The following is a 144,179-nucleotide window of genomic DNA, read 5'->3' on the forward strand; positions in this document are numbered from 1 at the left end:
GGAGAGTTGTTTAGGGTGGAGAAAGTTAAATCTGGTACAGTCGTTAATACTGACTTTCTGGGTGTCATGTCTGACATGAACCATCCTTAGAGCTAGGCCTGGATGCTGTTCTGGAGAGAGTTAGTTTAGATTGTCCACAACAGAGCTATGAAATAAATGAGCATTGAAAAGATATAAGTGATTTAGCTTCCAGTGCTTGGGTTCATTTTACATCCCTCTTTTTTTGAGCAATATAGATGTGAAGTATTTAGATTCTACAGTTACTGTTTTCAGGTAAAAGTTTCTAAATTTCAAGAGGAAAAAGATATTAGATCTGAATTTTACATAACACTGAAGGATTGAGGATACAGCAGCAGTCACCACATTAATTATAATCAATTTTCGTAATTAAATATGAGTTATTAAGACATCAGTCTGCTTGGATAAAAAAACTCCAGATACTGAAGCTGGATTTTTACCAGATAGGATGTCTGTAGGCACAGCTGTTATCACACAAACGTTTGCAGTCCTCAGACATGACTTTGCTATAATTTTTTTGCTACTTCTAGTGCCTTTTTGTCTCCTGTATTGACCCTGAAGTTCTACGTAAGAGAGTAAGCTTGATTCTTACTTTCATTTACCAGCACCTTGTACATAAAATATTTGTGAAGTGGTGCAAGGGATTATGGACCAGTTCATCCCTATACAACACACTGCCATTGCACTCCAGAGTCTCTGCAGAATGTTTTGTGTACAAATGTAGATGATACCTGCTGCAGAGCATGTTAGGAGGGATGGTGGGAGGGAGAGACCATTGATGCTGCCTCCTTGGGCAGGCCTAGGAGATGCAACTTTCTGAATGTGGCAGCTCTGGGAGGTGTGCTGCTGGTGACAGTGTCCCATACAGTACACCAAGGAGCATTACAACCACCAGGCAGCCTTTGGCTTTCCATGTGGCATTTTGTTTTACTCCTTCCCCAGCATGTGTGCAGTGTGCTGTAAGGCCTATGTGGTCTGGGCAGTGAGGAAACCTGGCCACATGATCATCCCTTCTGTGCAGCTTGATCAGCTGAGGACAAAAAGTGACAAAGTCTGCATGTGTGGAGCTGGATTTCCCTAGCTCTGCTGCATTAAGCTGGAGTAGCATTACTACTTCTTTTTTGCTTGGGCTAGAAGTTGCCAAACAAAGGTTGCTGATTATCCAGCCCTGCAGATCCCATAGATACAGTAGCACTGGTCAGATATGATTACTGAAGGGAACTGCGTTTTTGATAAGTGGATCATGTATTAGTCCTCTATTCAGGTGGAATTAGGAAAGTAAAAATAAAGAAGTTTTCTGATCGAGCAGAACTCAAAGGCAGAAATTGAGCTGTGCAGGACCTTAGGATTTACCTGAGGGTTAGTTTTTAGTTTCCATCTTTCTTTGTATACCCATGCAAAATAGAAACCAGTAAACCCCTAAGAGTTATTCCCTCTGTCATAGGAAAATTTGATATGCTGGGGTAAAAAAATTGTCAGAAATATAGCATTCAGCCAGACCTTGCCATGCTTTTGCTGAAGCAGTCTGTTCCAAGACTGCACAAATGTTGTCGTCAGGTTTATTAGTACAGATCCGCTTTGCTCTCCCCTCCGTGACTCCTGTTTGCCTAGGTGCTGTGATTGAGATGATCAAACTTTAGCTTCAGCTGGACGATGACTCAGAAATCAGTACATGTATTTGCACTCCTGACAGCCGAAAGTCCAGACAGAGGAGGGGCTTACAAGGAATTGAAACTAACTTGCAGTAACTCAAAAGTTTTGAGTCTTTCCCTAGCCTAAGCAGCAATACTTGTGTCTGACAATTGAAAGTACTCCCAAAGCAATGTCTGGGGTTAGAGGATGGAGGGAAGGCAGTAGGTACAGGACAGCTGCTGGCTCTAGTACTCCATTTTCCTCTCAGGGTTACCCCTTGGATGGCAACAACAAAACAGAGAAGGGTAAAAACACCCAGAAGCTGACAACGTCTGGAGAGGAACAAAGCAGCCAAGCGCCAGTCTACCAACAACAGCAAAAGCAGCAGTAAGTAACGAGGAGCCTGTCCAAGATGATGTTATGTGTATTGGGTGCCTGTTCCCGAGCTTGCTTGAGCTGTATATCTTTAAAGGGGGAAATACTTTGTAGAGAGCCTGTGAACGGGGCTGAGTGCACAAGCAGCATATTGTCCTTTTCTTGGTGCTTCCAACATGGGACCCGAGTTGTTCTGGCAGGCTTTGGCATGGCTTATACTCTGTGCAATAGCAGTGGCCAGTTCTATATGTTGCATATTGGCATATGTAGGGTCCGTTTCCTGGCATCTTTTTTCAAAGTGAAATTTCAAATCTGGTTCTAGCTCCTTGTTTTCTGTTTCTCCTAATATTTCATTCTGAGAAGTCTAAAAATACTTCTACTGGCTTAAGAGATGGATATAGGCTGCATTCCAGCACTGATCTGAATGCAGTCAAGGACACAGAACAGTTCCAGCAACTTCATGCTGACTAAAATAAAACGAAACTTTAGCCCTCAATTTTATTTTGTGCTTTATTGGAATCTATGCTCAGTGCATCTCTGGTTTTCCAGTAGCAATTCTGAGATAGCTTGTATAACCTATGTCTTGCAGATATAGTACAGAATAGAAACTGAAAGTAGTGTGTGTATTTTTTATGCACGTGTTTAATATAAATAGGCTTAGCTGAACAGAGCTAATTTTTTAGTCTTTTTCTCCAAAAGTGCTTTATATGAGCTGTTAATAACAGTGCATGCAATGCTATATTATTGTTATGTGCAGATCTCATGGCTTTCAAAGTGCAGCTGACAGGAACTGCAATCTGTTTTGGTTTCCTTTCCCTTTTTTTGGATGAAGAAGGTGGAGCCACGCTGTGAAGGAGGTGGCAGGCGGATGATGGCAATCAGCGGATCAGCAGCTTTCGATTACCCATGAATACTTGAATCCGTCAGCACTTCAATGACTGACTTTCAGCAGAGCAAACAAAAAATCCTTAATTACAGTCTGTTTATTTTCTGCTACTTCCAAATGTGAAACACCCTCTGTCTTGCCTGCCCTCATAGTGCCATATATCCACAGTAGAATGAGAACATCCCTGGTTTGCTTGCATATTTGTGTTGTATTCATTTTTTGATGTTTCGTTGGGGTTTTTGTTTGTTAATTTGGTGGGTTTTGGTCTTTGTTTTGTTTTTTTTGGGGGGCAGGGGGAGGAGTAAGGGAGGCCAGGGGGATAGTGGGGGTTTTTCCGTTGCCATAACTATCCCAGATTTTGTCTGTGATTCAAACCTCCTGGTATAGGTTAGGTGAATAACTTATCAATTGGTTATCCAGAGCTCCCTGCAGAATTTAAGGCCAGAGCAAATATAGTCACACAAAGTCTGACTAGATTATGGGAAACCCCCTAAAACTAAGTAAGCTTTTGGGGAACATGAATAATTTTATGACCCATTCCCTTTCTCATCTTATATGATGCTTGCAGAGCTAAAGGTGTGCACCTACTGCAAGGACTGTGTAATATTTTTTTGCTGTGTCTTCAAAAAGTTCTAATAAAGACTTAATTCCTAAATTTCAAATGTACAAATTAAAGTCTGCCTTAGTATGTAGTTAATGAGGAAGAGGGATGAGGGAAAGGCAGGTTCCAACAGAAACCATGTAATATGAGTGGTACAAATACTCAAAAAAAGAAGTGAACAAAGCTGGAGCTTGCATCCTTCCCTTGAGGAGAGGGGTACCAGCTGTCAATTTGAACAGGTTGAAGATGTTTAAACTGCAATTTCCTTAACTAACACAGATTAAATTGGTAGATAGTATCTGAAATACCGAAGCAGACAAGGAGAGATCTTCATTCGCAAAACAAAAATTATTTCATTCATTATTACTTTGTTCTGTTATCTCAAGTTACATTTCAAGAAAGATCTCAGATTCAAATTCCATTTTAGCAGTGATAAAGTTGACTCAGCCTTTTAGTCACCAATCCTTTTAAATACGATCTTTAAAACTAAAATACTGGGGCACCCTCAGAATGGTCCAGGTTTTCAGGCTCTGGGATAACCACAGCAGTAGGGTAGCTGAAGTCACAGTAGAAGAAAAAATATGTAGACTAGTATTAATTAAAGGCTTTCTGGAATACATATAACAGAGAGAACATGAGGGGCCCAAGTAAGATACCTCTGTGTCAAGGAGTGTTTCTATTCCAATTTCTGTGCTGCTCGCTAATTTTTTGGAAACAATCAGGATATAGTTTTGCTACCAGCAAAGCAGGAGCTGGAGTCTCCTTTGAAAGCTCTTGCGTGAGTAGATTCCATGCAAACTCTCAGTCTCAGTCAGTCAGAGCAATTTGGAATGGGAAAACACCTTAGAAGCATCTTAAGGTGGGGTCAGGGAACCTTTCATGTAGACTGGACACATGAAATATGTGTGGGACATGGCACGTTGCAGTCTCATCCACTAGTTGATATTCAAACTTGACTATTAGAAAGTACAAGGTAGGCAGCTGGTATTAGAGGATAATTTTGCTTTGGAAAAGCCCTTATATAATATGTTGAGGCTGAGAAGTTACAATAAAGTGGTCCTAATTAAGCTAAGAAAAATACATGTTCAAATGCAAAATTGAAATCACGCTTTGCACATCTCCCTCCAGTTATATATAGAATGTGGTTTCAGGCATGGAGAAAAAAGTCACAAGGATGACAAGTGCTTGAAACTGCTTATAATAATAAGCTTGCATTTAAGTTACTTCACTTTGTCTGCTAAGTGCCATGAAATTAACTAGCAGCAAGTGAATTCTCAAATTGCCCCTGTTCATATCTTTTCAGAAACAAAAGTCTGTAGAGAAGAAAAGGTGAAGGAAAGTGGAGAAATTAGAGGGTGAAGTATAGCTAGCACCTGAAAAAGAAACTGCTGCCCTCATTCAGCAGTCTGTCCTTGGCTCCTTTAAAGCTGGCAAGAATAATATTGGTTCTGGTAAAATCCATTAAAAATGAAATTCAAGATAATAAAACCTGAGGATACATTGCCGCACAGCAGGTAACAGTCCCTCATCATTTTGTGTGAAAGGAGAGCAGAGTTGCTAGAATGCTTGACTTGAGAAATTATATTCTTTGACTGCTGAAACCAAATCCATACGAACTATCTTTCCTTCATTTTCCAATCTTCATCCTGAATTTTAAAAAGCAACATAGAAAATATCTATAGTGTTGTAAGACCCCTCAATCTTTTGCTGATAGACTATACTTAGCAGTTCTGAATTTTTTTTCTTTCATGATCTGAAGTTTCTTTTTTTAAAAAAAAATTACTCTACAAAAGTGTAGGTGGATGCTTAGCAAAATGCTTGTTTTGCCCACTGCCCAGCCACCAGTGGGAGTGCTAGAAGGGTAATTTGAATTATGGACAATCTGTTCAGAGCTGAACTCTGTATTTGTTACAAAGGAGAAATCTCCCAACTCCGTCTTTCAGGCTTATGTACTAATCTTTACAGCCCAGTGAGGCAATTCAGAGATGCCCAGCTTTGTTATGGTCAGCAGCCAGCCTTTTCTCCAGCCAGGTGTCTGGTTGCAGGTCTGTATAAGACAATAATTATAGTGTTAGGCTGGGCTGTGGGGGTTGCTGTGTTCCTTATAATGCTTGGAGGAGGGGAGGAAGTCCTTCCAGCTCCTGTATTGGAAGTTTTTTTTGGAAGAGCTTGATTTGCACAAGCCCTGACGTTCCCTTGATGGATAGCTTGATGAGGAGCTGTGATGAGGTTATGAATAGGGAATTTGTAGGAGGATGCCATGTTTGGGCAGGGGCAGTAAAAGGACAAATTCTCTGATTCAGAGGCAACGGAGGAGGAAATACATTGATAAAAAGAAAAGAGAGGGGAAGCAGAGATGAACATGCCACCAGCTTAAGTCCTAATCTTCATGTGATACAGCATCTGACCTGCTGAGCTCTCCAGGCCTGCTGGCAAGACTGACTTGCAACACATGGATGCCCCTGCAGGGGATAGCTTGGCTCAGGGCTTGGCATTGCCAAGACCAGCGTCTGGCCTGCCCATGTGTGGATGCTCCATGCTTCTCACAGCTAGTGATTACCAGGTTCTCCAGCTGGCTCTGGCATGCTGGCTACGTCCCTGACATTGTGCTGCACTGAGATAACTTAGCTGCTCTAGGACCTGGGGACAGCATAAGCATGGCCATGTCTGACTTCATAGACTTTCCTGGGTCTGATGCTAATCTATAACACACCACAGTGAGTTCTGCCCCTTTGGTGTAATCTGACCACAACCATAGGTTGACTAATGGCATATTAGCATTTTACAGAGGAGAGAGAAAGCTCTGCTCTGGGCCAAGTTTGGGCTGAGAGCTATCTCTTGACTCCCTGATTTGATCCATCACTGTGGCAATTTTCTTGGAGCTTTAGAACCTGGTCGAAATCATCCAAAACAGTGTGCTGGCTGAAGCACATCTTTCTGATATGCTATGACCAGAACAAGCTGCTGAGTCTGAGCTCCATCTAAACTCTTAGAAATTCAATTCCAGTTTTCATTTTTAGTCTTTAGGCCAAATTTTAACTTAAGGAATTTTCTACAAGCATGTGGGTAAAACAGAACCTCAGGTCTGTTTCTTTCCTGCAGATTTCTGACTCATACTTTCTCATGGGCCTCTCTCTGCTGCTGTTTCACTTCTTGCTGTGGTAATTAAGTGCATTCCTGGCCTGTGGCAAACACAGGACAAAATCCACGGACACAGACTTTTGAGGATAAACATTTCCTTCTAATGCAGTTAATTTTCTGCCTCTTATGCTAAGACCACACATGCAGTGAGGGTGAATCCGACAGTGTGTAATGCTAAGCCTGAATAATTCACTTTTGTCTTTGAGCTGCAAACTGGTAAGATGCTGCTGCTGATAAAGATGGAAAGCCAGACCCTCAAGCCTGCATGCAAGGTTTATACACCCTCACAGAGATGTGCTTAAGGCACTGCTGGGACACAGAGCATATTGCTTGGCTGAAGTCTAGAACTGTGGCTGTCAGTTATCATTAGCATCTGGCCGTGTGTGTATTGTGAAATAGGGATACCTACAGGATAGTTGTCTGCTTGTTGGGATTTGGCATCTTGTAGTCGTCTGATTTGGCAGCTTCCATGGTGCTCAGCAGCATATGGCTGTTCCATCAGGCATGGGAGCCTTGGTGAAAACAATACTTTGTGGTGCCATGGACTTGACAGCTCTTAAAACAATTCCTGATAAATGAATGTAAAAATAAGCTTAGCGTACCTTTGAAGGAAATTTAACAGTTGTCTTTGGCAGTTTGGTCTCTTTTTCATTTTAAATTCAGTCTCAACGTAATATTTAATGCAGTATTTCACCCATATCTTCCCCTGAGTCCCTCCTCTATACTCCATCTGCCCTGGTCTTCTTCCCAAGCTTTAGTCATTTGTGTTGCTCTCCAACTACATTCTCGGTTTCTACATTTTCTTACACAGAGTACTTTGCCTAGCAGAGCAAGATCTTTAGCTTTAAGCTCTGTGGCATTTATGTATCAATGCAGCTGCAGTATAAAACACAGTGGAACTGGAAATAGTTTATAACAGCCATTACTTTTGTAACTCTTTAAACTATTTCACACTTCATTTGGAAAGCTCTCCAGTGGTAGATGGCTGGAGTAGACTTGAGAAAAAAAAATGAAGAGCATGGCTCTGAAAAAATATTACTGGTGAACCGCAGTTCTCATGTGGTTTTTCAATTTTAGAAATAAACTATTTTATACAAACCTTTGAAGAAAGCAGAACAAAAGTTTTGATGGTCAATGCCCTGAAAGCATTGAGGTGTCCTTGAGTGGTGCTTGTTAGATAAGTAAACTTATACACAGGATTCAGAATTTAAGGTTGCAGACATGGTGTTTTTTGTGTTGCTGATCACTCATATTGTAAACTATCATTGCAGATTTTCTACGACTGTATTGCATGTTTCTCCTGACATATAACCCTCTATTTATATGTATGTGCTGCGTTTGGTTGGAGTAGAGTTTATTTCCTCACAGTGGCTGCTGTGGGGCCATGGTTTGAATTTGTGACCAAAACAGTGTTGATAATGCAGAGATGTTTTCATTACTGGTGAGCAGTGCTGACACAGAGTCAGGGCCTTTTCTGCCTCTCACCTCACTCCACCAGTGAGTGGACTCGGGGTGTATAAGAGGTTGGCAGGGGACACAGTTAGGACAGTGGACCCCAACTGACCAAAGTGATATCCCATAACATATGGCATCATGCTCAGTATATAAAGCTGGAGGAGGAAGAAGGAAGGGAGCGTTGTTCATAGTGATGGCATTTGTCTTCCCAAGTTACACATTATGTGTAATGGAGCCCTGCTTTCCTGGGGATGGCTGAATACCTGCCTGTCACCTGCCTGTCCTGGGAAGCAGTGAATAAATTCTTTGTTCTGCTTTGCTTGTGTACACAGCTTTTGTTTTACCTATTAAACTGTTTTGTCTCAACCCACAACTGTTCTCACTTTAACCCTTCTAATTCTCTTTCCCATTCCACCAGGTGGGAGTGAGTGAGCAGCTCTGTGGTGCTTAGTTGCTGGCTGGGGTTAGACCACAACAATATGTTGTTATATCGGTATTTATAACCCCACTACTGTGGTATTTTATGTCTGTCTGTTTGAAAAATCATAGAAGGTTCCTTCTTGTTTTTATTTCAGTATAGATACATTCTCTTATTGGGTTATAATTTTCTTACTCTCATTAATATCTGTTCAGTCTCTGCAATGAGTCAATACATTCCCATTTTTTGTGGAAAAAATATAACAAAAAATTCCCTTCAAGGTTAATATGTTCTATAAAGGTAGAAGAAGATTTGTTTTTTTCTTTTGAAGTGCTATAACCAGGTTAAGATGTTCTTCCCGCCTCTTCCAGTGACTTCTGTATTTGTATTTATAAAACAATCCTATCTCAAAGATAGGCTTAAGTCTTATAACAATTAGAATCATTATTAGGGAAACAGTAAAGTTAAATTCTTTATAATCTTTTCTGGCTGAGGATTTTGGAGCACTTCCTATACTGATATAAAGCACAAAAAGTCTGCATACAACTGATAGCTTTAAATCTTCACATTTCCTTAATTGCTACCCAGGTAAGTAGGATAATTTGCTCCAGATTTGTGGCTACTGTGGCAACCCAGAAACTGACTGGAATATTAAATTGACAGGCTGTAGCGGGTTTTATAGGCTTTACTGGATCAGAGGTTTTGCCTGAACAAAGAAATGACATGCAATATCCTGCAAACTGGATAAAAACATGAAGTGAAAGCTGGTGTGGGGGGGGGTTGCATTAACTTTCTTTCCTTCAAAAAAAACCTCAAGAAAATAAGGGATGCTAGGCGTGGGTTTTAGAACTGGTAGGGCACATGGAGTCTCTCAGGTAACAGCTCCTCTGGCTCTTCTCCTGCTGTAGGATTGAAAATCCAGGACCGGTTCATACCTTGATTTTCACCCATCACACAAGAAGTTTACTGTGTACTTGCTCTCCCTTTCTCCTCATCACAGAATCATAGAATGGTTTGTGTTGGAAGGGACCATAAATATCATTTAGATCCAACCCCCCTGCCATGGACAGGGATCCTTGCACTAGACCAGGCTATTCAGAGCCCTGTATAGCCTGGTCTTAAACATCTCCAGGAATGGTGAATCCACGATGTCTCAGGGCAACCTGTTCCGATGCCTCACCACCCTTACAGTAAAGAATTTCTTCCTAATATCTAATCTAAACCTACCCTCCTTTAGCTTAAGGCTGTTTGTGATCCCAGTACCCAAAGCTACACTCTGATATATCTTTCCAGAGACCACAGTGAACACTATAAAATAAGATAAACTCAATAATTCTTTTTTCCCCCTATTTTTTTTTCTTATAACTTGGACTGAAACAAAGCATGTAATATAAAAACAAAGCATATAGTATAAGCATTAGGTAAAAGAGAAACAAAAGTTGGTACCCTGTTCTCCTTTTCCCTCCCCCACTGGAGACTTGGCATCCTCATTTTATTTTACTTCGCCTTTATTCAATAACATGGAAACCAATTTGGCCTTAAATTAAGCACTCTTTTAACCACAATGGCTCTTAATCTGCTCTTCAGAAAACAAATGGTAAATGTAGTGTCACCTCTACCCCTTTTGCAAACTGATTGATCTTTGATGTATTTCATGTCCTTCTGAACTTCTGAAGGTGAGGTCATGGTCAAATTTCAGAAGAGTGCCCCCACCCGGCCTCCTGGACTCTGAGCTTTCCAGCCAAAAAGCAGAAGCGGATAAAGGAAATGATTCACGGCACAAGGGCTAGATTTGATACAGTGATTTCTCATATATGTTCAGACAAGCAGAGGTCCCTGCTTTCTTTTAAACTTGATTCTAATTCAAAGCAAATCAACTAAAAAAATACTGTCTAAAGTCATCATGCACGTGGTATAAAAATTCTGCCCTCTAGTGCTGTGAAACTGTGTGATGTCTGAGATGCACTGATTGATTTATGGGAGGGGAAAATATGTAGCCTTGCAACCCACAATTTCAGCCATTTTTATCACTTCCAAAGGGAAGGGAGAGGAGTGTAAAATGTACTTAATTTTTTTGTATTAACTAGAGAGAAATATGATTTTAATATCTGAAACAACAGCAAAAGTTGCTAAAAAAAATCTTGAACCAGATAAATTGTGCAGCAGTTTGTTAAAGGCACTTTGGGATAAATTGTAAATGCTACTACTCAGTCAAATAAAGAAAAATCTGAAACAATATCACTGATGGGGAATGTTATGCCATAAGTGAGGTGTGTTGTCAAAGCTTCTTTTAAGTAATGGTTGCAGTTGTGTGATGAATGCCAGTTGAGGCACTGCTGTTCTCTTAGCTCCTGCCTTTGAGAGTCTGGAATTCATTGGAGAGGTGAAGAACAGTCTCAGTCTCAGGGGCACCAGAGTATGCTGGCAGGAAGGGAAAGGATCATATTAAATAGCACCGTTAAAGCTCACAGCTCTATCTTTACTAGTTTAATCTCATAAATTAATCCACATTCTCCTAAAATAAGTCTTCAAAGAGAAGGAGGTAATTGGATATAAATACTCTCCTTCCCAAACCCTGAGTTACACTGATATGGCAGCAGACAGCTTTTGGCACTTTGATCTCTCTGCATGATTTTCATTTCCCTTTTAAGCCTTAGTCTTGGGCCTCATTGTTTCATTTCTTTTCCACAGCCAGCTGTACTTTCTCTGCTTCCTAGCTTGTCCTCCAGCCACCCCCTGTGGCCCTTCCTTAAGAACATCAGACATCACCCCTCATTATTCTTTGTTGGCTGCTCTTCTCCTTCTGCTTTTACTGCAATGAGACCAGATGAAATGTCTGTGCCCATGTGGGCATATAAAACCCTGCCAAGAGAGATGTGAGTTACTCTGATACATGAGGCCAACTGCTGCTTAGTGCATTTCTGGTAAATCTGCACCTCCATGGCACAGCTTCTGCTGAGCAGGAGCCATGTAAACTACTCACACAATACACCATGTAGATAAAACCCTTTGTCTTCTCCAAGTGGAACTGACATGTTTTCATCACTCTTTTGATCACCTCTAGTCTCTTAATACACTCTGAACCCTGTCTTGCCTCTTTGCTGTCACGCAAGATTGATAGCTCCTTGAGACAGCAACTGCATTTTGAATTAAGTCTAGCAAAACAGGGTCCTTGTCCTGATTCAGTGAGTCACACCTTAGGCATGACAGCAAGATGAATATGTCCAAGGAATTCCTGGTCCCTGAAAATGTAAGGCTGACAAGGAAACCGAGGCTCAGTCTGAGAGTAAGTCACCTGGGTCCATCACAAACAGTGTGACTTTGCATACTCCTTCGACAGCTTTTGGGCAGACTGCTTAAATCCACAAGGTGCTTGGTGCCCTCAAGGTGTGGGGTGGGACTGTCAGCACCAGTGCTTTTCCCAGTAGACACCCAATGGTGTTCCACATGGAACATTTTGGTTTAAGGAAGGGATTTGATTCAAAATGCATGAGATTTGAGGTCAGCAGTCTAGAGTGAGACTTGAATAAGAACAGTGAAGACTATGCTATAAGTTTCTGAAAATATTATCCTTGGTAACTGCTGTCATCTCCAAATACAATAAGTATTTCTAGAGTATTTACCAAAAATTCCTGAAGAGCTGAATCAGAATAAATACAAGGTTTTTTATGAAGTTATTTGCTAAGACAGCAAAAAACTGACTTTTTTGATAAAGGCACTCCCTTCTAGTCCTGGTTTTGCGTAAACAGAAAAAATAAGAGTGTTTTCTTTCATTTTAGTGTCAGCCCATATGTCTTGGTAACTCCAAATGAAATCAGAAGAAAACAGTTGCAACAAAGTAAGTTGAATTGTCTAATATGGTAATACATTATTTCTACTTGAATAACTTTAGGGGTTTGTGCATTTTATTGCTCTTGCAACTTTTATCCTCATTTTTACAATGGTTTTGTATGTGCAAGATGTGACAGTAAAGTCAGTACTATGAGCATTCTCCATCACCATGTAGCTTTTCCGAAGATTGACTTCTCATCTGGCTGCACTTCATGCAGAATAAATCTTGTTCAGGAGAAGGGTTGTGGTAATTTCAGTGCTGGAGCTGTTCAAGATGGCTTCTACAAAACTGCTGGAATTAGCTCTATCCAGCTTTTACAGGACCGAATTCATATTGGAGAACCCAACTTTGAACAGTCTCTGGGTCAGTAGGAAGAAGAAAAAATGTAGATAAGAAATATTTTTGAAAATACTCCCATGAGGAAACAAAAGCAACTACAGCCACTGTTGGTTCTTGAATCTGCATTTAAGGTTGTAGGTGGCCTTTTCAGTGAAGTTGGTAAAGGTCATTATAGATGGAAAGTGTCTATATACACCGACTTTTTCTTGGCTTTGAGTCTTGCAGGTGAAAGTAGCCAAGCAGGAACACCCTGAACCTCTACCAGAAAGATCTTTCGTTGGCAAAGTTACAGCCAGAGTCAGTTGTGAAATAAATTCTGTATGCAGAGGTGACTGAGCACTGCAGTCCTGCACTCCTGACCATTGATTTATGCAAGATATAAAAGCTGAAGGAGTGAGAGTCAGCACTTCTCACATCTTGAGCCCTCAAGGAAACAATTAAATTAAATCCTTCTCAAACTTTGTGAGTTTGGCTGAAATGCTTCACCATCAGGCTAGTATGGGTTATGGGTTGGATTTCCTTTGGCTCCAAGAAATAAAATTGACTTATCTTGAACCAAACCATAATCTTCTGGAAGGATGAATAGCAGCAGATCATCTTAGACTCGCCTGTGACATTAACAGCAAAGGTGCTGCTACTCTAATAAAGAGCTAGTTTCACTTTGTGCCAGCAGCACGTAAGATCTGAAGCATGCCAAGTATTTAGATTTTGGATACTGGCAGAAATAAGACCTAGTTGAATGCAGTCTCTACCTAAATGCTTGTTTTAAAGTTGAAATAAAAAGCTGATATCTCTTTGGGGTCTCTTTAGAAACTTGCTCACGTACTGGCTTTATCCTCTAAGAGGACACCTGGTGTTAGTGTCTGATAGCCATAGCCAGTCATTAGGAAATATGATTAGTAAGAGTGAAATGAGCTCCTAAAGCAACTGAAGTGATAATGCAAAACACAGGTTTTGTTGGCCTTGCTATTGGAAGGAATTGTTGGTTTCTTCCTCTGGCAATTGATAAAGAGCGAAGTTAAATCAACCAGCCATCCTAGGGCATATGGCTGTGTTGTCTTCCACTGACTAGACTGGGAAATTGCTGCCCATCTCACATGTGGACACGTATGTTGAAGTGTCTTAATCTGAACCTGATTCATGCATTCCTCTTGCTTTTATTTAAAGAGCATGTGGTTGGGAGGGAAAATTACTTCTCATTTGCCTGCTGGGGAGCATTATACCACAAACATTTCCCTCCATTCAGCAGTAACATCTTAATTGTAACAACTTCTGCTTTACCTGCAGGACTAAATAATTTGGCTTTTACCTACAGGTTCCCAGAGGTTAAAAAGCAGTCTATTAGCAGTCCCTTAGTTGTTTTTTGTTTTGCTTTTGGGGTTTAGTCCTGGGGTTTGCTCACCATTAGAGTCTCGAGGTAGGGAAAACATTTGCCTTATTAGCTGATCATTGCAGTGACTGAGTAACGTCTTGGGGGGTGTCTGCACCCCTTGAGAACAAGTTTGTTCCTGGATGGTCTTCAGGATTACATGTAATTAGCAATACTGCATGCTTTTTAGTATTCTCTCTAACTTCCATATATTTGTTTCTTTTTATGCCTGCTCAGTTGCTAAGAAAGAGCTAGATGACCTGGAGCGGTGGAAGGAAGAGCACAGGCCAGGGCCAATTACATTGGTTCCACAGAGATTGGGTAAGATGTGAATCAGCATTTGCACATTGCAAAATTTTGTTTTCCAGAACATGAGGCATTTTTCACTTTTTCTCACATGTTAATTACTAAAGAGATTCAGTATCAATAAGGGCTAACAGGAGCCTACTGTAGGTGCTCTGTGCTTCTTGATGGTCATGGCAATGAAGATGTTTCTCAAACAAAACACCATAGATTGTCACTCAAGAAATATGCTGAGATCAGAGTAGAAAATCTGTGCTAACATTTGGGTAAAACAGGTGGATTATCCCTCCTGCTGTTGACACTGTCTTTGGTTGATGTCTGAGGGGGCACACATTTGCCATTAGTATGAAGATGGACAGCACGTGTTGGGAGACTCTCCAGTTGCCCATAAGAATACTCCTCTGTCTTAGGGGCTAGTAGGTGTGCTTTCATGACTGCTGTCTCTTGAAGAGGCAAGAGTGATCCCTGCAGCTTCAGCATTTGTAGGCTGAATGTGCATGAAACTCTGTATTACCAATTTTATAAAAATAACAACAAAGATAAGTAAATGAAAAACAGGATAAAAAGCTACAAGAACCGAAATCCCTGTGAACTGATGTGTTTGTGAAGATAATCAACATCAGACAGGTTGTGGCGTTTATTAATATAATAAATAATAAACCCACAAGACCCCATTGGTTGAAGGTTCAAACAACCCAATCTGTTTATCGGAAGCAAACAACACCCTTTATATGCACTTTAAAACAACACGTGATTCTCTTAACCAATCACCATGTGGTACCACAATGCCCATGTGTGTAGGAGTACATTTGGGACTTCATCTCCCAGGATGCCCCTTCCACCATCCCTAAAACACGCCCCCTACAACATGCGAGAGAAACTGTAGGAGATCTCTTCAATTGCAACCACTATAAAATATTTAATTTAGTCATATTTCAGAGTTACTTTAAAAAATAATTAGAAGACAAAACCAAACCAACTCAACCCAAAACAAATCTTGTTCAGAGAATAGAACTGCAGATTGAGCTGAAGCGAGAGGAATGTTATTAGAAGTGTTTTTCAAGTACCAGTCTTCAGATCTATCTTGTTTCAGTATCTTTCTTTAATGTCTTTGGCACTAAATCTAGGAGAGAGCTGATGAAACTTGCTGACAAGACAACTTTAAAGCATCATCTGTTTAGAATATGATGGGATGACCTTGAGAAACTGACTAATAAAAATCAGGCAAAATTAATTCTAGCAAATTGAATTACTGTAACGATGCCTTTATTAGTTTTATAAACCTAGAGCTGCCCTTCCTTCCCTTGGCTATCATAGGAGAATTTGAGGTGCATGGTGCAGGCTATTGGCTACCTTGACCTGCAAATTAAGTTCTTTCTTTGCCATACTACACATGATAAGTTTGCAGTGGGATAATGTGTATAAAAATAGATAGCAGGTGGGAGATAGAGGAATTTGAACTGACTCCAACCCAGACTTGGTTTTTAGATCAAGGTGATAAGGGTCCCACATATTCTGCCCTGCAGCTTGAGTCAGTTTGCTTTGGTGGTAATGCCCTGTATTCCCACCATCACGTGCAGTCCTATGGCCAGACATGGTCTTTGTGAATTCATGCATATCTGCTTCTTGCTTGTGAGTCATTCCTAGAAGACATGCTTCTGTCACAAGAGGATCACAAAGCTTTTTGCTGAAGAAAGTGAAATCTGAAAACAGAAATTTGGTGTATGGTGTCTATGTAGAATGTGTGTGGGCTGGCTGCATGACTGAGGATGTGATGTCAAAGCTGCAGGGACAGGTTGTGGGGAGTCTTACCTTCTTCTGGGCCCATAGCATTTAAAAACTTGCTTGAGGAAGAAGCAAATTAAGAGGAGGAAAAAAAAAGTAAGAAAATATGATCCCTTCAGTCGTTGTCTAGCTGCAACTTAGACTCCTGGAGACTGAAACACTAAGTTCAGTGCCTCTGAAAAGAGGTAATGTGCAAAGATTATTAGATCGCATCGTTCTCACGGGAACAAATTTGGAGCTGAAGAGAGCTCAAGGAAGGAGAAAAAAATATAAGTGGCATCTCTAATTTCACCACTGTAGGTACTCATTAAGGTAGAAAAGTATAATGTGTTGTTTTCTCAGAGTGATTTTAAGAGATTACACATCTAGTCCAAATCACCAGAGAATCCTTGAAGTTTCTTAACACTCATACTTTCCACAGGGAAATAAGTATTCTGGATTTCAGCTCTGTAATATTTGACTGGCAAACTTGCAGGCACCGTGGAGAGATGAGAGCAATGAAGGATGCAAGTTCTGCCCTCCTTCATAAGCAATGAATGAAGCAACAATTCATGCCTGATAAAATGGTCTCTTTTTTGATCATATCATATACAGCCAGTCACTACATACTCTGACTTCAGCAAAACATTTGACACATTACAGCCAAACCTTGAATGAATTAAACCTGGCTGAAAGGCTATAGGCTATAGCTAATAATGATCAGAAAAATATTTGTTTAGAGATGATGCTCATCACTACATGCAAAGAAAGTACAGTGCACACAGGAAATATTGCCAATAAAAGGCTAGAAAAAAAACAGAGATCAAGCATCCAAAAGGTTTAAAAACTTGTTTAGTAGCCATTTTATTTTTTAGACCTGTGAAGGAGTCACTCCACTCAGTGCTAGCTGTATGCTTATTGCTACTTTAAGCTTGTTGCCTGTATACTGTATGGCCAGTCTTTTTTGAGTACTTATCCTACATATTTATTTCTGTGAGTAGAAATGTTGCCACACTTAGGGAATTGATCTCCCCTTCACTGAACCTCACAAAAGCACCTAAAGATTAGTTACCTTCCATTAGTAAGTGGAGGAAGCTGCCTTTAGAGAAGGCAGATTTTCCCTTCTGAAAGATCTAGTATATTTGTCTTACATTTCATAGAATGGCTTGGGTCTGAAGGAACCTTAAATATCATATAGTTCCAACTCCCCTGCCATGGGCAGTGATGCCACCCACTAGACCAGGTTGCTCAAAGCCCCATCCAACCTGGTTTTGAACTCTACCAGTGGTGGAACATGCACAACTTCACTGGGCAACCTGTGCCAGTGCTTCACCACCTTCACGATGAAAAATGTCTTCATTATATTTAATCTAAATCTCTCTTCTTTTGGTTTAAAGCCATTCCTCCTTGTCCTATCACTACATGCCCTTGCAAAAAAATCCCTCTCTAGCTTTCTTCTAGGTCCTCTTAAGGTACTAAAAGGCTTCTAGGGGGTCCCCTTGGAGCGTTCTCCTCTCCAGGCTGAACAACTCCAGCTCTCTCAGCCTGTCTTCATAGGAGAGGTGCTCCAGCGCTCTGATCATCTTCAAGACCCTCCTATGGACTCACTCCAGCAGGTCTATGTCCTTTCTTTCTTATGTTGGGGACTCCAGGGCTGGATGCAACACTCCAGATGGGGTCTCACAAGAGTGGAGTAAAGGGGCAGAATCAACCTTGCTTGACCTGCTGGCCATGCTGTTTTTGATGCAACCCAGGATATCAGGCACGTCAGGCTGCACAGATTGGTGCAGCTGCTTCTATAGTTAGGAGACACACAGAGGAGAATTTCTCATTAAAACCCTAAGGGAAAATACACTCCCTACCCTCTGAATGGAGTAAGAATTGCTGTTGATTTTCAGGACAACTGAGGGAATGAATTATTTCCTCTCCTAAAGCAAGAAAATACTTTGGAAAATAGTAGAGCAGAATAATAAAATCGAAGTCCTCCATCCCTTAAGCCCTAGTATCAAGTTATTTATGTGGTTAGGTTTTTGTTTGTTTTGTTTGTGAGTTGTTTGTTTTTATTGAATGCTGAACATTATGGCCAGAGCTTTAGATGTTCTCAAAAGAGAGTCCATGCCGTTGAATGAGGACACCTTCTGCTACCTGGATATGAATGTGAGGTTTGTGGGAAAAGGCTTTGACTTCCATTTCAGAAAGGGGATTCTTCCTCGAGCACCAAAACATTAGTTAGAAAATATTAAAGTGATAGCATCCCATTAGAGCTGGCAGAGTCCAAGATCCTAAGTTTGATAAAAGATAAACTTTTTGGTAATAGAATTTCTGACTCTGTATGTGTGTGACAAACTGAGCGAAGGTGGGAATAGTTGGATTGAAAAATGAAAACTCACCTGCAAAGCATGACTGATTTTCTGAAAATGGAATAGTTCCTCAGTAAACTGATCATATACTGTAGAGACATATTTGTTGGTAGAGTGGGTGATACAGTGGATGCTCTGTAAGTAATAAGCAAGTGCTTTTGATGGATGAATAAAATGATCAAAAAGGTCTCCTATCTGTTCTCTTTAATATCAGACAGCTACTGTAATTATGAAAAATTTCCTGTATATGCATACATCCAATCTGTTATATTGCTATGTTCCAAAGTGACTGGTATTGGCAGTTAAAATGTTCATAAAAAATGCAATTTATATGTTTGGGTTTTTTTAAGGTGGAAAGGAATCAGAGGCTCAAGCAAGGCAAAACCAGCAAATGATGCTCATGCAATCTAAATACCAGCAAAAGGTTGGTAAGAATAAATTTGTTTGTTTATTTTTAGAATTCAAAAGAAAGCTTTTCTTGTAGTATTTCTTATGACTATAAAATGAACTCAGAGACGCTTGGCAGAAGAAAGTCATGAAACCTGAAGGAAGCAGCAGGAAATCAGAAACAAATGTTCTGCACCAAAGAAAATAAGAAATCTGTCCATAAATATGTAGCAATCTGTATCACAGATGATATAGAAAATAATAACCAGTATGGTTGTAAAGCCACTTATATGCCTCGTTGTATCTTTCGGCATGCTGCCTACACTTCAACTAATTGATCAATGTACCACCCTAACCTGTACTTATGTGGAAATGTTGTTTCTGTTATAAGAGGTATAAATGCTTATAAGTTATCAATCAGCTGTGTGATTCCTTGCATGGATGCCCATTTATCAGTCCTAGATTTCTCAGCCTTCTTAAAGACGATATTGGAGTAGCTGTTGCACAGCCTGCATTATTTAGTGTCTCATTTTAAGGAAAAAAATTCTGGAAACTTTCCCCAAACACACTTTAGATTTGAAAAATATACAGTACAGGAGCCAAGTTACCTTATGCATTCCTTGTATAAATACATATGTAAAATAATTTTGTATGTTTATGTCATACAGCGCAAGAGAGAAGAATATGTAAAAGCAAAAAAGGCAGCTGAAGAAGCTGAAATCCTGAAAAAGAAAGCAATTCAGAGAGAAAAGGTAAACCTGGTTATTGCAGAATTAGAGCCATATAACACAGTTCATGTCTTGATGCTTGATTTTGCTGAACTACAGGGAAGAGGCTAATTAAATTAAGTGGTAACCCCAGATGGCATCAAGGAGTTAGGAAATCCAGTCCTCCGCCTCTTTGTAGCTGACTAAAGGATGTTTGACCTGGTGTTCTTTAGAGCTTGAGAGTTCCTTGGGCTCTTCAGAAACTCCAGCCTTTCAGTTGCATCCATCCTGAGGAGTTAGCAGAAAGGTAGAACACTAAGGTCAGGAGTAACATTGTGTATGCAGGTTACATGGTTCACTTTGGCATGAGCTTTCTCTATAAGATCAGATTGTGGAAGATGGCACAAAGACCTTATAAAATCTATAATTGCTTGTGCACATGGGAAGAATACTAGAAAATCTGGCCTGTTATGGTGGAAAAGCCATCCAAATCATGAAAAGGTCAGTGTAGTCTATCTGCATTGGGCTGAGAGCACCATGAAGTTCAAATGGCCCTCCAGCCCCTCTGGGCTTGCACACACAGGTGTATTGCTAATGTCAGAGCACTTTTCCTTCTAATATTCTCCATACACTGACATCAATGATAGCTCAGTTTCAAAATTCCTTTTATGATTTTGCATTTGTTTTCTTTTTCTAGTTATTCTCACAAAGCATCTTCTCATCCTTTGTGCTGCAAAACTTTTGTAAAAGTTCATTTGTGTCTCCTTGGTGGCAATCAAATAGTGCTCAAGAGTGCAGTGTTGAATTTAAATGAAAAAAGAAAAGAGGGGAAACACGATACAGATGTCCACAATAACAGGGAGAGAAAGGGAGATTTCAGGTTTGCAAGTTTTATCTCTACAACAGTAAAAATGATTTTCTGTGCAGAAACTGAAACTTGAAAATTAATTAAAAAATAATCAATACTGATTGGCATACAAGGGCATGCATAAACAAAAATAACTGTAATTGCCTCCAGGTAAGGGTTAGTCTGTTCTCAGTCTTTCAGTGGTTAGCATTACTCTTTGGGGATAAGCCCATACATAATAGCTCACTGGGGCTATAAATGCTATCATGGGAAAATGTCATTAATGGTTACCAGCTCATGTATAGTTCCAGAAGCTAGAGAATGAGGATAGCAATGGTAGACAGGGGTTTAATTATTTAATATATGGTGTTTGCCCATGGGCATTGGACAAGAAAAATGTTAGAGGGCTGCTATATATAATTTCTAGTTACACCTAAAAATATATTGATGTATCAGTTTTGTTTTCATACTCTTAAATTTCCTTACCTTCACTCCCACAGATTATAAAATCTTTATAGATGTTGTAGATAGTAAAATTTCTAAAGGAGGGTGAAACATAATGGCAAACATCTTTGCCAGACAGACTGTCTAATTTGACTAAATAAACATATACCCAAAAGCAATCAAATAAAACAGAGAAGCATGAAAGGGAACTCTTAATTTGAAGTTGTTTATTCAGATTGTCTTCCACAATAGTGATTGAGCTGATAAGATTTCTTCTTGGAAGATGATTATATATTAAAAACTCAACCTTGTTTTTAAGAAGAGCATGCTGGAAAGCCACTTAAAGGTATCAATTTGTCTATCTCACCCTGCCTGAAAATGAAAGGCTCCCAAGAGCTGAGGATGAGAGGAGTCTTAGAGAACTGGTACTGTATGACCAATGTTGGGCTTTGGTTACCACAAGACATAAGCTTTTTATTTGAAGTGATAGATCTGTATTCAACTGCACCTGCAGTGCATCGGCTGAGAGCTGTTTTTCTTGCTGGCCAGTGCTTCTTTTGCTCAAGGTTATTATTCATTCAATAAAAACCAAATTGTCTGACAGTCTGAAGGGAGAAAATGGCTAGACAGCTTTATCAGCAGGAGCCCTGGAACTTTCACAGCTGGAAAGCTACTTTGCCAAAAAACGTGAATGGTGAAGCCCTACAGACTAATGTGCTATGACTGGAACGGGTGCTGATACTCAACTCAGTTCTTCCTTGATTGTAAGAACAATATAGGCCAGTGCTGCCTGTGAACCTAGGATCTGTTTATGTTTCTGCTTTAATGCTGATTTTGCAGAAAAAAAGCAGCATTCACTTTCAAATTGTCTTTGTGGAGGGAGAAAACTGTGTCTGCCAAAGCAGCATCCAAATGTGGAAGGTCTGCCTTAGCATATGTAGGAGTCCACCTGCCAGTCTTTGTCATTCTTTAATTAATCTTGAGGTTATTAGGTGCTGAAATACCAATGCACTTGGCATCTACCTTGTCTCTTTCCATCTCTCAGAGAGAAGGAAGATTCTTTATTCTGTGTTCCACAGGACTGGTTTGTGTGAACAGATACCCAAGTCTCCCACATGCTCCATGGGAGGCAGCTTGTCCTGGGACTGCTGTGGTTTGTTCATGGGGTAACCGTGGGCTGCATGAGTTTGAATATTCTAAGGTAGTGATCTCTCAGTGCTCACTGAAATAATTTGAAAAAGAGTTTGTAATGTTAGCAGGAAGTTCCCTATTTCTGTTTTTGTCCCCAGTGCTGAGATGTGTGCCTGATCTGCAGAAAGTGTGGAAGTACATGGGAAGTAGTTTTTTTATTAATTTCTCATTTGTAGTAGGTATTTGCAGTTTGGTATCTTTTGTGTAGCCCTTCACATCACAGATTTTGACCAGACTAAACCATAATTTCCTTTGTGTATTTTGGGTGAAAGGACTGTCAAAGTTCTCCCAAAAATAAGAAAGTGGCTGAGATTTGGCTTCTTGTTTTTTAAACTTTTGGAATTTGTGCTGCACATAAAATAGGATAACTTCAGTGCACTGGGTATTTCTATTTGCTGTCATTCAATTTCTGTTGCTGTTACCCTGCCTTTGGCCTTTCCTTGTATGCTCTAAGTCTTGATTGAATTCCTGCTCATACAGCTTTTTGCTCTTACCTTACACAACTTTTTACTCTTACCTCACACAGTAAACAGTCCTGTCATCTTTAGAAACTGTCTTATTTAGGATAAGCTGTAATTTCATTTTATTTTTTATCAAATCATGTGCTTTTTATTTGACTGTGTTAATCAGCATGAATGGCCTTTTTTTTCAGGAATTTGTTAGAACCAGGCACTTTACAGACCTTCTGCTAATATTTTTCAACATGTTTACCTTCAGTATCACAGCTGTTCCGCTCTTGGCTTTGTTTTTGAAGATGCTGCCAAATGTACAGTGCTTTGGCAATGTCTACTGGTAGGTTGTCGTTAGTTAGAGAATGTTCCAGTCCTGTTGCCTGCCACTTGTATGCATCCTAAGCAGGGGTCCCAGGGTAAACTTCCAGAGTAAAAAATAGTCATGTCAGCCACAAATGAATAATTTCAAGATGCTGGGGTTTTCTTCAGGTACCATTCTGGTGGTAGAATAGCTGTAGGATATCCTGTTGTTGTTGTTTTTTTTCTAGTGGGAAACAGAGATGATAGTGAAGGTTTGTATTTATCAAAATTAGTATCGCTGTGTTTTTCTAGCTAGGAGCTAGACCACAACAACTCCCATGAGCTTTGGATTTGAACTTTCAGGAACCTTGCAATATGGTAGCAGATCTCACATCCAATGTTTTTTTCGGAGGTGAAGGTGTCAGCTTGCAGTGTTGGGCAGTGTTGGGAAAAAGTCTGGAAGCTACGGCTGATGTCTTGAGAGTATCAGCATCACCTTTGACTATAACAGAAGCCAGATTAGATTTCTCTTCTACCTCTTTCCTTTCTTTTCCTGTAAATTGTTGTTACATAAATAGGTGGGAGTCTTTTTGCCTAAAAAATTATCCCTCTCTGGGTGGAGTGGTTAGGAACAAACAAGATATCCCTTAAACATTCTCAAAGTTTACCTATACTGTGCAGTCATGCTCCTCACTGCAAGTGGGTTAAATTTTTTAATTGCATCAGTACATCATACATTCTACCACTGATTCTGGATGTCAAATGACTGACCAACAGGACATCTTATTCAGAGATTCATCTTCCTCCTTTTGTTTAATTTTCCACTGCCTTTTTCCAAATAAAAACTTCTGAGTCATTTACCTTCCAGCAGTTTATATCATCGCACAACATAGTGGCTCTTTTCCTGTTTGCAAATATCTGAAAGGATTTTTTTTCTTAATCCAATACATGTGAAGGAGGAATTTGCACTTGTTTTGCAAATCTCTTCCAGACAGTCATTCTTTACCCAATTAAAAAATACCCACTCTTAAATCACTGAAGGCAAAGTAGTTGAGTAACTGCCAGTAGAATTGTAATTTTTCTGAAACTTTTTTTGGTTGCAGGAAAGGAAGAAGGTGATAGAGTTAGGGGTTTCATCCCTATTCTTAACAGCACCTCTGCCCAGGTAGAGTGTCCTCTCCCTGATTTGGGGCTCTGGCCATTTTCACCTACACCACCCTTCTCATCTCTGCAAAGTATTGTCTGAAATTTCCACAGCACTTTGTTCAGAGGAATGGCTGAAAATAAAAAATTATTCTTTTTCCTTTTGAGGGGAGGTGACAAGCAGAGTGATAGTCCGAGTCGGTATTTTGCTCCATATGCAAGTTGCCGTGATCCTTGGCTAGGAACTCTTGCAGCAACCCCCCCCCCCCCAGCTACAGTGTGGGAGCTTGTGCTCAAAATACAGCAGGCTGAAATCTCAGGTTGACACTTCCAATTTGTGCTTTTAATACACTGATCTGCCTTTTGACTGCTCTTCACATGTGACCTAACTGCAGCCTGTGAGCCAAAGCAAAGATTTGGCTGGCCTTCTTTTGACTGGAATTTAGGTTGAAATACACATTGCTGTTGCAGCAAGTTCTCTAGTTTTTGCTTTTATTTTAATGTTTTATTCTGCTTGAATTTGGGGCTTGGGCATCTTATATGATCCTTTCACTGGAAATTATGTGCAATTTTGTATTAATGGACTTAATCACTTGTGGTATCCAGATTTTAAAAGGAGTTGTATATGTCAAGGATTTCGTTGACTCTTATACTGGATATGGTATCTGAGGCAGAATAATGCTGGTTAAGTACCAATGTCTCCCACTTTCGTCCATCTTAGCATGTATTCAACTGGCCGGTACCTAATGCCCCTGAAGGTCAGGTCCATGGCTACAGGTACTCATATCACTGCACTGTCAGTGCTACAGGATTATCATCTACTTTGGTGGGGTGGTTTGGGTCCTTCTTACTAGGACCAGTGTTCCAAGAGAGGTCCCCCAACAGGGTTGTGATATGAGAACTGTCAAGGCTTACAAGGCCCTTTAGGTACATAGATCTACTAGAAGCACCATATCATTTTCTATTTTAAACAGGTCTCTTGACTAGGAGATGTTTGGTCATATCTGATTACTTTTAAATTTGAAATTAGGTCACTTTTGTACCCAACTGCTGCCATAGATCTTTTAAAGACCAGAATATTAAAGTACTGGAATTGAAATAATCAATATTTGTTTCTCATTTATTGGAAACATCAAATATGTTTTCCTGTTTTTAATGCTGTAGGCAGAGAGACTTGAAGTTAAAAAAAGACAACAAGAAATGCAAAGAAGAGAGATGTTCCTTGAAGATCAAAATTAGTAAGTAAAATTTGAAAATTATTACCTAAAATTCCTCATCCATTTGTCCTTCTTGCTTGTTTGTTTGTTGGGTTTTTAATTATTATTTAATATTATTTATTTGTTTGTCTTTTTTTTCCTGGTTCAGGGCTCAGGAAGGGCTTCTGTTGCTATTTTTTTCAATTTTTGACTTGAAACTTTTGATTTCAGGACAAGGGGCAGAAACTGACATGCAGGAGGTTCCTACTGAACATCAGGAGACACTTTTTTACTCTGAGAGTGACTGAATATAAGCACGTGTTATCCAGGGAGGTTGTGAATTCTCCATCCTTGGAGATATTCAAAAGTTCTGGGCAGCTGTCTCAAGGTGGCCCTGTTTGAGCAGGGGTTTGGACAAGATGACATCCAGAGATCCTTTCCAACCTCAAAGATTTTATGATTCTATGAAATATTCCAAGCCTCCTCCATACCTTATTCTGTGAGAAATTTGATTCTGTAGACTTCTCTTAGCTTCCTAAAACACACACTTAGAAATGAAAGCTGTGAATTATAGAATGACTTTGTTCTCTCTTTCTCTAACTAATCAATAGGTGATCATTCAGTCCAAGACTAATTATTGAAACAGGATTTAAATTACATCTCCACCCATTTATTTTATTGACTAGTAAAGAAATCTAACCCACATGGAAATAATGAGGACTTCCTATATTTAGCATACTTAAATGTAGAGATTTGTTATGAAGACCTGTTTCCCAGGAATACCTCCTTAATATCAGATTTAGATACAGCTTAAGTCCTGGCATAATTAATTCCATTGGTAGTGAAGTTCCTGCCTTGCCCATTCACTCTACCCTATTTATTTATTTTTAACTGGTCCAAACTGATTCTATCACATAATTAACACACAATACTGTTTAGTCACCTTTACCTTTTTTATCTTAGGCTTCTGAAATTACTCACCTGTATGTTTAGTCTGATTGATTGCTTTTTCCTCCTCTGTGACCTTTAAGGGAGTCACTTTTTTCCCATGCTGGTAGCTCCAGTTTCTTCACCATTTGCCCAGACTTTGTTCTCTAATGCATAGACATTTTAGTGCTTTGTCACTCATCTCAACCTTTCTTGTATTTTATTTTTGTTTCTTCGCATTTGACTTCAGGCACAGCTCTTTCCTTTAATACGTTATCAGCATTTGTCTCTAGATATTGGTGTTTTGCTTGCTGTTTATCCTCGGTTTGTCCTGGTGTGGATTTTCCCACACACACCTTGATTCCTCAGGATTTCTGAAGACCCTTCATAACTTTAGATCTTTGTCTGTTTCTGACAGACTAGACACTTTCATTCTCTTTGGGCCTAAATCAACAACAGACACATCAGGTCTTTGCAGTGCAAGGTCCTCAGTTACAGGCCTTGCTTCTTCCTAAGGGAATTGTCAAGGATTTTATCTTCTAATTTAATATAATTTTTTGTCTTAAGGTATATTCAGTTATGAACAGAGACAAATCTCTTCCTTTCCCTCACCTTCTCTGTCTGTACCTTTTTTTTGCTTAGGGTGAAATGAATTCTGATGTTCAGAGATTTTTCCATTAAAAGTAAGTTTGGTTTTGCCAAAAGCAGATCCAAACCCTCTGAAACACAGGACAAATGGAAATGGCCACAAGTGAAAAATTTCTTCACCAAAAGGGTGGTCAAGCACTGGAACAGGCTGCCTCAGAGAAGTGACTGAGTCACCATCCCTGGAGGTATTTAAAAGACGTAGAAATCATGCTTAGAGACATGATTTAGTGCTGGACTTGGCAGTGCTGGGTTAACAGTTGGACATGATGATCGTAGAGGTCTTTTCCAACCTAAATGACTCTATGTGGGCAGTCAGGTAGTCCCCAGGTGATGCAGGAGCTCTGGCTGCCGGGGCACTGAGAAGTGGACTGGCTGGCAGCCGTTCTGTCCACTGATTAAGGAAAGGCTTGGGAGCATTCATCTTTGGAAACTAATTGATTGATGCAACTGAAGGTAAAGATGGACTGTCGAGCTCCATTGCTTGAGATTATAGAACTATCAGAACATTATTTGTATGTACTATGTATTGAACATACACCAGAAGGGCCCTGCAGCTACTACTCCTGGAGGAAGTGAACTGAAAAACTACCTACACTGAATGCAATTTTGGTTAAGCAAAAACCTTCCATGCTGTACAGTGTTAAGGAAACTTCCCTGTCCAACCATCCAGGAGTTACTCTGGTAGTCACTCTTGCACTGCCTGAGCTGGGACCGAAGCCCCTTCAAAGCTACATGCCCCAACTCACAGAGTCAGACCAGGTTTCCTTACCAGCTCGACCCCAGGCTTCCCATAGCACTGTCTCAGACATCCAGATCCTTAAAATAATTTAATCATGATGCAATAACTAAACAACAAAATACCAGCTTGACCTGGTGCCTCTGAGGAGGGATCCTGAACAAAGGAACTGCTGGGCTTTTATACCATCACAGTCTAGGGGCAGGGAAGTCTGGGGGTCCTTGGCTCCTGTGGTGTCTCTAAGTGTCAGGTCCCCTGGTGGAATCACAGGTCACTGTGCCCTTTTTCATGCAAAGTGTCAGCAGTTCATGGCTTCTTGCCTCAGGCTTGGGCTCCTGCCCCCCAGAGCTCAACCTGCAGCTCTCACTGCAGCTGCACACCAAGCTACCTGCACTGAATGTATTCCTCAAGATATAGAGTGACACTAGTGTCTTCCCTGGTCTGAAGGAATCCTCTGGTGAGCAGAGGAAGGAGAGTCTGTGCCACTGGATGTTGCTGAGGATGCATTGCTGAGATACACTGCCATTATGAAGCACAGCATCCAGGAGTAATGGAAAGATTCTGTGTGACATTTCAGATTTTGTGAAGTAACTCTACTGCATGTTCACATAGAAATGCTTGGTATTTAAAGTCACACTATGCAAAAAAAAAAAACCTACTATGCAAAAATGAGTAACTCATTACTTGCATCATCTAATACCCTTTGTCTAGAGGCAAAGAGAACAAATGCAAGGTTGTGCCCCTTTCTTTGCTGTCTCTGTTGGAGTATTTTGATCTCCTTCTCTGCTTGCTGGGAGATGGGGGAAGGAAGGTCATGTGCTGCATATAAAGCAGTGACCTCTGCAAAGTCATGGCCTGTAGAGCCATTTCAAAAGATAAGCTCCCTTGTTAGTCTGTCCTCTATAAGACCTGTAGCTGCAACATCACAATTTTCCTGAGGAGATCAATGCCTACCAGCACTCTCATTAGCTGGAAAACCTTTTAAAATTGATCACCACCTCTAGCCATATCATCCTCCAAGGGCTACAGCCCGATCAGTACCTCTCCTGCATGAAGTACCGCTTCTATTTGATAAGGAAAGGCACTTAAGATTCTCATGTCATTAACATACTATGATGCTGTTTAGAATTTTGTATTTCTGATTAAATTCTTGTCACTATTAAAACCAAGAACTTCTCAATGAAATCTCTTTTCAGAGGGTCTAACATGAAGTGCTAAAAAGAAAAACGCTCTGCAACTTTTTTTGCTGTCTACAGAATACAGTTATTTTCTATGTTTGAAAACCTTGTAAGCTTCTTTGGACTTTGGATTGAAGAAGTTGCTGCATATGTAGGAAGTGATTGCTACAGTTTGTGCTAATAGAGAAGAAGCACATGAGGGATTTGTTGGTCATAATGTTGCTGTGGTTCTGTCCTAGCAAATGTCAGATTTAGAAAATGGGGAGTGTGTGTTGACTTTCTACCAGAAACTACTTACCCATGAAATGGAGTCCTTCATTCTGAGTCATGACATCTTGGATACATTTTGCACTATGGGCCTGATTGTGTTTCTGTCAGGGTGCATGAAAAGGTAGTGAAGGCTTGTATAGTACATACTTTGGAATTGCTGATCCATGTGAGGGAAGAACTGACTATCCATCTTTCCAAATGGAAACAAAGAAGAGGAGTTTTCAGGACATCCATCTTTAGTTAGTACACTGTCATTTAAACAGTAATGAGGATGGGTATCTCATGACTTGCTTTTCTCGGCTGTGTAGCTGCGTGAATCTGTGTTTGAACTCTAGGGTATCTCACCATACAGCTTAATCTAGTAAGATGCTTTTATTTAACTTGTATTCTACTTTCCAAAAACTATTGTGTTGGATGTGGTTCACTGTTTTTCTAATAGCCATCTACCTATTTATGTAATGGGTAAAGCAAGTTAGAACATAGGTTACTTTCTAATAGCACATGATGACTGTTGTATCACTTCATGCTTCACTTTGTTACGTATTCATGCCTCTGTTTTTGTGAAGGTTGTGCTCCTGTAAAAATTCTTGGCACTGCTGCACTCGGGTACATGTGTGCACTCCATATATTCTGCTCAGAATTTGGAACTGGAAACAGAATTTACCAGAGTGCCTGTAAGTGCATATTCCAAACACAATGCAGGAGGTTCACCAAACCAAGTTGATATACGCTTGCCTGCCAAAGCAGTTTTCTCAAAAGTCATAAAATGCAAGAGAATAAAACCTGAATCAAAACAGAATTTTTATTTATTTATCTATTTTTACAGGATGAATACCAGTGTCCTTGCCAGTTTTCAGTCCCCTATGATGTGTGGTTCAAACAGCAGGCTGGCAAGAGATTTTCCCCACAGAAGTACAAATGTAAACCTGACCAGACTTTTGATATAGGTTGCTAGAGAGAATGAAAGAGAGCTCACACAAAAAGGGTTTGCAGCCTTGAGAATCCTTTGTTTGCTTCTTTTCACCACAATTGTCTTTGCTTTGTTCATTTGCTCCTGATTATTTTAAGCGTTGTCAATTATTTAGCTAACAGGCAGAAAACTAGGCTTTTATAGACATCCAAAGGGACTCTCTTGAGTGTAATAATGAAGGCAGTTTATTGAACGCCTGTGAGGTTGCTTTCTAATTGTACACATTAATCTGCCCATGCAAGCTGGCTGAAAATATAGAAGCAGATTGCACATGCAGATGGAGCACACAGAATCTGTGCAAAAGACTGATACGAAACTGCATTTTCCTTAAAACTGGATTTATGCTTATTACTTCAGATAATAAATGAAACTTACATCTAAAATAACATCCAGGAATATTGGATGAGTTTGTGAATGGAAAGAATAGCCTAGCTCTGTTATTTTATCCAGTCAGGGAAACAAAGAAAGCAGGTGAGTTGACAGGATAGATTAGTTTTGAGTGTGGGTAGGAAGTGATGAAAATAATTCTGCTGAGAAAGTTGCCTTTTTTCTTTAATCTATTCATATACTTTCTTGAAGCCTTGTACCTAAAATGAACTAGTGCTACATTTTTTGTTCTTATCCCCCAAATCAGGAACACCTGCTCAAGAGCTTGCAGACAAGAAATCCTACTAGCCAAAGATAGCACAGTTTTGATCACTATCATTAGATTTGTCCAAGTCCTCTGTATTATGATTTTGCATTACTGCCAGTGAAGTCTGTGAATACTACAGTAAACTTGCTATATGGCTACTGGAAAGATTTGTGTAGGAAAGCAGGCGAACTAAATATTCAGAGGATGACCTTTCCTCATGGTAAAGGGCATTGCAAAAGAGCCATCAACATCATATATGTATTTAATGTGTTAATTATTTCACATTGTAATTTTTTACCATATAGCTTCCAGCAAAAGACAAATCTTGCACCAATACACGCTCCAAAATCAGTTCATGTTGGCAATTTTGCATGTAGCTGGTGTTTGTTTTTTCCTTACCCAAAAGTGGACTCAGTCCTACAGGTGTGGGTTAGAGTTGAGGTACAGGAGAACCAAAATCCATATAGAGTTGAAGGCATGTGTGTTGATGACAGACAGAGATGTTTTTACTACCTTGCCCCTTGTTATGGTCCATCTGTGGGAAACAGATGCTTGTAAACTTCTGAACTTATTTAAACCATGTAAACTTCTTGCTATGCTAATCTCTGCAAGGGAGGGGGGAGTGACAGAAGGCATGTGTAACTGTGTACTAGCAAAAGCCATGTACCTTTGGTGAGATTATTTTCACATTTGGCATTATCGCCCCCCCATCCCCAACCCCCTAAACTTCATTCCCCTTTTAGAAAGTGATTTTTATTGGTGAAAGTCCCAACTACACCTCCATTTGGAGTGTCTTTCTCCATCTTCCAACATAGAATCTGTTGGAAACCTGCATAAATGAACAGCAATCTCATCGACCTTTGCATTGACTTCTGGAATGTCTTCAATTTTAACATTCGGTTTTGTGAGGCCACATGTCAGAGGAACAGCAATGGCCCTAGTACCAGCCAGGCTTGTTTATAATAGGAAATGCCTGACCAAGATGCATTTGGCAATGTGTAAGATAGAGCCCTGTCGTGGGTTGACCTTGGCCAGATTCCAGGCACCCACTGAAGTCGCTCGGAGCTGGGAGAGGTCACACAGGCAAAAAAGACTCAACGTGGGGTTAATACTAAAATTTATTACTAACAGGATAAGATCTAAAGAGTGAGAAATAAAACATTCTTAAACACACTTTCCACCCACCCCTCCTTCCTTCCATGTTCTCCCTCCTCCCACCGCAGCAGTGCAGGGAGAAAAATCCAGCCCTTGGGCAACAGGTCTTCTAAATCTGCTGTCCCGTAGGTCACTCTTTCATGGGCTGCAGGGGGACAGGGTACTTCACCATGGTCCTCACTACGGGTTACAGCAGGGGCCACAGCTCTGAGTCCTTCCCCTGCTCTGTGGGGTCTCTCCCATGGGTAACAGTCCTTGATGGACCTCTCCAGCGTGAGTCCACCCCTTAGGCAGTAGTTCTTCCATATCTACTGTCCCGAGGGTCACTTCTCCATGGGGTGCAGGGGGGGTCCCTGCACCCCAGTGGTCCTTCCTAGGATGCAATCCTTCATAGGGTGAGCTGTACCAATGTGGATCCCCCACAGGGCCATGAGTCCTACCCAGGAATAATAACCTGCTCCAGAGTGGATTTTCCTCTCCACGGGCCACAAGTCTCCTGAAGGACTCCACTCCATCCTAGGCCTTCCACAGGGGGGGTAATGACCTTCTTCCATGAATCCATCTGCTCCAGGATGGGCTTGGCTGCACCATGGCAGGCCGCCCCAGCCCAGCCCCAGCTTGACTTGGACAGGGGGGAAGGGAGGGCAGTGCCCGCCGGCAGGGGCCACTCTGCTGTCCTGGCCTAGCAACCCCCCCGACTCCTCACAGTTCACTTTGGGGGCTTTGGTGCTGTTGGTGCTGTTCTACTCCTCGGGCAGAATAGGCTCCAGCACGAGCTACTCGCAGGGTGGGCCCAGGGGGCTGCGGGGCCACTCTCCCCAGCCCCGGCTGCCCCTTCGCAGGGGCTGCCACTTGGCTCAGCCAGCAGTGCCAAGAGTAGCATGCGCGGCTCGGCCAGAGTGCTGCTGCCTGCTCTGGGCTAGGTGCTGAGAGGCCCGGGCCAGGCTGCCACCCACGGCAGGGGAGGCGGTGGGGCTGCCCAGAAGCTTCAGTTGCTCTCCCCTGGCTGGAATTCTTCTGCACAACAAACTTGTTCTTAAATATGTTATCACAGAGGCATAATTATTGGCTCTCCCTTGGTCAGCAGCAGGAAGTCCCTCCTGTAGCTAGCTATCATTGGCTTCATTGGGGGGGAAACTTCTAGCAGCTTCTAACCGAAGCCACCCTATGTAGCCCTGCCCCACTACCAAAAAACCCAGCCACCTCAACCCACGACAGCCCTCACTGAGGAAAGATCAAGAGCATCAGTGAGGACACACACACCGTGGACGATACTGAAATGAAGGGCAGCATTTCTTGTGGGTAGACTTTGATGGTGTTATGCAATTGATCTTCATTTCTGCAAGAGTTGAGGAAATTGGTATGCTTAGCCAATTAAATATGTTGAACTGGGAAGAAGTGTAGATATGCTTGCTGGTGCTGCAAAAAGATGTGTCTTGAGTGAAACTCAGTTTTGGTTTTTGGTTTGTTTTTTTGTTATTGTTGGGGTTTTTTGAGTGGGGGAGTCCAGCTCTTTTTAAAAACCATCATGAAACTTCTGGGTAGATATGTGAAACTAACATTATGTATGTATTATGCATGCTTATTAGTTTTTCAACTGAACTGGAAGAAAATGGTGAAATATAACTTTAGCATTGCTTACAGGCAATGGAAGCTGATATATCCACGTTATTCAGCACTAGATGCTACTTCTGTGGTCTTAGTGACTACTCAAGTCACTCCTCTTTGAAATGGCTATAATGATTTACCTGGCCTAGGGTTCTTTATTTTTATTTTTAAATACTATTTTCTGAACAACTCTTAACATACTTGTGGGCATTCATTAGAGCAGAATTGTAATAGTGGAGATCCTCAGCTTGAGATAACAAGAAGTTCAGGAGCTGTATTGTTTTCAGTACTAATAAGAGTTGGCCACTATATTTTATAAATTCTCAAGAGAAATAAATATATTTATGATATATGCAAAAGTATTGTGTTCCCTTTTTTTTCCCCAAATGTTCCGGCATAAAAACCAGTATATTTTTTGTATATTGGAGTTTCAATATCCATCAATTAAAGCAAAAGAATTAACTGCCACTAGTTTCATTGAGAAGGACTAATGAAGATTACAAGAAGCCTTTTTAATTAATGCATTTTTAATGTATGTCTGTAAAACAGACTTAAAGGCAAGAACTTTATGTGTAGGCAGAAAAAATATTTTCTCTATGTCCTTGCTTTGAGGGGAATACAGTTTCAAATGAAAAGCTTAGTTAGTGGTGCTGTGCAACTCCTGGATGGAGGAAGATGCTGGGGCCTGAGTCTATATCCTTATTCACGTCCCTGAGGATGAATCCTTTTCTGGACTTGTTCTTTTGTTTGCCTTGTAGATGTGACAGGAGTTAAGACCAAATGACACACAAGGTTAAGGATGTTATTCTGCACTAGATTTTAGACTTCAGGTCCATCAATGAGATCAGTTGTGGGTCTTCAGATCTTTCACACTTGCATGCTAGACTAAACTGTAGAACTTTCTGCTTCTTGTCTGTCAAGGCTGGTAACTCTGTTAGAGCATGGGAATTTCTACCCAGGCCAGAGGAACCTATGCTCACTCTGGCTTTTATAACCATCCCCTTGTCTCATCCTAGTGGGAATGAGGGCAGAATTTAGTCCCAAACAATAAGAAATATGTGTAGGTTCCCTGATCTACAAGTATCTTGTGAATGTAGGGTGCCAACTCTAAATCCCTGAATTATACCATTCTCAGTGGAACACCTAACAAATTCATGTTTCTGCACTTTACATATACTTGTTGAGCTTCAGGTAGGTTGTTTTACATAAGAGCTTTTAAGAAAAGACTCTGCCTGAAGAGTAGTTGTAAAATATAAAGTCAAATATTCAAGGACTAACACAAAGCACCTGAAACATGGACTGATTTCCACTGTTATGCACTGTCCCCTCTTAGCACATTACTCAATGATCCTGGCAGCAGTTAGTATTTTGCCACGACAGCTTTTAAGAGTTTTTCAACCCCCAAATCCAGTTTTATGCTTCATTCCCCAGTGACTGCATCTGTACTAATAAATTAAACACATTCAATCATTGTCACCTTTGAGGCCAACAGGCCAGAGACTGCCTGCTTCCACTGGTAGAAAACTTTTTTACCTCCCAAAATGGGGCAGTAGCATCTAAAACACATCTTGAGAGTTACTTATGGTTGATGTTTATTCCTGGACAGCAGCTAAGAGTTATTTGGGAAAGTGCTGTTTGGAACGAGTCTAAACAATTTCAGGAATGGTAACACAGTATAGGTGACTGAGTTCCCATGCTAAGACTGTTGCTTGGTCCTATTAAACATACCAGTATGGGAGTAGGCTATTTAAATTAGCATAGCAAAGGGCTTTTTCCCAATGGTGTAATGGGAAACAGAGCTACCAAGAAAGACAAAATAACCTCATAAGATTGCTCCAGCTTAACCACTGCTTCTGAATGGCTGTCTTCTCTTCCACCTGGTGTTTAAGTGTTGGCAGCCTGTTAGGAGGGTGCCTTGGCTTTTCTAAATCTTGGATAGCCTTTTGTCTAGCTGTATTTGAAGAGTATCAGTATTCTGCTGTATTCAGATAAATTTCTTCAGCTCAAGCTCTTCTTTCCTTAATGTTAATTAGCTTAAAGTTTTAACGAGTGAGTGAGATGTTGCTCCAACTGTCTGTGAACACCTATGGACACTTTGATATGCTGATTTCATTCTGGAGACAATACTTTCCTTTCCATAACATGAATTCAGCTGTGGTCTCTCTGACTTCCCCCTTTTCCTGCAGTATGGCTTATGCTATGCTTTACGCTGTCATGACTACAGGTTTAGTATTATGAAAAATACCTTTCAGACATTCAGTCTGGCAAATCTAGATGCATTGCTGGGTTTCCATAGAGATGACACAAAACAAATTAACATATATAAGATCTGACTTGCCTTTTTGTTACCTTTTTGTCAGGTCCAGAAATCTGAGTCCCTTTCTTGTGATAAGGACACTTGATTAATATATTACTTAATTTGGTGTAGTAGAGTGTTTCCTCTATTCAGAGGCAGTCTTGCTGAGAAACTTTATTTGCTTCCACTCTTGTAATCATCTTTTCTGATACCAAAACTGAGTTAACTTTTCATCTATCAGTGTGCTGATCCTAGAAAAGTAGTGCCTTCCACCACATTTTTATGCAAATAAGGAGAAATTCTACATCCCCCGTGTAATTCTTTTGACATCCCTAAGGAACTAGGACATCCAGGTATAGACCTAAGTTGTCAGATATTTCTTTGCAGAGCTTCAACCTTCACTAATATATTCCAGATTTTCAATAGGAGTTCTTGGTCTTTCTGGTATAGAAATAAATTGCTATTTTATCAATTTTAGCATAAGTAAAAACCCACAAAATTCGCAATTTAAAACTTCAAGTTGCCAAAATTATTCTGTGCAATCTTACCACTTAATAACTCCCCTGTCATGGAAAAAATGTGAGTGCTTAAGACTCGTGCAAGAAGACTAATAATTTGTTCAATCGTGATACTCTATAGATCAGGGAAATAAATATTTCACTTGGTTCTTTCTGTACTGTGCATTGGCTGAGGTCTATGTAAACTGCCCAGGTAATGGAGGAAAGAGAGGGTGAACTGGGAATGATCAGACTCTAAAAGCCTGGCTTGCTACAACTTGGGCACATACTTTGTACGTGAAGTAGTACAATGTTTTTGTATTGTGTCGAGTAGCAGCGAACTTGTGGGTTCTTGGTCTTTCTCAGAACTTCTCCTCAATGTACCACTCCTCCCTGACTAGCAGGACATTTGCCAAAAAGACATCTACTCACCATTTCAAATCATGGAGTGAAAGATAAAAACACATTTGGTTGTCTGTTTCAGCTGTTAGTCATCATCACTTTTTGGCAGCCAAGGCTTTTTCTCCAAGCTTAAGTCTTTGGTAGAGGCATCTTCTCCCCCACAGAGTTTACTGGTTGCCCTGTTAGGAGAGTAAATCTTTGTGTTGAATATGTCTTGAAGCACTCTTTCTGCTCTCACTTCAGTGCTTTCATGCTTTCCAAAGCTGTATACAGAAATAAAATTGCCTCTTTCCTCTAACTTTTCCTTTGAGTGAGCAAAGGCTGTAGTAGATATGTCTGGTACTGCAGGCTAGGAAAATGATTCCCTGTCACAGCACCCAAACTCCTGTTGGTTTTGTTTGTGACTTTGTTTAACTGTACTTGGTTGAAACTGTGAGCAAAGTGGTGCTACTTTGAAAATCTGCTTTATAAGGGATGCAACTGGAAAAAGAAATTTGTGCTTGACAGAATAAGAAATGACGATGCTGTGCAATTCTGCTTTAGATAAAAACAATTACTTTTTTTTAAAGCCACAAAATGCTTCTAAGTCTTTCTGTTTGATTAAGTAATCTCTTGTAAGGCTTCATCATATTAACCATGAAGGAAAATTCCTTAAAATTATCTTTTAAATTACTTACCAGAGGTTTATATATCTGCTGGAAGGATTTGCAACAATTCACTGAAGCAGTTGCATCCTGACAATGTCCAAAGATATGTGAGTCTGTGTTACAGGAACTTTACAATGAGGAAAGAAAACATAGCCACTGTACACCCCAAATATGCGAATGAAAATAATTGTTTGCTTAAAAACACTCCCAGCAAATGTCTTATCCACAGTATAGGTTCTGTATCCTCTGTCTCATTTCATTTTGTCTGTTTCCATAACCTTTTTTTTCCACCTATGTTGTTTTTCAGCAGACACGTGATAAAATATCTAGGCTGGATTCCAAGGGTGGGATAAAAAGCTGTGTTTATTTTTATGGAAGCACTAACAGTTCTATTTGGGTTGGATTTCTTCATAGCAAAACCAATGAATTATTGAACAGATTGCACCTGGGTTTGCCAAAGAGTGATTCCTGTCAGATTGCTAATCCTGTCCCAGAATCTACAGCATGGGTAAGCAAAACTATGGTGTGTGCTGTATTTTCTATCAGCTTTCCAGGTGCTGTCAATAGTGTAATGTTAGAATATTCTAATTGAGCTTAATTTTCTAGACATAACTCAGTGAGTACCAAGGAGTATTTCTGGGTGAATGAGATTGCCTACATTGTCTCTTACATACTGGCAGAGTATTCTACATAGTAGGGGAGTGCTCACAGATCTCTCTCTGATAAAAGAAAACCAGATTTATATTCAAAGGTGAGATCAGAATCTTTAATATATATCCTGTACTCATCCATTGGTGGTAAGCTTTTATGAAATCTCAATTAGTTCTTGTCAGCAGAAGCTTTACTGCATTAAAAATCTAGTCAAAATAAAGAGAAGCCTGTTTCTCACTGCCTCGTAAAAAGTGATTCCATACACTGCTTGGGGTCTTTGTCCCAGTTTGAGTGAGCCTGGTGAGTATCAATGTAATTAGGAAATAGATAAAGTATTGCTTAAGTTTAATTATTCTAATTATCTCTAAAAGGCTTTTCCACATACAATTAGTCTCTTCATGTCTAAACCAAGCTTTCCTATTATGTAATAACTTCAAGTGAGGAATATTAACCCTGAGACAGAAGTATTTCTCCTGTAGGGAGATTTGTAATTGGGGGAAGACAGAGAAGAGGCAGCCAAGTGGACAGAAATTACTTTTGTAAGAAACTCAGAGGAAATTTGGAAGTATCTGATCTGGGCAGCCCTCTATTGTATACAATCTTGAGTAACAAGAAGGGAAGATTTGCCTCCCTATTTCCTCAGAAGCCTTAGAAATGTGCAAAAACCCTCCTGTTACTGAAATTGCTGCCAACAGAGTATATGACAGCTGTCTTACCCCTCCTTTCTCTCCCTGGTTTACATGAAAAGGGAAGGTGATATTGAAAATAGATTCCTTTCCCATTTGATTCTGCCAATCATTTTGTGCCTCTGAAAATCCTAAAGAAATCTTAGCATATGTGAGCAGATATATAGCTTGAAGGAGCCAACTCCTGTCCAGCATTGCTGGACAGAAGGTCAATTGCAGGAGAGTGGCTTTCAGACTATCTTTTATAGTCCTGGATGGACAAGAACGATGAAGGACCATGGGAAGAGAGAAAAGATGTCTTGAAACAACTTCTGCCTCCCTCTTGAAGCATCCAACGCTCCAAACAGTGGGGAGCTTGTTCTTTGGTAGGGAAGACCCCGCTCTGCAGCCTTTGTATGGTGTGAGCATTGAACTGTGAAGACAAGTGAGCTCATATCCCCAGGACTGACTTGGATTTCAGCATTTTGGTGTTGTGTCTTCATATCCATAGAGAAGTGGGTGGATGTCTGAAGGAACACTGAATTCTTTCAGATGTACAGGTACTTCTTTTAGCCTTGGCCTTCTACTTTGCCTACATATGTGCGGCTTTCTCATTCCAGGTTTTGACAGGTTTCTTAATAAATTATGCCAAATTACATACCATAGTTAATCTTTTGCTTCACTAGTGTCCAAGCAGGTAAAATACATCATTCATCAGTACTGTTCTTTAATACTAGATGATATTGTACCTGTCGGTTGCATAGCAGCATTTCTATAGCTTTCTGAATCAACTAATCACTTGCTTGTAATGCAGCAATGCTGTTAGCAGTTCTCCCAAGCAATCTGGATGAGGTATGGTCTATGGGCATACTCACACCATCTGAGCTCTGTGTGAGGAATGTGAAGCACATAACCAATGAGTTGTTATCTAAATAATCTTGGCATAGTATCAAGATTCTAAACCAGTGGGAAAGCTAGGACTCTAATTTAGATGTTATCTTGAACGTGTCCTTTGTCTGGAGTAATTAAAAGATTCAGGAACAATGCATTTGAAGTGTGATAAGCTTAGGACATGACTGACATGCATGCTAAAAGGGGGCATATACGTACATATATGTGATTTTTAAAATTTAAAATTCATCCTCTAACACCAGTTTGGGACAATGTAATGGTCAAAGTTTTTCCCTCACATCATTTCTTTGGTAATGATATTAATTCAACACACCTAGTTCAACTATCAAGGCCAAATGTTACTTGATGTCTGTGAAAAAATTTGACTTCTTTGGAGCGACTGTGTCATTGATGACTTTTTTGGCCTGCTTATTTAATCAAACTCATAACTAATTTTAATCCTGTCTTTCAAAGTGTGACCAATCCTGTGTAGATTTTTATTGTCTTCCAACTTGATTAACATACTCTCCACACAATTCTCCAAGCCATTATGGAGAGTAATGAATAATATTGGACCCAGAATGAGTCTCCCTGGACACATGTAACAACTTCTCCCAGCTCAAAATTGAGCTATTAATAATTGATTTCTCTATTCAGTCTTTTTAGCAAATTATGTGCCTGTTGTTTTAATGGTGTCGTTCTGCGTGCATATATCAAGTTTTGAGAACATTGTGTAGACCTGCCACAAATTCCTCACCGAAGTCAGACCTGCATGATTCCTGTATTAAATTATACTGTCTCATTATTAAGTGTGCTACACTATGTCCCTGCTCAAAGACTTTTCAGTACAAGTTCCAGTGTATAATATCCTGAAGATCATATAAAATCCTAATGGCTTTTTGCTAACAAATAAAACTTGTGAAAGACCAGGGCTAGTTACTATAATGAAAATGTACTACACAGCTGAATATACTATTTGTGATGTGTAGTTCAGATTTTCAGGTGTCTTGGCCGCCCCACAAATAATAGAGCAGATTTGATCTCTCAGTTTCTGTTGTCTTACCTCCACAAATAATCCTGTTTTCCCCTCTGTTACCAGGCTTCTGTTCTGCTTTTTTATCTTGGATATATTTCCAGTACTTTTTTTCTTCCCAGAATACCCCATCTCACTATCATATATCTTAACTGTGTTTTGTGACTGCTCAGATTATGTTTGTCTCTGGGACATGTGCTGTGGATACTTTGTTGTGATGTGTAGGTGGACGTTCAGCCAAGCTGAATCACAGAGAGGCTTTAAAACACTTCTTCTTTAAATTCTAGTTTTGGGACTAATCTGTTTCTTAAGTAACTAGAATCATTCAACGATTTATATTTGTTAATTACCCATATAACAAATTGGGAATAAGGTTCCGGAGTTTGGCCTCCCCTTCCCCACACCAATATATTTTTATTTTCTGCTGAAAAATAGACAAGAAGCCATGCTTACAAGCAAGCTCTTCGAGAGGATGATAACAGAAGATTAGAGGAAATGAAGCAAGAACAACGAAGGAAGGTATTTATACATTAACAGTTTGCATAGTGTAACTTTTTTGCATGCTGTGAAACCAGTTAAATTCATTGATTACTTGTAGTCTATGCACAGAGCTTCTCTTCAGCAAAAGTGATTCAGTCACTGTTTTCAAACACTGTGAGAGAGACGAGTCAAGTTGCAAAATTTGAACAGGGACGGGGCAATTATCTTCTGGGTTCAAGGGTGTTTGCATCTGGATAAGAAGCTCCTGTTTGCCTCTCCATATGAACAATTGTGCAGAGTGTTTTTTCACCATGGCACCTGATTTCATAGGCTAAGGAAACCAGTTTACTCTCTCTCAAGCAGAAGTCGTCTTACTGAGATATTCATGATGATCTCAGTCTGAATAGTCTGTTTCTACAGAACTGGTGCCCATGTGCCCTGCTTTCTCAAATGGGAACATGGAAATGTTCAGATTTGCTGTTAATTATAGTATGCTTCTCTGTTCCCTTACTAATCACCTAAATGAAGAGTTTTGAATTGTCTAAAAAGCAGGCATGCCGTAACTGCAACTTTGAACTCCATCTTCTGCGTATGTGTCATGCATTGCCTGAAATGTGTCTGAACACTGTAGTCCCTCTGTTATAGATTTGGGTACCATAACCACGTGAAGTTCATCTACTGAAGGCGATGGCGCTGTGCCAAGTTATCTGTCTTGGCTCCAGGTCTGACTTCAACATTTGAAAATCGTATTAGCGAATCATTGGAAAACATATGAGCAAATACTGAGCTTCTTGCTGTGCCTCTACTGTTACTAGTACCTAAATTCATGTTAAAGTACTTCCCCAGTAGCAGAATCTTAGCACAACAAATTCCATGCAGTGAGTTTCTACTAGAGCTGGAGAAGTGACTGATCCCCTCTCATGGATATTTTTCTTTACATGTTGGGGATGTGTCCTCATTTCATGTTATTGTAACACTGTGATACCGGAAACAAAAGGTGGAGCAAAAGGGAGGTTCTTAATTGCTATCCCATCAGGTGTATGCTTATTCCCAGTAACTATAAAGAGTGAAATTTTTTAAATCAGTCCTGATGCGTGTAAGGCCGGTAGCTGTTGTATTCTGTACATTGATTCTTCCAAAGAGAAAATAGTTACAGATGTATATTAGCTTGCCCCTAATTGATGAGGGTTTTTTAAAGGGACTTGTGTAGAGCTGTAGACTCTTTACTAATTTCCACAAATTACTAAGAAGGTGTTGGCTGCTTTTAAGGCTGGACTTGTTTGCTACATGGTTCCAAGGTCTCCTTGCCTTCACAGTTGCTGCAACCTATCAAGCAAAGTAATGCACTACTTACAAACCTGCAGCAAATAATATATATTTTAAAAGCACCAATAATTGTCCCTCAGATATATGTTGGCTCATTTCTACTTCAAACCAATATTTATTAAAGAAATCATGAATTTTGTCTTGTGTGTACCTCCTGGTACAGTGTAGCTATAAAATGTGTAGGCATTGTCAGTTCCCTTTTTAGTTCAGAATAGGTTTTAGTATGTATTACTTGATTTAGAAATTTTCAGTACATTTTGCATCATATACACACAATATATTTCAGAACATTACTCCAAGAGAGGAGTTGGCATAGTGGAAAGTCAGATACTGAGTTTTAATTTTCAGGTTGAATAGTTATTTAAAACAGTGAAAATTAGGGTTGGCTTTTTTATTTCTTAATCCTGTTTCTTCTTTTAGGGCTAGATAAATATTGATACACAACACATTCTCAGTTATTGATTTTCTTCATACATGTATTGAATAATTACTATTTAATGTTCCACTTAAATTGATTTAAAGAAAAAAAAGACTTGTGATTCTATTCAGTTATTGAAGCTTTTATATAAATGAATAATTTTATTTTAGTTTCTATTCCTACTGCCTCACAGTTGCTATGGAAAATATGAAAGATGGGTCTGTTCCTATCCCTTCACATTTGCCCTGCAAGCCAAATTTTTTCTGCAGAAAAATCTGCACCTTCAATTCTTGGGTGCCTTGCAAGGAGCAAGAGCTACACAAACAAGCAAATATGCAGGCCAGAGTCATACAAACTGTGTTTCCTTCACAGTTCTGGCTAAAATTGCATAAGCAAACTCTCCTTTGAAAAGAATTCCATTTGACACTGTTTATATATCTTAATATTACATAAGGATGGTTAGTCTGCTGCAAAGCTGGGAGCTTGCATATGCTTCCACCACATCAAAAAGTATCATTTGCCCTCCTCACCCCGGTAGGAGTCCCAGGGAGCTGGAGGTAACACACCATGCCACATACCCCATATCTCATCTTTTCCTTGTGCTCTTTAGAGGCAGGAGGGAAAAGAGCATGTCTCCTTCTTACCCTATGGGCATGACAGCTCTGTCTGCTCCTGCTAGATTACTTTGGCTGTCTTCCCCCTTGGACCCACAGGGAAATTCAAACCCCTGTGTTGGGGCAAGGGGAAGCAGACTGGTGTCTGGCATATCCCCTTAAATGTAGGACTGTAAATGTCTGAATCCTGTAACTTCCCACTTTTTAAGGTACAAACAAAGATCACCCACATGCTGAACAGAAAAATGAACTCAATTTTTGACATAGTGCTGTCACATAAATAAAATGCTGCTGAGAGATGTTCTGGGAATGACATGTGGCTCTAACTGAGGTTAATATCATGTGGAATTAGTAGGGTTTGCAGCATAAGTATGTTAATTAAAAGTAAGTTTGTTTGTTTGTTTATTTGTTTGGTTTTCACTTTTATCATTCCCAGGCTGAATTAATGGAATTTAAACAAAAGCAGGAAGAGGAAGCCAGGACAAGAGCACATCAAAATGAACAGAAGAGGTACAGTGCAGAAAATGCAGAGTACACTCTAATTGAATTCCTACCTGGAAAGGGTCTCAAAATTGCAGGCACTCATACTTTGGAAGACGATTGCAAAGAGGATCCCATATCTCGTCTCTGGTTTAGCTTTGCTTTCAAATGAGGCACTAATATCTATCATTACAACTGCTCACTGTAATGCAGGATGACCCAGAGTGCCTTTTTAATTTTCTTTATCCTATCAGCATAGGATACAGGATAGGGTAGAAACTATTAGTACAGTATTAACTACTAGTACAGTAGGTTCAGCTGGGACACGTTTATCTATCTATCTATCTATCTATCCGTAAGATAGATATAAAATCTACATAATTTTACTTTCTTCTACAGTGGGTTACTTAGTCCATTGTGGTTGACTGTCACTAAGGTTAAGAGACAGAGCTAAACATGGGATTTGATATCCATACAGATAGATACTGCTCTTGCAGTGCAGCAAGGCCTTCTGCATCAGCATTTCTTCACACCTCAGCCTGTACCTCACTGCTGTGACCCCTCCATGCTCAGCTGTTCTCATCTTCCGCTTCAGTCACTTAACTGACTTTCCATTATCCTGAAGCACAAATTTATTCTCAGCTTCATTTTCTGCTGGAAAAAGAAAACAATTCTCAGGCTCAAAAATAAATCCACCTTTTTTTTATACCATTATGGAAATATTAAAAAAATACTTCTGTAGGCAACCACTCTCCATACTGCTTTCATTTCTTTTTTTTCTCTAGCAAAGACATTGAGGTAATTACCCATAGAAGCTAATGAAGGATTTTCAATTCACTCCATCTCGTGTCCCTATGTAGAAATAACACAGTATCTTGCATTTTATATTTTTCTTACCAACGGTATTATAAAACATTAAAACAACAGTCACGTTTAAGCATGTATGTCATTCCTAAGCATTATTAGGGGGAAAAATGAAACAGTTTTCAAAAGAATCATAGAATTATTTGGGTTGAAAGGCACCTTAAAGATCATTGAGTTCCAACCTCCCTGTCATGGGCAGGGACACCTTCCGCTAGACCAGGTTGCTCCAAGCCCCATTCAACCTGGCCTTGATTGTTTCCAGGGATGGGGCATACACAGCTTCTCTCGGCTACCTGTTCCAGTGCCTCACCACCCTCAAAGTAAAGAATTTCTTCCTAATATCCAATCTAAATCTACCTTCTTTGAGTATACAGCCGTTACCTGTAATGCTATTGCAACATGTCCTTGTAAAAAGTTCCTCTCCAGTTCTCTTGTAGCCCCTTTCAGGTACTGAACAATCCCAATTTGAAAATACTTAAAACATATTGAGGAAAACTATGTTTGTATTTGTTCATGCTTTCCATGTTGATAGAGCAGTGTAAGAAAATGCTAGAGTTGATTCCAGGGCTGGATAGTAGGGAAAGTTGTCAGCTGCATAAATTGTCTCTATTAGTTACAAGCTTAGGTTGTTTTTTCATTTGCGTTAGGAAATCAGTACTTTTAGAAACTTTCCTTGTGTGGTGAAGGCTGAATGATTATCTAAGATGAATTGTCAAAGTAGGTAATCTCCCTGATAAGGTGAGTGGTGTTATGCAGGTTATCTTTCTATGGAGAATTTTTCACAGCAGCCAAGATGTGCCTTTTAATCACAACAGACTGACCACAGGATAAGGATGCACCTAGAGAACTGAAAATTAAATCCACTCGATCTTGTTCTTGTCCACGGTTATGCAGCCCAGGTTTGAAAAATATAGGAAGATAGGCACTGAAAGGAGGGGAAGGGAAAGCCACTCACAGAATATTAAATTTCAACAGTTTGTGATTTCTCAATTACCTTCAGTCATTATTCATTTTTTTATTGTACTTTAAGGGTAAATAATGCTTTCTTGGACCGACTCCAGAAGAAAACACAACCTAATAACAGCTACCAAACTGGATGTACTGGACTACCTTATTAATGACACAGGGGTAAGTTTTTGGGTGCAGAACTTGGAAGTAATGAGTTGACTTTTTCTCCAGACACTATTGTGTCTGGGTGTGTTTAACCTGCCTCACAGAACTTACAGTCCTGGATAGCTGTCCTCAATAGCTTTTAAGAAGGAGTCCTGCCTATATATAAGCCGTTCAAATGGGAGGAGGGAGAAACAGTTGCTCATGTAGTAGAATTCAGTGGCTTTGCATGCAAGATACTCACTGCAAGGAACAACATCCAAAGTACCTCCTTAAGTTCAGAAAAAGGATCTTGAATTGTTAGGAATTTTTTGAAAATCTTTAAATGAAAGATGTTTGGATATGCTGTAAATATTTTAATATGATACTGAAATTGGAGTGGAAAAATCCCATATATGTATATCTATATAGTTATTCCCATGTATAGCTGTTCATTTTTTACCCATATAAAATTATGACAAAGAAGGCCCAACAACAACTGATTTAAAATGTATTTTTAAGGATTCTTTGAAGAAAAGCGATCTTGACTGTGGTCTATTAAACATCCATTCTTTTTCAACTGTCCTAATGAGGCATTAATTTGACTGTTGTTTAGAATTGCACTCTTCAGTATAAACAAAAAAATAAAATTATGTGTATTCCCATCATGGAAATTTCTGTTAGGTTGAACTTCCATGGATGAAAGGACTCTAGTGCAGAAATGGAAGAGTTAGGAAGACTGAGCAGCAAAATGATGAGAGGCTAAGAGAATTTAATGAATTTGCCAGTGTAGAGGAAGGTGTTTAGCTGATAAACTAAAACCTTGAATTGGATTTGTTGGACTATCTGGTGAAGATGGATATGTTGGCCAATGAATGCCAGGAAGACTTGGGTTCAAGCATCTACAAAGTCAAGGCTTAGCTGAAAAGCAGATATTGTTACTGCTGGAGTTTTCCATGTGCTGGAACTGTCTTCATCACTACAAGCTTTGGGCAAGCCCTAGACCACAGCAGAGGGCTCAGGAACCTTGGACTGGTCCTCTTGGTCTTGTGAGAGGAGACAGGACCTGCCAGTTTAACCTCCCATGAGGTCTGTGAGCAGATGCTTGGCAAACCAGGTGGTTAGAAGCTTTACTGGTAAGGTCTGGATCATGCACCAGGCAGTCCAGAAGTTGCTGGAAGCCAAACTACAGATGTCCAGGCTAGTTAAAGACTGTGAGTTAGACAGCACTGTGTATGGCAGGCCTGAGTGATCTGCTGAAGGATAGCATGTCTACAGATAGCAGAATTAGACTTTGGATAGGACGGAGCCAACTGATACCTCATAAAGAGCAAAAGGTGAAGTTTGCTGAATGGTTCCTGGTTAACACAAGCAACAAGGGCACTTTGTGTGTTTTATCCTCATTTGTATACTGTTCCTTGATAAACGCAAAAGGAAATGTGTGACGTAGCTGAGATTCCCAATATCTAGACTCAAGCATCTCCATCAGAGCACCTGCCATCGCCACTGGAAACCTTGCCATTGCCTGCAGAGGTAGCAGTAGGGTTTTACCTGTAGCCAGGTGCACATCCTCTTTCACAGGGCAGGTGTTGCTACCACCAAATGAGTGTACTCAGCCCAGGCACAGTTTTAACAACAGATGCCTCTGTGATGTATGCAGCCAATCTGTGGGGGAGTGGGCGAGGGTGTTAAATATATATATTCAAAGAATGCATCAACAAAACCACAATAAAACCCCATGTGTAGAAATGATTAATTTCCTACTCTGTTGTTTACTTAATGGTTTCCAAGGAGCCTGTCTTCTGTTGAGTAATGCTAGATCCATTTTTCCTTTATGTTGTGATGTGAGATTTGAAGACTTAACAGAGGAGGGAAAGATTAAACAATGAAAGAATATGTCATAATGGAAAGTAATTAAAAATGAGCATTGGTAACTAGTACAAGAAAGAAAAATATCTCTCAAAAGATAGGCTGGAGGCAGCAACCTCAGTGTCTTTATAATGAGATTCTTCTCCTTTCCCCAGGGATTTTAAACAAAAAGAACTGAACTCCAGGTGGGGCTTACAAGTCAGGTAGTCTGCAGTCTGGCATTTTACATTTCAAGGGAGCTAACTGAAGCAGGTCAGACTATATACTAAGATTAAAAGAAATTAGAAAGGTTCACAAAGTAGAGACCTGCAGGTAATTTTTGAGCCTGCTCTGTCTGTAGTGACACTGAAGAGAAAATATTTGTTCTCTTTCACTCTTTTTTTTTTCCTGTTTGAACTGTTTAAAGTCGCAACAGCTTCACACTTAACAGAAACTGAACATTGTGCTCTGTTGTTGATGTACCTGCTGCATTTTTCACTGTTATTTCTATTGGTCTGGTTTCCTAAGGAAATGAAGTTTGTATGATAATGCTGTCTGTCTGCACATAATAAGGTTTTCAAGCTGATGGCCAATCTTAGCCAAATTTGAAAGGGATTATAAGTCTCAAAGATAATTAAATTTCTGTGTGTTTGTGAAAGCAATGACTGGCATAGGAGAGACTCCAAAACAGTGCCTCACTCTGAGAGGTGGTGGGCTGCAGCCCTCTGGCTGATCAGTGAGGACACAGCTCCTGAGCAGCTGCAGCTCTGCCCTGGTTTCCTGGGGACATGGATATCACAAGAGACATGGAGAAAAGATGAGGAAGATGAATATGTAGTGTATGTCTCAGCATGAGGGAGGAGCCCAGCTCCTAATGTCCCCTAATCAATAGGAAATGAGTTTTCATTAATTCAGTTGCCTTCCAGACATTTTGTGGTTTATTAGGAATATTTATAAACTGTTATTTTGAGAAGGATGTTCATGAAAGAAATCTTTTCTGCCTTTTTGGTTATAAATGCCAAAACACCTTCTATGTCATTATGAGGTTTCCTAGTTTTAATGAGAAAACAACTTAATGAAGTTCCACTTCTACCTGTGAGCTACTGCAGCCTTGAGAGAACTCTGAGTCTTGTTGCATGCTATCGAGAAAGTTTTGATGTCCTTTCCACTGCCATTGTCTCTGACATAAGGATAAACCTCTCAGGACAGGAGGGTAAAAAAATAATGGTTGTCCTTTCAACATCAAAGCTTAATAAATAAGATCATATCATAGAATCATCGAATGGTTTGTGTTGAAACAGACCTTAAAGATTATCTAATTCCACCTACCCCTACCATAGACAGGGACATCTCCCTAGACCACACTGCTCAAAGCCTCATCCAACCTGACCTGGAACATTGCCAGGGATGGGTCATCCACTTCTCTGGGCAACCTGTGCCTCTGGATTCCTGAACCTCTCCATCCTCACAGTAAAGAACTTCTTCCTAACTTAGTTGTTACTCAGCTGGAACTTAAAACTGAGTCAGTATCTGTTTGCTGTAATGGCACAGATTATGAGTTTTATTTAAATAGTAAAACGCTTCTATTGTTACAAAAGAATAACTTTAAAACAGTTGCACATTTTTATATTCAATACTCGTGAGGATTGCCCGTATTGAAGTACCGAGAGGTTTGCAGAGGCCAAGTGCTAATACGTGGCAAGTCTGTAACAGAACCCTTGTTTATTTTTTGCGTGGAAATGGAGCACTGTCAAGTACCCTTTCGTCTCTTCTGTTAATGGGAAGAGGTCACATGGTGAACATATGAAATTTATAAGTCTACTCTTCTTTAGGGAAATACTATTTGTCTTGCTGAAACTCTCTGAGCTATAGGAAACCCAGAATCTAGAAAGCAAGATGACATATTACATCTTCCCGTTTCATGTCTCCATTACACCTAGTGTCATGCATAAGAATGAGAAATGCTCCCTTGGATGCTGACTCTGCTCTTTCAGTGGATGCATAATTCTAGATATTTGCTGTGGGAAGCAACTATGCCCTGAAAACACAGGTGCAGTGGGACAGGAAACCCCATTCTCTTCCTTTCCCATGTGCAGAACAGGAAGTCGATAGATGTTGGATAAATCTGTTTTGAGGAAAAATGATTTATGGATAAAACTATTTTAAATAAACATGGTTTGTGGGTTTGCACTTGGTTTAGTTCTTGTAGCATGACCCACAGGAAAGTCTTTCTGGAGTATTAACCAGCACTTGGTTTGCTATTTACTACCAGTTGAAGAGGGAGTATGTTTACTGTTGCACAGCGAAAAGAACCATAGCTCAAAGGCCCCTGAAGTCACAAGAGCAGCATAGATGCCACAGGTTTCCATAAACAATCAGTCTTTAATGAACTTTCAGAAAGATCAAGTTACACTGAAAATGCTGGTTTCCCGGCACAAAGAAAAGGGTTTTACTTAATATGGAAATATTGAGAATAGAGTGTTTATACAAGAAGGTTCCAGAATGCAATCCACAGTGCTTACATTTGTTTTAATGAAGAATGTGATTCATTAATATAGCTTTAACTTGGTTAGTTTATGTACAATCTGAGTTGAAAAGATTATTTTTTTTCCTAAAACGGATTGTTTTCTTGTTAGTTTGTATTTTTCTTTTTATTGAAAGTGATATGCTTGTTTTCCTGGCAGAAAGATGGCAGAAAATATAGAAACTACTTAGCAGAAGTATCAGTATCAATATAGGAATGTTAGATGAGTATGTCCAGGCATGCTGGACCTAGTTTAATGACTTACCTCTGTCAAGGCTGTCAAACATCATATGCAGATGTGTTCTGCCTGCCTTGACTTTGAGCCCAATCTTTCTTTCCTTTGAAAATTTCATCCTAAAAGAGAATAGTGGCAGCCTGGGAAGGAACAGAAGAAACTTCTCACTCTTTCAAATTGTGTGAGGTCAAGAAACGACTGAGGTATCTGAAGACATTTGAAACAGTGCTAGATTGTTATTTTTTTCCCCCGTAAAAACAAGATACGTTTATCTCCTGAGTCGATACACTCTGCTATTCATATTGAGTTCAAATCAAAGACATATTTCTTGCTAGAACTGGAATCTTGCAGAACTGCTTACTTGTTATTTTAAGTGGAGTTTCAAAAGGCCAGAAAGGTCTTCAAATAATCAACGAAGTGCCACTCAACTGTATAACCATAATTCCTTGCATAAATGTGTGATTGTACTGTACACTGTACTGTACTAATGCATTTTTTTTTCTTTTATCCATAAGTCGAATTACTTGGAATGAAGGAGGAAAAAGTTAAGAATAATGAATTTGTTTGTTCTTTTTAGTACCAATGCCCGTATTAATTTAGCTTTTTATTTGAAATTTCATTATGACAGCTTGGGTAACTTAACTTTGCAGCAGTATAAGAGGGGATCTTAAAATAAATGCTTTCCAACTCCATGTTTGGGGCCATGCAATGGCACATATCTAGTCTGAAACATGTTTTTTTTGTAAAGAACCACAGAATGTATATTGCAGGTCAGAAGAATTGCTGATGGCATGGAAAGCATCTTCTGGGAGTGCCTTGGTATTTAGGCTAAAACCTCAATACAACCATGTTCTCTGCATCATGTACTGTACATGGATAAACCTGGACAGCTGAGGAATGTGGCTGGAACTGCAGGAAGTGACTCTACACTAGTCTTAAGTGAAAGAGAATGACTGTCATGGGCTGTGTTCTTCGTGCTATTTCTTATGAGCAAAAAGGGAGATTTGTATCAGTGGAGGCTGTCAGTAAATACCGTTAATGAACCAGAGAAATCAGACTCTCTGTTTTCAAATGCCCTTTTCATAGGGCTCACTACACCTGTTCTTTCCTGAAAGGGCTCCCCTACTTTAATTACCAGTTACAATATAAAGATTTCTGCAGAGCCTTTACTTCTAGGCTTGGAGACTTTGGAAGCAAGTTCAGGTACCTTGCAAGTTCAAGTTCTTGCCTTAGAAGATGGCTCTGACTTTCTGTTTGGTTTTTTTTTTTGAGCTAGCATTTTATAAAAAGGAATTTAAAATAATCAAACTTTCAAAAGTCCCTTGCTTCCAACCCTTCTTCCACAAATCTAAATATTCTTCTGTGACTGTCTTCCTCATTTACTGCTTCAACAGTTACATTAGTATTTTTGCAGCAGGGTTGTATTCTGAAGATGGTATCGAAATAATATTGTTGGCCTCCCCTGAGTTGTCTTTTCAATTTTTAAAATTGTAATTGTTATTAAAATTAAATCACTAAAGAATGACAATGAGTAGATGAAGACAGTTCCCCAGAGGGGAAGAAATGACCATTTTTTGCATCCCACAGTTCTATTAGGTTTTATAAACTGTAGACAGCTGAAGGAATTCAACATATTGTATTCTTTGTTGTTTTTCCCAATATCTACAATACCAATAATATATTTACATATGAAGTGTATAAGAATTATGGATGGATGTACGTTTTTAAGTCTTGTTTTGCTGTTGTTGAGAAAACACATTTCAGCTTGCTACGTTAATATATTGTTCAAAGAGTTATTAATATGTTTGCAGATAATTAGGACATTTTGTGAATTAAATTTTAAAAAAAGATAGAAATTCCTTCATGAAGGCTTTACATAATTAAATGTTAAAACCTGTTGGAAGAAAAAGGAAAACATTATTTTCCAGTGGACTTAATCCCTGAGAAGTTGACTTTGATTTTTGTTTTTGCTGTAAAAGATAATTTTTAATTCTATTTTCTCCTGCTTGTTACAGGGTATTGGAGAAATACTCGCTTTTATCTGGCCTAGGCAAAATGACTTCCTAAAAGCTCCAGGAAACCTCTTCTTTATCGTTGTGATTTTTTTCTTACACTGACTTCAACTGCACACCCACTTCATGAGCAATCTGCAGAGACTGGTTTCTAGCTGTCATTATTCATGCATATTTGAAACAGTTGATTATGAAAGTCTATTTAATTTTAATGAGAATATGTGTCTTTTTTTTTCATAAATTGTTTTGCCTCATGCAGAATGTAATTATCCCAGTCTTTGGGATCTCAGAAATTAGTCAGTGGCTGCAGAAACTGCAGTAATATCTGTGTTTACTTGCTGCTCTATACCTGGACAGAAACAACTCGGAGAGGAACTAAAGAAGAAGATAGAGGGTTTTCTTTTGGGAAGGCAATTTTGTGAAATTGTTTTACTGCTATATTCAACAACAGACACTCAAGAAGAAATGCATGCATTGTAGACAGGATCTTTTAAATATGTTCTTGGAAAAATACAACACATGAAAGAAACAAAGCTTGAAATAACACTGAAGTTTATTTGATCACTCCACAACTTTTGTGGTATGATATACTGTTTTTTCACTTTACGTGTTTTACCTTGGTAACTTCTGTTACATGTGTGGGGAAAACCACTCCTAGGTTAATTTTAGTTTCTTGCTTTTCTTTGTCCCTCTAGTCTAATGGAATTTAATTTGAGTCTCCCTCTTTCTGAGACAGTTGGCAATATTTTAATGCTTTCCAAAAGTCAGATGCAAGACCAAGACATTTCTTATGTGAAAGCAGGTTCTATGATAAATGTTACATAAACCACACAGAGAAGAAAAAGTATCTGTGGCATTTACAAGTATGTCTTAGGCCAAGTTAAAGGTTTCTGGAGCAGTTTTGTTCAGTGTGCAGGCATACCATGATGTTTTTCCATCACCCTAACAGTATGGAATCTTCATAATGAATCACCTGAAGTTTTCTTTTGAACCACTGATGTTGCAATCTTTACTTTCCCCTCTGTGACACTCTGTGGTTGCCCTTGGCTCTGTTTGTGTCAAAGAATTACTCAATTCTCTCATACTACTAGCTAGCTGATGTTCATAAGAAATGCTGGAGATCTTGGCAATATTCTGTGATTTAGCCTTTTTTTAGGTATCTAACCCTGGGAAAATTCCTTGGGAAGACTGTTTCATACCTACATAGTGGCAATGCATTGCAAGCAGTATTTGACTGTGTCATTGGGCTTTTGCTTTGGAAATTAAATTTACGTTTCCCTCCAAGAACTCCTTCACCCAGCCTTCTTTGATAGATATCTGGACGTCTGCAGAGTGGGCTACATATACGTGCGTACACATATATTTTAAAGGAAATGTCTTTGCTGAGTCAGATCTTTGTATTGTACACTAATGAGAATAAGACTTGCAGGTAGCCTTTTTGAAGCAGTGAAGCTGCAGCTTCTCCACACTTGATGTATGATACCCTAGAACCTGCTGATAAAGGCTCAGTGGAAGTCATCATTGTCCCTGACATGTTGAAATTCTGTTGCTGTGTTTCTCTATCCAAAGCAAAAGAAGAACTTTTTATTAACCTGTTACTTTCACATTCAGGAACAGTGGTAGCAAGTCACCTCAGGTAATGTCTTCCATTAAGCTTGTCTTCTTTCTTTTGCCTGTCTTCAAAGATGAAACTTGATCACAGTCTTCAAAGTGCTTCCCCTTATCCAGCATTTTAACATCTTATTTGAAATGCCGTCTACAAACTATTTGAGACATTAACTATTTCAGCCCTTTTTAATGGCAGAATATCTGAATTTTTCCTCTCCTGTCTTTCTGAACAGAACAAACAAATCTATATGAACAGTAGCCCAGGAAGTGTCTTTGGCAGCCATGGCCTGAAATGAAGACAATAAGAAGTTACATCCATCCACAAATGGATGTTAGCAGGATATCTGGAAAATGTTCTTATCCTGTTGGAAAGCTTCTAGTATCTCAGAATTACCACCTCCCCACACACATGTTATGACATCTCTTTAAAGGGGTTATAATGAAATGAACTGGCTGTAGAATGGAAAATGACTTTTGTTTGCCAAGAGTTACGAACTGATAGCAGGGCATGTTTTCTATCTATCTGTTAGAATAAACCTTTGATAAAGATTTTCAAATTCAAATAGGTTCCTCTAGTTACAAGGTATACCAATTGAACTCAGGATCTTTATGCTGTGGCATAAAAACTGATTTTTTATTACTATATAACATTAAATGAAAGGGTTTGGGGTTTTTTTTTTAATTGTTGTTGTCTCAATATAATTTGCACTGATGATCTTATTTCAGAAACAAACCTTCCCACGGGGAGTTGTGTGGGTCTGGAAGCTGCAAAAGGAAACCACCTTGCTTTTTCATTGCTGAGTCAAATTCATTTTAACAAACTGACTAAACCATTATGATCAGCTGTTCTGAATTCCAGTATAACTTGACAGCAAGTGTCCTATGTTTAGCCTTTATGGTCTGCATAAATCAGAAACAATCTTCCTATGAAGAAATGTAATATTAGTTTAAGGACTTACAAGACTAATTCGCTGTTACATACCTAAAAGTTGTTCCAATTAGCTACTAGAAAGGGAGCTAATCCATAGCTTACATTTTATGGTACCTATCCATGTTCAGTTCACACCCTCGCTTCAGGAAATCCAAATCCTTGTCTTCTGTCTTGGAGAATATTTCAACCACCAGGTTCTTTAGGGCTGTGGTGACTCTTCTGTTTTATACAGAGGCATAGAAATACACATGAAATGAGAAGGCACATAGCTTTATCTAGTCCAAGAGCAGGATGTTGCTGCTGTGGCCTGTGCCATGGCTCTTGGCTCCTTGCACAGGCTCTTTCTCTGATATATCCTATTGAAGCACAGAGGGAAAAAACACTATTGCTATTTGCTACTTCAATGTAACCTTTATTCTTTTGCAATCATTTCTCTCTCCTTTCTGAGAGACTGATGTGTTTTCCTGGCTTCTCTCTATGTCCCCTATTTATCCCATCCTTTTCTGTCTTGGCATGGGGCTGCATTAGGAAGAGCATTGCCAACAGGTCAAGGGATGTGATATTTCCCCTCTACTCAGCGCAGGTGAGACATCAGGAGTGCTGGGTCCAGTGCTTGGCTCCCCGGTATGGGAATGATACAGACATACTGGAACATCTTTGATATGAGAACAGACTGAGAGAGCTATGACTGTTCAGCCTGGAGAATATAAGGCTCAGAGGGATCTCATACATGAGTAAATATTGGAAAGAGGAAGAGTAAAGGAGATAGGGTCAGGTGCCCAGCAATAGGACAAGGGACAATGGGCAAAATACAGAAAATTCTATTTAAACACAAGCCTCTTTTTTTTTCCTTTTTTTTTCTTTTTTTTTTTTTGTACTGTACAGGTGATCAGACAGTGTCACAGTTGCTCAGAGAGGCTGCTGAGTCCCCATCCTTGGAGATACTCAAACCCAAAGTGGACAGTCCTGAGCAATCTGTTGTAGGTGACCCTGCTCTGAGCATGTCTAGATGCTCTAGCAGTCATGGACAGGCACTCAGCAGATGCTGACATTGTTAGCACTGTTAGTAGGCGTGGGAGCTTTTACTGTGACTGTGGCTGGGTAGAAATGCAAGCTTGAAGATGAGAGAAAATTCACCTGCGTTTCTTCAGTCTCTCATTAAAGACTTTCTAAATTTCAAACTGTTCTAGGGATCTCATCTGATCTCTCTCTGGTCTGCTCTCATTAAAAAAGAGTGGGTTTATTTCTTGCCAACTTTAATTCATTTTTTTTTAATTTCACTTTGAGCTCACATTCCCTGTTCCTAGCTGTTTGATCTTTGCACTTAGCTCTTTAATTAAAAGAAGGCAAGACTAACTTTTCCTACTGCCTGGACCTCTCTCTAGGAGCTATCTTTATCTCTTATTCAGCTAGTGACAACCACAGTCTTTACCACCAATTTCTTTTTCCTTCCCTCCCAATCCATGAACTCCCGTGAACTATATTTGGGTAAGAAAACCCTAGCAGAAATGTTATTTTTGAAAGATGATTCCCATTTAGTATTCTCCTTTAAAGTCTCTCTAGCAAATTCTCAATTTGCTTATCTAGACTTTGAAGTTTGATTAGTCCTTTATTTTTAAATGAGAAAGTTGTATGGCCTTATATAACTCTGCTCTTTTAACAAATGCTCATTTTGTCAGACTAGGAATTCCACCACAAATGCAACTTCTTTATATTTAAAGTTTTGTCTTTCATTAAACCGTGTTGTCTGGTATTAATGATGCTGTTCACCCTTAATTCTTTATTGAGCACATCCTCTTTTGCCTTCCTGAGATTTTGCCCTGGATAAGCATTAAATTGACAGACCCATAGTTACATTTTCAGCACATTATCCTGAAAAATTTATTTCCTGTCTTCTTTGTTCAATCTTTTGGACAGTCACCATATCTCAGAGGATTTATTCAGTATCCTACTTTGAAAACAGCAGTTTAGCAATCTCATCAATTGATGAGCCAATGGTTCAAGTTTTCTTTGTTGATATTCAGTAACTCACTGCTTTACCAAAGGAATAAATTATATATATTTCCCTATTCCCATCTGAAATAGTTATCTGTCTGTTTCCCAAAAATAAATAAGAATGTATGTTGGTATCAGAAGTGAGAATTTTGCATTTTTCCTCCTCTCTGGCACACTGGTGGTTATTTAGCTAATCTGAGGGGATGGCAGAGTTTCTGTGCTGGTGTTCCTTGTCTCAGATACTTCAATCTGGAGTGGGGTGTTTTCACAAGCCATGGTACATGACTGGAGAAGTAGGGTATCTCATTATTGTAAAATTTCATCCTCACAGTAGATAAGTTTTTAGTAGCCACCTTCCATATTTACTCTACCAGGGAATCATAGAATCATAGGAAAAAGGTTAAGTCTTAGATTACAAAGGCAAAAATAAAGTTATGAAAAGAAGAATGTAACAAAGGCGATTTTGACATAGCTATGACACCAAAGCTTTTGTCTAACTTACTTCAAAGCTTTGAGTAATGCCATGGGCCAGCAGCCAAGAGAAGAACAGACAGATCTATTCTTCATAAGCAACTTCTTAGTTACAACCAAAAGTTTTCTGGTTTGTTCAATTGAATTTGATCAATACAAACCCAGAAAAAAAAATTTCTCACCTTGAGAATCTGCAATTTTCTCCTTAATGTAGACCACCCTATAGTATTTCAGTCTTGCTCTGCTTTTGTGGAGAGACTCCTTTGCTGTTGACACTCTCTCTCTTTTTCTTTTTCTTTTTTTTCAAAATAAGGTGCAAAAAATTTATCAGTGTGCTTAGTTTGTGTTTGTTTCGTTGATCTACACAACTGAAATGCTTCCTCTGTCTTCATGGAGAGCGTGGTAAACAGATGTTTAGCTGTTTTAGCTGGTTTAGATCAGCAATTGCTAGCATATTAGAGACCAGAGCCTTCAATCCCAGAAATTGGCCTACTGGTCTTTATTCACGTACCTGATCCAACCACATTTAAATAAATCAAAGAGACTTGCTACAATGAACTAATATGGACCTTTTGGTGGAGGTTAAGGTAAGTGTAAACTTAGTAACTGCAAATCTGTTTTGCCCTATTTCTTTTTAACCGGAATAACAAACAAACAAGGGGTGTGGGGGGGAACGCAAACAAAAAAACTATCCAAAAAAACCCCAAAACCCCCAGGCCACAAAACCAAACCAGTGAAATAAACCCAAAACCCAAACTCTTTTTTTTTTTTTAATTTCTTCCAGAGGGAAAAAATGGTTTAGTTTGATAGGCTCAAATTTTTTTGATTAACCTTTATTTTATGTGGTTTTTCAAAAGTTCTACTGTACCTTGTCACACTAGATCAACTCTGATGAATTTTCTGTTCTCTCGAACTTTTATTTTTTCTGTATGTGAAATCAAAACTCAAAGTGCTGATTACTTTACTCTTTAAATCAATGTCTTTCTTGGCTCTCCTTCAAAAAAAAGTCTATGTGAAGCAGTGATTCACTCTGCTTACTCTGTTTAATCTGGGAAAATGCAGTGCTTGCTCTTTGCACCCTGATAAATGTCTCCAGCAGAAGGCAATAGAAAATATTTTAACTGAAATGGGTTAAATTGATAAGAAAGAATCCCAGACATAAAGATAAAATCATTTAACAAACAGATTCAGTGTAATTATTGTCTTATAAGTTGCATCTCCTTTTGACTTTAAGTGGGATAATCAGCACTTGGGTCTCCCAAGCAGGTTAGCTCTCCGATGTCACAAAACCTGCAGAAAGGACAACTTTTAAGACTTGGGAGTGGGTCTGTGGGCTCCTGAACAAGTGCTGAAAACAAATGCTACTACGTTAGCAAAATTTATGATTCACAGAGGATATTTTTCTTACTGGTTCTGTTTTAACTTTAACATAGAAAGCAGTAATCTTTACAGCAGTCTTCTAATGATGTGAGACAGAAAAAACTGCAAAGGGAAATGGAATACAGATACAGAGGTGGTACAAGCAGATCACATACTAGGTTTGTAGTTTACATGTGGAGAGGAGAAACGAACGCAAATTGTTCCTGAAGGAACAGTTTATTTTTTGTTCTAAGGGGTGCTTTTACTGAGGGAAGGATTCAGTTCTCTGAACTGTCTGGAGTGGAGATCTGTGGAGCCATCTTTTAGGGGATCCTTGACACCTATGATGAATCAGCCTCTGAGGTCTGTCTTTGTTGTCTGTAGAGAGAATATAAATGTTCAGCACAGACTACATTCCTAATTTTTTTATTATGTGAATCCCAACTACAACAACCTAAGCATCAAGAAAAGCAATTTATTTGCAGCGTATTCGCATAGTTGGAACTATATATGGAGTCCTAAAAAAATTGCTTTCACAAATAAACACAAGGGTTTTCCAGAAGGTTACAGTACTCCACACTTCAAACTGTCTGTTATCACAAATTGCTTTTTCAGGCAAATAAAGTGATGAGAGTTTAAAATGGAGGCCTTAGTACTAACTGATATCTATTAGCTCAAATCATATGTTGATATTTGTGGCACTTTAAGCTTAAGGGCTGTTGAAGGGCCAGCTAAGATTGTGCACTGCTGTTCACTGAGAGCCCCTGATCCAGTAAGGCTGTGTTTGAACAGACAAGGCAGAGGATAGGGGAAAACGCAATACAGTATATGAACAGAATGACACCTGCTTATATGCATACATACGGCAAATTAATTCTATGATTCTATGGTTGTACTAGAGTTGGAGGAGTACCACTCAATACCTCTGGAGAGGGATTGCCAGGAGGGAGTTATGACTATAGCTAACCAGCACCTTCCTGTTTCTTCCCTTTCTGTAGCCTGCAGAGCTGTCTCTGTCATTGCTGGGCTTTCATTCACATCCCAACTAGAATGCACCTTGGCAGGGTTAGGCTTTGAGAAAATGATGTGTTATGATTTTATTGTTGCAAAAAAACCTTTTCATCCCTGAGCCACTTTGCTTCATTCAGCTGCTGTTTGCCAGGCATCCATTTGAAGGGGACAACACCACCCATAAATACCTAGTACCAGTACTGAAGTTTGTGCCACTTGATACATTATTTCATCTTAAAGGGAATACAGACCACACAGGTATTTAAGATACCTTGAATGTGACAGCATTTTAAATAAATACATATGGTCAGATCATAAAGAGGGGTAAATCAGTATAACCTTGGTGAAATTGGGTCCCTTAAACTGCACAAGTTACATAACTCAGTGCAAGTAACTCTGAGCAGCTTAATCTCATGCATGTGAAGGAGCCACACAGCTGGCTCCAGGCAGTTTGAGGGGGTTTGCAGACACCCCCTATGCCAGATTGGGCTGGCAACAGGCCTAATCCTGGGAATCCTTTCAGCAAGCTACAGCCTATTGCTACCACACCTGCTTGCACCTCCTAAACACACCAACTGTGCATCCAGTGGGGGTGCCAAAACAGTGTGGTCATGCAAAACAGTAAAGGAGATGTTGGTGATGCCCTTGAGGGTCAGTGACATGCCAAGCCATGGCCTGATTTCATTTACAGCTAAAGCCCACAGATGAAGCCAGAATCAGCTCACTGTATTTAATTGCAAAAAGGCATCAACTGCAGAGCTGTGAGGCCAAGCATCTGACCGTTATGTTCAACCCTTCCACATCAGAGAAAAAGGCCAGTAGTACTGTGTGCTAATAGCTCCCAGTACTTATGAGTTAGTCTTTTCATTGGATGCTTCCTTCCTAATGGATCTATGAAGTATTTTCCTACTATAATATGGTACAGTTAGCCTGTCAAAGGCTCTGTGCCCTTGGCTCTGTGCCAAAGCCTACTCATACAGGTTCTACAAATATTTTGTTCCATTTCCCCAAGCTCCCAGCAAATGGTTAATCAGTAATTCAAAAAAGGTTGCATTTCTCAAGAATTAAGGGGTGAGTAAAAGTCTACCATAAACTTTTGTAATGAGCTTCTGTAGTGAGCATCCAGCAATCTCACTTTCTCTGTTACTTGGCTTTGCATATATATGGATCAGATACAGCTTGTTCTGGAGTGATCATGTCTGTTGCTAGGAATAGATCATGCTGGAATTTTTAAACCCACTTTGCTGAGCTCTGCCACCCCAGTCAGCACTACAGCATTAATTGTGTTCACTCAGGACTTCTGCTTCTTATTGAATGATGATTATGTCTGAGTAGCAGGGACTGGTGAGTCATCCAAGGGTATAAATTCTAGGTTCTGTTTAAATGTTAAAAAGGTGGTAAATGCATGATATATGAACAGTTAAAATCTTCTACAGTTGGGAAAACAGTATGCTATAAACAGGATTTATTTTCAGTATGTTAAAATTTTCTTCAGTATTCCACTGATAAATATCACAAGGGACTGTATTCTTATTGTGCTGTAATTAAAATGAATGCTTCAAAAATGTCTGTCCCCAGGCTGATAGTAATGACAGTAGAAACAAGTGAGGAAAATAAAAGTTAATGAAACTGGACAAGAGTTAAGAGATGTCACAAAACTGACTTTCTTCTGTATGTGCAAGTTCCATTTAGAAATATTTAATAGTAAGTGTATAACTATTATTACACTTATAAAATAATCTTTGCTGACAGTGAATAGTTCATTGTTCATTACTGAGAGTCAGAGTTTAACATTGAGCACACAGCTTGACGAAACCTTTCAGCTCAGGGACAACAGTCTTCAAAAGCTGACAGGGACAAATATCCCACACTATCCCACACATTTAATCCAAAATGTCTTTGGATGCAGCTCTGTGATCCTCCGAGGGGCACCTCAAGACAGCTTTCCAGTGAAAGTGCGGACCTGATTGCCCCACAGGGCTCCCCTCTTAGCACAGGGGAGGCTGTGCATTCAAGTGTGCCTATGGTGTTGGCATTAAATCTGTTGCCAGGCCACTCTGCCATCAGGGTGGCTGGAAGGCATCCATATGTCTGGGAACTGCGCAAGTCAGGGAGCACCATATGTTCCTCCCTGCTCTTTTTAAAAAAGAAAAAAATACCAAAGCCACCATCAACAAAAAAAAGTGTTGGTTCACTCTTTGGGCAGGGATTAGCTTTTAGTATTAATTCCTAGTTTGCTCATCAGCACAAGAAAAGGGCCTGGTTGTCTTTGTTATATGGCTTTGCAAAAAATGCAAGAACGTAGCAGAATGCAAAATGCAGAATACAGGATACTTCACCTAAGTTGGCACAACTGTTAAAGAGAGTCGCTGGATGTATGACCAAGGACATGGGTCTCAAAACCATCTTTTTCTTGGAATAAAATGCCAACTAGGAACAATACCAGAAGAGAGAGAAAAAATAATTTTAAAAACATCATAACCAAACATAGAAACACATTTGATTAATCACAATTAATTAAAACCTCCTGAAACAGAAAAATAAGAAGATTCTTATGTTCTATGGTCTAAATAAAGTGCTTATAAGAAAAAATAATGCACTTTTTACCTGATAATATCATGAGGAGAACGGGAAGAAGTGAATTGAATTTATGAAGGAAGTCCTGAAAAGAAACATAAACTCAAAGTCATAAGAAAGTAAAGGAAAGAGAAAGGAGCTGATGTGAAGAGCTAGATAGAGATGGAAATTAAGTGCCAGTCAAGCCTTTAATAGCAAGATGTATGAGCAGGATTTAGGTTCAATGTATGGCTCAGAGCTATTACAAGTCTTTCTTCTACATCCCTGGGAGATAAAACTTCATTCTGAGGCCCATGTTTGGAATAAGTCCTGTAAAAACAATTGCACTAAAAAGAAGCTGGTTCAAAAGCCTATATATTTTCACAAGGCATTTATCCATCTTGCTTTACTGATGTAGAACATCAACTAGCAAAAGTGCAGCTGTTTGCTAAGTGCTGTGATGTGGTTTTAAAATGCTATAGAAAGCTTTACAAACTCTACTATATGACTTAAAGGAGGACAAAAGTAAAAGAATAAAGGAAGAAGGAAGTATGTGGAAGAGAGAGATACATTTACATGTCTTGCAAAGGACTGATACCCAAGTACAGTATGGAAAGTGTATCACTAAGCTGGGACAATGAAGCCGAGGGATGTTTTTCTGTGCAGAAAATTTAAATGTCCTCTTCTACTTTTACTAGTTTACCAATTCATATACCAACTGTATTGCAGAATACTACAGAACAAGTGACAGGACTTACAATATTTAATAAATTGTGATGACATCCACAAATCCCAGTCTGATGACACAAATTATCCTCATTTCTTCACCTCATAAGATGAATAAAAAGAAGGGGATGAAGGTGTTTTCATATTGCCATGTACAGCAGCAGGGCAGGCAAATGTAAGAACTATAGGGCATGAAACAGATAATATAACACCAGGAAAACAAATGACAAAATCCTTATTGAAAGATAATGGAAGAGAAAAAGGTAAAAGTACTCATCAAAATGACATGACTCCAGCAAGGTGAAACTTAGCTTAAGACAGTGATGCTAAGCAGCAGAACAAAATATGCTTTTTCTGTAAAGTGCCTAGGGAGTGGAGCTCTTAAATGATAACTGATTTTTGCATGCATATTATTCTGACTATGGAAAACACTTTTATCTCAGCTAAATTCTTCCATGGAAGAGCAAATTGTCCCCCTGACCTGTCACTTGTGGAAATTTTTGTCATTGTGGGCATTTTTATTTTGTTATTCTGAGATTTATAATGGTTTCACTAGAAAATATAAATTTCGATTTCATATTTCTCCGAAATCTTAATTTTCCATTTCTTTCTAAGCAGTCCACAGATAAGATTCATCTGCATGTTAAACCAAAACACATAGATCTGACATAGTTACCCTTGGCTCCATTTGGTATAGTAGAAAAGGTATCTCTGTTGGATGACAAATTTTATTCTTAAATAAGTTTCTAATGTATGTCATTTAAAATGATTTTTGGAGGCCCATCTCTCTTCATCAGCTGAAGAAGGAGCCTCCTGGGATTAGCTCAGCTTTAGATGTCCACTGCTAGATAATGAAAGCAGGCTGACTTGGATTCCTTGAAAATCATGAGACCTTGATAGTCTTCTGTGGGTTGTGGGTCAAAGGAGCAATGAAACTGCATCAGAAATCAGTGAGCAACATTTAGGAGTCCAAATGCTCCTAGTCCTATCAGGTCCTCTGCTTTGTTCTTAGTGAGGCCAAGCTGATGACTCTAAACTGATATCTGTAAAGGTCAGATGAGACTGCAGGGAACCTGCCTTTGTGAAAACTGAGATTCCTGCCTCGGGCTGGTAATGGAATTGATGGAAAAAAAATTTCATACAGTAGGCAATAATAGCGAAAGATAGCAAGGATGTTGCTTGAGAAATTCTTTCAAATGCATGCTTTTGTTAGATTGGCTGCAGTACAATAGCTATATTATATTGCAAGAGGTTTTGCTCAATAGGATCAGATTTGTAGGGCAAAACTATTGCTGATGAACCAAGACCCACACTATCTTTATTTTCAGTAGTTTGACTATGGACTAATTACACATTTAAGGCCCATTAGTGACTGGAGCATGTTGGAGGCATCACAGGAGTCCTTTCTATACTTTAGCTTGACCTAAGACTATTCTGAAATAAGAGCCCAAGCATGGTGACTAGCACACCAAGTAGATTTGATTCAAATGTGTGCTGCTGATCTGAATTAAAATGCTGATGTACACACACAAAATTTCAGTTCCATTGAAAATCTCAAGACTTTGAAGAAAATGTTCATACAGAGTCAGAATGAAGAGCCAAAGCATTTCCTTCCATTTCTCCTTTCTAAAGTATTTTGTTTCCCAGAAACACTGGGAACAACTTGTTCTTCTTATAATGATGTATGACCTCTCTGCATCTGTGGGAGTAGAAAAGCAAGACTTCTCTACCTACAATGCACAGAGGACTCCTTGGTTTGAGAACTCTTAAAGCAGGCAGCTTGCTTGGGAATATAGTCAAGTTGTCATACAAGTCTCAGATATAAATTTCATCATGTGCAATATGTGCATCCCCATCATGTCCCTTTGAGTTTATTGAATCAGGGGTTTTTTTGTACATGTGTTGAAAATTCTCAAATTATTTATTTAAATGCTGCTAAATGGACTAGATGATTGTCTTACAAAGCAATGACTTTGAGAAGAACTTGGATATCTTACCAGATAAACAACTAATCTTTATTTCCTAGCAGTTTACTCCTTACTCCTGGGGGGCTGGCTACTTGTGGGGACACTAATACATTTCTTGCATATAGGTGTAGGAAGGTGGTACTGCCCCCTTCTCTAACATTGGGAAAAATATTATGGTTATCTAGTCTGATCCTGTTATCACTGCTTTTGAGAGAATGACATAAAAAGAAAAAAAGTCAGAGTTCAGAGAAAAACACAATTATATGAAGCCTGGAAAATGCATTTCAGCATGACACCTTTGGTGTTTGTTAAGAAACTGAGGTGATGACTTGTTCAAATTCAACAAGCTGTATTGTAAGGAGAAAGTGTAGGAGAGCCATCAACTAAAGTGTAGAAATGAACCAAGGACTGAATGTTAAAAATATGGGATAAAAGCATACTGAAGTCTAACTGTCAGGGCCAAGAAAGTGATTTCTGTCTGGAAAAATGAGAAAGAGACACCAAATTTTGCAAGTCAAGAAGTTTTATTTCCAAGCGTAGCAGGAAGAATGTTGCAAAGTATTTTGGGACTTGTAGTTTTCCGGGCTCTCATGCATGCTCAATGAAATACTTTAATGTCATTGGTTGAGAGATTATGTGATGCGATTTAAACACTGTATTTAAACTGATGCCCTTTGTAATGAAGTTTAATTCTACTCTCACACCCCTTGGTTGAGCAGTGGTGTTCGCGCGACAACAAGCATCTCAGATAAGATCTCTAAGGTTATCAGGGAAGAGATTTCTCTGTATATTCTTCCTCCAATATGTTAGCAGGTTTTAGGCTTTTTGCCTGTAAGTCACTGTCTCAGAGTGATGCCTATTGGAGTAATGCTGAAGAAGCAAATGACAAGGCAAATCAATCACTTCTCCATCATTCCAAATCACTAAGCAAAGCTAGATGACTTTCTAAAAAGATGAGTTTCTTATTCCCCCAATGAAGGCAAGTTTGACTTAACATTTAAAAAAGATTACAAGACTAATGTTAACAAATTCCAGCTCTCATTGGGACCACCTACTGAAAATTATGGCCCCACAGGCTGAAAAATGTAGCCCTAGTTCAACTACAAATGTTCAATACTTATGGGAGAGCACAATATTTGATGTAATCCCATGGTCTTAGTTGGTATATAGCAACTCACATAATCATTCCTGGGTCCCTTAAAATTAGGAATTATTCCAGTAAACTATATGGAGAACTGAACTGTGTTTGCCATGTTTCTGAATGAGTGTTAATGTGAAAAAGATACTCATATTAATTGGAAAATAACAGGTGAACTAATTCATAGCTACTGTTTAATCTATGCTTCTCATCTTTGAAATCTCTGCCTTCCTTTAACATGATTATGGAAGGGAAATGATGGGGTGATCCCAAATTCAGGTATTGGCTTATGGACTGAAGTTAACCCATGCATATGCACCATGAAGAGTGCTTTCCTCCATGCTGTTTTTGTGTCCCCACGAACTCACGTCTCCCTTCCTCGGTTATCCTTGCTGGAGAGATGAGTGCCATCTAGTGATCTCTGAACCTCTTTGTTCTGTATTGTCACTTTACAATATGCTTGTCTTACAGCTCCAATCTCATAGTTTATAGCCTGCCCTCTTTCTCTTTTCCCCTGGTGTTATGAGCAAAATCAGTTATAAAGCTTTGAAACACAGCTTACCAATCCAAGCAAAGGACAAACTAAATGTGATATTAAGTCATAATTTTAGTCCACATAATTTTTTTCTCCATCTGTGTTCTATGGAAGGGATATTGGATTTCTGTGTTTCACTATAACCTTGCTGCCAAGTAAAATCCTTCTACAAGTGAGGAGGTTGTTCAACCCAACAGCAATGAACCATTGATTATGTTTGAATGTATTTAGCACGTTAATATGCCCATCTACCCTGGTACGCTTTTTAGCTGTTCCTCTAAGTGATGTGGTGCAGCTGCCTGTGTGCTGAGGGAGCAGACAGAGAAAAAAAACTTGCTTGGAGCAAACCCTAATGACTCCATGCTACAATAGCAAGTGTCCTCACTGCACAAGCCCTTAAACATCAGCCATTCCCCCCCAGCAGGTACTTCCCCCAGCAGTGACAAAATGAGACACTATATATAGAAGCATGGTTCTTTTTCTGAGTTGTTTAGTCACCTAGTCCAAATCAGGTGCAAACTGTCCTTAATTCATTAACATCTGAGCAAAGCTCGGAGGAGGTAAAGCTCTCTCTAACTGCTGATAATTAATTTGCAAGTCCAATCCAATTAAAAAAGAACTTCAAAGGGATTTTAAGCAGGAAATACAAAATGTAAGGCATTTGAAATATGAAATATTACACTCTTTTCCCATATAGTCCTAGATATTTGAACCTAATCAACTGAAGGCCTTTCTGCCTCTTCGTCTGTACGTCCATTTGAAATGGATGGATGAGGAGAAGAGGGATGACAAATTAAATATTTTACAGTGTCAGACAAACAGCATACTCTTCAGATTGACATGTAGCCAGTCTGCATTTAAAAGAAAAAAAACCAACAACTGTGAGACTAATGTTGAGCTGGCAGATTTTTCCATGCATCAGAATAGCAATGGTATTAAAAAGACAGGTGCTCAAAAACACTAGAGAAATCAGTGTGATTTATTCAGTGCATTCAGGGAATCCCAGACACATGTTGATCCTGGGAGAAGAGCTAAAAGCTTAATTTTTGAATGAGCAGAGAAGGAAGGAACAATTTGTCTAAAGGCCATGAGGACTCTAGAAAATGCAAATACTAGCAAGGCATTATGAATACAGTTGCTACAGGCATGAGCATCACTTACATCCTAGTACAAACCAGCCAAAGCTGCAGTGCAATATACTTGGGGTAGCCACTCTGAGCATCCAGGTCAGCTTTGTAGGTCTAGAGATGCTGTAAACAATATAAGTAGCTTTGAAAATTATGCAGGTGAGAGCAAATGGTTTTCCAGAAGAATTGAAGAAGTAAGCATGGGCAGATACTAGGAAAGAGTGCATTAGCAGTGCTTTTGCAAATGGGCCTACTTTCAGCCTCTGCCACTGCTTTCTTGATGATCAAAAGTAGTAATTACTGCCTCCCTGCCTCCCAGTCTTTATAACTGAAAAGGTGATATTTGTGACAGTCCTTGTCAAGCATCGCAAGACCTATAGAGGTAAATGCTATGCAAAAATAGTTTCCTGCATACTGCAGGTCTATAAGAAGGTCAGTTCTGGGACTGTAGGTTGTGCTCACATCCCTAGCTCCATTTCAAACTGCTTTCAAAACTCCTTCCTAAAATCCAGACAAATTGGGTGATCTGTACACCTCCTATTGCGATAGGAGCACCTGGGCTGCTAGTTTGAGGCCAGTTTGTCTACAAAAATCGAAGTCATGGGATATGCTATGAAGAAGTCACCCTTTTGGGCAGGCCGTTTGCACTGCTGGCAGAAAGCCCTCACACCTAACAATTTGCTGCTAAACATAGCAGTGAACAGTGGAGATGTTCCAATCTGGCTGTAGTGGCAGGTGGCTTAGCAATAATTAGTCACATTCTTTTCTCTTCACAGAAATCAATTCATTTCCGCATTATGTCCCTGTGTCTGTCTTATTGATTAGTGGTAAATGGCATAACCGAGGGAAACCATTCGTGGTCAAACAAAACTCTCAGTTAACAGGCAGTAAAATATGCCATGAAAATTGACTACACAAGCAAAGTGCTCAAGAAAAACAGGAAACAAAGTCCCAAGAAGACAGCCTGTCTTGTCTGTGACCCTGTCCACTCGTAACAGGCTATAGCCAAACTGCAAACCTAAGTGCTGCAGGAATCTGCCCAAGAAAAGCATTCACAGGGTGGTAGGAGCCCTGGAAAAAAAAAGGGTTATGTTCCCAGGAGCTGGAATCTCTGGCTTGTGAGGCTCAAAGTTCACCCCAGTCAGAGCAGAGGTGAGATCTTGTCCCAAGGCAACCTGGGAGGTTGGTGCCAGTGTGTTTTTGCAAAAAAAAAGTTGTCCTTGAGAGATGAAACCTGGCTCAGCAGATGTCATTAGTAGCATTGACTTCAGCACAAGCAATACTTCACACAACAGCAGTGTCACAGAGGACCATTCACCTTGCAGGCTGGACTAATTAAAGGGCAGCTACTCTGCCAGCTGGACAATCAGTGTCGTTTGTACTATTATGGAAACTAATAATTTGCTGGGTATCGTTTGTACTATTATGGAAACTAATAATTTGCTGGATACCTTTATGAAATGAAATAGCTTTTAAGGCCCTTAGATTAAAAGAAGGACAAACATCACCATCTTTGATGGATGAAGAGAACATTTTATGTTTTCCTACATTAATATAGTATCTGAATTTGAGAGGTCTTGAAAATGTTGATTTCCACATGCTCAAATGAAGGAATTCCTTCCTTCCAAACACTACCCAGTATTCCACTGGGCTGCTGAGAAAGCACCAGGAATCAAATTGTAGCATTGGTTGTTTTGTGTTGCTTCCAGTGATAATGAAGCAATTTTCCTATTGTAAGAGAACATTTTGTAACTCACTTGTCTTATTTGGGCTCTAAAAGGTTTGTGTTGAGATGTTTATTATTTACTCAATACTTAATTGCTGTGCAAGAATGTGCTCACAGAAAAGCACGTAGTGATTTTTATTATCAATTGGGTGGTTCCGTTTTTCTTTAAGAAGCAAACAAAAAAAAAATTTACTGTTGTGTTTCAGTTATCCATCGATCCTTAGGCAAAATCAGAGCAAAAATTCAGAATAATATGGCTGCAATATAATACACACACAGTTTTATTGTAGAACTGGTTTTGTCCATTTATGTTTCTGATTGGCTGCTTGGGCAGAAAGAAATTAAATCATAAAGAATAAGTTTCTGTACATGATATTTCAATTCTAGAGGAATGGCAATGGAAATGGGAATGCTGGGTATCCCCAAACATTCATCTCTCTTGGTATCCAGAAGTAAAATGAGATGTCACATAGAGCTGTCCTACCCCTTCACGGCTTATTTCACTGTATTCTTTCAGTAAAAAAACAGTATTAAAAGGAAAACAAAAATCTCAACCAATGTTGCTGTAAACACTTGAATGTGACTCTGTTTTTTACTACACAGACGACAGCTCCCTATTTGATCTCTCCAGCCATTCCTTTTAAGTCTGTCTGACTAACATAGCATTTACCCAGCACCGAATGGGCAGCAGTGTGTATGTACTTTTATTGCTTATAAACAGGTCTGGAAGGTTCCCCTCAGCCACTGTATATTTGAATAGTCTTTGCATTCATTTGAGCAGGTACATAACTAACCACAGCATGACTGTGCTGTGAGAAATCAAATCTATTCTCTGATCAGCACTTCTGCTTTCTTTTACTTATTTTTGGGTTTTTGGTACGTGAACAATCAATTAGCAAGAGAGAATAGAAAGAAAATAAGTCACATAAAATACCCTGTCACATTAAAAGTACAGATTTAAAATGCAGTTTGATAAGTAGCTCATTTATTCTTTTGCAGACACCTATGCTTTTTTCTGCAATGAAAGAGAACATTTTCTTTTCATGGCCATTGGGATGCCAGCAGGGGGTTGACTTCAATGAAAGCTACGTTTAGGCATAAATTTAGATGTGATGTCAAACTGTCATGAGTAAGGAATGTTGGGTCATGAAAGGTGAACAGAAATATTATTAAGAAAAAATGGCATTGCACTACATAGGGAGACCAAACGTCCTCACATGTATTGTTAGCAGACACTTTAGTCATTTTCTCTCAAGTAGAAATTTTTCTCATGTAATGGGTTCATTATATTGCTGGTCCACTGCTGGTCTCCTGAATGGCTCCTGTAGTCCCTGGGATGCATCTCTTCTCATCAACAGGTACTGGACAGGATTGGCCATGAGCTCTCCCACAGTTTCTGTGCAAGGGAATCAGCAGAATTCGTGACTACTGAAGAGCAAAACCTGCTGATAGGAACAGGGGAAGATTTTTTTCCCCAGAAGTTCATACAAACAATTTTAAAGCACCTTCTCTATTTTTTTTTTCAGGAGAACGTGCATAGATATATAGAAATACACATTGAATAAACAAGTTAATTTTTTTAAAAAGAAAAAACAAAAATCCAGTCAAATTTCAGCAGTTTATCAAGTTTTTGTCAATCTAGATTTAAAGATCAAAATAATGCGAGTTTTAATGTCGAAAGATATCATCTGTCAGAGATACTTACCGGATGGCTGAGCAACAGTATACCATCACATAAATTATATGGCTTAATCTCTTGACCGTTTGTGATATGTTATATTGTATCCTGTATATGTGTATAGCACATATAGATTAGATTAGATTAGATTATTTTTACTTCCATTGTTTCAAATCATTGTGTGGAAAAATTGCTATTATATAATAAACTATGCTAATATGTAATAGAAATTAACATATGTATAAAAATATTTTCAAAGATACCTATTTTTTTGAATATACACACATGAATGTATCTGTATATATTTGATTTTATATGAGATAAATATATATATATAATGGTTATTGAAATTTAAGGAATTAGATAGTATTTGTGCTACTTTGTGTCCTTCACTCTGTCTTGATTATTCTGAATCCAAAATCTGCTTCATTGTTCTCACTATCCTTATTATTGTCATATCACTGACAACCCTAGAGTGAGATGCAGTAAGACATTTACCATGGGCAGAAAGGTCTTAGGTTGGGAAGTCTTACTCTAGTTAATTTTTTGACAGCCAACACAAACACTCAGCAACTTATCTGGGTATTAATAAAAAACAGAGAAATATTAGATTTTTTTAAAACTTGCGGAAACTTCTATTTCCCTGCTTCCTCACCATGTGATCACTGACAGCCATAGTCGCTCTGAATGTTCTTGTCTCTGCATGGCTTGCTCATGACTGCAGTCCCTCAGGGGTGTTCCTCTCTCGGCATTGATCACCCATGGCCATAGTTCCTCACGGATGTCACCAGCCTTTTTGGCATCAGCTGTTTTCTCAGAATTACCTCCATGATCATGGAGTCCAACCATTAACCACAACCATTAACTGCTATTGGTTTGTTTCTTAAATTTGTCTGAGCAAGGGCACTGTGTGCTTCACTGACTGGATAATGGTGGAGATTTGTCATGCAATAGTTTCTCCATCACTGCCTTCATGTGCCCCAGTGCAGACTGCAGCTGATTTCAGCAGGCACACAATGGCCTGCAACCATCTCCAGCACAGTCCTCTTGATAAGACAGCCTGCAGTACCTGTCCCAGTCTGTAAGGTATGACTCAGAAAACCTCCACAGGTCACCCCTTAAAACCAGATATTTAAAGATCATCTTCTGAATGTTACAAGCTAACCTGTACAGTCAGACTGAACGACAGTAATTGCTCCAGTCCCTCCAGCCCAGTCCGTGTGCCTTGCATGTAGGCTGAGGAACCTTGACAGGTACTTGGCTGTGGAGAGACCTATGCATAGACTACTTTATGTGATGCACATAAAGTGGGGCAATGGCTGAAATTTTCCTATGGGATCAAAGTATTAACCTTAAATCTTCAATTATTCAGTAGGCAGTAAACTCTAAATCAATTTTGTTTTCCAGGTTGACAGTGAACAAACTGAAGTGAAAGGAGAGCAGGAGTCTGTGTCACCAGTGCTAGCCCAGTACACATGTGAAGTGGGAAGAGTGCTGGCTATGTCCATGTAGAATAAATGAGGAAACATTTCCCCTGTGTCATGGCATAGCTACTGCTCATGAAGACTTAGGACAGAAGACCTTAGCAGGGCCTATTGGAAGCCAGTGTGGCTCCTGACTTAACTACAAAACTGAAGGAAATCTGACAGAGCAGAGCACTGGGGACAGGATAGACAGTACCTTTTCATCCACGCTGCACACCATGTGAAGATGTCTTGAGTGAAAGATGACTCAGTTTTGAATAGTATACATTGTGCTCCAGCAGATTTTTATTTCTGTGGGCACTAACTCAGAAATTCATGTGGGCTAAGCTCCTACATTGTTTCCCTTGCCATGACTGCCACAGGTTCTTATTAAAGGATCCAATGATTTTGCTCCTCTGTCATAATAAAATTCTGTTTGGGAAATTAATTGAGTTTCTTTCCTGCAAATGCCAGACTCCTAAACTACTCATTCAGGGTGAAGCAGGTATCAAAGAATCATAGAGTGGTTAGGGTTGGAAGTGACCTTAAAGATCATCTAGTTCAAAACCATGGGAAGGGACATCTTCCATTAGACCACTAGGTTGCTCAAAGCCCCATCCAATTTGGCCTTTTTAACACTTCCAGGGTTGGGATATCCACAGCTTGGGATAGGGCATTCACAACTATGCACAGCTCCCTAAGAAAGGAAAAGGTAAAAACAATGTTCTGAGCTGACACTTTCTGAGGTTTCTATGTTTCTGAGGTTTTCTGTTGACAGAGGGTAGGAACCTACACTGTGTTCAAGCCAGAGTCTCCCTACAACTGCCCACCAGAGTAGAAGGCAATGAACTGGGCTCTTCAGGGCTTTAGTCATCAGGTTGTTTTTAAAGTTTTCCAATTGAAAATTTTCCTTTCTTATTATAGGTCCTATCGAAGTATGGTCCCAATAGTCTCCACAGCTCAAAAGAACTAAAAGCAGCCATGATCTCTGCTGTGTCCTGTAAACGTTAACAAGGCTTTCTTATTTGGGATGTGGGTGGAGACAATAGACTGAGATTGTAGCATGCTTCTGACATTTCCCTCTGTTCTGTGTATATCCCTTTCACTATTTTCTGCACACTCACAACCAGTAATTCATGCCATATACTTCCAGCTTGTTTCAGTCACTATCTCATGACAGCAGGAATAACTGTTTAGGATGCACTAAACATCTTTTCTTGCACATACTCAGCCAATCCTGTACACGGCAATAATGTCTTCTGTCATTACAACTTTGAAAACTGGCCAGTCCTGAATAAGAATGGTTTCTTTGCCTTCATGCCACCTCATGCTTCATCTGACTGCCTGGATTCTGCCCTCTGGAGCCATTTGCAAGCAACATAGGCTTGGAGGCACTTTTTACCATTTATGGGAAAACTCCAGGGGAGTCTTCAGCCCATGGCATGTTAATGACACACCTCGTAGAAGCACTTGGCAATAGTTTCTTCATCATCTTTCCTGGTGGCTGGTGATCAGATTGTGCATCCATCTTATGCCTGGAACTGTCATACTGGCATCATTCTTTTCCAAGGAGCAAAGCCATCATTTCATCAATTTCTTTTTCTTTTTTTTTCTTGGGGAAATAATTTGCATGTGCCCCCTGGGCTTCTTATGGCAAATGTGCCAGTCAGTGGCTCTGCATCACTGATACTCTGCCCTGGAGCCCCAGACTTCCGTTGTAGCTGATCCACAGAACTGTAACACTGCAGAAATGGTGTTGACTTGGAACTGCCTTTAATCTTACACAAGCTGCTTCTTTGGTCTTCCCCACTCATTATGTAGTGACTGTATTAATAGCTCTTGGCCTTCTGACACAATGTGCTCATCCATGGATGGCAAATCTTTTAGATATTGGCAGCAAATTTAGCTTAAAAAGCACCCCAACTCTCTCATTACTGATGGTGCCAAGACTAATCTCTGTCAGTGTCAAATATGGTAACAGGGCCAAGGACTCAGCATTGCTTTCCTAATTTGAATTTCAGATCTATTCTCTTCCTTTCAATCCAATCTTGTCTATTTAGTCCTTTTCCCTTGGTGTTTAACCATATGCTGAGGAATCCAATTCTTTTTATGGCTCTGAATCAAGATGGGGAGACCTATTGCCTCTTTAAATCCACATGCTAGGTTGGTTCAATTTCTTCATTTCAAGCTGAATCTGATGATGTGAACTTCTTTACTCTCTATTCCCTGCTGAGAGAAAACAAAGTGTGCATTAGCTCACATGCTGTCAAGGATACACAGCTTCTGCCTCTGTACAGTGGGTCCACATGCATGTGCAGGGAACTACACAACATTCCAAGAGAATGAACCTATGGGCAATACAAACTCATGAAATCCTTTTACTGTAGTTAAGTGATTTTCTTCTTTTTATTCTATGCTATAGATTTTTCACTGTTATTTCCTGCCTATCTTGCAATAATTGTGTGAAAATTAATTGGTAAATATTTACAAAATACTCCAGACATAAAACTTCCAGATAAGAACTATTTTAATTAGAATTAATAGTAATAATAGAACTAGATTGAGAGCCTTTCCATGATATTAATACTCACTTTTAGAGGGAGACCTTAAACTGACCTGAATATTTAGCAAGTTACAGCTACATAGTGTAGATAATTAAAAATAAATTACTATCAGGGTTCTAAAAGTAATTGAAAATCATGTTAATAAATTTAGATGGGAGAAAAAAAAGAACCCAGTGCAAAAAACAAACCAGCTCATCTAGCCATCCCAGAGGTTTCTGAACAAGTGGAAAGGATTGAAGCCTACAAGATGTAGAACAAACCTGTAAATCTCTATACACCACTGCCAATTATTACTGCTTGCCTAAAGACCTGACTTCTTAAGAAATGGAGCAGAATCAATGTGGTCAGGTGTGTCTAGCAGGAAGCAAGATGTGACTATCCCTTGAAGCAAAATAGAGCAGAATATGATGATAACAGTTTGCAGGTAGATAAGGTCATGCTCTGTTTGGATTAAGTGCTGTTGGAAGCTGAAAAGGGCCTTTACTGTCTAATTTATCACAGAATCAAAAGCACTCAAGAGGTTGATTGCAACAACTCCTCCATGTGATACGCACAGTCTATGGCTCTCCAGCTCAAGATGGGCCTTCCATCTGGAAACTGCAGTTTTTACCACTTGTGCTTAAAATGGACATAGCTGACAAAGTATATATAGACAAATGGATGGTGTGGCCAGGCCCAGAGGGCTGTTACCAGTAATGTAAAGTCCTGCTGGAGAGCAGTCACTAGTAGTGTATACAGGGGTAAGTACTGCTTGACAGCTTCATTAATGACCAAGGTGATGGCAGAGAGTACACCCTCAGCAACTTTACAGATGATACAAAACTGGGAGAAGTGGCTGATACACCAGAGGTTCATGCTTCCATCCAATGCTGGAGAAATAGACTGATAGGAACATCATGGAATTCAAGGGGAAATGCCAAGGGAGGAATGATCCAGGCATCAGTACACACTGGTGACCAACTGGAAAAAAACTCTGCAAAGAAGTAGTTGTAGGTCTTGGTGGACAGTAAGTTGCCTATGAGCCAGTAATGTGCCCTCACAACTAAGAATGCCAACAGTCTCCTTGTGTGAACAAAAGTGTTGCCAGCAGGTCAACGAAGGTGACCCCTGCCTGCTGCTCAGCCCTGGTGAGGCCACATCTGGAGTAGTGTCCGGTTCTGGGCTCCTCAGTAGGAGACATGGACATGCTGGGGAGAGTCCAATGAAGGGACACAAAGATGGTTAAGAAATTGGAGCATTTTGAGACAAGGAGAGGCTGAGAGAGCTGGGATCATTCATCCTTTGGAGAAGAGAAGGCTGAGGAGAATCTTATCCATGTGGATAAATGCCTCATGGGGGGAGTAAAGAAGATGAATCCAGGCTTTTTTTTTTGAGCAATGGGACAGAGGTTGTCACAGTGCAGCTCCTTTAGTAAGGTCTGCTCTATGCATGCTGTTAGGTGGAGGAGCAGAACAAGAGCGCTTTCTCTGAAGAGCTCAGATTCAGTCCACAATATGCAAGTAAGAGGACAACAAATTTTCAGGATGAGCATGATGTAGCATTTTGCAATTCAAAAGCCTGCCGGTGCTACTGACTGCTCTTATGGAAATCGCTCAAACTCAGCAGGAACCATATCATTCATGTTCAGGAAGAAGGAACACAGAACAATAAGAATTCAGCCCTATGCACTGCCTTTGGTTATTCAATGGCTTTGTTGGGTCAAACTTCCCTGTTCACAGGGTAGAATAGAAAGTAAGAAGGATTGAGCAATAACTTCATTAACAGCATAGGCGCTGTTTGCCTTAAAGAAGCAGGCAGTCACTATGCTGTCACTGTGTTATGATCCTGAAAAAAGTGTCCAGATTTTGTTAGAAGAGTAGCTTGAAGAAAGAAAGAATCCTATAATAAAAGGAAAAGAGGTTGGGTATCATATTTAAGAGAAGGTTGGGGTTAAGACAAAGATTGAAAAGAAAACATAATTTAGAACCCCCCCCCAAAAAAACTGTGTAAAAAAAAAAAAGTAGTCAACATGATAGGGAAGAAAATCTGTTACTTTGGACTAGGTGCTAAGGGAGAAAAAGAAGATCAAAGCATCACTTTCTGATGAGACAGAACTGCCTGTACCACTCTAGATGTGCATCAGCCACTACAGGGATGAGAAAGAGACAGTCTCCCAAGGAGTAAAAGGAGATGTTGCAGACAGCAGTGCTCAAGAGATCTGATACTCACCAACAAGGACTTTGTGCCAGCCCCACACTTGTGCACATGTGCTGCCACCGGTACTGCTAAAGATTTCTTTCATCTCTGATTTTAATCCATGCAAATGGCTTCAGCTGTGCATGAGTTAATATCAATAATAATGGTATGATTGCACTTTATCTGCATATACTTTGTTACCCAGATCTTTTTTAATTCCATCTAGGTTGCTCATGCCCTAAGCTTGGCAGCCAAGAGCTGCTGCACTAAACATGAGTGAAATGAGAGTCTTGACTGTTCATGGTTTAATCAATAATAGATTTAGGAGATGAAGTCACCTGTGCTCTTCGTTTTTGAATCTCAAGCCCCATCTGCTGCTCACTCACTGATTTAGTCTCTCTCCTATGAATGCCTCTCTGATGATCTTGTTTACTGCAAGTAAAATACTTGCCACTCAAGAGTTCAGTCAAGTACATACTTTTGCGGTCTTACCAATTATAGAAAATATTGGTATTGTCAAAATACACTCTCTTCTGCACTGTAAATGCTGCCTGATACCACATGAATGTTTATTTTTGAGTGTTTTTCACTGAAAAATCTACAGAAAGACTGCAAAATCAGAGGAAATCTGGATGAGGAGATCCTTCCTCCACCTAGTATTTAACTTTCTGCTGTTGAGTAAGGTATAAGCTACTCTGTACTTCTAGAAAGTATATTTGCATAACAGGGTTACTCGTACAGTCCACTGTACATAAGGTCTATAGAACTGGGCCAGAAACGAGGGCAGAGGCCCAAGTACATTTTGTTCATTCTCTTTTGCTTCTTCAGTGCCAGAGCTGCACACATAGAGCAGGCATGAATATGTGAGGCAAATCCCATGGCTTTTCTTAGGAACAGTTGGCAGCAGATTATTAATATAGATGCTCCAGTGCTGACAATTAGGAATAGGGAAGGACACACATAGGTTGCATTAAGCACCACATCAGCAGAGAATATGATTGTTGCTTCTCTCCATAGTGGGCTCTAGAGTGGACTATAACTGGCCCAGCTGCACAAATCGATCTCTGCTGACTGCTGCATCAGGACAGCTCTAAGTGTAAATAAGCCTCAAACCTTCTGCGTGCAAAGTACTTCCACACACACAACAATAATGTATAAACTGTACAAGTAAAAGTACAAGCAGTCTTTTCTTAGGAGCCAATTTCTGGTGTCCACTGAGCTGTGGTTTCTGCTCAAGTGATCCAGGCAGATGCTGACAACAACATAAACTACTGTGGACAAGGCAGGAGGATCTGAGGAGTTTGGCCCCAAGAATTTTACCACAATCTTCCAATAATATTTCAGAGTGTTATTATCTCTGGGACACACTGGAAAGAATCTGCAAAATCTGTTGTCTTGCAAGCTCTTTCTCCCCCAAAACCAGAGCAGTAAACAAAAAACATTTCCTACCGGATTTGAATTAAGAAAATAACTTTGATTCAGCTATAATGGAATTGGGTGCAAATCCCTCAAGGTGAATGAAATCTCACCCTTTTACACCAAGATTAAGTGCTTCTTAGAACAACCAACCCATTTTTACAAAGCTACTCACACTGAAATACTGAAAATCTCCATGGGAAGTGCAGGTGGGGCACCTGTAGTCTACAGACTTAGCATGCACTCTCACTTCATGTCATGCCAGCTGTGGGCGCATCATTTGGTTTCTAAGGGCATTCATGTGAGATAACAGGCTCATAACAGATTGATTTGTGGCTCATCAACAATGATAGAAAAGCACAGTATTTCAAACATCAGAAAAAGACCCAAACACAGTTCCATGTGTAGCTACAGAGGATGTTTGTATAGAGTAACTACAGAGTGACAGTTTAAAAGCAATTATACTGATTCAGCTTCTAATACAGGGGACAATCTATTACCTCAAAGCTGCTCATTGCAGTTGTGTTCATCCTAGAAAAGGTTTGGTTTGGTTTTCTTTAACAATATTGGTCCTGTCAAGGGAAAACAAAATCTGTGTGTGGACTTGAAAATTTAACTTGGTGTCTTAATTGAAATTGATGCACTCACTAGAAGATCTTCTTGTTGCAGTTGTGAAGAGAAGCTTTTGTAGCTGTCTGCAGGTTTCCTTCCTTGAATACTGTGTATTGGTACTTAGTCATCTCTCTAATTGCAGTGTATTAGCATGAATATTGGATGGTGATTTGGAGATGTTTAGCACATCAGGAAAAATAATTGCAGCATGACTTCAGGTTTAATACAACACCTTACTCTTATGTGTGGCAGCTACTTTTTAATAGGACTAAAACCTTATTTCCTCCCTCTCAGTCATTGGAGACTGTTGTACAAATGAGAATTGGACATTCTTTTCCTAAGCCCAGTAGATTACTGGTCCACCTTTTTAATGTGCATGTTCTCCTTTAAAAGTATTTTAGATTCCACCAAACTTGTTATCTGGGAAAAGTGTAAGGAAGCATTGCTCCCATTAACAAGTTTAGTTGCCCATGACAAGACAAACAATGGCTTAACATTCCATTCTACTGCATCTGAATTTTTTGGTGTCTCCATGAAGCTAGTGTAAGAGAATAGTTCAAGTCAGGCTTTGCATTCCTCATCACCTTTTTTTGACTTGCAGAATCATAGATACAGCAGCTGCTGTGTGTGTACAGAATTACACATTATCACATTTCTTTTGGTTTAGCTGTCTTGTCATATTTTCATACAAGGTGTATTTTCAAAAAACCAACAGAAGTGCAATACAGCACAGTACAGTAAAGGCACAAGAACAGGCAAGCACAGAGCATAAAAAACATAAGCAGTGATTTGCCATTTGCTGGTGAGTGCCGCTTGCTGCACAAAAGGTGAAGTAGAAGCATTTGAACTAAATTTGAGTATAGTATAAACTTCTAATGTAATTTTCTGTGAGAGGTCTGCCTTTATTTATGTTTTCAGATCCATTGCTAAATGAAAGCAAACACATTTTTTTTTTATTATGCATATAACAAAAAAATAAAATATATTATTAGAATGAGACATATTTGGTCATTTGTATCATTTATTTACTAAGGAGAAATATGCTTTGGACAGCCAATATTTGAATTCTTGGCAAAATCCATAAATATTTGCAGATAAAAACAAATGGATTTTTTTTTGTAAGGGATAAAATTCTATCAAATTTTTTTTCATACTGGAACAATTGAAATATTTCAAAATTTGGAAGCATAGTATGCTATATATAATATAGGTAGCATTCTTCTAATGGTATTTCAAGACTAACTTCAGCTACGTTATGTTTTTTTAAAACATGAGAAAAACGCACAAAAATAAAACAAAACATCTAATTTGGACGGAGCTAAAAGGTTTTCTGTCAGTTGAAATGTATTTTCTTCATTATATTTTTGTTCCAGTTGTAGATTAAATCATATTCAGTCTACAGCATTACTGGAATGGCCTGGGAGATAGAGACAGAATGCTTTATAATACCTATTGCTAAAGACAAGTGTGTCATGGTTTGAGCACAAAGTGAAACACTGGGAAGAAGAGAGCTGTCTTAGCACAAATATGCCACTGGGAACAAGAACATTGTGTCACTCTTGAAAGCACCTCTTCCCTGCTAGAAAGCAATACATGCATGCTCTGTACTTCACCTGTCTGGAGAAAACTATCTGACTGCAATAAGCCAAGTTGGCTTCAATAAGTGAGAAGAAGAGGAAGCACACAGAGGAGTCTAATAACAATCCCTGTGCTGGCACACAGGAGAGAGACAGATTACATATGTGATGGGTCCCAGGACCACCAAGACACCTAGCAGTAATTTCGCACAAAACAAGAAGGGTCCCCAGATCCCTGAGATCTATCTCTGCTCCCTAGAAGATAAGGTGGAGGCTGAAGAAGGTGGTAGCAGTGACAAAATTGAAAAATCTTATATTTGTTGCTGGAATTTTATCCTGCCATCCTCTCGGTGGGTTACAGATCTGGCAGTAGCAGAAGCCCGGACCAGAATATTGTCCTCCTTCAGACTGCAAGTCCTTATTGCAACATTTCCAGCAAAGTACTAGGATACCCTAATGACTGTTCTACAGATTTATATCATTTTGTGGTGGGCTACCTGAGCAAGGGCTGCAATGTCCACTGCTGCTGTTATGGTACATGGAGAAGAAATTAAGGAAATTTTCTAAGACTTCATTCTCAGATTTGGCCTTGGTACTAGGATCCAAAGGATTCACACTGCAGAAAGATGCAGAGTCTCGGGTGGTTTTTCACTGTACTCACAGTACTGGGCACTTTATTTGCACAGAACCCTTTTAGTGTATTCAAGGAAATAGTTAACCCACAGAGATTACCGAAAGGATGTACAGCACAGTAGGAGGGTACCACTGGGAGGATATATTATTTCCAGACTAATCAGTTCACCTTTCTCTATGGTTAACTTCCTTCTTATTTGTTGATGTTTTGGCTAGTCCAGGTAATATACAGACTTTACAGTTCACTGAAGATGATTGATACATCATTTAAAGTATTCCTTTGCTAGACAAGAACTACATACAATTTCTCTGCTGTCAGCCCTTAAATCTCCAAGACTACAGTGGTGGTCCCCTTCCATCTAGATGATGGCATACATATTTGTTTGAATGTTCTTCCCCAAATGGTGAGGATCATGCACTACTCCACTGTAGTCACTGGAGAATTTAGTATTGCTTATCTAACATTACAGCCAGCAAGGCCCAGCACTGAGTTAACACCCATACTCCAGTTCTGTATAACCAACCACAGTGTACTTTTTTTCTCTTCTTTATTTTTTACTTGGTTTCTTATTTTTAAAATAGGTGTGGACTTCACTGACCTTAAAAAGCTTTTCAAGTAAATTGGGAAATAAAGCCACACATTTGCTAAAGAAAAAGCAGACAACTATTTATGAGTACTGCTTCCAATTATCTTCTCCATTTGCTACTGATCATTTCTCAGAGAGCCAGTTCTGGACATCTGTTATTTCTCTTTCCCTCTTTCAACTTCATGCCTGACCTAACATGACATCCATTTGTCCAAAAGGTGGCACTGCATCTTTGAGCATTTCATGGACTGAAATTGCTCTGGTGCAGAAGAGGTCTTCCGTATAAATAAATAGAACTGCTTTGCAGATCTGCTAAATATTTTCCACTAGCTTTCCAACCATGGACCCTTTCTAAAGTGTGTCCTTAAATTTTTTAATAATTTAAAGCTTTGCTAAAAACAAAAGTTTGACCTTGAGTTTTCTGACATCTAATTTTAATATGTGGCTAAAAGCAAGCTCTCCAGCCAAGCACATCAGGGTAAGAGATAGCTCCTCTTTTGGAAGCTCTTTAGGGAGAGTTGTGATTCTGAGCTTCCAGAAAATCCCAACGTCTGCCACCAGGACAGAGAAATTCTTCCCCTTTCTGATTGCTTGTTCTCTGTCTTCCAAATTTTCTGTAATGTACAAAATATATTTAGTATAAAAAGTAAAAACTCTTACTCAAGACACCTATTTCTCCTCAAGCCAGCAGGCACAAACCGCAGTCAGATTTTCAGGCCCTGGATAGTCTTAGGAATATGCAGTTTGGTCTAAGAAATACAAAACCGTCTTTTCCACGGTACTCTTCACAAAGCAATTGGACTCAAATCATCATGGCATGTCCCAGATCATCTCCTCTGCTGGGCTGCAGTCTCTTTCTCACAGTTGTCTGGCACCACACAGATAGCAGGACTACCACTAACCCATCTCCCTGACTTTTGTCAGCTTTCCCAGAAAGGCTTTTTTCACCCCTCTTTCCCTGCTTGCTTCTTGTGTTTCCGGGTCTTGATGAGCCCTGGCTTAAGGCACCTGCTGTCTGACTCCCAAAGCTGCTGCAGAGGTGCCAGACTTCCACTTTTACTGTTTTCTCCTGTCAGGTCCATCTCTATTCCCCTTTCATCTTCCTTGTCCTTTGGAATCCAGCTAACTTGTCTCTTTTCTATCTTCTGGTGAGTTCAACTTCCTTTTTCCTGATTCCCCCCCCCCCCCCTTTTTTTCAAGTCCTCCCTTCCTTGGGAGACTAGAGTTCAATTTTCATGTTGGCAGTCAGTTTGGCTCTAGTCTTTCACTCCCTGAATTCCTGGATTGCTGTCAGCTTTCAATTTTTCTGTTGATTGCTTGAGTTGTTCACTCCAGTTGCCAGTCAACCTTCAGTCACTTTTTGCTTTTCTTGCTTATAATCTATTCTTTTCTGTGTTTTATAAGCCCTCTAATGAATTTCATTCTTCTAGTATGTCCTTTAACTTGCCTTTTCCTCTCCTAAAAAGCATTCTACACTGATACCCCTGCCTCCTTTACTGTGATGTTTTCCATTGCTTTGTGTCTGACTCTAATTAGTGGGCATCCTTCAATTTTTTTTCTTCACTTTTCTGGCTTTCCTGCTATAGTTGTGTTGCCCTGATGTACACTTAGGGCTGAGCAGAGTAAGAAAGCCCATGCAGGGCCTGAATTGCAGGTAGCTGTGCTCTGCAATTGGGAAGGAGATCAAACTCCTGAAAAGCTTGAAGAAGCTCTGCTTTGATGTCTGAGGTTGATCAATGCCACAGAGCCTTAATCAGAATTCACTGTCAAACTCTTACCTAGCTTTTAAAAACTGCACACCATGACAACAATGCTTGTGTGTAAGATGTGTTTCAGCAGCACTTATGAGCTATGGGACAGATGTGGCAGCTATGCATAGCTTTGTGAATGTTTATAATGATCTTATGGTCCTGACAAAGTGGTCAAATGAATAATGTAAAGTGCCATGATGAGAACTGTCGAACTACTTACACAGATATGGGAGCTATGCATGGACTAATTAGTGGGCATTCCCAATCAAAACTTAATTCTTAAAAATCTATTGTAACCAGAAAATCTTTTTTCTAGATTTTTTTCTCATTAATCCAATCATCTCCATGTTTAATTCTTTTCCTCCAGTGAGAGGTAACAGTATTACATAAAAATATCTTTTGCAGTAAAATGCTTCTTTAACAATTTGGATATGATACAAAACCAGATTCCCACCAGAAAAGGTTTTTATCTCCAAGCATATTGCAGCCAGTTTCCTTCCTAATTAATACCATATCCAAAATTCCACTCCATATCCATATCAAACCCCAAAATTCCATTTCAGTTCCCAAATGAAAATTGATGAGGCAGTCAGCCACAAATAAGCATGGTTTACCATGGATAGTTCAATCAGCACAGTTTGCAGTATAGCATGTTGCTAAAGTACAAACAGCTTTTGTGTTTTCATGTCCCTTGGACATTCCCTGGTTCTAGTCTGTTATTTTGATAGCTTCAAGATACATGCACAGAGGTTTTTTTCAAGATGAAGTTTGATCAAAGCTGTGTATATGTCAAAACAAAACAGGATAGGTAAAGTAATTTCTGAGGAGCAAAAACAGACCCTGAGTGGCAGCATGGTTGAATGGGAGACAACAGAGGCTGGAGGAAAGCAAGGTGCATGGACCACATAAGCTCTTCCTTGATGCACTGAACAATTAGCTGTATCATTCACATGGCATAGTATGGCAGGCTGCAAACAGCCCTGCAAAAGAGGACTTAAAGTAGCTTTTCCCAAGATGAATTGTGTCCCTGCTCAGCTGCGGTCTGTACTTGTCTCACACCAGTGCTACCAGTCAGTGTAATCAATGCTAATTGTGGTGCTAGTATTTGTAACACATTCAACTAACCTTGAGAGTGAAACTATGACTGGTCTTTGTTGGCCTTCTCATCAGAACCTTCTTGGGAACTGACATGACATCTTGGGAATGAAGTGACAATTAATATGTTTAAATACACCGGCTACCATCTTCCAAAGTATACACAAAACTTAAGTGTCTACAGTGCAATCAGTCTCCTTCCTAAGCAGAGCCTATGTGAAATTCCATACTGCCTTCCAGAAAAGCAAATGTGTTTACCAAAAGAACTCAGACCACCAAAATCTTTGTGCTTTGGGTAGGAGGACACTTTACATTGATCATCAGACCTGCATTCATACAAAAGAAAAGGCTTCCGTCTTAGAATAGCCCTGTGTTTGTTCAGCTTGCCTGTGTACAGAAATCCATGGAAGAAATCCTGAAGGTTATATTTTCCAGTTCAGAGGATATTTAGAAAAGAAATAACTTTATTTTGAAGTTGCAAAACACTGAGAAGAAAGCGGCAAAGCCAGATATTGGCAATAGCCCTTTAGAGCAGCTGTAACAGCTATGGATATATTTTCTTCTGCTGGGGCTTATCCATGAAGCACAGTTGTTGGTTGGTAGAAGAAAAGAATCTTTTCACGTAGATGAAAATTCTCTGGCTCTAGTGTTTCTAAATCTGTTTACCTAGGTCTAGTAAGGTTTATTTTAAAGGCCAGGTTTTTTCTTTAGGAATTTCTCAGTAAATAACATATTATGCATATCTCAGCGGAGGTATTCTCAAAGCTGCTGTAAAAGCTATTGCAATGCTCTAGAAATTGGAGGAGTCCCAGCCAGGGGAAGAACACAAAAGAAAAATTGCCTTAACATTAACTCTAGCTGCAGCCAAAGAGATTAATGAAATAGTCAAAGAGATTAACGTAATAACCAAATAGATTAATAAGAGCAGCAATCAAGGGAATTAGTGTGATGGGGCTAGTAGACCCCACATTACCCACACACCTCCTTCATTTAGCCCCCAGCGATAACTCCCTTGAAAAAGGCCAGTCAGTTAATGCCTGAACATTTGTTGCAACTACTACTACAACTACCGCTGCTTCTACTTCAACTAGTACTGCTATTGTTGCTACACCACAAATAAATGTGGTGCTTGTAATGGACAGGACCCAAAAAACTCTGGATTTATGCTCTACGCACAGCAGTATGGCAGGTTTGTCCTCCTCAGTGGCCTTAATCCTAACGCAGAGGAAAGACGGTACCAATACCTTCCAGCCCTTTACACACCTTCAGCCTCTCCACAGAACAGGGAACTAACGCCAATGGTGATCTTTCTTTCTCGTCATTAATATTATTTATGTCATGTATCAGAGAACACTGCCCAGGGACACCAGCCAAGCTAGGGTAATAATGTGCTGAACAAGCATGTAGTACCAGATACATTATCACCGTGAAGGAAATAAAACCCCAGAAATATGAATTAACTGTCTTTTGTGTAGGGCTGGGAAATGAGACTGAATGCCTTGCTCTAAAGCAAGCCTTGAGTCACAATCTTCCCAGATTCTTCCCTAAAATATACCTGCAAGTGGAATTCAGCTAACCATTTACAACAGGTGGCCACTCTACATGGAACAAAACCATCATCAACTTCAGGAAGAGTTGAATCCAACCCATGAATGGTGAAAGAGCAACCTCATTTCATTACATTTTCTTTTTATTCTCATTCAAATGGAAAAGAAGTTTCTTAAAGTTTGCAAGGCTGCTCATGCCATCTGCCATTCATGTAACAACGGATGGTCCTGTAGTGTTTCTGCTCATGTACTATTCATCTTTTAGTTATTAAGTTTCCAGCTAAGCACAATTTACTAAATACTATGGACTCTGTTTACATGTGTTAAGCTCTAGTTGAAAAAAAAACCCACAACAATATAATAGGTATATCAACCACTACGTAAAAGTATGCTGCTTCTATATGTTACCTTTCAGTCAATTATATTTGCAGTTCTCCAGTTTTCTCGAAATCAGCAGTCATTCTATCCCTGCATTTCCATTTTTACTCATTCTGGCTTAGATAAGCAAGATGTTGCTTGATGTAAAACCACTACGTCTGTTTTCCAGATACTCAAGGGACATGCTCTATTTTCGTAAAATGGAGGAATTTCCAGCTCCTTGTACATTGTGAGTAGATGAGTCATGCCACAGCTACAGGTTCTTAATATATTTTCCCTGTGGAACAAATAAACTGTGTATATTGCTACGGTTTCTAGAGCTAACCTCCTCTAGGGAGAAATTTTGCCTTCAGCAGAGGTTAATTTCAGTCCAGCTTCAACATATGCATCACAGAGAGATAAACTGCAGAGTCCTGGAGACCAGGAGACACAGTTTCTCCACCTCTAGTAGTGCATTGTATTCAGGCTCCACTAACACCTACACCTCTACAATTTATTTCACTATATATAAAACTTGGCTGTATGCTCTCCTTGCGTATGGAGCTTTTTGGCTGCTAAAAAAAGAAAAATATGTTGTATCTTGGAAAAACCAAATTCTTCATGTTGTTGTAGCCTGTCTGTTTAGACTGCCTAAAAAGGTAGAGGCTGTTCTGGAATGGCCTCATATTCTTTTTAACATTGACTATTTGTTTCATCAATTGCTTTGTTTATAGATTTTGCCAGTGTTGTTCAGATTTGGGGGCTTTTTTGCAGGTTGAAAAAGAGTGTAGGTTTCCCTTCTGTAAGAATTGCTTTAAATATATTAGTCTTCTCAGTTAGTAAAACCTAAAGTATGAAAAAAATTTTAACAGTTTCTGCCTAAACAAAACAATATGATGCCAGCTCTAAGCAGCAACATCAGGAATGACAAGTTATTATTTAATATTCAAACTTGACCTGGCTAGTCCTCCGTATACACAAGTCAATGTGAATTCCACGCATGGAGGCTTTAAAGGACTGGGTTCAGAGTTTGTAGAGCACTAAAAAGCCAGTGCTCATTTTTTAAATGCCACTGCACACCTAGTCATCAACACAATAGTACAGCACTGCATAGGCCGTTGTGTTTCTCTTGACTCAGTGCTAAATGTCACATTGTTCCTGAAGAGCAACTACCCTGTGATGTGTGAGAAATCTGGCCTTCTGCGGATCTGCTCAAGCCTCACCCTGCTGCAGCTGACTTCAGAAAAGGCATCTGTTTAGTGTCATTTGTACCATATCAGAGAGGATATGGAGACCAACAGTGAGCCACATTTCCTCCTTGGAGTTTGCATATACACTAGGTTTATTAAACATGTTTAATGAATTAAATATTTATTGTTTATAGATTTTATATTATTATATAATATAATTAATGATTAATTATTTGTTTAATTTATTAAAATAAAGAAATAAATATTTTATTAAACATACAGATTAGGCAATTAGCATCTATTTAGTACTAGCTGAATCCAGAGAGTATCCTGTTCTACATAAGGATTGCAGTCAGTGTCAGGTGTTTGTTTTAGTTGTCCTATGGATATGCCACTGCAACTGGTAACTCCAGTTGCCTCTACTTTTTTTTGGTCTCTGATGTCTTATGTTCTTCTATTGAAGGCACTAGACAGAAGCACAGCATATACAGGCTTCAGGTTCAGCAGACAAGCACAGCATACACAGGTTCCAGTCTTCACTGCAATCTTCTCAGCACTTCTTCAAATGCCCAAATAAACATGCAACACATTTTCCGAGTCACATAAAATTCTATTTCTGCATGTGATCTGTATTGCCATGATTTCTCCCAGCAAAGCATAACCACATTTACTTAAAACCATGGTCTGAAGTGAATGAAAACACCTCTTCCATCCAATAGTTCAGTGGCAAGAGTGGGATCTCCGCAGGAGTCAGGTATGCAAGGTTCCCAGGGACATTTCACCTTAGCAGCTTCAGACTGTATCCTAGGAAAACATCCTAAGCTTCTCTCTGATGCAAACCATTCTGCTCCCCACTGCTTGAAACAAGGACCACTGGGAAAAAATAATGTAGTTCCACTGAGTCAGGAGGAAAAAAGAGGAGTCATGTTAAAACTGGATTGGGAGGGACCTTCAGAAGCTGCCTAGTCCATCCACCTAGCCTAAGGAGGGATCATTTATACCACTTACTTGTCTAATTGCTACTGATCCTCCTTGATACAGACTGCCATATCTCCATAGGCAATCTGTGCTGGTGCTTCCCCAAGCATAGGCTTGGGAGACTTTTCCTGTTATTCTTGTTTGTGCTATCCATCATGGGAAGAAGAACAGATTATTCTCTTCTCTCTAAAAGTGTTTGTCATCTTTTGTCATGTCCCCAATCAGTTTTAAAGCTAAACAATCCCAAGTCCTTTAATCTTTCCCAAGCGATTTTAAAATCACTTTCTTCTAGACTGACTCCAGCTTGTCTTTCTCATACCCAAAACTGAACAGAGTTTCAGCTGAACTCTTACAAAACGTGGGACAAAACAGTATGACTTGCAAGCTGTTACTCTGTACGTAAAACGTGATCTGATGTCTGCCATTTTGCCAACGGAAACTATTTGTTTCAATTTGTGATGTCCAATGGTATATACATGTATATCAGTATTTCAGTTGCTACAAGAGTACTTTTGAAGTGGTTGACTTCATCCCCATATAAAATGTTTATTTTGTATTACAGAGAAGTCTTGAGGTGCATGACCTGCTTTTCTTTGGGACAAAACTAAACCAAACAATGTTCCTCAAGAGTCTACTTATTGAACATTTTCTGCTGATGGACAGTCCACAAGACCAGACTAGAGCCAGACTCAAGTAAACCCTCTAAAAGTGAACCCACGAGAGCTGGATCCTCAGCCCTGACTCCTTCAGTCTACAAGCTTGCTACCATTGCACAGCCATGCTCAGGTACCCCCACAGGGTACAGAAGGACCTCACAACCTTCAGAACCTGTCTTGAAGAAGAGTACTTTACTGGTTGTACTGCTGTTATACTGTATACCACATGTGTACCCTGATTACTTTTGTACCATTAATTACTCTTGTCTTAGTGTAATATCTTGCATTTATGCACTTTGAATGCTATTTGACACTTCATTTCTCAAGCTCTCCTTAAATTCTAGCTCTGTCCTCCAATGCATTTGCTGTCCTTCTTGTCTTCAAGTCATCTGCAAATTTAATATCTGATATTTTCTTTTCCATCATCCAGGTGAATAATCAAAATGTCAAGTGAGTGAGATCCAAGACATATCCCTCTGACATGCTACTCAGTAAAGTAAGTCATTCCAACTGAAGAGTGAACCAGAGAAAATATTCTTAGCATATAATTATCTGGTCAATTTTATCCCACACTACAGAAGATCCACCAAGGCTATATATGCGGAAATCTTTTAATGAGAATGTTATGTAAGACAGTGTTCAGATCAAAATATGTGAAATTAACAGCTTCAGCTCTAGCTGTAGAATCTCGTTATGGACAGAAATTAAATTAGTTTAATGCAAGATGTTTGTGATGAATTCCAGTGGACTATTATTTATCTCCTTGCTATCCTTCAGGGACTTATATATAGTGTAGTCAATTATTTATTCTAGATTTTTTTCTAGAAATTGATGTTGACTAATCTTTTCCCCATTTAAGAATAATGACTATGATTGTCTTTTTTCCTGTCTTCTGGTACCTTATTTGACCTTTATGATTCTGAAAGGATTCATTTTGTACTACCAAATAAAACAGACCAAGGAACACAGTCTGCCCCTGAGGCCAAGTGGCACAGCACAATTCATCTCCACATGGCAAAACTTTCCCCTCACTCATCAGAAAGGAGTGTGGATGTTCAAGCTGTCCCTCACCCAGTTTATTCCCTATCAGTGTCCAGAAACTGTCTGGGAAAATAGTAGAATAAAAAGACAAAAATACGTCAGAGAATTTTTAGCAATAATCAGTTGGGGTGGTTTTAGGACAGCATGTTAGCCTATAACCTGCCTCTGTTCTATTTATGACTATAGGTATAGCCAGAAAATAACTACTATACCATTTGAGATGGCCTAAACCAGTTTACTGTGATGATGATGATGATGATGACAATGCTGCTTAGCTCAATGTTTATGATGCAAGATCTTTTTATCCCCCTAAGAACTGCAATAACAGCATGAGGAATGGGAGGTGTTTTTTTCAAAACTGCAGGGATATAAATACGGCCTGTATGTGCCAATTTAGTTTAGGAATCTAACTTACTCTTTGCTCTACACCCACCCCATAACGAATGCTTCCTTTCTATTCATTATATCTACTTTCTTTCCTTGAGTTTCTTACTTGCCCTCATTTTCAAATGACCTTGTTATTGTAATTCTGTAATATTATCTGCTACCCATTTCAACCCAGGTCTTCTTTTTAGTTATCATATTGTTACATTATGCAAGAATCATAATTCGGTTCTGTCTTAGAGACAGAACCCCCAGCTGCTACATAATGCATGTACAGATTCAATGCATTTCTAATGCTGAGATTTTTTCTTCTTTCCCATTGTTCATATAATCAGAAATATTCTATGGAAAAACTAAAAATAAATCTTCACCCAGTGGAATATGGTTCGTCATGTCTCTTGATATGGGCATTATCTCAGATTTAGCTCAGCTCATTTTGTACGGGAGATAGAGTGAGACTCAGCTCTAATTTAATATCTCTGAGATTGATCTGAGCTGTTTGCAGTTTCGGTCACACGTAATAAGGTGAAGGTACACTGTCTGATTGTCTGGCTGAGCATTTATGCTGTGCTTATCATAGTAACATATCTGAGCTGCTTTGAAAAAAATCCCTCTGAAAAGCCCGCAAAAATAATGACCTTCCAATATTATTAACCTAGGATGATTCCTTTGTGCTTGACACCATTAGTTTTCATTCCTTTAATGTTGTGCTTCTCCATTCTGCAATCCTGAAAATGGCAGAAGTTCTTTTCCAAGGTTGAATGGGAAGTTGTGTCAGATGTCCTCTGACAAGTCATGCCTCCTCATGGAGGCGGAACATGGAGGGGTTCTAAGGCTCATATGGCTGCACTGTGGGTTTTGAGACTGAAACAGAAAACACCATGGGAGACACTGCTAATACAAGGAGGAGGGAGAGATGGATGGTACCTATAACTGCAACACTAAATCTCTCCCTTTTGAGTATTTAGAAAAGATAATTCAAAATGAATAAATTCCGAAATATCTAGGCTATGCAATTCAGCCTAATGCTGTGGTCCCTGAATTAGCTCCAGAAGAAGTATAATTACATTGCCCTGTCATTCTGCCCAAGCTCCTTATTCTTCTTCAGAGGCAGATCTAATTACTCTGGGCACAGCACCAGTCTTATGCAGTCACAGCTCTACTGGGACTGAGCCAGGACATGTGCTGACGTTGTGCTGGACTAGACACTCAGACCAAAGTCTGCTCAGTGATGGCTTCAAATTGCTCTCCCAATCCCTTGTGGTACATTTCAGGTGTGTCAAAGTAGACCCCAAACCCAGACGAACTGTGTGGTAAGGTTCTGGAAGCAATAACCAGGGGGTATGTGGTTTCCCCTTTATATCCTTGATGCAGAACAAGAAACATTAGATGTCAAATTAAGCCTGTTGGCCACATACAGTCTTAGAGCCACAGAATGGTGTGGGTTGGAAGGGACTTTCGAAGGTAATCTTGTCCACCGTTCTGCAATGAGCAGGGACATCCTCAACTAGACTAGGTTGCTCAGACCCTCATCCAACCTGAGCTTGAGAGAGTTTCAGAGGAAAGAACAAGGCCCTAAGAGAATACAAAAGAATTGCCTGCAGTATTAACAGAAATATCCGAAGATAGTTTTTACTTAAATACTCCTCTTTTGTATTGCAAAAGCAATGAGATAAACACTGTAGGTTCTGCAAACAGAATGCCAGCTTCATTTTTAAGGCTTTTGTCTTCCAGAATAATCCTCTATATTAAGAGAAGGACCGTTGTGGTTTTTCTTTTTTTCTGCTGAGTTGTTTTGAAATTCAAGTTTGTTGGCTCTGTTTCTTGTCATTGTAACATAATCAATAGGTAAAAAACTGTTTAGATTCCCAGATTTACATTACGGAACTTATATTTCTAATGAAGAAGGCCACTGGGCCTGTCATTACAGTTTGTAATTATAATCTGGTGTGACACTGGTGCTGCCTCATTTAAGGGAGGTACTGCAGACTACTTTCAGTATTGTCAGACACAGCAGGGCTTACGAAGACCAACCCAGTGAAAACGGAAGACATTTTTAGGGACTTCAAGAAGCCAATGGACCAGTCTGACAAATGACACAGAATAGCCTGAGTGATTGTGACTTTTTTTTCTATCAGTGATATAAGAAGCTGGACTGTGGGAGCCGTAGGGGCAGCCTGAGTTGCTCACCCTACTTTTGTTGTCCAACACAGTGTGAGACAGAAGAAATATTAATTTAACTTTGCAGTATACCATCATTGTACCAATACCACTCTTTTGGAAAGCTGTCTATTCAGCCAGCAGAGGAAACTGTATCCCCTGCTGTTGCTTATATGCTCAGTGGTACCAGTAATAGTTATACTGGTGCCTGCCTTTCAGCAGCATGATTTGGATCCATTACACCTTTATTTTACCAGAAGCCTCAGAGAAATCAAGAGTATCAAGGGTGAAGAAAGCATTCTGGCATGAAAGGCCAAGAATCTATTTATCCTGGACAAATTCAAAATTCTACATTAAATATCTCATGCCTCCTTTAGATTCCATTCAGGCACATTATTTAAAGTGTAAAAAGTAAAAACCTGGAGATAGCTTCATGATATCTCCAGGATAACGACTGTTTGTTCATTTCTGTTAGTACAACGTTTGGCACAACAGGCCCCTGACTCCAAGATCCTGGGAAACCTGGGAGTGCAGAAGTTTGACAGCAGCTAAGAGATGGAGTGTCTGAAGCTGGGAGACAGCCACTAAAGCCATTCCATAGTTCTTCATTCTCTGTCAATTTTGGTAAATCATGCTGAGTTCAGTAGAAAGTCCTCTTGTGGAATCTTGACTCATTTGAGTGACTATGGTGCTCTCCATCAAGCCATGACACATTTATGGGCTCAACGGACTTCACTGCAGCAGGGGTGCTATGTTTTCTATTCCATAAAATAAACTGTGCAATTTACGTTTTCTCTTCTCCTTTCCAAATTTTGTAATCTAGAAGAACAATAAGCACATATATTGCTTTTATGAGAGAAAGTTCTCAGAACCTGGCAACTTGCCTCGTCTCCTCATTTCTTTGTATTGGGGAACAGGCAGGATAGTTTGCTGCAGCAAAAGAGTGAGTAGAGTTCTGTCTCTCTGAAACCAGTCACCAAGGAGTGCAGGACAGAGCCAGCATGTTGAGGTCTTTGGGAGAGACAGGGGATAATAAATCACCTTATTACTTCTTGTTTCTCATTACAGCCAGTATCAGGAGAAATGTGTCTAATCTTACTGTGTGGCACTGCTTCAGCATGGGTGAGGGAAGGGTAAACAAGGTTTAGAGCCCATTCTGTCAGCTTTACTCTTAATATCTCCTACCTGGAACAGATTCTGACACTCTCATGACACTGGGGTGAGAATGTGGATTCTGGATGTATTTCAAAGGGGCAAAGAATAGAAATTGTGTCACACAATTTGGGGGTTGGTCCTTTTATGTATGACACCCTGGGACTGCCTAATGAGGCACAAAATTATTTTACATATCTGCTAGAGCTCTGCCTCTCACAGTTTTGCCTCTAATACCAGCTCATCTATTCTCCCCCTTGACATCCTCTGTGATTGGATTTTAGTAAAGTGGATGATTTTTTTTAATTTATTTATGCATGCCTCTCCTTCTTCAGCTGTTCCAGACAAGCCCTCCTGCCTCTCACACACTTTCTACTGATCCTTTCTTTAAATGTGGTCCCTGCAGTCATTGTAAAGGGACAAGAGCAGAATGAGGGACCTTCCGCAGTGCTTGATCTACCCATGATATCCATACAATGAGGAGACCTGGAAGAATCCAAATGCTCATGGGCAGAGTGGGCAGAACCTCCTAGTGAAGGACTCCTGTTTATCTGTTTGTTTTCAGTATGTAACTGAATTAGGATTTTCCTTCTCACACAGGTGAGCTATCCTTTGCGTAGTCACACTGGAACTTTGTGCATCAACATTTCCATTCTGTTATAAGTTCTCTGTCTGCCTCTTACTTGAGGAGTGGTGGATCTGTCTGGGCAGATCCAGGGCAGCACTGGGACTAGGTCTACCTGGCTGTCTCCAAAGGAGAGCCTGTGCAATTCTACTTTCAACTCTGAAAGCATCAGCCCCTGCATCCTCACTGCCTTGTACCCTCTCCTCAAAAGCGGGTAAAAGTGGAAATGTTCTGAGAAAATGATGTGACTTTTGTGTAAATTCACAGTTAAAACTACAGGATAATTTTCCTCTTCTCCAAAGCTAGGAAACAGACCACTTCCATGTTGGATGAGGATTCATCAGATGGAAAGTGTTGGTGGAACTGTCACATTTCCCTCCAGATATACCCACAATGGACTGGTGAAGGCTTATCTGCACTGATGTCCAGCGTAAAGATCTGAACAGGCTTCAGCTGAAGTAATCAAAATACCAGTAATATCCTAGCTGCGACACCACGGAGTTCCTTAGAGCCAACTCTTTTCCTTATCCCTCCTCTTTTAATAACTCTGATAAGTAAAAAAGGAAGGAAAACATTTCCAGCTTCACTCACTCAAGGAACAGACGTTGCCATTGATGAGCTTAACAAAATTGCAGAATTAAAACCTCTGAGTCATCTGGTTCACCTCTTTAACTCAGAATTTGTTTCAAAAATGCATTCATTAGTTCTTTTGCAGTAAAGCAAACATGGCTTCCTATAAAAGGGACCAGGTAGAATAAAGTATCAGTCTATTAGCACAAAAAGTAGAAGAAGTCTACAAGGCAAGGTCATGTTTTCCTGTAATGCTTGAGAGATGTGCTATTGGAACTATCTTGATTGTATGAGGATCTCTCAATATTTATAGAGGTGTTAAAAATACTGTAAGCTATGTCATAAGATAATGTTTTAGAATGCAAACTCTGACCTTCTCAGGTAGATCTGGTTTTTCCTCCTCCTTTTCTTACAGGGAATATTATATCAGCCTGTGGGCTGCATTACATAACTAATTCCATTGTATAGGTCCGTGTTATCAGGGAACAAGGTCAAACACTGTATCTTTGATCATCCAAATTACTCATCTGATGTTTTGTCTCAGCCAGCTCTCTCCAAGACAAGGCTGCTCTAGAGTGTCTTATGCAAGGCAGTGTGGACATTGTCCATCCTACTTAGCTTGAGATTCAGAGGCTGGATACCTGACCCTTTTCTATTTTATCAGCATAGATATGGATCATATTCAGACCATTGGCCCCTGAGCCAGACTGAGATGGTGGTTGTTAAGATATCCTTCATTGTCAGGAGAACAATGAATGATTCAGAAGCGTAGCAGATGAGGCTGCCAGACCCTTTGCAATCAGCAGAGGTAAGAACTCAGTGGATGTGAAGAAAGATGTTGCAATTTAGCCATAATGTCCATAGTTAATATCTGTCATAGGCAGTCCGAATGTGGAGCTGACTCCATTGACTACAGAAGCAGCCAGAGTCCAACAACTGGTTACAAGTCAGACGCAGTCACTCTTTAAGACCTGCACGGCTTTTAGAACCCATATCCTGCATGTCTGTCCTCAAAACATGGCCAGCACCAGGCCCTAACCATGATGGCTTTGCAGTTTCAAGTCAAGAGAGATGATGTGCAGACATGTGATCTACCAGACTTGGTAGGAGGCCCACTGGTGTTAAGACCTGCTGCAGAACAGGCTGTGCATGTGGCACAAGATCTGCATCCAGCCTTTCTTTTAACACTCAGTGTTGAAACCATTAGATCATCCTGGATCACATATCACTATTTCTGGTTTTAAAGTGATATCCAGATCAAATTTTCAAATCTCTGATGTATCCGTTTGATCTGATAATTTCAAAATCACCCCCTCTTTTTTTTTGTTAAATTCACAAAACTGCAGGTAAAGTTTGTGCTATATTAATGTGTTACACAGCAGCAAGTTGAGCAGTAATTACTTTAATGTATGTAGCTTTTGTCCCTCTTTTTTATTCTACCACGTTTTCTTAGTTTTTTATATTAGTCCTTTTACAATCAGACCCTCTGCTAGCTCTGGTAACTTCAAGGAGGCCAAGTTTGTAGGTTCTGTAACTTAAATCACCCATTTTCTCATCTTCTGTGTGCTGACTAAAGAGTTTACTTCACATTTACTCAAATTGTTATGAGTTTTTAAAATGCTCTTTACAGAAAAAAGAGTTTTTCAGAATAAAATGAAATTATTTCCTGCTGCTTCCGCTGGATTTAAACAGTTGTTTTGTTGAAACATATTGTTCTGTACTAGTTTTCATATGAATATGATGGATCAAGTTTATTGGTGTAATAGTGGTGTCAGAGAAGTGTAAACCATGATGACAGAGTAGGGAGTAAGGTCTCATGGATCCAATAGACTTGTCTTTGCCATCAGCTTTTAGAGAGGGTTTTAACCATGAGCTATTCACCGAATTATTCCGGAAATTAGCATCATGGATTTGTGTGAGGTGTTCGTGCAGTCCTGTCCATGCTATGGAGAGCTGAGAGCTTTTTTTCACACACTTGTACACTGGCTCGGGTACCATATTTTAGTTTCTTCACGTAGCAGTATCTTCCTAATGATCAGTTTGCACTTCATCCTTATGACTTGGGGGCTACACTGAGACTTTACACTAGAGATGAAGACACTACAGAAAGAATCAAACGGATGTTCCTGAGCACCTTGGGAACACCTCTTTTACTCAGTTGGGAACATCTGTACCATCAAACCTCATCAGAGGCAAGACATTTCCTAGTTTGTGGTTGGTATATCAGAAGGGACAGAGGCATGTTCCCACTCTGCAGCACGAAGTCCTACACAGTTTTGCTGAAAGAAGCTTTCCAGGACCACACTACCACAGGTAAGTGCAAACATTAGCATACTGTGAACACTTCACTGAAATCTGTAGCATGATGCCACTTAATTACTACATTAATTGGTCCCATATACTGAATAGTTATAGTTATGACTTCCTGGACTCTACCAAATAACATGTTGTAATGAAGTAGCAAAATTAAATTGCAGAAATATGCTTGACAAAATTTCAACCTGAGATTATAGTAATTTTTCTAGTTTATATTCACTTTTATACATGCCCACTGTAGTCGGAAAGAAGGAATGTTTGTTGAAATAATTCTTTTCTGTGCAATGCATTGTATTTTAAACAACAGAGGGAAAAGATAAAGTTATTTTTTAATATTATCCTCTTATCAGTCTCTAGCTAATAGCTAAGACTGTACTTTCCTAAAGAGCAAGACCTCTGATGATATTTGGATGGAGACTGGGGTTGGGTTGCTGCCTGGTACAGAATGGACTTCTGCTTCACACAATACTTCTTATTCCCACAAATTCCCTATCCCTAGGCATATGCTTCTTCCTCTCTGTAATCATCCCTGAGGGACCAAGAATTACATGTGAAGTATATCTGTTATTAATATTTCATGAGGGTGCACGGTGCTGGAAAAATACTTTTGTATTTTCAAAGCAACCTTGGAGACTGTGTGTAGTGAGTCACAGAATGCTGCTCATTGAAATGAATTTCACTGAGGAACAATTTCAAATAGTATTTTGACACCTCAATCTATTTACAGGATAGGAAAGGGATTAAAGTACAAAATATAATCTGGTCATATCCAGATATCTCCTCTCCCACACACGTGGTTCCTACTGTAGTTCTACATAAATAAAATATATTTGTACAAAATACCTTTTGTCTTCCTTGTGTGAAACTTGGTGTAAATATATCCTGGGTTTTATTATATAAACTTTCATGCTGTATCACTGAGGACAGAATCTGAGTATTGTTATTCAGTTGCCATGGCTGCCAAGAGATGCCTAGATTGCAATGATAAAGGGATTTTATTTACATCCACCCACACGGCATGTTGTTTGGTATCCTGGCCCAATACATATTGGCAGAAGAGGAATTTACTAAGCTGGGATTTTGCGAGTGTACTCGGCAGCACTCTGCATAAGCATTTGGTCCTGAATTAGAAGTGACATGAGACCTTCTAGGACATAAATCAATCCCTTTTTCTCTCCATGAGAGTTACCTGAAACCCAGAAGACACACAAAACAGAGCAGGTCAGTGGCAAGCATCGCTTGGAGGGGAGCTGGGCATCAGATGCAACCATATGATGCCGCAAACAAGGTCACGAGGTAGACAAGGGAGATGCCTTTCAAGACAGTCTTGGGCCAGGAGCAAGTCCCCTGTGGCCCTGGAGTGCAAACTCCTGTCACAGGGGAGCTCTGCCCCAGGTACAGTTGGCACAAGTCTGGCTCCATAGTCACTTCAAGACCAGTCATCCCATCAGGCTCTGTGAAAAGGCAAAACTGCAGCTTGCAGGGATGCAATTGCTGTAAACCACTCACCTTGCTGGATGGATTTTTTCAGTAAGGTGGAAGGTGTGTTGCCAGGAGACGGGAGGTGAAAGGAGCTCTTCTGCTGCTGTGATTTACTAGGTGTCTAGGTTAATGTGGATGCTACACCTCACTAGATGGTCACAGCAAGTTTTAATTAATAGTTAGGGCATCTAAATATTTGCAGACGGGTGTTTTTAAATTTGAATAAATGAATGCATTCAAAGCTGGCAGGAATGCTTCCATTTTTGATTAGTGATAAATGTAATTGCAAAGGAATGGCTGACTTTCAGAGATTGGACTGTATGATAAGCCATCTGAGAGTAGGAATCAGGCTAAATGAGCCTGATATAATGATTTATTTACAGCAACTCTGATACTTTTAGCAATCCATTATAATTGTATAGACAGAGACTTCATTATCCCTTCACATCTCTGTGATCCCTGCAAGGGCTGGGGAGCTGCAGAGCAAACCCACAGAGAGAGGAGTGCTTGGAAGGCTTCATCCTGCAAGGTGCTGAGTAGGCTGCACCCTTTACCAGGCAGAACAGGGTACTGGGTTCTTTGCACAATTTCCCACTGTGAGTTGTTCAGGTCGACTGAATGAATTATTGAATTTATTTTGTTTAATGTCTAAAAAGGAAAGGTAGTTAATTTCTGTTGGACAATAAGAATAAATCTCTAATTGAATCAAAGTCAATGCAAGTAAATATTTTTATTAAGTTGTTAACACACCGTTTGAATGTACTCCTGCACATGTTCATAGCTGTCTTAGTTTTGGGAGAAGGAGGTGTTTTTAGCAACTACAAAATTAATTAAACCTGTAAGAATTTCTTTATTCCTTTGGGCATTTTTTTTTTCAATTTAAAACAGCTAAGTCTCTTTTTTGACTCAAGCCTAAACATTTCTTGAGAGAAATAGTGTGTGTGGTGAAATAATACAATGTCACACCCTATTCTGTCTTTGAAACTAAGATTACACTTTCCAAAACAGAGGTTTTCCTTGGGAAAATTGACCTTTTTCCTAAATGAAATCCAATTTTCCTCTGAAAAACAAACTAGATGGAAACTTTTGGACTACCCATAGTTGGGCCAGTTCAGTTTGCAGAAACAACCCCGGCTAGTGCAACCCTTATGTATGCCCCTCTCATACTTCAACAAGGCAGCAAGAAAAGACTGTGGTGCTGGCTTTGTGCTGCTTAAATCCCGCACTTCTGCCAGGAACATCTATACCCCATCGTCTGTTTTCTCTCTTCCTCTGGGACACAGTCCACTGAGGGCATATACTAAACCTGAAAGAAGGTTTGAAACCTCTCCAAAGAGTAGAGTTCCTTTGCTTCATCCCCACCCTTGCCATTTTTTAAGAGCATTAGGTAGGCTGATGTGTTTTTAAAAGGGTTCAAGCACAGTGTAAGATCATTGGTGCCCTGTCTAAGGTTGGAGAAGTGGAATGAAGAATCTCAAAACCTTGCTCGTTTCAGATAGGAACCCATTTTTTAAGTTCCTATTAAAGAGATAAAAGTTATCCAGGAAATGTCATGGGTGGAGTGGAAGGCTTAGACAGGCCTAGACAAAATTTATTAAAAAGCCCTGCCATTGAGTCGTGAGGTGCAGAAAGGACTTCCTTGCCTTCTAAAATCCTTCTCAAAGGGGAGTCTAGGTGCAGCTTAATCCAGTCTTAGCCTTGGATTATGTCAATGGTTTAAATTTTAGGAATTATAGAGATGTGATTGAACAACTTTTGTCCCACAGGTTTTAATGATTGGCAAAATGAGAATATTTATATAAAATGAAAATTTATTTTATAGAAAATAACCTAATCAGAATTATTTACTACACAATACAAAAGCTAAAACTACTTGTAGTAAAATATAAGATAGGGTAGTGCACTATATTGAACAAGTATAGAAACAATTATATTAAAGCTAGCAAAAAGGAAATAATTATTAAGTAGAGATTTGATGTAACTCACCCATACAAATGCTCTCAACCTCCAGGAGTATCCTTGGAGGGTTTCCCCAGCCAACAGAGGAATCTCCACACATACACCCCAAGAGGGTTATGTTAGAAGAACGTAACTGTATGAGGTGGGTCTGGACTTTTATACAATAAAGTGATTGACTGCTAGTCACACATTTACAGGCCAGCTATCATCTTATCTAATTCAAAGCCTGGTGAACCAGGATTGTTTTAGCATAATTAACACCAAGACAACACTGGCCCCAGCACTTGATCTTGCATTATAGCTTGATAGCTTACATTGTTTGCATTCTGATTGGATTTTAGGTCTTATCAGGGTGGGTTTATCCTGCCACGTGGAATGGAGGAGCAGAACAGTGCATTAGCTAGTCTATCTATTGGCCAGGCCTAAGTAGACAGATTGACTCCCACTGTGGGAGCAAATAGACTGAAGTACTGCATCTACAACTATAGCAGATTGGCAGAGCAAAGAGAAAAATACCAGTCTCATTCAAGTAATTTTCCTTCAAAACAAAATTAAAGCTAGTCAGCAAAGCCCCCACAAAGTTATAAGAGTGGAGCATTTAAGATGTGGGCCATGCAGTGATGCTTTTCATGCCACATTAAAGTCTGGGAACCTAGCAAAGCATTCTGGCTTTGGACACATCACTACATCAAGTGTCTTTAAAAATCCCAGCCTAAATCATTGCCATGGACAGATGGGAACAGTTTTATACTGTCTTTTATAAGCCATTCCTGGACTGTTCCTGTCACAGATCTGTCTTTTCTCCTATCATTTACATCAACACACAGTTCCAGCAACCTGGATTCTACTTTTTTCTTTTGTTTTTTAATTAATGCATTTTGATGCTTAAAATGGATGTGGAGGGCAAGAATATACCATGTGCACCTGGTAGGATTTAAACTACATTAATTCCAGGAGGTCGATAGGACAAAGGGAAATAATACACGTGAATATCACTTTAATATTATATTCACCAGAAACAGAGTAAGACTCCATCTGAAGATGATGGTCAGAGAGGAGCTAGCAGTTCTCTTTTCTTGGGATCTTTATGCCTGTGCAATCCATTTGATTCACACCCAGTTGAACCCTTTCAGCTGAGATGCTCTTTCTAGCTGAGCTTGTCCAGGGCAATCTCTCACAAGCATGGTCCAGAAAGGAGAGGTAAAAACATGACTTATTCTTGGGTAATGTGACCTGGATGACAGGCGTGGGAGATGAAAATAAATCTGCTGTAAGACGAATATACATGCTGTCCATTGTCACTGCCCCAGGAGGTCACAAGGCCACACACCCCTGAAAGTGCTGAAGACCTTGTGCAGGAAAAGCCTCTAGGACCACATAAAAGTTAGCTTAACCACAGCACTGGTCAAAGCAGCAGAAGGTTGTAAATTTGGCTGGCCTTTGCCAAGAGTGAATTATGGAGCCTGAAGGTACCATTCACAGTTAAAAGCTGGAGCTTCTAAGCTTTCTGTTGGCAGTCTGTGTCCTAGTGATGTGTCACTACTCCTGAGATTAGTGAAAGCATTCTCATATACACAGGAAACATATTATCTGTACCTGTTGGCATGGTTATAAATTCTGCTGAGAAGGGCACAGTTCAGTAGCCATAATCTTCTTGAGGTCCTCCTATCCCCCGTTAGTGTGTGTGTGTTTGGTGACTGTCTGACACTAGACTTATCCTGCAGGCTCCAAGTGCTGTAGTTTACTGACATGCAAAGCATTGCCAGCCGGCACTTACCCATTGAGCTCTGCCACTGGAGGTTGAGCTCGTATCAGTGGTACAGTGTTTCCTTTATGACAGGTTTGCTGTCATAAAGCTTCATAATGCTGTAGAGATAGCACTTCTGCCCGTGCTTTAGGACTCATCACAGGAAGGCTGCACATAGTGATCTGTGAACAATAGGACTGAATTTGCATCTGATTCAAAAGTAATTTCACATGGTTTTGTTCTTTTTTTTTCTTTTCTTTTGTTTTTTCTTCTTCCAATGTTCTCTTTCAAGTGATTTTATTGTATGAAGCAGAGAATAAAAATAAGGAAGTAAACTATAGAGGGGGGGTTACACTGGAATATTTAAACTATTTAAAAACACTAGGAGCATATTTTCATGATGCAATGCTAGTTAGAGACCCCCTTTGTTACCTCCAAAAGTATTGGTACTTTTTGGTGGCAGACGGCAACAGCCTGAAAAACAGCAGCTCAAAGACTCAGCATGTAGTGTCATGCCAGTGTAGCTCTTCACTTGCTGGGCACACTTGCCCACAGGCAAGTACAGTAATGACTGAAGCTTTGCTGCCTTACACTAGTTGGGAATAGAAGCTTAGGAAGTGTACACCAGATTTATAAATATTCTGTTAGTCTTGAACACTGAGCCTAAATGGAAAAGGTGCAAAAGGAGGAGAAGGATATTGAACTACATCAATAAAACCTTCCAGCTGGAAAAGCCCAAAGAATGTGTAGAGATTTCTTGGAGTCAGAAATGAGTTCATTAAAAGATGCACCAGAAGTAATGAGATAAGATAATGAGGGGATTAGTCTGTGTCCTTTTTGCCTCCTCAAAAAGAAAACAAAGAAAAAAAGATAAGTGGATGGGGGAGGGAAGGAGGACTTGTAGAAATGGAGAAAGGGCATAGGCCAGCCTGCATCTGCTATGCTCCAGTAACAAAGCCCCATTGCACCTGAAGCATCACAGCAGCTCCACTGATCCCCACTGGAACCTTTCCCAATCACATCCACTGCATAGGCAAGGGCCAGAAACATGCAATCCTTCTGCCTCCCCTTCCCTCAAAGCTCCTCTTCCATCATCTGCCTTTTCTTTCCACCTTCCACTCAGTTTTTCAGCCATCTTGAAATTGACTGTACTGCAGCCAAAAGGCTGAGCTGTCAGTAGACACCACAGCTAGCTGCCCAGAATGGGAAAAACGTGTAGAAAAGAGAGAGAGAGAGCTGACCAGGCTACACAGTTAACTGGGGAAAGGAGCCAGCAACTAGAGCAATAGCTGTTGTGGCTGACCTGCCAGCCCAAGGCATCCATCTGTGACTGACCATCTGCCTTGGATCCTGCAAACATCAGCAAAACACCATATTTTTCTCCAGTTCTGCTATCCTTTCTCTCCTCCTTCCTCTTATGCCTTCCATGCCTGACGACAAACAGGGAAAGCAGCATCTCACAGCAGAAGAGAAGCAATCATGGCCTCTCATTTGCTGGGACATCCATACACTAGCAGTCAGAGCTGCACAGGGTTACTTCAGCAGGTAACCTCTTTCCCCACAGGAAATTAAAGTAGGGGGAAGCACCAGCTACTCATAACAGCATCTACTAGAACATGTTATCAGGACATGACAGGACATAGGACACATCTGATGAGACATGACTGAAAGGTCACTTGAAGGAAAGACAGAGTTCTTGCTTAAAAAATTGACAAAGCTGTTCATTTTGAGCTTTGTATCGTTGAACCCCGGCATTTTAAATTGTATTGTATTATTTTGCTTAGAAATAAGGGCAGCATGAACATAAGAGTCACTGCTGAGGAGAGCTTCATTTTGAGGAGAAATATAAATAAAATACAAAATATAAAGAAGACTAGAAAGAAGAGGCAAAGTAGACTCCATTTAAAGCAAGGTGATACTACCTGTTTTCAGCCCAGTATGTATTCAAAGCTTCCTGTGGCACTTATCAAATACTGCCTACTGAGAAAAACTTTGATGAGTATTTTTCCCCTATTTCTTTGTTAGTGAAACTGTTCCTAATGACTACAGCAGTGCACATTGCTGCTTAATGCACAAAGCCTGCTGTGTTTTCCCACACAGCCACCCGAGCTGGTAGCATTAAATTCACAGCTCTGTGCTCTGAGTTACTCTCCAGAATGAAAGACTTCATATATAAAACAAACTCTACTCAGCTCTGACTCACTCTTGCTTTTCCACAGGAGATAGTATTAATATTAAATTCCATTTCTCCTCAGGAACAGTGTGATTTCCATTCTGTTGACAAATACCTCAGCAACACATGGGTAGAGAAAGAGAGACAGAAGTGTGACAGAGAACTCTGGGAACTGATCTAAGCGTTTTGCACAATCTCAGCCATTGTACCACCGTTTCTTTCAGATGACCAGATCTTTGCTGTTTTGCAATGCATCTATCTGCTCTGATTCGCCCTGTGAAACCTTTGCCCAGCCTTCAAAGACCATCTCTGCATGAATGCATAGGGCTGCTGAGAGCTGGAGTGGAAATGAGTAGCATTATGTATTCTAACATCAGGCAGAGAATATGTCCGTGATATAGGAACCAGACAGAAAACAGTTGCCTTCATGCAGGCAGAAAGAACAGACCCAGCAAAATCCTCTGACAATGTTTTGTGATTCAAACAAACCAGCTTCAGCTGTGCTAATAAGGCAGAGGTAGATCATTTAATTCAAGTCCTAATGAAATGGAATTACAGTGTCCCAATGACATTCATCAAGGGGTTTTGAAGTCAGTGGCAAATCTTGAAAATCTAAAAATTCCATTTTTCAATGGGATCTCTCAACCCCCATAACTTTCTGTACCAATTTACCACAAACATAGTAGCAAATTAGTGAGTGAAACTGTAACTTTCCAGTAAGTATTGTAAGATATGATAGAAATCATATTTTTAATTCACAATCTGAAAACCCACTGGTGAGAATTAATTGTGCCTGATCAGGAGAAAGATGCATGGCTTATGCATCTGTATGAGTATTTGGTATATGGCTGTTCACAAAAAGCCCACAAGCCAAGGATTATTTGTCAGAAGTGTGCAGTGAATAGTACCAGTAATGAATGTATTTGGGATGATCATGGTAAATTCACAGATTATTCAAGAACAAACCAAATAGAGGTGATGAAATGTATCAGAACCTGTAGGAACTATGCATCTAGCTGTAGAGGAGAGGCTGCAGTTTTGAAAATGGCTAGCACTTGGAAATGACATCTTTTACAAAAATTTTGTGATGAGACTGAAGAGTGGGTAGAAAAATCTGGTCACTCCTTTCCCCTTTTTCTGCAGAATTAGCTCAATAATCCTCACCCACTGCTGTTTATCGCAAAAGACAGAACACATCTTGCACTGTATTATTTGGAAGATAAAGCAGCGTTCTGAAGTCAAGTGCAGTTTTGCAGCAGTATATCAAGTAGCTTACCTGGGAGTTTCCTTGTGTGATTTTGGATCTCAGAATCCTGTGCTGTATGTAAGAGGCACCAACCATGCTTGTGGATGTGCCCCAGAATGGACTTCCAAGAGAATGCCCCAAAAAGTGTTGGACATTTAGTCTCAATGATTGCTGAGCAAGCTCTCGAAAATCACCCACACTGCACTTAGGGAATACCTGGATTCCAGTCTGTGGTGTCTATAAAAGGTATGTCCTCACCAAAACTTCTCCCATCTGCAATTAGGAGTCAAGAGTAATTTTGAGGAAAAGATTTCTCTGGGCTTAGTGGTGTATTTCTAGCCTGTATTTGTATAGAGGAAGAATGGAGGCAATTTCAGCCTCTTTACCAAATATTTGGATTTTAAATAAGAACATAAGTGCAAATGTGCACTATGCATCAGTACTTTTTTAAGGGACTAGGGAAGTTATTTGTTGTACACGAGGATGTCTGAACAGGATTTAAAAATGGGTAGAGCCTATGTAAATTTAATAGATCTTGAAAAGCTTCTCAGCTCTGTCCCATAACATTGTTTTAGCAGTAGACCTCAATATTGGCACTATTTGAAAATCCTCTCCCAAAGGGACAACTTATGCAAAATCTCTGTTAGGTGTTACCCTCCAGCTGTGACAGGGATGAACAGGTACCTATACACCATGGTGCACACACAAAATTACAGGAATTAAATCCCCATGTGCATACCTGCCTAGCCATAGAAAAAGACTTTACAGTGCTGACTAAAATACTGTGGTGATGTCTGTGTCCCATATTGCCGCTCATTCTGAGACAGGAATTTGCCCTCCAGACCTCTATGATTTCTCAATTAATTGTTCAGCTTAAGGGCCTGATACACAAAAACACTTGAAGCAATGTACAATATCGGGAAGATCAGATCCCATCCACTTCTGTTTGAGGAAAAACACTTGTACAACAGCAGCTTTCAGGTATAATACTGGAAGTGGGTTATTTTCAGGAACAAAGAGCCATGCTGGTAAAACCTGACGTAATATGAATACCTCAAGGACAAAGATTTTTCTCACTGCCCAAAAAAGGATGAAAGAACAAAAGGTGAGAAGAGCACACATCCATAAAACTGGTATCTATCTTCTTTTTACCGTATCTTTTCTTAGATCCCTATCAGTTTGTTAGTAAGGTGGGGAATTTTAATATTCTTTGCATATTTTTAATACCTCTACACAGCCATTATGCACATGTGTATGTGAGTGTATACATGTGCACATAGGTGTATATCTACAAATGTATACATATACACCCATAAACTATGTTATATGTAGAAACACTTTTATATACACCCACAACTTTCTGTCCTATAGAGGCACCACTTTCATTTGTGTCTCTTCTTTATGCCTTTTTTATCTCTTTACTGGTATGGATTTAAGTTTCTCACACAACAGATATTATTTTAATATCTTTTACTGAAGTGTCAATCTACAACCACTGTAATGATTGAAATAAATCACTCTGAGGGTTTTTCATGGCACAGTGAAGAAGAAAATATGGGCAAACTGGGTCTGGTTTTCGTCTTCATTGCCAGCACAGACCCACTTTGCAGTTACTAAGGCAGAAGACCTGAGGGATTTTTTATCCAAATGTAAAAGGAATTTAATGTTATCTTTACCTTTTCAGAAAAGTACTGGAGGCAGAGAAGAGTTTAGAGACACTCTGTGTGTGAACTTGCCTCTGCACAAGCTTCCTTCTTGCAAAGCTCTGCAGATTGTCATTAGGTCCTATGATTTATCTGTCCAAATGAGATGCTGTTGTTTATCCAAGACTCTCACTCAAGCCCAGAAGCCAAGCAATTTCCATGACAGGGACTCCCTGCATGAGGTTCCTTAAGGGTCACAGGGGGTGCCAAGAGAAGGTGAAGACTTGCCCTATGCGTGGTTGAAGTTGTGTATGAGGAGAAACACATGACAGCCAACCAAGGCAGAGCCAGTTGTGAAATCAGCTTGGCTTGACTAGCCTTTGGTGGCACAACACTGTGTCAGGGTAGAGAAACCATGACCTCAGTGTTGCATCCTGCCCTATCCTAAGCAAGGAAGGCTATGCCACACTCTCGTCATTTCTGTTGCAGAGCCATGAGCAGGCCCATAGCAAACTCCACCACTTGGGATGGTCTGAGATCTCAAAGTGCTCAGAACTGAAGTTGTAATACTGTGAATCTCCTTTTAGGAAGCAGAAAAGAGGGAACAGGAGGAAGAAAATATTTATCATACTTTCTTCCTTCTTTTTTTTTTCTGGACTCATGCCAAGCACATCTGGCCAAAGAGAGGGGAAATGTGGTTTTCACAAGACAAAACTTTGAATGGATACAAGCAGTTTCTAAGGAGACCTGCTCTATAATTGCAGAGGAAATTACAAGCTGAATCATCTGTGGTTTGGGGATAGAAATCAATGGTATTTTGTAAGTTGAACCCAACTGTGCTGTCTCTTACCAAGAAGAAAACTGGAAAGAAATCAATTCCAAGAACTTTCAACAAAAATCCATCTTCATTTAGGTCTGACAGAACTGTTTTGTTCTCCTTCTCTAAAGCAATAACATGCACCAGCCTGAAATCCCTAATATTATTGCAGAGACAAGCCTTTCCCAGCAAAGACGGACTAATACACTACACTGCAGGCCTGCCAAACCACTTGATGCTGAGTCTTAGGAATGCACAATGGCCTGCACACCTTTCAGGGATGGCCTGCCAAACCTCCTGATGTCTCTGCGGTGGGCAGATCCAAAGCAGAATCCACCAATTGTGATGCATTTGCACCATGCATTGAGATGAATTGCTGAAGCATAACAGCATCCACTGAACCCTGTAATGACAGCAGCAAACTAATTCTGCTTATAACCTAAATGGCATTTGATTCCTAAATTAGTGCTCTTCATATGCTTATGCTTTACAAATTTTAATTTTTTTTTTTTTAAGAGGGGAAAAGAAGTGAGATCCTGAAGACCTACCAGTATTTGTCCTTAATTTTGTAGTTTTACTTTACTGTATGTCCCTGTGAAATGCTGTTAAATCATAAGAGATAATACAGAGACAATATGCTATATTCTGGTAAGATGAGCAAAACTTTGCTTTTGTGTTTATTCTATGTTTCTTGTGTTGAGAACTCCACAGTCAAACACTGCAATGCTTGGTTCTTGCTCTTAATCTCTGACAGACTTGATCCTGCACATAGTATAATTCTAATACATTGTGCTAGGACTCATCCGGCAAACAGACCTGCCAGAATCTGTCAGAAAGGCTGCATTAGTCATAAAGGTCAGTGTTACTTACTCAAAAGAGAATGACGTGGACAGAAGCTGAAGCAGGGCTTCTTCAAAACAGAAGTATTCATAATTTATTCTCCACTTCCCACAGTTGTCTTTCTTGTACTGTTCTCCATTTTCCTCCCTTTCTGCTTCTCTTTTTGTGTACCAGGGTTGACCAAAAGTACTTGATATTGAGCTCAGTGCTGCTAGTGAGGTTAGTTGCACTCTTCCTCACCACAGGACACACTCAAGTACTAATGAACTAACTCCTGTTTGGAACTTCAACCTTCTAGAGCTTTTATTTCTTTCTCATATCATCTGTCAACCTTATTATGTCAAGGGTTTTGAGTATGGGGTATAATTTCTTCATGCAGTAAAATAAGGCATATATAATGCACCAGTGAAGGGAAGTCAAAGAGGTTCCTGGGTATCCTTACTCTAACAGGAAACAAAAATGATGGACTATAGTTGAAGGATTTCTCTCTCTGCTTCCCACAGGAGACACAGCATGATGCCTATCAGCCTTGATCTTTCTCTGTGATTAATCAATCCCTTTGTGAACAGTGAACCCTTTTTAAACTTCACAAGAGACAATTGTTAAAGATGTTCTGACTTTACCACGTTACCTGCTCAGATTATATCAGGCGAACCGTATTACTTGAAACCCTGTACCAAAACTACTTGCTGTATCTTTCAGAAGCCAAACACGAATGCTTCTATAAATGTTTGCCTTGGGGTGCCATACTCCTCTTGAGCCATGTCTACAACGATGTAAGAAATTTAAATGTCTCAGGATGGTAAAAAGAAGAGTTTTCCCTGAGCCTAAATACCAGTACAATGCATGCTCTTGCTTCAAGGCACAGATGGAAGACTATCCTTCCCTATCAAATGCAAAACCAAACTCTTGAGGACCCAGTCTCTTTGGAGAGACTCAGAGGGGAGAACTGTTCCTGTTTATTTCATTCCCAAGCTACCTGGGCACACAAGGAAGAAGCACTAAGTAGCATCCTTTTGGACAAGTTCTCCTGATCTCTCAATTTCTGCACTCCCATCTTCTTATACTTTTTTTCCCTGTAACATTCATTTTGCCCAAATTTAGCTGTCAAAAAGGTGGTGTGACCTCTGCTGTGCTGTTCAGTAGGACCCTCCAGTGACAGCAACTTCATCCTACCTCCCCTCAATGCATTTCTTACACTGGGTGTATGATACTCTGGAGATACCTCCTGTTCTCTACTGACAGTACAGAAAGCCTGTAATTATTTACACTACAGGCCCACCTTACAACCACAGAAGAGCTGCTTAGATTGCTTGGATCACCCTGCATGGGGATTTTGGGGTATTTTGAGCAACAGAAGGAAACCCATTTCTGGATGGGGTCGAACTTACCAAAAGCCAAGTGTTTCATGACTAGAAATAAAAATGCACAGCAGCTGAAAGAGCTCTATGACTCAAGTGATAAAAAAATTCTACTATAAAAAATGCTTTTGTTTTCAAGTGGATAGTTGCCCTTTGTAAACATGGAAATTCTTCTCAGGAAAACTAAGGAGTTACCAAAAACTTGTGGTTTTTACTCTTTCTGTGGTTTTGTGAGTTGGAAATGTGGCGGGGGGGAGGTATATGAGAGTTTTAGGGAAAAAAAGTTGAAGTGATAAACTCTGATCAACAACATATTCCATTTTTATAAAGAAGGAAAGGTAAAAATTTCAAAGAAGACATTGGATGGCGGGTAATAAGTTCTCTAATTTCTGTTTGGCAGAATGTCAGGTCACTAAACTAGACTTTGTGTTACAAAAACTTGTATGAATATTTTCTTTCAGATTCTTTTAATGAATTCATTCAGTACATCTTCCTACTTCAAAGTATTCCAGCCAATGAATCTCCTGGAGTTATTGTTATGATGGTGAATTTAGAATTAGCATTGTAGAACAGTAAAAGCAAGTGAATTCCAGATTTGTAAATACATGTTGGAAGTCAAAACTTGATTCTGGTCATTTTACCTGTGTAATGGGACAACAACGACACCTACCTGCAATGAATGACTCATGAGTACTATAGTGTATCCTGAATAATAAATATATTCAAGAAAATTACAATTTATTAGAGGACAATTCACAAAGAGAGGATGAGATGAAATTAATCTAATATGGAATTAAAAATTAATTAGCCATGCAACTCTGCAGGACAATGATACTCTCACAAGTAATAACTGTATCGACATCCATGTGGAAGAAGACCTCCATCTGGTCATTCTTCCATTCCAGCAAATATGAGAGTACCAAACTGCTTTCAGAATTTAATAGCAACCTGCGGTTTCTCTTAAGCTTCTGGATTTATTTTTTTTGTCTTGTAGGGGTCTTTTTTTTTTTTTAATGGATTGATGGGTCTCTAACAATCTCCAAGAGGCCCCTGTTATTCCTTTTCAGAGCTGTTGGAGGTCTAGTTAACATAAAACTCTTTTGCATAAAAATTTGCCTGATCATTAGTATTTAAGTTAAGAAAAACCTGGGACGATTTATGATTCACATAATTTACCTTGCTCTTGAACCTCTGCTATCCCTGTGGGATGAGTATTTCCAGGATTAGGTAGAGAAAACATCATCTTTTTAAAATGCTGCCCAAAGATGCAATCTACATACTATGGAAACAGAAATTAAAAGAAAATTGGTTGTCCAGAGACTAAGCTGAAAATGAATGATTTCATGTCAGGAGTGAAACAGTTGTCTTTTCACATCTTCTTGTCTTCCTTTTGGTCTCTCTTTGTGTTTGTTTCAGGCAGGGGTGAATGGAACCAATCTCCCTGCAAAAGTGGCTACCATCCATTTGTGTTTACAAACCAAAAGTGATGCACCCTCAATCTGTCACTGAACCACTTATGAAACCTGACTGGCTGCTGCAGGACTTGGAATAGAGTCCAGCTGTAACCCATTAGTGCAGAAAAATCCTTTGCGTGGAAAAATCAAGAGCTTACACTAAAAAAGCAGAGCTTTTTTTTGTCTGTGTTATTGTGGCAAAGTTCCTATAGACTATGTGTAAATGATGCTATAAAAATAAATTCTGATTAGATTTGAAAGCTTGATGAAATCAGCATACAATTTAGTTTTTCCACAGGGTGTTCGAGAATATTCATAAGAGCTCTTTAATTATTAAATAATTACAAAGCACTCATTAAAACATTATTCATTTCACCATTTAATCATGCCAAGTCATACATTTTAAACCCTAGAATTTTTCCTTTCTTACTGCCAGACAGATCCAAACAAAGTTAATTGCATGTTTTTAATATTTATGTAGTTAAATGGGTAGTTCAATAAACTTCAGTAGAGTCATAGGATGAGGCCCAAATCATGGGGAGAACTCACGAGTACATCATCAGGCTCAGGAGGTGCTGCACCACTTTGAGAAATACACTTTGTGAAATGATATTTTGTTACATTAAAAAAATACCCTTGCCAGCACAGTTAGGTTTATCTGAGTTCTCCATAGGACCCACAAGGTAGCACTTTCACTTTGCTTTCCTTGGTTCTAAATACCCCTATTTGCCTTTGACTTCATCAGGTACTTGCAAGCTTCTGTTCTAAGGTACTTTCCCTCACAGTCCAAGAAGATAAATGGAAGACCTTGGCCCAGAAATGCTTGTTTGATTCATCCAGATGTTGACAAAACACCTCATCAGTTAGGAGGGAGGATGACACTAGCAAAAATTTAGTTAGCGTTTCAGGCATCCCATCATCCAGCACAACCTCAGAGAATGATTACACTCATATAAACAGGAGCTGCCTTAGTTACCTAAGCATTTTCTACGAAGCAGATGTCACATATTTCCCTTCATGAGTGCAGTGAGGGTATGAGCAAGCTGACAGTCAGACTGAATTAAGGGCTTTCTGGGGATCAGACTCACCTGCTGTTAGGAGAACAAACATCTATCATGGGCAGCAGATACTTTTCACATTCCGAGGCCACCTGAGGTGTGGTCCTGCCTAGAAGGGCTGTCAAGGAGTAGAGGACACCAGCTAAAAGGCCATTCCAGAGACTCCTTGGCCTGCGTGTTGGGATAGCTGGGATCCCTCAGAATCAATGACTTTCCCTGTAATTACCTCAAGGAGTGCCAGCCATACAAAGACAAATTCATGTTTAATACAAAACTTTTTTTTTCCTGTGTGACTCTTTTTCCAGTATTAAAATAACATCTGCAATGGTTTGTTCAGGGTCACAAGGGAAGATGATGGCAGAGTTGGGGACAAAGCTGAGGAGAATCTCATTCTCATTTTTCAGACTTTCTATGCACCAAGGAATGCAGCTTCCCAAATCAAAGTGACAGGATGAGTTCAAAGGAAAAGCAGCAAACTTACCAATTAATCCAAGCATCATTTCTACAAACAATACTATATCATACTGCCAGAGATGTGGCCCATTCCTTGAACTTATTCTTGGTGTAATTGCTTTCTCTGGAGAGAAAAAAGCCTTCTGTGTCCTTGAGGTAGAGCTATGAAGAGCCTTTTTGGTCATTGAATATAGTCCCTTTTCTTCCCCAGTAGGCTATTGAGGATTCAATATCTGCAAAATAGCCAGAGAAAGGCTGACAAAGTATCCATCTGCTTACAAGGTCACAAGACAGTGTGGCCACCAATGTTCAGTCAGTAAGAGAGTAAAGGCTACAAGCATGCTGTGCCACAGAAAGACAGGATAGAAGGGTGCATAACACTACAAATATGCACTTGTAGCAATACAGAGGACTGTGACATCTAGAAGTTATAAATGTAATAATCAGAATATAATTAATATTATTCTGTCTTCAACTCAAATATGTACAAGGATAGTGTAACTGGCAACAGCATGTATTTTGTAACACTCAAGGCACAAAAAGATGCAATCTATAAGCATTTTACATAAGTACGTGAGCAATGTGACTACCAAATGCGGATGAAGTTGCAAACAGATAGCATTCAACTAACAAAAACTGCCAGAGAGAGAATCAGATAAGCACATGGGACTGCAAATAGCCAAGACAACCTACCCGACAGGCATGACTGGCAAACCAAAAAGCCCAATAAGTGATACTGGGAGCAGATGAGTTCCTCCTTGCTGAGAGCAGGAAATAGCATAAAACCATCAGGCATAAGCAAGAAAAAAAAGCAGAGAAAAGAAAAAAGACAAGCCCACTTCAGCTCTGGCTTCTTTCATCAATGAGCTTTCAAGCCTGATCACAAAACCTCAGCAAATAGGGACCACCAAAGACCACAACCATCAGTGCCAGCTGTGAGGCATCAATCTCCACATTATTAAGTGCACACAGCTAACTTACAATATGGCTGTTAAAGACCAACAGTGATGATGTTGAACAATGTTGTAAGCACAAAGGGTGAACTTTATGAATGGATCTAGTAAAGTTAAAAGTTTAAAACTTCCCTGACCTATCAGCCTTCTAAACGTTTGATGGCAATCCCTAATTACCACACTATATACACACATTCAGTTTGCATATCTGCAACACAAGTTTTCTGCAACAATACAAACTTCTCTGTAAGAAGTCCTAACTGATCCTGAGTGCACACGTACTAAGAAAACTCAGGTGTTATAATCAATATTTTTCAAGATAAAAAGACTTTCCACAAGTAGGTGAGGCTAATTAATGGATTGGGGGTTTCGTAATGTACATATCTTTCGTATCAATACAAACCATACTACAGGATCCATAGCCTAATCTGCATTCAGTGGATTACTGTTAACTAATTTAAACTGAAGTAATTGCTTCAGTTAAGATCCTAATGAATATTTGTTCACACCAGAGAAGCCTTATCACAGTTAGTAACTCATGATTTGGCATATCTTTGGGAAAGTCAGCAGAAACAGCAAGACTTGGACAATGAACCTGAGCCTTGTCCCAGAATGAAAACAGACACTTTTTATCATTCACTGGTCCTAAAGGACTTTCTACAAGTGAGCAAAACTGCACCTTTTTTAAAAATGGGCAGCAATGAAGTGAGAGAGGGGCTGTGATTAGTTTATGGCCTATTTTAACACCGCAGGACAGTGTCAGGAGCTGTAGAGAAAAACCCCAAATCGACTTCCAGCGCTGCGGCCTTTTAGCCAGGCTGCCTCCTTCCATAGTGTGGCACCATCAATCATACAGTACCTCTGAATGTCAAAAGACAGAGGAAAAAATCCTAGGGCAGAATTTTTCATGGTAGTACCTTTAGCCATCCAAATGCTTTTGGAAATGTGACCCATAGGCAGTCAAGTAGACTAGCTTTGGCAACTTTCCCACATCCTATTAATGACCAAAGACCTTCCATTTTCAGACAATAAATTGAGCATCCTCCCTAAGCTTTACATGTTTAGGAATAATGATTATTAATTCCTTTTTAAAAAGTAATTAATTATTGTGTTCCCAACTTACATTAATGAATCTGTCTATATGCTGTGACTATGAACGAGAATAATTTTATTTCTCAGTTACATTACAGTGATGCCTATAGGGCATAAGAAGGAGGGAGGCTTCGTTATCCTAGGTAGTATCCAGGCTGCCAGACAACATACTCTCTTTCTCTTCCAGTTTATAACTTAATCTATGAAAAAGGACTGATGAAAGAGAAAGGTTCTTAAAAAGCTGTGACCTAATTGGCTGTCCTGGTTTCCCATGCTCTCTTGCCATGATGATGACCCTGTTAGGAATAGTCTGGGCTGTTTTTTCTTGCATGGCAAAACACAACATGGAGGCATGGAGAGGGAAGGGCCACTCTCTGCAGAAGATGCATCTGACTGGGTGCTCATTAAATTGTCTACTCTCAGATAATTGGAGAGAAATGTGAGACAATACAGCTGAGAGGACCTTGCCAAACCATCTGAGTTTTGTGGTAGCCCCAAGCGAAGGCTTTATTGCCATTAGTCAATCAACCAGTATGTTTGGCTTAACTTGTGGGTTGTTTTCCCTCAGGCAGTTGATGACATGAGATTGATGTCATGTTAACACAGTTTTCTGAGCTATGCAAACTGAAGTTTAGGCCTGACTTGTGTAAGTGGCTACCACAACATGCACGCAAAAGGGGTAAATGCAAGTAATTAGGCATTGGGTTTGCTTTGTGATGGGATGGTCCAGAATGGTACACCAAAACATATTTTGGAAATAAAAGAAAATTGCAAGTTCTCCTAGAATTAGATTGGTAAAACTTCTGAACCACCCTTTCACACAAAACTAACCATGCCTAGATCTGTAACTTCACACTTATGACAAGATTTAATAGTAGAACCAGGAGGTATCAAATAACAGGAAGAAAATTCAAAATAAACAAAAGGAAGTAATTCTTCACGAGCAGAATTCCTTGACAAAGGATGTTGTAGATACAGAAAGTGTATATAGGTTCCAAGGGAGACTGAAAAGATTGGAGAAGTCCACTGAAGGTTAACAAGCCTTGGTCAGGAGCAGAAAATTTCTAACTTTAAAGAAAGTGAAGTCTGAGAAAATATTAGAGGAAAATACTACTATTTCTCTTCCTCTCTTACACTCTTCCTTAAACATCCAGTTCTAATTAGCATTGCAATCAGTATACAGGAGAACTAGAACATTTAATTTGACCTGCCAGTTTTGCATTACATTTCATGATCTTAACAAACATACCAAGGTCATTTGGCCTTTTTGCTTTTGGACTTTTTCTGAGTTTCGCCTTCTCCCTTCAACAATCCAGGAAGCAAAAACATAGCTCTTGATGTGAATATGTAGGTGTCAGAATTTCCACACTATCTCACATGCAGGCTAGATGTCCACTTGCAGGTACATGGATGAGATTAAAGATCATCCTTGGATCATAGTAAAAAAAAATAATTTCTTTTCTACCAGGTCAGAACTGTGCCTTGCACTACTAAAAATGCATATCAGTGTTAAAGTAAATGCCTTAGAATTTGAATAAAAATCCCACCAGAGTCCACAAACTACATAGATCAAATGCACCTAATCTTGTACTACCATAGTAAAAGGATGAAAAATTACAGCCCTCTTCACTTTGATCTGATAGGAAACATAAAAAACCCTGCTTTTTTTTTTTTTCTACAGCAAGAAATCCATTTCTGTAGCCATGGCTGGTTGTGTTGAAGGGAAAAAAAAAAAAGAATTCCGGTTAATTCAGCTTCCAAACCACTACAATATACCACAAAGCCCTCAACTACTTTACACACAGCCTTCACCTCAAGAGATTCTAACAATTTTCTTCTTGCTTCTAGATGATGATTAATACATAGGCTCCAAATACACATCATGGCTGGGCTTCGCGAACAAAGATCTGGGGAGGGCTCTACTCACGTTTGTTACAAGCGCATTGGTGGCTAAAAAGGCCAATACAAGACAGGCATGTCCGGTTGCAAAAGGTACAGCAGAAGGACTCCGTAGGTGGTAAATTCTGCAAGTCACGATTCTTTCTGCGTTGTCTTTTCTCCTCAAGAGTGATCCTGCGTGCTTTCTCAAAGGCATCAGCAGCGTTAAAGATAGTGTGTCTCCAGACATCCTGATTGGAGGCCAGAGTAGACCAGTTATGATGATCAATATGGCCAAGGCTGAGATGTTGTTTCAGGGAGTCCTTGTATCTTCTTTTCGAGGTTCCTCTCTTGCGGCAGCCGGTGGCAAGTTCACCATAAAGCAAGATCTTAGAGAGGCGGTGGTCCTTCATCCTTGAGACATGCCCTGCCCAGCGCAGCTGTGTTCTCAGCAACATGGCCTCAATACTCAACTGCTGCTTGTTCTAGAACAGATGTATTAGTCACATAATCTGACCAGTGGATGTTTAGGATTGTATGGAGGCAGCGCTGATGGAAGCGTTCTAGGAGTCGCAGGTGGTAGCGGTAGATGACCCATGATTCAGATCCATATAAGAGAGTAAACACTGATCTTTGTACTTTTCTTCAAGTGTTTGTTTCACCAAACTCTTTTATGAACCTTTCTGAAGGCACTATATGCCTTTGCTAACCTGTTCTCTATCTCTCCATCAATTTTACCATCTGAGGAGATGAGGCTACCCAGGTAATTAAACTGATGGACTGATTTGAGCTCTGATTGGCCAATGGTGAGATGGGGATGATGGGGGACTTCCTGAGGTGCCGGTTGATAGAGAACGTTCTTTAAGCTGACTTCCAGCCCAAAGAGCTCAGCAGCATCTGCAAAGCAGGATGTTAAACACTGCAGAGCTGCTTCTGTGTGGGCAACAAGGGCGGCGTCATCAGCATAAAGCAGCTCCCGGACAAGATGGTTTAAGGACTTAGTGTGGGCCTTCAGTCGCCTTAGGCTGAATAGGCTTCCATCAGTACAGTATCAAATGTAGAGACCGTCCTGATCATCGAGGTCTGCCGTGACCCTTTGGAGCATCAAGCTGAAAAAGACTGTGAATAGGGTTGATGCGAGAACACAGCCTTGTTTCACATCATTAGTTATTAGAAAGGGCTCAGAAAGTGCATTGCCATATTTGACTTGGCTGTGCTGATCCTCATGGAGTGAGATGATTATTTTAAGGAACTTGGGGGGACATCCTAAATGTTCCAAAATCTGCCACAGACCTTTTCTGCTCACAGCATCGAAAGCCTTGGTGAGGTCAACAAAGGTTACATAGAGTCCTTTGTTCTGTTCCCTACACTTCTCTCGCAGTTGTCTGAGAACAAATACCATGTCTGTGGTACTCCTGTTGGTTCTGAAACCACACTGGCTTTCAGGTAGAATTCCTTCTGCTATAGCAGGTATGAATCTGTTCAAAAGTATTCTTGCCAGGATTTTGCCAGCAATGGAGAGCAGAGTAATACCACAGTAATTTGAGCAGTCTGATTTAGCTCCTTTCTTCTTATACAAAGTGATGATGACTGCATCACGAAGGTCTGGTGGTAGTTCGCCTAGTTCCCAACAGTGCACCACAAACTCGTGAAATTTAGCATGGAGCACATGTTTCCAGACTTCAGGTGGAATTCCATCAACTCCAGCTGCCTTGCCAATTTTCACCTGCTGTATGGCCTTAAGGGTTTCTCCTAAAGTCGGGGCAGTATCTAATTCATACTTCACCGGTTGTTGTGTGATGGACTGAATAACTGAGTCTTGGACTACACGGCTAGTACTGAAAAGAGTCTGAAAGTGTTCAGACCATCAATTCAGAATGGAGGTTTTATCCGTCAGAAGCGTTTGACCATCAGCGCTGAGTAGAGCGCTTTGGACCTGATATGTAGGCCCATATGCTGTTTTCAAGGACTCATAGAATCCTCTGTGATCACCTGTATCTGCGCATAATTGAGTTTTCTCAGCTAGATTGATCCACCACTTCTTCTGGATGTCACGAAGTTTCTGTTGAAGCTTGCTGCATGCAAGACAAAAGGCTGTTTTTCTTACGTGACAGGATGGCAGTGCAAGGTGTGCTTGGTGAGTGGTTCTCTTCTTCCTCAACAATTCCTGGATCTCTTGATTGTTTTCATCAAACCAGTCCTTGTTCTACTTCAAGGAGAACCCTAAGGATTCTTCAGAGGACTTCAGGATGCTGTTTTTAATATGGTACCAAAGTGTTACAGGAAAGGTATCTGTGGAGTCTATGGAGTGGTTTTTGAGCCTAGTTTGAAGGTTTGCCTGGAATCTGTCTCTCACTGTGGCTGATTGGAGATTGTTAATTTGGAGTCTCCTCCTTGGGATACTGCCCCTTTTAGGTTTGAATTTTAGATTGAAGTTAAGTTTAAAGCGCACAAGGCGATGGTCTGTTTGACATTCTGCACTGAGCATCACACGGCTTTGATGGACATCACGGACATCTCTCCATCGCACCAAGACATAATCGATGAGGTGCCAATGCTTAGATCTAGGATGCATCCAGGTTATCTTCAGACTATTTTTCTGTTGAAAGATAGTATTAGTGATGGTGAGCTGTTGCTCCGCACAGAATTCTAGCAGAAGTCGACCATTATCGTTGCAGTTTCCAACACCATGCTTGCCTAAAATTCCTTTCCAGGCTTCAAAATTCTTAAATTTTTCAAAATTCTGGTGTTGAAATCACCAGAATTATCATCTGCAGGAACCTTTTGGGTAAGGCGGTGCAGGTCGGTGTAAAATTTATCTTTTTCGGCAGGGTCAGCTTGGAGAGTTGGGGCATATATACTAAAGAGGACAACGTGTTGCTTGTTGTGTAGTGGGAGGTGTAAGGAGATAATGCGATCAGAATGACCTGTCGGCAGATTTTCAAGTTTAGGAACAATGGAGTTTTTAATCATGAAGCCAACTCCTGAGAGATGCTTTTTGGTTCTGGGTTTACCTGACCAAAAGAGTGTGCAACCAGCACCATGTTCTCTGAGGCTGCCTTCCTCATGGAGATGGACTTCACTGAGAGCAGCAGTGTCGATGTTGAGATGTGACAGTTCACGGGCAGTTAGGGCAGACCGACGCTCAGGACATCCGCTATCCGCAGAATTGAGCATGGTTCTGATGTTCCAACATGCTAGAGTCAGTTTGGTTACACCTTTGGAGGCAGGTGTGTGCCTTTGTCTTTTGATCTTTATGTGACCGCATCAGTAGAAGATGCCCGTTGGCCTGCGGTTAACACCCAGGTGAAGGAGGAGATGAGCTTTGTTTAGGTCACCTTTTCTAGGCCCCTCTCCGAGTGCAGTAAGCAGTGCTCTCCTTGAAAAGGCTGCTTGGACATTCAGGGTGCTGCCCAAAGAGACTGTCATCTCTGGTCAGTCTCTGACGACCAATATCCTGAACCGCCTACATGCAGGGTTGGGTCTGCGGCTTCCAGTGCACCTTTCACCTGCCGTTTCGACCCTTGCCCATCGCTACAGGGCTTTCAAATGTGGGTAAGGCCTTTGAGCCTGCGCAATGGATTTTTTAGGTGAGATGCTGTATGCACCGAACTGGGCCTACCCTTTAATCCTAAAGGTTCATCTGCTGGGGCTGAGCGAGCTTGGACAGTGGCAGCGAGGTCCTCAGGATGTAGTTTTGATTAGAGTATCCTTCTCTCAGATGGATGGCATTACAGGGCTAAGCGAGGTCCATCTGCCAGGATTTGGGATTAGAGTTGTCTTTCTCCCAGGATGACTGCCAGAAGGCTAACAAGCTCCTCCTGCCCAAGGATTTATTGTATCTGGCCCTACAGTTTTGACCTGTCTGGCATGGGTGACCCTACCAAAGGCATGTACCATTGCCAGCATAGCTCACAACCACATAGGGGTACACAGGTTTCATTCCTATTAAAACGATTAGGGCAAGTCTTTCACTTCCTACTCTTCTGCCACCTATCTATATTCAATCCCAAGGAAATACCCAGGAACAACCCTTTGTCCTGACCACCCTTTCAGGATGTAACAAATATATCCAGAACATACCAAACCTGGGCAGTAGTCACAGGTGAGCCAAAAACAAACAAACAAACAAACTATTCCAGCCCCCGTACCCACTCGGGGCTCGAGTACCTCTCAAGGCCCTAGCCCGGCCAAGACCCTCAACCCCCCAGAAGAAACCATTATCCAAATACACAAAGGGGTAATAAAACACCCTATGCCATGAACACATATTGGATGGAATTCATTATTTCTTGAAGGTGTTGAAAGCACTGCCAGCAGCTCTTCCTGGGAAACAGCCTTCTCTTTCTGAGATGGTATGTTCTGCTTATGAAGGGACACCTTATTATATAAATAAAAAATCTAGAAGGAAATACTATGGGACAATTTCATTAGATGTTTAAAAGCCCAGAAACAAAATTCTTGCCCTAAGAAGGTGTTCATTCTCACTGGACAGACCCGTGTTATCACAGAGAAATGCGTCTTCAAAGCTGGCTCCATGGAAAAGCAGACATGAAAAGAGAAACAATAGCCACTTGTAACCACCTGACCTGATGCATCTGGGAACTAAACCATGAGGACGACACATCTCTTTTCTACCACTGTTAGGAAGCAGATTAACTGCTCTAGTGTATAAGAGTGAGAAGGTAAGTGGATCTCTTTTTGAGCCACCTCTCTAGAGCATTGTTACACTAAGTTGTCACAGAAGCATTTTCCACTCTTGCTAAACCTTCTTTATTAATCAGTCACCATGCTGGGTGCTTTAGTGATCAGAGATCAAGGCAACCTTCACCTGCTAGTGAAGAATCATCTATGGTCACAGTAAATGAATGCCAGTCCATGAAGATCACTGACAGAACTAAGCACAAAATGTTGATTTCCTTAACACTTCACTAGCTGAGACAGCTTTAACAGCATCCCCAGTACTGGCAAGACTGTGAATTATTAGAAGTGAGAGATTGATCACTCAATCAAAAGCATATCTCACAAATTCAGATTTGTTGAAGAACTCCTTTTCTCTGTGTCTGCTTTTCCCAGCATCATTGTCAGAGTTGATGAGCTACAGGATGGTAGTGCCTTAGGAGCCCAGCTGGCAATCACAGTTCTGATGCGCCAAATTGAGTACAAACAAAAGGATAGCCTGAGTGGGTTTCACTTACTCAACCCTAGACATTATAGAGTAATCTAGGGAGACTCATCCTACTCTCTCTCCCTAGACTCTGGAAAACAATTGGTATGTTTAGGGAGCAATTTCTCTAACCACAGGCAGCTATAATATGATGAAGTGAATCACACCTAGAATTTCCCATTTCTCTGCAAAGGCTATGAAGAGAATAGAGGGCAGACAGCTTAGATATCAATAGATACATATATGTAGGAAAATATCATCATCTCTGTTCTTAAGAGCTTTTGTTCATGAGGGAAACAATTTACTGGTACAAATACTCCCAACAAGATATTTTCCAAGGATTCTTGTTTAAAGTGTCCATTCGATCAAACATTATCAAGTAATCTTAGTGAGCTTAGGCTACAGAGTCAGGTAAAGAAACAAAGTCAGACACTGAGGAAAAAGACAGTCTCTTTCACCCTCTTGGGTGATTGGATAATACGAAAATCCACAGCTCAGATCAGCAGGAAGACAGCTGTGGAGGTTAATCTGTCACCCTACTCTAGTCAAGACTCCAAAGTGCCAAAGTGCACTCCAGTCCCATGGGTAGACTGGGGATGAAGGCATCTTTCTGCTTTCTCCTGAGTTGCTTAAAGAACCTGAGATTTCTGCAGGAACAAAATATTTTGCATTTTCATTCCAAACAGCACAGAGAATACCTGCCATCCAACACCCCCATCTCAGCCTGAATCGCAACCCATGTTTTTTCTTCAGTACCTGTTTTCCTCCAAGCTCATCATTTGTGTGTTTAGCTAGAAATACAAATCACCTTGAGGACACAGCATTTCTGCTTCCCCTGTGTAAAGTATACAGAAATTGAATAAAAACATTGTTCATCTCCACAGCAAGAGAAGGTGATCAACAGGATCAGCCTTTCAGCGAAAAGAAGATTCTCATTATTTCCGACCTATGTTCCTGTAATCAGCAACTCAAACTTCAGCTGAGCGAAAGCAGCACCAAGATGGATAGCAGAAACACTGGGATTCAGACTGTGTGCTTATAGATTCAGGCAAAATATGCTTGTTAGTGTATAATTAGTCAGCTCTCTATGCAAACCAATGGCAGCTGAAAAGATGTGTGGTGCTTTGAGTTTCAGGAGCCCTCACCACAGGAAACAATATTTTATTATAATGCAGATTTCTGCATTATTTGCAAAAGTCCTCAATGTAGGGCAGATGTTTTCATCACTCACTGTCATATTCAAGAAAAAGAGAGGGTAGAAAGAACTTCAAGAATAAATATTTAAATAGATGAATCAACGAATTATTAATTCTCTGCTTCTCATGAAGAATATAAAGTATACATAATTTCCAGGACTAAGTGATTGATGGTGCAGCTCAGTGAGAAACTTTCTTCATTAGGTTGAAGCAGGCACACAAAGCATGTGAGAGGCCACAATGGGCCACTCAGGCAACATATTGGGATCTCCAGAAAAGGCATGGGGGACAGAAAGGATGAAGGAAGGCTCAGGCAGTATTTTCCTTCACTCATGTTGCCCAGAGAAGCTGTAAGTGCCTCATCCCTGGCAGTGCTCAAGGGTAGGTTGGACAGGACTTTGAGCAACCTGGTCTAGTGGGAGAAGTTCCTGCCCATGGCAGTGGTGTTGGAACAGGATGATCTTTAAGGACCCTTCTGACCCAAACCATTCCATGATTCTATGTGAATTTAAGGCCAGAGACTTCAAGCAAGCAGAGCCCTCAACATGCGGGCCTCCCTTATTCTGTCCAAAATAAGCTGTATAAGCTCTTCTGCTGTCAAGGGCTATTTTTTTCCCCTCTTCACATGGGAAAATATATCTAGAGCCTACCACTACTTACAAGTCTTTCTCTATTCCACTCATTGGATTCAATGATTTTTTTTGGTGTCTACAAAAAAAGGAAGTTAGTGAGTAAGAACTATAGAAGTCTGAGAGGAGATGTGGGAAAGATGTATTTTTTTGCTGTGTTTACTTATCTGGACAGCAGCTGGCACCATTAAAAAGAGCTAACTTGTGGGGAGTTACCTTTTTGTTTTAGTTATTTTTTTGTTGTTGTTCTTTACTAAGAGAGGAGCTGCTTGCTTGTTTGTTTGTTTGTTTTTTCTTTGCTTTGCTTTGGGTGTTTTGGGGGCTTTTTTTGACACACTACTTTGTAGCATGGTTTCAGGGTTGAAAATATCATGTAAGCTAGGTTCCAAGACTTGAAGTTAAACCAATACAAAACGACAATCAAGAAAGCCTCTTTTCAAGTCTTCTGAATCAAAATGGGATATTATCGACATGAAATGGGGAGAGGTTATTTCAGTGTAGCTTTTTTGCAGATTCTTTGCATCTGAAAGCATAAGTCAGATTCAGATTTTATATGAATTATTACATTCCAAATACACAATGAAAACAAAAAGTTTCATGAAAAAAGATTCATGAATAGGTTGATTGCTGCCTATAAAAGTCCTCTCACTGATATAAATGTGTTTACATTGTTTGTACAAAAGTTGAGGTGTGTTGGATCAACCCATCTTTTCAGGACAAGGCGTGGGAATCAGATGCATACCCTAGAATTGTACTTTCAGATTAGGTGAGGCAGTATTGTGAGCAGTAGCAAGAGGAAAAATCTGCTGCTTGCATATACTGTATCAGCTCATGAAGATTTTTGCTTCAAGCTTTGGAGGAAGATAAAAAAAGTGAAACCACAAATGGAAAAATAAATCTCTGGAGTTTTTCTAAAAAGTTGTGTTAGGTCCTTCACTGTGTACTTTTGTTTTATTAGGCCTTTCACTGTGTACTTTTGTTACAGACAAAACAATGACTCATCTTTAAAAGCTGCTAGTTGATTGGGCTGGTATCATGTGACCTTTCAGCATTTGTTCAATATATTTTCATAGTGAGCAAACAGAGAAAAGATGTAGTTGCAATAGAGGCAACAGGACAGTCCGGAGAGATACCCTACTTAATCAGTCACCTTAAAACGCCCTTTTCTTTAGTGTTCCATTTTTGTGCTACACATTCAGAAGACTTCGGTATATTGTTCAGTACATAAGAAAAGGCTAGTCTAGACAGGAAAATTGAATAAAAACAACAGAAGCATAGAGTAGATGAAGTACAGTTTTAGTTGCCCTTTGCCAATTTTTTTCATTTAGACTGAAATTTCCCATTCTGTGTGCCTGCTTCAGGTGGGGATTTTTTGTTTGTTTCATCTATCTACTTATCTATCTATCTATCTACATATATATAGAGAGAGATACACATCCACAATTTCACTGAAAATATGTCACCAGTTTCTGTGAAGGGACCCAGGCAAAACATGCTGATTTCTCCGCATGGTTCCCCAAGACACCTTGTTATAGGTGTTGAGATTTGGCAGCAGGGCTTCATCTGGCTCAAGGACTTGCCCAGTGCTGTTAAGAAAACAAAAAATCATGTCTACACGAGGCTAGGTTATGAGGGTTTGATAAACTACCATGTGTGGAGGTTTTATAGAGGCTTGCTAGTGCTTTATGTTCCCTGGTTGTGCCCCAGTCCAGGGCTCAGAGGGATTTTTCCTACCATTTCAGACATAGCCAGAAATCAAACTGAAATTTGGAGGAGACTTTCTCTAGCATCCTTCCTACCTGTGATGCCTGGGTACTGGAGGGGAGAATGCCAGCAAGAATCTGGGCCCAATCTGAAAGGAAAGAGCATGAAATGTTAACTAGAAAGAAAAAACGTGGGGAAGACAAGGACAGAGTTACATCAGTTCATCTAAAAATAGGTTACGAAACGAAAGGGAACAGTGGGTACAAACAAAAAGGCTTCCGGAAAGTAAACCCAAAAATATTTCAACAGACCCATTCCCATCTTTTCTGCAAAAAATCCTCTTTTTTTCTGAGATCTAGACAAGATTGAAAATTAAGTTGTCCTTTTTTTTCCAAATCATGAATTCCCTTAGGAGGTGCAGCTTTCACTGTGCTCTAGTCAATTCATGTAGAATATTTAGTGCTCCCCCAGCTCTGCTGCTGTTCTCAAGTCCCTCACAACCCCCAGAAGATGAGGAAATAGTATTCCCTTCCTATTAAATACCAAGAAATGGGGCAAAGAGGGAATTAAGATACCCATTAATCTGGGGATTTCTCATTTGTAACATCCTGTGATCTGGCACTTTCTACCTTCAAAGTGCAGCTGCTGATATTCACTTTCAGCTGGGATTGTTCAGCCCTACACAGATTAGAGCTGAGGCTCAAGACAGACTCTCAGAAAACAAGAACTACACAACAAGCAGCACTTCAGTGTCCTGCCTAGAGATGCTAAGAAGGTGGAACCCTGCATCATCCTCTGCACAGAGAGCTCAAGATAGACATTCTGTTTTGGGTGGTGTCACCTTCATTACTGATGGAAGGCACAGTATTTATGGTCTCACAAGGGGTCCTTGTGGTATTTCATGGTTGGTAGGCAATAAGCACAGTTGGCCCTGTGATGAATTTCTCCGGCGTGTCTGTGTGACAGCTGGATTGGGAACTGGCTTCTTGCTTTATGTGCCCAGCACTAAAGTGGTTCAAATACACTGTGACCTAGGGGTGCTTCCAGAGTCAAGGCTGATCTACTAATATATAAAGATAGATCTCTCTGAGATTCTGGGTGACACCTTCCAGGCAGATAAATTCATTACATTATACTGCCTTGCAAAACTACCTCACATCCACTAAACCAAAGAACAAATTTTAAATTATCAAATGAAGTGTGACAGCTCTGCTAATAAAAGAATACATTGTTATCTCAGGTGAATAAACTGAAAATCAAATGTATCAGCTGAGGAAAAAATTTGGAAAGGCATCTGTCCCATGTTATAACCCAAAAGAAATCCTAACCTACCTCAGCAGCAAAATTTGGAGGAGCAAAAGACAGAAACATACAGCAGGATGTGATGAGACAATTTGCTCTCTAACGATGGAAGAATTTCAATGTACACAGTTAATTTCATTGCTGATTTAAAAAGTGTTTTACTTGCTGTATGGGAAAGGTATTGATCCAAACACTGTTACAGCCTAACTTCTTGAGAGCACATTAGAAGTTCAGTGTCAAGTCTGAGGCTAAGAGGTACCTGGTGCAGTTAGACCCCAAATATTTACTTTTTTTTTGGCCTTTACTGTTGTTTTAAACAGAAGGGAGCAGACTATTTTCCTTCAATAGCACTTCTGTCATGCTGAGATTATTGGATTAGGTCCTAAAATTACTAGAATTTGAATAAACCATGTAATGCCCAGAGCAAAAGTGTGCAAATACAATTTCACTGTTTGATTTGAAAGCATCTTGGAAAATTAAGGAAGAATTAGAACCCCTTCACTGAACAGCCTGACTATTAGAGATGCTAAGAAGCAGTAGTCAATAGGCCAGGGCTCTCTACCTAACCCAATAAAGGACCAGGAGGCACCTGGAAACAAGTTTGAGAGCACTTGATGGTAAATACAGCTGTACAGAACCTCTGCAATGAAACCCCAAACCAGGCAGGTAACTCAGCAGAATTTTGAATTTCTCGTAGCCACCATACTTGATCAACACACTCCAAAACATCCGCTCGGGTTCAGAGACTGTCTCACAACTTTGGGTTGTGGCTTGAATTAAACAGGGCTGAGTTTCAGTCCTATTTATAGTTTCCAGCTGACACCAGGCCAAACCCTGTGGTTTTGCATGGTTTCCGTCTGAAAGACAGCAAAAATTGGCCATTTCAGCTGATTTTTTGCTTTGGGTTTTTGGTGTGGAGGAAAGAGAAGAGGGAGGAAGGTTCATTCAAAAATTGAAGCAGTGAGCAAAAGTAAGAGTCTATGAACCTCACCAGCCAAAACTATAGAAGGCTGACAGAGATCCCTGGGAACAGAAACCACGGTGATTTTCCTGTCTCCCATGGTAAGCAGAGGCTATGTGGTGAGTGGTAGTGCTGCAGGAAAATGTCTGAGTGGAGCTACACAAACAGGAGTTGGATTGAATGGACAAGAAGCCAACTGATTGCTGCTGGATGGATCCTGTCCTCCTACATTAAGAACTTCTGATCTAAAATCAGCAGCTCACATGTTAGCAGCAAAAACTTTTACAGCCTGCACCTCTCAGCTGTGAAACCCCAAAGCACAACAAGAGGAAGCCATGTGGTCTTCTCAGTGGTTGGAATAAAAATATGGGAAGCCTGGAGGTACTGAGCCACTGACTCAGAGTGTGACTGTAAGGAAGTCACTCCACCTTCTTGTGCTTCAGTCATACTAGTTCAAATTAGCTTAAAAAGTAGGAATCATTTTAAAAAACACCCAGTCTGACTAACCCTCTTGTTGAGCAACCATGTGATGTCTCTGGAAGCTTTTTTGGCATATGAAGCACTTTCCCAAAAAGATAATCACTCTAGAGAGTTCAGGGTCATGATACTGGAAGGGGAGCTCCTTTTAAAGGAAACTAGAAAATGCCAAAAGAAACTATCAGTGGAGGCAAAACTGGCATACAAGTCTAAGATGCCATTTTCCAAAAAGACATCTGAAGTCACTGTCATTTTATTGTTGCTCATTTTCACTGGATTATTTTCTATCTCATTATCATTTTCAAAGGGATAAAAAAACAGACCAGAATGAGAAGCTACTGAAATGTACTCGCTAAAATGGAAGAAGACATCAAGATATACCTTTTTTCCTTTCCTACAGCTGGATGGAAAGTCAGTGAAGCTGAATTATATTATGCATTTATCTTATTTTTCAGTACTGAAAGGTACATAGCAATTTGGCAAGCATTAAAAAGACCTCAGTAAGACTAAAGTGAAAAAAGTTCAGTAAAATTATGTTATTCACACAGTATAATGGCATGAACACAAAGTACACTATAAGTGTCAAGCCCATTCTCTTCCTCTGATCCCAGCAGTATTCTCCCAAGCCTTTTCTCCATCTCCCAGGTAATGTACAGAGAAAAGGGGGTAGACACAAAAGCTATATGTATAACAGAAAGTGAAATACAAGATGACAGCACCATGACCTTTTGCACTGGCTTTAGCTTAATAGGAACTCAGACACAAAACACACCTTTAGTGAGCTAAGGAACAGTCAAGCTGTTGATATCTGCTCTAACATGTCCTTTCTGATCCATCCAGGTATTACAATCAAAAGCATTTCACCATGCCACAGCAGAAGAAAATTCCTGATCAAACACAGACTTGGGGAAGCAGTTAAGCCAGACTTTTCTCTGACATTAAAAAAACATCTAAACTAGAACTAGATGTGCAGGTTTAGGTGACTAACTCCCACCCTTTGAAAAGACTGATGGACTTGAAGGCCAGAAGTCTCCCACGCTCCCAGGAAAGCCTCTGGGGACTGTCCACGTGCCCAGAGCCATGCTGCAGGCTTGTACACCATCTAAAACAGACTCACCATCTTGTTTCTCTGACATTTTAATCTTGTCTTTCATCTTTTCCTCTTTCTGAAAGAAAACAGAAACCTCTTTTTCCCTCTCTCTTGAACACCTGCCCCTCTGGACTCACTGTATTCCCCCATTTTGTTCTTGGGAACAGCTAACCAGGATGATATTTACACAGTGAGAAACAGGTAAGACATATCCCACAATGGTGCTTGTATCACACTGTGGTCCCAGAAATTCTGAAACAGTTTTCAATCGCCCTTCTTTTTTCCAGAGCATGGACTCCCATGGTTGCTTATGTTGGCATTAATGCAGCTTTTAGCTGCCTGAGAAGCACAAAGTGCATGTACCTAGCCGATAATCAGGTCCCACATATTTATTTAGTAGATTAAAGATCTTACATTAGTTAAGAAGACACAAATACCAAGGGGAAAAAGGAATGCACAGCATAGCTCTCAGAAATAGTCAGATTCCAATTACTGTAATTATATCTTTCAAAGGTAAGGTATGAAAATTATCACTTAAACAAGAGAACTAGGAAAGCAGAGAGAACAGTACCTTATTTCTCATCTTATCTTTGTCTCCATGCCATTGTACTGAATTGCCGTGATTACACTTTGTTAAAGTCTTTTCATTTTTCTCACTGTTCTCTTGAGGATATAAGGCTGGTTGAACAAAGCAGGGTTATCAACCAAAATTCAATTTCACAAACTCCTAAAGGGAAATATTTATGAAAATGCAGACTTCAGAAAGATCAGATTCCTGTCTAACTTTATGAGTTTGATAAGTGCATGAACAAAAGCAGATGCTTCAGTGTTAGGGGGTGTGGGCGTGTAGCAGAACTAAGGGCATAAAAACACCTCCCACAGAAGGAAGTTCTGTTTGGCAAAATATGCCTTCTTTTCTCCTTCCTGGCTTCCTGAAACTTTGGCATCTTCATCCTCTTGAGCAACTAGAGGTGGCTCTAGCTCTCATCAAGCCATTGCTGCATTTGCCTCTCACAAGCAGCATGTTCCTGCACTGGCTGCTGTTGAGCTCCCCACCAGCTCCTGTTTTCCCACCAACTAGATGGTGTCTCCTGGACCATGAGTTACGCTTCATATAACCTTGTCCCACTAATTGGTGCATCTGTCAGTGAAAGCAACACTTTCTTCTTTGTCTTTTTTCGAACATTGATGGCACTGAAATAGCACAGGAATTTTTTTCCAGCAAACTCAGTTCCTCAACACAATACAAGGCCTTTACCCTTCTCAATAGTCCAGAAAACTCCTGCAGGCATAACCCCATGAAGTGCAGAGCACCGAGTACATTTCTTCTGTTATGGTGCATGAGGCAGCCTCAGAGTGAGGGAGCTGGGAACGACCTGGCGACACCTTCCCTGCAGCAGAGCAATCCAGAACAGTGTTTTTTTCTAAAGGCAGACTGCATCATAGGCAGACTTTCTGTCATTTTCTCTTTTGGTGTCAGGACAGAGGCCTCTTAGAAGAGGAGGAAGCTAAGGGAAAAGGAGAAACAAGGATGGACACCAAAGAGAGAATGAGGTTGAGGGTTAAGGGCTCAGACAGGAATGGGAAGGTAACAGGAGGAGGCCATCCATCAGAGCATCTCTGACAGCATCTGTAATACACAAAAGGCATCTCGGTTGGTGGCCAGTGTCTGACAGTGCTCCACTTGGATATGCAAATGGCCAAGGGAAGGAAGCTAGTCCCACAGGCCCAGTTATTTCCTCACTAGGAAAGTTGTTTTTCTGGTCATCACAGATGGAGAGATTGATTCAGGCCAGGATGAGGCAAATAAGGACATCCTGTGACCTGGAAGGGCTTGGATAGGGAGGGCACAGATAAGGAGGTGACCTCTCAGCCAGAGGTGGTGGGGCAGCTGCAACAAGGACTGTGACTTCATGCACTTGGGGCAAGCATGTGCCCAGTCCCTACTTGGCCTGAAAGCACCTGAGAAAGAAAGGTCATCAGATCTAACATGCTAATCCCCTCTGCTCTGCAGAGGATTTTCCATCCATCCAATGCCCCTGCAATCAGTATGAGCCAGGCCAATGGGGATCCTTGAAATGGTACCTTATCCCCACTTGTGATTGGGCAAGACCTGAGGGTGCAGGAAAGGAGAGAGCAAGGGCAAGCATGCAGGGGTCTGCATGGGGGGAAAAGAAATTATCTGCCACTGTATGTGTGTCAGTAGGGAAAGCAGCATCAGTGATGCCACGAGCAGAAACACTCAGGTTTTATTTGTGTGCTCCCAAACCCTTAAATGACTTCTGGAAGATTCACAACTACACATAACCCGTCATGGAAATAGGACTGAACTTAGAACAAACACAGCAAGAAAGCTGTTCTGTTGTGAGGAACGTCCTCTACTGTATTATTCATACTCCTCTGCAGTAAGTGAAAGTCCTGGAGAGAAAAGACTTGTTGAGGTGAGACAACTACATGGATCCAGCTTCTTAATGCAGATAATTCGCAGAACTAGCAAGGAACAAGACATAAGTAGTATTATTAACATTGCTTCAAACTTTGACGGAAAATTTGATGACTGATTTTCAGCCTCTTTTTAAAGTAGAAACTAGTAGTCACTAATGCTGTATTTCAAGGTAATCCTGCTTAAATTAAACCAGACAGTACTGAACTCTCACTGGAACTTGTTAAATTAATGGCAGAAGTCTTTAGCAAAGCCTTTTTCCCCTTCTAAACTGTGATAAGTGAGGAATTAGTGTTCTTAAAACAAAAATGCAATTTAAAAATTCAAAGTGTTGAAACTTATACAGAGCACTTAGCTTCTTCAGTTATGCCAGACAACTCCCACGCACAGCAGCTCAGGGTAATATGGGTCAGAAATGAAAAAATGCAGAGAGAAGCTCAGTTATAAACTATAGACATAATGTTTGTAAAAACAACTTGTAAAAAACCCAGCAAAATTATACATGTGATGTCTGCAATTCCAAACAGACAAGAACCAGATGAGAAATGAAGTGCATATTTTAACTGCCATTTGAACAACTTCAGTATGGATGCAGTAAATTCTTGTTTGAAGTCTTGATATAGAGGATGTCTGTTTTCCGAGAAGCTGTGTTTTGGCACAGCAAGGAATGATAATCTCAACACGGAAATCTTTAAGAAACATTTTCTGCTTTTTGTTTGCTGGAGCTCAGACTTAGGGATAATACAGCTACCTTCCGGCCTCAGTGTCTTTGAATCTCCGCATATAGATGTATGTACACACAGTGTATCTAAAGCTCTCCATCTAGTGGCAGTTTCACAGAATCATAAAATCGTAGACTCATTTGGGTTGGAAGGGACCTCTAAAAGCCCTCTAGTCCACTCACCCTGCAACAATCGGGGACATATTCCACTATTTCAAGTTTCTCAGAGCCCCATCCAATACGAATGTTTCCAGGGATGGGGCATGTACCACCTCTCTGGACAACTTCTGCCAGTGCCTCACCACTCCCACTGTAAAAAACTTCTTCCTTATATCTAATCTAAATTGACCCTCTTTTAGTTTAAAATAGATGCCAAGCCAACCTCAGCCCACTGCCCAACACTGTCTTTGCTGACTGTCTCCTAGCTGGAATATAGGCAGCCATAATCATTTCTTGTTTCCAGTAATAATTACAAGGGAACAAAAAAGCCTGAAGATTCAAGAACATCTTCAGAACATTTTCACCCTGTGTCTCTCCTTTGAGATAAGCAATCCTTGTTATTATGTTATTATGTTATCCTTTTGAACCCTTGTTAATGTAGATGTTTAAACCCTGAAATCGGTGCAGGTGAGATAATGGGACATGGAGCAAAGTAAGGATGAGAGGAACACCAAAGATCCTAGCCAGCTCCGTGAACCTGTGTCTCTAAAAAACACCATTACAAGGAGCAGAGAGAGCATGTGAGGGAAACAGAAAAAGGGAACAAGGGTACAGGGAAAGAAACAAATATTTCTCATCCAAACTCTTCTATATGTTCATCTATAAACCAAAGAGAACCTCTCTGCTGTTCCATCATGGTCACTGAGCAGAAAATGCTAAGTCTCAGGATTTACCAGAGTGTAGGAGTAACATTGATCCTTCATCTGTGTTTCCAAAGTGGATTTTTACATAGCTGGAGGTTAGCTCTGAATCAGTGACCAAGTTAAGAGAGTCTCCCACTCCCTCTTGGGTGAAAACCAGGTCTTTCCTGTGGTGCCTGACAAGTGCGGCCATGAGCATCACTCTTCACTCTTCCTATCTACTAGAGCTCTCACTGGATTTGGTGGGAGACAGGCCCAAACAATGGGTGAAGTTCACTGCAAAACCATCTGAAGTTCTTCAGGATATTAGGCAAATTTTATGCAGTTGATTGTTGGTTGGCTTGCAGATTTTCCAGCTGTTTGATTGAATTTATTATTTTTTTCCCAGCTCTTCAGCTGATGGATTGATATTCTGACCAGATGGTCCCAAGCTGGGACTGGTTATCTTGCTTCTCTCTGTTTCCTCATTGTGCTGTTGATCCAGAAGTCAAGTTGCCATCTGCCAGACACTTTTCTAAACTCTCTTGCCTTATGCTTTTTCATATAAAGATAATCCCATATTACCTTTACATGCCCCATCATTATCTTGATGCATGACTGGCTGAGAAACAGCAAGAGACATGAAAACTCTTGTATATGTCAGAGCCCCATCTCTGACTCCATTTGGGGCAGAGTGAATAATAATTTACAAGTTTAGCAGAGAAGAAATGCTACTGGTGGGATCCATATACTTGAGATCATCTAAAAGTATGGTGTGAAAATTTGACATAGTCAGTGGTGAAGTAAGCACTCTGGAAGGTAACTCTGCTGGTGCGTCTTTACTGGCCAACCCAGGAACTGAGAAAACTCCCTCCAGAGTTTCACTGCATTGCTTCTGCCTTTGCAATTGTGTTTCTCTATATCAACTCTAAAGGCCTACCTTTGGGCAGAGGAATGCCATCCTAGGGAGTAAAGATATAGAAACAAGATATAGATATACAAGATACAAGATATATGGGTACAAGATATACAACTTCAAAATGATAAAGAAGCAGTAAAACTTCAAATACTATTATTGAACGGAAGAAACAAAAATATCGGAGGCAATGTCAAAGTCATAGAATCATTAATATTAGAAAAGATATCCAAGATCATTGATTCCAACCTTTGACCAAACAAGACCATGTCAACTAATCCACAGCACTAAATGCCATGTCCAGTTGTTTCTTGAACAACAGGGATGGTGACTCCACTACCTCTCTGGGCAGTCCATTCCAACGCCTGACCCTCCTTTCAGCAAAAAAATTTTCCCTAATATCCAACCTGACCCTCTCCTGGTGCAGTTTGAGGCCATTTCCTCTCATCCTGTCAACAATGTCAATCCATTGTTCTTTGTTTTTTTCTTACCACAATACAACCAGTGTACAACAAACCAGATTATAAACAGAACAAGAAAAAAAATCCATGCAGGTTATTTCAACATTAAACAGCGTGCTCCTTCTGTCCTCTCTCTCTCTCTCTCCAAGAGAACAACTGCTCCTGAAGTCATAACATCTGGATATCCCGAAAAAGCATTACAAGATACTCTCAACAGAACCGTGCAGAAGTGCATAAAATTCAGTAGATGGAGGTGATTCATTTTCTTGTCATTCGTATCCCCTACCTTAAGTGTTTGAGATTTAGATGATTAGGTAGCTTTACATTTCCACCCCGATGACAGATTTCTGAGAGCTATTGCTTCTTTGGGGCAGTGTCCCACTCTTCCCTGCACACACGCTGTCCTTCCCTTTGAGTTACAAACTCATGTACAAGGAGCAGATAACTGCTGGGACTCTTACATAAAATGCATCTTGGTTACCTTTTGACCCGCTTCTGCTCTCTTTAAACTCAACAGAAAAAATCCCCTGAATTCTACACGAGCGGGAAGTAACTTGCTGACCTCCTCCATGCAAATCTCTTGGGTGGCCTTTTTTCTTTGTTGACTCTGATGAGAATGTTCCCTGGTCATCTTCAGTGTTAAGACCTATGGCAGAATCCTTCAGTTTTGGTCTTCCAGTGTGCAAGGGGTGACAACACAGCTTCTTTCACAACACACAAATTAAAAATTAAAAAGTCGGGAGGAGAAAAAAAAAGAAATGACGGGAAGGGAAGGACATAGATAGTCTTTTAGTCCATCTTTGTTTTTCTCCATTGTTTTATTTTACTTTCTTAGTTAGTCAAAAGAATTTCTATATGTATACTGTTCATTTCCAAGGTTTTTACCCTCAAAATGTGATATTTTAATTTCAACTTATCAATTAGTCTGTCTTTTTCTTTAAAACACATGAAAAGGGAAGTGACAAGACCATTTGTGTTGTTATTGTATCTATTACAAACCACTGAGGAGGGAAAAAACTGCCTGAAAACCCAAAGGGGAAAGGAAGAGGTATAACCAGGTCTAATTAGTAAAACAGTGGATAAAAAGAAGGAATTAGGTAAAGTTTTCAACTGGCAGAGGACTTGCCTCATTAAAAACCCCAAACACAGGGAAAAAAAAGGAAGATCATTGGGATCCAGGTTCAGTGGAAACTCAACTTGCAAAGTTTATGTGCCAGCCTTCAGCTTCAAATGTGGTGGTTCCTTCCACTAAATATAAACCATATGAAAGCTCCCAATCACTTTTGCACATGGTAAATTATTAATGTATAGTAATAAGAAAATCTCACTTTGTGACTCTGACTCAACCTGCCAAAAGATAAAGAATTTTTGCAGAAAGAAAGTAATTGAAAATTATAATTGTAAATGAAAACAGATCATGCTTCTAAAAGTAAAAGATAAACATTTACCAAGTAGCCTCTTGAAGAAGACAAACAGAGTATTACTGAGTCAGAGCATATTATAGCTGAAAACTGCCTGATGTTTTACTGGCATCAAATAATAGGTCCAAGTGCCCACACCTGAAATCCTTGTACGGTGCTTTTAATAGTGACTGCATATACAGAACATGTGACTACACTGGGGGTATGGTAATGTCCCGTGAGGGATGGTACCACAAAAATTAATATGAGAGAAAGAATTGAATATAATTAGAAAATCTGGTTTTTTTCATACTGGGAATCTCACCTCTGTGAAACACAAAGTGGGCAATTAAAAATGTTTATTGAAGCACCTCCCTTTGGATATCAAAATCTGAAGGGTTCATTATGCAATGCTGTAATTGCAGCCAGAGAGGACAATTTAAAGTAACTAAAAGAATTAATTTTGACACAAATGGAAGATCGTTCCCTGACCATATAACAGTTATGCATAAGGGAGGAAAAAAAAGCTTTTTCTAACTGCAATTGGATCTTCATTTGGAAATTAAAAGAAAATAGAATAATGAGCATAACTTGCATGCAGAGGCATCCAATAATGCAGAGTTCATCAGAGCTCCCTGAGATTGGCTCAGCTGGTTAAAACTGAGTGCTAATAACACTGAGGTCATGGGTTCAATCCCTGGTATGGACCATTCACTTAAGAGTTGCACTCCATGATCCTTGTGTGTCCCTTTCAACTCAGAATATTCTGTGATTCTTGGTTCAGACAAAAAAAAAAATAGGAGAAGAGAATTTTTCTTAAGCTTTTGCCATATGAAATTCAATAAACTACAAAAAACATTTCTGGAATAAAAAAATAAGGAGCAGTTACCCTCCCTCACAGCACATTTCCCAAGTCATTGAGACCAGAACCTGCCCTTACTTTATATTGTTTCACCATGACAGTTATGACCCATCATTTCCACAGCTTCCCAGGTACTACCTTGACCCTGGAAACCAAATACCACTTGAACTTTGTGCTGAAACTTTGTTTTTTGAGCGTAAGCATCAGACCAAGCTTCTTCAGGAGATGACAAAGTCACTTGTTCATTCAAATGATGAGAAGGTTACCAGGCCTTGTCATAGGGGAAATCTGGCTTCTTTAGGCTGTGGGGAGAAATAACAGCAACCGACCACTGGAAGCTACAAATAGTTTTTCATGAGGAAATATGAACAACCAAATAGGATTGGTTTTGGGGTTTTTTTCACCCTCCATACAGTAAGTGCACATTTTTTGCTGAACCCGTAAAAGCGCATCTTTTATGTGATGATTAAATAAAAATGAATAAGTGCAAATTTTTAAAAGAACAGCTCAGCACAAAGATGACTTCAGCTGCTTACATGCAGAAGTCCAGTGATATTCTAGAATTCCTACAGCACCTGACACATCTGCACATGACTGGCAGACGTCACAGGAGATTTAGGTGACATCTCTAATTTTCTGGAGCCACAGCTGGACAACAAGCATGGGACCCTAAAATGACATCTGGTGTCTACGTTTAGACAACTAATCTTGCACTAGATTCTCTGTGGATAACTTTTTTCAATTCTCTCTAACACACTAAAGGAGCTGATGAAAGCAGCTGTTGCTAAAAATCTGTCTACATATAAAGGATTATAAAATGAAATGAAGTTTTATAGTTCAGTAGTGGAGCATCTCAGCTTTCACGTTCTTTTATTTCCCTCAGAGTCGCATTTCTGCCTGGCCAAAGAAGAACAGTGCTTACACACAAAAGATGTTCATTGATTTCAGCATGCTGAGGAGCAAGCCCCCAGTACGGCTGTGTGTGTTTTGTGCTTCACATCATTTTGTAGATAGATAGGCAGTAAAGAAGCAGGCTGTATTTTGCCTAGGGAGGGTGGAAAGGGAATGCAACATCCTCACAAGCAAGTGGTATGAGGTGAAGATTCCCTGACTGGAGGGGTTTGAGGTCTCCACTTGTGGGTACTTAAAATGCATGCAAATACTCCATTCACCCATAGCCTGATGCTTCCAAACTTTACTCATCCTGCCTGCCTCAGCTTTGTACATTCTCCTTTTAACTCTCTGAAGAGCATTTGAATGGAATGAAACAACTTCATTCCCCTTGTGATCACAGTTCTCCTGATAAAACACACTATTTCATGTGGTGGTGAGCTTCTGCAATCTTTTAAAAGACACATACACACAAAAAGTAACCCAAACAACAAGACACAAAAAACCCCAATGACAAAAAGAAAATAAAAACTTAAAACATGGAAATAGGGAATTTTACTGTTTCCCTCTCTGCCATGATTCAGTAAATGACTTCATAGTTTTTACTCTAACCACTCTGCATCTTAGTCAAATTTGAATGATAATTAAGAGTGGAATAATTCATCCAGTTGTTCATCTAGGATTTGGGTACAACAAAATAAATATCTATAGAAAATTACTAAATATTTGCAATTGTTTTTCTGTCTGTATCTTGAAAGTATTTTCAAAAACTACTTCCTAAAAATACCTATTCTACTACAGTTTTATTAACTTTGTTTTCTGAAAGCTCCTTTTTCAGTTGTTCAGTCACTTCCAACGATCTGAATCTTATCCCACGCCAAACTTCCTCTAAAAGCTGAGGGGAAGCTCTGAGTGAAATGACAGAAAGAGGAAAGAGAAGGAATATAATGAATTACCCTTGAAATGCTTACAAGCAATTTCCCAAGTGACTTCGGCAAATTATATGTTATAAATAATTAATTTTATTACAGTAACATTCAAAGGCACAAAGCAAAGTTGAGAGCCTGATGGTGCAAGATACTGGTAAAAACAACAGAGCAAAATCTTTTCCTGACCCCAAGAGCTTTGACCCTGCTGGGAAGGGGAGTAAGCTCTCTAATTCAAGGAAACAGTTGGCTTTAAAACATTCTGCATTAAAAGTGGGTGGGAATTGCTTTCTAGAGAAGAAAAGACTTGGGCTATGGTCCAAATCCTGAAGTTAGAGGAACAGATCAGCATCTTTAGGAAGAAAGACTTATTCAAATCTTGCTATATTATTGTAAAATCATTAATGAAACAAATGCCTCATACTCATTTTTACCAAGGCTTGACTTTCTTCCTTTAAGTCTGGCAATCTCCAAGCCACCTGTATTACCTCATCGCCACTGTCATTATTCAGGACAACACTCCCTGTGTTTCCTCTACTAAATAAAAGCCTTGTGTTTGATGCCGTTGATTATATTGCAATGCTCTGGGCCTTTGATTGTAAAATTGCATCTGTGTCCTCTTACTGTGTTTAGAATGGAGAAAAGCAGTTGTAAAAACAAGTGCAGGAACAGAATCATGCAATTCAATGAACAAACAAATTAACGAAAGTACCTTTACAAGAAAAAAATAATAACTTTACTAATCCTCATAAATAAGTATCAGGTACCGTTCGAAACATAAACACAAAAATGTATGCAACCCGAAATCAACCCAAAAAAGTATGTATAAACTTGGGATGGATCAAAACTGTGGATAAGTAGAGCATTTCTATCCATTGGGATTTAAGCCTCTTCTTCTCCCATTTACTCAAGAGTTAAAGAACTCATTTAGTATGCATAACTGGATTTGGATTGCTCCTTCTTCCAAAAAGGCCAGAGTCCTTTGCTCTTTCTAAGACAGCCCTGCTGTCTTTTATTCCAGGTTGACCTATTTCTTGCTTTCTCCTGTGAAAATTGATGAATCTTGGCTCAAGAACTTTATTCACTGGGCTGGAGGGGAAAGAAAAGGAAAAAAATACATTCTGTTTGCATGAACAAACCCATAACCTGGTGCACAAACTGCCAAAGAAACAAATCGGATTTCAAACCCGGTTTCCAAGTAAGCATTCTTCTTTATTCAAATAGTGCCTGCCCCAGTGTGCCCATAATATAACATTTAGGCATTGTTCTTAGAGATGGGATGCTCAGATATAAACCTATCAGACAGCAAACGTATTTCTATTAGGCATCCTGAAGCCTTGATGAATGCCCACAGCAGTGATTAAAGAGGGTGGTGATAGCTACTTCTGTGCTGCTTTTGTAGATGAGGCTCTGGATTGGTTTGCCTTTATTAAAAACCAAATGAAACTATTTTATCTGAAAAAACCCCTGCTTTTTTCCCCTTTTTCTTTTTGTTTTTCATTCTGTTTCTTGACAAAACCTGACTGTTTTCTTTTTAGCATTATCTAAATCAGTTAGCTCCCTTGATTTTAGTTCTGAAACTAAAATTTCAAAGTTCCCACTTATTCACTCAGACTTTATTCATACTGAATCAAACCTCCAGCCTATAGCAGAGCTGGTGTACAATGCCCTATGCAACAAGGGTCTGCTCTGGGAATTCTTAAATACAGGTAAACTTCTTCCCACCATCCTACCCATCTATTTAGATATTTTGTCATTGTTTGCTATTTATAACTAAGCAGTCTTCCATTGCATGATAAAGACTCAAATAACTATTTGAAGCAGGAGCCACATCGGTTCTCAACATCAGAAGAAAGGAGGATTTTAAGTGTTTGCTAATCCTTGTGGACCCTTTCATAGGGTCAATTTCTTTCACTGACTAAAAAAAAATTACAACAGACAAAGACTGTTACTATATGTTAAATTATCAGATAGCATTTTGCAGTCTAGTTAGGTGAAATCTTGCCATTCTGCCCAATAGACAAGAAGTTCTTCAAAAATGGGACAGGAAAAGTTGACCTCACTATAGTAAGCAGAATAAACCAGTTATACTTAGTCTCATTGGTGTTTATAAGAGGTTTTAGCTGGCTTCCTTCCTGACTGGCTATAACTGGCACAAACAATTTCCTTCTTTGAGAGCAGTTCTCACTGGTGTAGTTTCTCTTAGGGTCAGGAATGGAATAAAACATTTATTCTCTCGAAACAACCTCCTTCTTATGGAGGCCTATAAACAAATGGTAATGATAACCAGACATTCATCAAATTGTGGGAAGGCAATTAGTGGGATGCCACAAGAATTAGTGTTAAGCCTAGGTATAATTGACATCTTTAGTCTCTTCCACAATCTAATAAAATCTAGCTCCTGGAAAACCTTTTTTAATATTCATGCAATTTTCTCATTTCCTTGACTTACTTTCATAGTGTCAAGGCGAAGATTGTTAGATCCCCTTTAGCAATTCTTTTTCACTGTGGATTTTTCCACTGCTTTTAAAGGACTGACTTCATGGACATCTGTCCATACTAGAAAGTAAAGCAAAGTCGTTTAGAAGTAAAGTAATATGACAGTGCAAGATGTTGCTATTTAGCACAATTCATAACCTGCTAGGCCAGAGGGACCAGTGTGTGAGCCTGACTTGTATAGAACTGAACCAATGGCTTTTTTCTGAATTCAGAGAATACAGAACTAGGTGAGGTATGTTGAGCTGATGAGTCAACCTTGTTTTTGTGGACAATTGAACCAAATATCTTCATTAAAAACTTATCAGATTCTATTTCTAAGTAAACCTTGTCGCTCCTCACCATTTCTTCTGGAAATCTGTTTCAGGGCCCTATAGCTCTGTCATTCAGAAAAGTAAGAAAAATTCCAACTCAAAATTTATTTGTCTTATTTCAGTCTCCATACATTTGAAGACTCACCGCAAGTTTCTGAACTAGGAAAGAGAGTTTTTTGTGAGAATTTCCTTAGAGGTCAGGCTATACTTGCAGTTCAGACTCTCAAAAGCTTGGGGCCAAGCCACAAAAACTTACATTGCAGTTTTCACAGGTCTGATTTCGCTAACTTAGCTATATTCCCGTATTCCCATAGCTGAAAGTGGGAAAAGCTATCTCCCTTATTAAAGTACTCAAAAATTTTGCATAAGAAACCTTAAAATACATGTTTGGTCAATAGGAACAACATAGCATTGGTTTGTGCAGTTTCACACCAAACTAGACCTACAATTAAAATTTAACACTAGGAGGTAAATGTTTTAGACCACCTAATGAAAGAATGCACAAGAGCAGGGGTGCAGCTTGTATTGATGGCAAGTAAAGCTTTCAGAGTTTAATTTTGTTTTAAATAGCCCGTCAGCTTAATGAGATAATAAGGATAAGAATTAACAAAATACATATAAATACATATATGCATAAAAAAAGAATGATAATTAAAAGCATACCATTAAAAGAAAAACATTCTGAAGAATGTTTTGGAGTCTGGGAGCTGTTACACCCTGTCCCAACAACGATTGTTGTTGTTTAAACTAAAAAGCCCTATATGCGTCATTCACAATGTCTTTACCAATGTTTGGCCCAAATACAGGTATTTTAATGTAACTGTCAACTGACTATTTAGTGGTCTCACTAAAAGCAGAACCTCCACAAACTGTGTACAAGTACAGTGCAACCTTTAATATATTACGAAGATATAAACATCTTAAAGACCAACACATGATTTACAAGGCTTAACTTGGACCTCACATGTTTGTAGATGTGGACAAAGTTTACAATTGAGGTACAGTATGGTTAAGAGCAAGGCAATGACCACAGAAACAAATGGGAAGAATTTTGGTTAATTATCCATGATGAATGAGAAGAACAGCCAAAAAGAGCATTCCATTGCAGAGCAAAACCAACATAGGAATAACCAGGAAGCTGTGGTTATTAACTGTGAAAAAAAAAATGAAAGTACCTAAACTGGAAAAACAGTACAGATACCACATTTTACTCTTTTTTTTTTTTTTTTTGGTCAGAGAAGATGACATTTATTTTTTGTTATTCATATAAAGGATTAAAAAAATAATACCTGA

At 39.8% G+C, this 144,179-nt stretch overlaps 1 protein-coding gene across 3 annotated transcripts; it reads left to right on the forward strand.

Moving 5' to 3' along the window:
• Positions 1-1,736: 1,736 nt before the first annotated feature.
• On the forward strand, positions 1,737-91,467 carry EPSTI1 (epithelial stromal interaction 1). Of its 3 annotated transcripts, none has more exons than XM_027649616.1 (11): positions 1,737-2,037; positions 12,306-12,364; positions 14,304-14,387; positions 18,844-18,917; positions 19,549-19,632; positions 25,129-25,202; positions 37,543-37,636; positions 40,804-40,887; positions 43,643-43,716; positions 45,581-45,678; positions 89,594-91,467. In XM_027649616.1, exons 1-10 carry the CDS (start codon positions 1,841-1,843, stop codon positions 45,666-45,668), a joined length of 912 nt encoding a protein of 303 aa, XP_027505417.1. In that variant the 5' UTR covers positions 1,737-1,840; the 3' UTR covers positions 45,669-45,678; positions 89,594-91,467. The 3 variants fall into 3 exon arrangements, with proteins under 3 accessions (XP_027505417.1, XP_027505425.1, XP_027505431.1); XM_027649624.1 differs by lacking the exon at positions 89,594-91,467 and adding an exon at positions 46,324-47,372; XM_027649630.1 differs by lacking the exons at positions 43,643-43,716; positions 89,594-91,467 and having other exon boundaries at positions 45,581-45,666.
• The last annotated feature ends 52,712 nt before the right edge of the window (positions 91,468-144,179 follow it).

This window comes from Corapipo altera, unplaced genomic scaffold, assembly GCF_003945725.1.
Source record: "Corapipo altera isolate COAL_440 unplaced genomic scaffold, ASM394572v1 0, whole genome shotgun sequence".
Classification (NCBI taxonomy): domain Eukaryota; kingdom Metazoa; phylum Chordata; class Aves; order Passeriformes; family Pipridae; genus Corapipo; species Corapipo altera.

Coding starts and splice junctions, on each gene's coding strand:
- EPSTI1 (XM_027649616.1), top strand. CDS start 1,841: ATGTCTGGGGTTAGAGGATGGAGGGAAGGCAGTAGGTACAGGACAGCT. Junction 18,918..19,548: donor AATCTAAATACCAGCAAAAG/GTTGGTAAGAAT, acceptor TATGTCATACAG/CGCAAGAGAGAAGAATATGT. Junction 43,717..45,580: donor CATCAAAATGAACAGAAGAG/GTACAGTGCAGA, acceptor TTGTACTTTAAG/GGTAAATAATGCTTTCTTGG.